Genomic DNA, 110,944 nt, shown 5'->3' with positions numbered 1-110,944 from the left:
CTAGCTGCCGCATTCTGGATTAGTTATAGTTTCCAGGTCACCTTCAAAGGTAGCCCCACATAGAGCGCATTGCAGTAGTCCAAGCGGGAGATAACCAGAGCATGCACCACTCTGGAGAGACAGTTCGTGGACAGGTAGGGTCTCAGCCTGTGTACCAGATGGAGATGGAGCTGGTAGACAGCTGCCCTGGACACAGAATTGGCCTGCGCCTCTATGGACAGCTGTGAGTCCAAAATGACTCCCAGGCTGCGCACTTGGTCCTTCAGGGGCACAGTTACCCCATTCAGGATCAGGGAGTCCTCCACACCAGCCCACCCCCTGTCCCCCAAGAACAATACTTCTGTCTTGTCAGGATTCAACCTCAATCCATTGGCTGCCATCCATCCTCCAACTGCCTCCAGGCACTCACACAGGTAAACTACAGTTCCCATGATTCTTTGGGAGGGGGAGTTGGGTGCTTTAAATGTATGGTGCTTAAAGGTAAAGGAACCCCTGACCATTAGGTCCAGTCATGGATGACTCTGGGGTTGCGGCGCTCATCTCGCTTTATTGGCCGAGGGAGCTGGCGTACAGCTTCCGGGTCACCAGGGCTTTTTTTCAGCCAGAACTCAGGTGGTCTCCACTGCCATTATAAAGAACAAGGGAGGTGTTTTGGTACCTCTTTTTCTAGAAAAATAGCACTGGCATATACAACCTCAGGGATGGGGAACCTGCAGCTCATCAGGTGTTGGATTCTTAGCTCCCGTCATCCCTGACTCATAGTTTGCATTTCTAATTTGTCTGCAAGAAGACCGCAAATAGCAATTTTGTGCAATAGTATCTGAAGTGTTGGGCTATGAGCTGGGTTTGTACCCAAAATAAGTCACAGGGGCTAGCACCTTTAAGTTTGCCATTTAATCTATAGACAGAGAGCAGAGAGGCTGTGCTTTCTGGGAGTTGGGGTCAGGCTAGTGCAGGTTGCTGTACAACATAGCAATCCAGGGAACTTCCTTAGTAAGGAGTTCCTGTTTTTGGAATTGCTCCAGGGCTCCCAACAGTCTCAAAGATCCAGATAAGGATCTTTATCTATTTGCCTAAATTGTCACATATCTGGGCTTCCCCTCTTGTCTTTTGTCCCCACTATTTAAACCCCTTCCACTTCCTTATGTATATCACTTTCCCACTTGAGGATAAAAATTCAGCCCTCTGAACTGCTTTGTAACAAACATGCCAATCTTAAACTGCGATTACTCTTTTGTTCATGCTAATGCTGAGCGAGCTTGCCATTCTTGTACCTTTAAGCAGCTGCATGCAAAGGCGGATATTCCACAGGTACGGTTTTGCCCAGGTAAGGTAAAGGTAAAGGTACCCCTGCCCGTACGGGCCAGTCGTGTCCGACTCTAGGGTTGTGCGCCCATCTCACTTAAGAGGCCGGGGGCCAGCGCTGTCCGGAGACACTTCCGGGTCACGTGGCCAGCGTGACGAAGCTGCTCTGGCGAGCCAGAGCCGCACACGGAAACGCCGTTTACCTTCCCGCTAGTAAGCGGTCCCTATTTATCTACTTGCACTTAAGTGTGCTTTCGAACTGCTGGGTGGGCAGTAGCAGGGACCGAGCAACGGGAGCTCACCCCGCCGCGGGGATTCAAACCGCTGACCATACGATCGGCAAGTCCTAGGCACTGAGGTTTTACCCACAGCGCCACCCGCGTCCCGCTTTTGCCCAGGTACATCAAACCGACCCAGCATCTGCAGGGATTTCACTTCCAGCTATTGGAATCCTGACTTTTGCGCAAACAGTTTAAAAGGTGCAAAGGCTCGTCGGCTTCTGTCTTTATAACTGAGAAGCGGAAAGGTGAAGGTGACCAGGTGAGCTTGGGCCTGTTACTATCTCTCAGCCTAACCTGCATAGACTCTTTGGACTCAGCAGAAGGTACCTTTGAAGGGGGCTGACTCTGGTTCTATATACCTGGTGCTGTTGCATGTGGTTCAGTGGCCTCCTGCCTGCAACCCACAATTATAGTGGCCCCTTAAGAACATACAAAGAACATTTTTAAGTCCATTATTATTATTATTATTTCCTCTATCAAAAAATCCCAGGGCAGTGTACAACATTGAGAACACACGATACAGAGCACAATAATAAAAACATAATAAAAAGCATAACAACACAACGACAGTGGGAGGTACACCATGGCTATTGTAGCAAGTAGCCAGTAGTGATGTATGGAAGTGAGAGCTGCACCATAAAGAAGGCTGGTCGCCAAAGAATTGATGCTTTTGAATTATGGTGCTGGAGGAGACTCTTGAGAGTCCCATGGACTGCAAGAAGATCAAACCCCTCCTCCATTCTGAAGGAAATCAGCCCTGAGTGCTCACTGGAAGGACAGATCGTGAAGCTGAGGCTCCAATACTTTGGCCACCTCATGAGAAGAGAAGACTCCCTGGAAAAGACCCTGATACTAGGAAAGATGGAGGGCACAAGGAGAAGGGGACGACAAAGGACGAGATGGTTGGACAGTGTTCTCAAAGCTACCAGCATGAGTTTGACCAAACTGCGGGAGGCAGGGGAAGACAGGAGTGCCTGGCGTGCTTTGGTCCACGGGGTCACGAAGAGTCGGACACGACTAAACAACAACAACATCAGCAACAACGCCATGACCTCCCTGCCAATTTGGATACAATAAAGGAACTGGAGGCCCCTCGACTGTCCTCAGGTCCAGTATTGGACCACTTCAACCGGATATCCCCAGCCGATGTGGACAGACTCCTCCGAGCTGGAAAGCCCACCACCTGTCCTCTCGACCCGTGCCCGTCTTGGCTGATTAGAGCGTGTCCAGACGAGGTGCGGGCCCTCCTGGGGGATATCATAAATTTGTCCCTTGGCACAGGGACATTCCCAGGGGAATTGAAGGAGGCAGTGGTGCGCCCGCTCTTAAAGAAAACATCATTAGATCCTTTAGATCTATCCAATTACCGCCCGGTTTCGAATCTTCCGTTCCTGGGTAAGGTGATTGAGAGAGCGGTCGCTGAACAGCTTGGTGGGTTTCTGGATGAAACATCGGCTCTCGATCCATTCCAGTCCGGCTTCCGCACTGGTCATGGGACCGAGACGGCTCTGGTTGCCCTAACAGATGATCTTCGTAGACAGCTGGATCGAGGTGGGTCGGGGCTGCTGATTCTTCTAGATCTGTCAGCAGCTTTTGACATGGTCGATCACGAACTTTTGGACCACCGCCTTGCCGACGTGGGGATCCAGGGCACAGTCCTTCAATGGCTGCGCTCGTTTCTCTCTGGTCGGGGACAGAGGGTGGCGCTTGGGGGGGAATTGTCATCGCGCCACTCCCTGGTGTGTGGAGTGCCTCAGGGTGCAATACTCTCCCCGATGCTTTTCAACATCTTTATGCGTCCCCTCGCCCAGCTTGTCCGGAGTTTTGGGCTGGGTTGCCATCAGTATGCTGATGACACCCAACTCTATCTGTTGATGGATGGCCATCCTGACTCGGCCCCAGACACACTGGCCAGATGTTTGGAAGCTGTGGCTGGATGGTTACGTGGGAGCCGGCTGAAGCTAAATCCTTCGAAGACAGAGGTCCTGTGGCTGGGACGGGACGATATGGGATTGGGGGGGCAACTCCCATCTCTTACGGGGGCGCAATTAGTGCCAGCACCGTCCGTTAAGAGTTTGGGTGTAATCTTCGACACCTCCCTTTCCATGGAGGCGCAGATTGCAGCTACAACAAAGGCGGCATTTTTCCATCTCCGCCAAGCTAAGCAGTTGGCTCCTTATCTCTCTCGCCCTGACCTAGCCACTGTGATCCACGCGACGGTCACCTCCAGACTGGATTATTGTAACTCGCTCTACGTGGGGCTGCCCTTGAGACTGACCCAGAAACTCCAGCGGGTGCAGAATGCTGCAGCGAGACTCCTTACGGGGTCTTCGCTGCGAGATCACATTCACCCGGTGCTATACCAGCTGCACTGGCTCCCGGTGGAGTACAGGATCAGGTTTAAGGTGCTGGTTTTAACCTTTAAAGCCCTATACGGCCTAGGACCCTCGTACCTACGGGACCGCCTCTCCTGGTATGCCCCACAGTGCTCACTGGAAGGACAGATCCTGAAGCTGAGGCTCCAATACTTTGGCCCCCTCATGAGAAGAGAAGACTCCCTGGAAAAGACCCTGATGTTGGGAAAGATGGAGGGCACAAGGAGAAGGGGACGACAGAGGACGAGATGGTTGGACAGTGTTCTCGAAGCTACTTAGCTGAGTTTGACCGATCTGTGGGAGGCAGTGGAAGACAGGAGTGCCTGGAGTGCTCTGGTCCATGGGGTCACGAAGAGTCCGACACGACTAAACAACAACAACAACAACAACAACAACAGCTACTGATAGCTTTATTCTTCCCTCGATCAGCAGCATCTGGCTCAGAGACAGAAACCAAGTCTGCAGCCTCCAACATGGTGTTCTGCCACTGTAGGTTCCAAGGTTGTTAGAATTTAGGCATCAGGCTAAAACGTTCCTGTTACCTTGCACTTTAAAAAGTGTTAGTACTGCTAAAGTGTAGGGCAGTTCCGATTTTTTTTTATTAAAGATTTTCTTGATTTACAAAAGTGTGTGCAATCTCTCTCTCATATTTCCCCCCCCTGCCATGTAACATTTTTACAAATCAGTCAGTTCTGATATTTTTATGGTTACAGTGGTACTTCGGGTTACATACGCTTCAGGTTACATACGCTTCAGGTTACAGACTCCGCTAACCCAGAAATAGTGCTTCAGGTTAAGAACTTTGCTTCAGGATGAGAACAGAAATCGTGCTCCGGCGGCGCAGCAGCAGCAGGAGGCCCCATTAGCTAAAGTGGTGCTTCAGGGTAAGAACTCATTGATGTTTTGACTTTTAATTGTTCATGCTTTATCTTTTTAATAGAAGATATTTTGTCACACTGTTAGCTGAGCCAAAGTACTTCAACCTACCTACCTACAGGATATAATCCCTTCATGGTGGTGCATTCAACCATGTGTGGCCCCACCCAAATCTGAAGTGCTGCAGTCATGTGCCCTACTTTAAGGAGAACAGTCCTCTATTTGATGGAATCTCCCATCAAGTCTGGGTTGAAGGTGAAAAAAACCTCTAATATGGCAGAGCCGGGATGGAGTGGGGATTAACACTATGCACTTGAAACGCATCTAACACACATGACGTCACCCCCTGGGAACTGTAGTCTTTCTCTACTGTGCTACAATTCACCCTTAAAGAACTACAGTTCCCAAGACTCTTTTGGGGGAATTCATTTTTTCTTTTTTGGGGGTGCGTTGAAATGTTTTGCTGTGTTTTCAGTGCTGGTTTCAACAGGGTCACTTAGGGGTCTGCATTGGGATAGAAATAAAATGTAAAATAAATGAAAATGTATGGTGTGGATCTGCGGGGAAGTTGCTACATCATCCACAGGCTGCATAGCCCACTGAGCAGTCACAACAGTTACCACGATTATATTTCTGCTTAAATTGTTGCCGTTGTTTCGAAAGGCGCATCTCCGCAAAGAAGCACGCGCGCATTTTATGCAAAAAGGTATCCTCTTTTTTGATCATGCATTTCATCTGTAAATAACTGGGTCCCCCCCCCCACTTAAAATGCTACATAGTGTTCCCTTGCTCAAGGGGTTAAACGTACAGAGCGAGACTTCCTAGAGAGAGACCCAGGAATTTCAGCTGCAGACGCTCCTTCCTGCTTCTTGTCCCCCCACCCCCCTCGGACCCCTTTCATCACTCCTGGAAAACTGGCTTTTGGGATTTGGTAGCCCTAGATCTGACTGAGCGGGGTGGCTGCATATTCTTCAGATGCGTGCATGCGCGCCATGCAGAAGCCCCAAGGAGCAGGTGGGTCAGAGAAGGGGAGATCTGTCTGCAAGGAAAGGGGTGGGTGGGTGGGTGGCGGAATAGCAAAAACCCATGGCTGGAAGAAGAGAGATGAAGGCAGCAGGGTTGATCCCTCCCTTTTCAATAGGCTGGCCACCGCCCACCCCTCTCCGCCCGCAGAAACGTAGGAAACTTCCTCGTGCCGAGTCAGATCACATTGGTCCATAGAGCTCAGTATTGTCTGCACTGGCCGGCAGCAGCTCTCTGGGGGTTAAGCCGGGGTGTGGGTGTTTATCTGCCAGCTCTGCCTGCAGAGCAAACCTGGAATCCTCTACATGCAAAGCTTTCTCACTGAACTAAAGCCCTTCCTCACAAACGTCTCTGGCGATCTCTGCAAAAAGTGCTCTTCCTTGGGATTTAGGAACATCAGAAGCCGCCTGTGAGCGATTTTGCACTATATTGTCACACGGACTTTCAGCAGCTCTCCAGAGGCTGAGCTAGGAATCCCTCTCCCACCTGGAAATGTCAAGGATTTTAATTGCTTTACCACCAAGCTTTGAGTCTTCCCCAAGAGCAGTATGACAGACAGAAAACCAACTGGAAGAACTCCTTTTTTGTCACTGGGTTCTATGTAAAAACTGCATTTTTAAAAGGTTTTTTTTTTTAAATAAAATAAAATTCTGCTGTATTGATGTTTTGCCAAAGGGTGGTGTATAAATAAATGGGAGGGCGGAATAAAAAGCAGAAAGCTTGGTGGTGGCAACCCAATTCTTGAATGCCTTTGACGTGTCTGCATTTCTGAATGCCCATGCATTTTAATTTGAATTGGGAACTTTTTCAGGATGAGTGCCACAGTTGGCTTGAGCCCCCACCCCTCAATGTGTAATGCCTTATCATCAGCTGTATATTTTATGATAGTGCCTTTATTGCCAGTGATGGCCCAAGTTGATGCCCCAGATCTGAGAGCCCGGCATCATCTCCCGATGATGGTGATGATGCTCCCAATGACCCGTCCCTTCCCACTGCTTCCGGCTGTGGAGGCCTGTCAACAATTTCTTACTCATGAGTAGGCCCCTCTGGATCTGTAGGTGCATATGGAATCATCACTGCTAATTCAGTCCGGACCTGAAACTTTTGACTTTTGGTGCTGTCAAGGACTGAGGGGATGGTCCCAGAGGTCTTTCCTTACGTATCAACACAGAAAGCCACTTAAAGGGGATCCTCAGGCCTAGATTCAGGGGGCGGGACTCGCCTGCTCTTTAAATCCCCGGCCTATGGAGTGAGAGCTGGACCATAAAGAAGGCTGATCGCCGAAGAATGAAATGCTTTTGAATTATGGTGCTGGAGGAGACACTTGAGAGTCCCATGGACTGCAAGAAGATCAAACCTCTCCATTCTGAAGGAAATCAGCCCTGAGTGCTCACTGGAAGGACAGATCCTGAAGCTGAGGCTCCAGTACTTTGGCCACCTCATGAGAAGAGAAGACTCCCTGGAAAAGACCCTGATGTTGGGAAAGATGGAGGGCACAAGGAGAAGGGGACGACAGAGGACCAGATGGTTGGATAGTGTTCTTGAAGCTACCAGCATGAGTTTGACCAAACTGCGGGAGGCAGTGGAAGACAGGAGTGCCTGGTGCGCTCTGGTCCATGGGGTCACGAAGAGGCGGACACAACTAAACAACAACAACATGGAGTGTTTGATTTGCGCTCCAAACACCCCCATGCCTAGTGCCAAGTCAGGGCATAGGCATGACATCCAAGAAGCCATGTTGGAATGTCCTCTGGTTGCTGTGGCAACAGGACAACAGCTCTTTTTCTTCAAGGCCTCCTCCTGGTAGCTCTCTGGACAGGCAACGTAGCCCCTATTCTAGCCCCCCAGCAGCCCCCCCCCCAGGCTTTGCGTTTTCACAAGGTGAGAGGGCTGGGTCTTGGAGGCCTCTTCAAAGAGCAACAAATCTTCTCACTGCTGTCAGGGTTTCCAAAGCTTAGCACAAGGGTAGAGAAATTTGTGGGCCTCTGAGAGATTGCTGGACTACAACTCCCATCCTCCATGGCCGTAGCCCATGCTGGCTGCGGCTGATGGGAAGTGGAGTCCAACAGCATCTGGCAGGTCTCAGGTGCCCCAAACCTTGTCTCAGGGGGATGCTGCACAGGCCAGTATGTGCCCCTCTTGAACCCTAGGTCAGAAAAGAAAAGAACGGAGTCAGCAGCAATTTCAAGCTTTGGGCTAGTCCCATGCCTAGGAAGCACAGGCCTAAGTGGTTTTCTGTTTGCTCCACCTCATTCCCCTGGGAAACCTGCTTTTTGCCGCTGCATCAGAGCAGACGTCGACCTGCGGAGAATGCGAAGGACATTTGCTCCAATTCAGCAGTAAAGAGTGGGAAAATAGTGGGACAAGCAGAAGTGTGGACAGGTTCCCCAATAATTTGTGGAGCAGTGCACTTTGATTGTTGCCACATTTCCACCTTACTTTTACAGGAGTATTATACCACTTTAACAGTCATGGCTACCCTCAAAGAATTCTGGGAAATGTAGCTAGCTAAAGCTGCTGAGTGTTGTTAGGAGACGCCTCATTTCTCCTCACAGAGCTACAGTCAGTCCTTCCCCCCCCCAAAAAAAACATATGTTTAGGGGTACTCTCATTTTCCTACTCATATTGAAATACTGCCCCTCAATGAACTCAAACAAATTCACAGACTTTTTAGGGGTATGCGGCGCCCCAGGAAAAAAAGCACTGGCTACAGTTATCAGAGTAGCTTAATAGTCAAGCTCTCTTTTCAGAGATCTCCGGGAGTTGCTGCTCGGGGGCGGGGGGAATAGGGCTCACCTAACAGCCCTCAGTATGGCAGCCATTATTTATTGCTTCTTACTCATTGCCGGCTCCTGAAATCAAGAATCTTGTTTTCCTACTGACTCCACAAAAGTGTGTATCGTACTGGGGCTTTGTGGGTTACCATCCACTAGGAATGTGGCATAGAAAAGAATAGGGAAAAACAGCGCCCCACATATCATATAAAGAGCCTCTATTTTAAACCTTTTCTTATGAGGCAATAATCAATAATCTTATTTATAGACATACTCATGGACATATATTTTAGCCAATTTTGTGGGGGGCCCTCCCTGGTGGGTTGTGAGGGTGTATGTACTGAGCACTTTTATGGGCACCACAGGGGGAGTACTGGTGTGCGCACCAATGCCCATGGGTACCATGTTGGCAACCTCAATGTTTTTTGACCGACACATGTTGATTAGAGGTTACATTTGCTTGGCACTGCCCTATTTTCCCACTTATGCCTGTGAATTTCCTTTTGCAGTGCAAAGGAAAATGGAAGAACATTACCCAGAAGCACCTGAGGAAGAGGAGAGGTTAGAGCCCAGAGGGGGAATTTTTCACGCTGCCCAGAGTGGGACCAAAAAGAAGCTTCTGGCTGGGATGGCTCCAAAGCCCATTAAGCAGGAACCCGAGGAGGGGCTGCAGCCGTGCTGGGAGGCCCAGTGGCAGGAGTTCCTGAAGACCATGCAGGCTCCGTATTTAGGGTGGAGAGCCCCAGAGCTGTCTCCACCCCACTCGGCGGGAGGCCTGAAGGAATTCCAGGCCTCCTCCTTCAAGGAGGCTGGCTTACAGCCTAGAGGAGAGAGTGCCACCCCGATTCACCTTAGACTTCCTAGAGAAGCCTCCAAGAAAGCTGATGAAAGCAGCCCAGATTCTCCTGCAAAAGTGAAAGAAGGGATTCTGGAAGAGGAAGAGCCCACTGGCCTGGAGAAACGGTGCCAGCACTTCCGGCGGTTCTGCTACTGGGAGGCCGAGGGGCCCCGCGAAGTGTGCAGGCGGCTCCAGGGGTTTTGCCGCCAGTGGCTGAAGCCGGAGAGACACACCAAGGAGCAGATCCTGGGGCTGGTGACCCTGGAGCAGTTCCTAGCTGTCCTGCCCCAGGAAATGCAGAGCTGGGTCAGGGAAGGCTGCCCGCAGACTTGCGCCCAGGCGGTAGCCCTGGCAGAGGATTTCCTGCTGGGACTACGGAGGGCTCAGAGAATTGAAAAGCAGGTGAGTACCTAAATCTCAGGGACGTGGGTGGCGCTGTGGGTTAAACCACAGAGCCTAGGACTTGCCGATCAGAAGGTTGGTGGTTCGGATCCCTGTGACGGGGTGAGCTCCTGTTGCTCGGTCCCTGCTCCTGCCAACCTAGCAGTTTGAAAGCACGTCAAAGAGCAAGTAAATAAATAGGTACCACTCCGGCGGGAAGGTAAACGGCGTTTCCGTGCGCTGCTCTGGTTCGCCAGAAGCGGCTTTGTCATGCTGGCCACACGACCCGGAAGCTGGACGCCGGCTCCCTCGGCCTATAAAGCGAGATGAGCGCCGCAACCCGAGTGGGTCACGACTGGACTAATGGTCAGGGGTCCCTTTACCTTTACCTCTGATAGAGATGGGAAGATGTTAGTGGACTACAGCTCCTATCATCCCTCATTCTGGCTCATGCTTGCTGGGACAACATTTGCAGGGGCACAATTTCTGAATGGTTCCACAGAGGCAAAGCTGGCTGAAGCAATGAATGCAAATTTCACCCTTATTTTACAGTAAGCTAGGTTCTACGGATATTCACACAACCCTTTGCAGGCTCCATCCAGACCAGCTAGAGACATCATCAGAGGTCAAAGAAACATTCCAGCGAGGCAAAAATCCACAATAAGGGTGTGAAGTAAGGACAGGGAAGGGGGCGGCCTGGGGAGAGCAAATGTGGCCCTGGGAGGGTTCCAAGGGCCAGATATAGATATGTGGACCTGTGATGAAGCAACAGGAAGCCTTTCGTCTGCTGGATTTCTGTGTGTTGGGTCGTGACTATGAAAAGAAAAGGACAATGCTTGATATAACCAGGCCCCAGTTCCTATTTCTCATAAGATAATTGTACACCTGCCCTTATTTCCAGCTGTCCAAGGCTTTGGAAGGGGTGGTTGTTAACGCCTCTGATGCTGAGCACAGCCTGTCAGATGCGGTGAAGATGCAGCTTGCCACGGAGGCCCAGACGGAGGGTGCTGGTGCAGCCATCTTGTTCAGTAAGTTCTGGAGGAGGAGTTGGGATTCAGCTCAGCTTATATGAAGACTGGTGTGGTTTACATGGGGAGAAAGCTTCCTTTCGTCTTTATCTGTCCCACAGCGAGCAAAAGAGCACCTTTTGCATCTCCAATTTAGTTTGCTAGAACCAGGAACTCTTTACTATGCAATACGTATTTCCCTTACAGTCATACCTCTTGTTACGTTCGGTTCAGGTTACGTCTTTTCAGGTTGCATCCTGTGGTGACCTAGAAGTACCGGAAAGGGCTACTTCCGTGTTTCACAGCTCAAGCATGCGCAGATGCTCAAAATGATGTCACGCACATGCGCAGAAGTGGTTAATCACGACCCGTACATGCGGAGACGCAGGTTGCGTTCTGCTCATGTTGCAAACGGGGCTCCGGAACGGATCTCGTTCGCAACCAGAGGTACCACTGTACTAAACGTAGCTTTCTTTATTTTCCACATCTAAAGTCTCACTGTGATTGCTTTAACTTTGAAGAGTGCCCAACAGCAAGTCTTCAGTACTCAAACAGCTTCCAAGGTGTGTGCTAACTAATAAAATCATAGAATTGTTGAGTTGGGACCCAAGGGCCATCTAGTCCAACCCCCTGCAATGCTGACTCCCTGTCAGATGGCCATCCAACCTCTGCTTAGAAACCTTCAAGGAAGGTGAGTCTACAACCTCCCAAAGCAGTTTGTTTCCACTGCCAAACAGCTCTCACCCTCAGAAAGTTCTTCCTAACGGCAAGGTTAATAAGCAGAATGAGCCCAGTTAGGTGATGAGAGGTTGCAAGAGCAAGTGTGGTGTAGTGGTTAGGGTGTCAGACTAGAACCTGAGAGACCAGGGTTCAAATCCACATTCAGCCAATAAGCTCACTGGGTGACTTGGACCAATCACTGCCTCTTTGCCTCACAGAGTTGTTTCAGGGATTAAATGAGAAGTATGAGAATCATGGCGTGCTCTGGTCCATGGGGTCATGAAGAGTCGGACACGACTAAATGACTAAACAACAAATGAGAATCATGTATGCCACATTGAGCTCCTTGGGGGAAAAGTGGAAAATACAGTCGTATCTCGGAAGTCGAACAGAATCCGTTCCGAAATGTTCAGAAACCAAAGCACGGCTTCTAAGCACCTGCAGCCAATCGGAAGCTGCAGAAGCCCTGTCGGATGTTCGGCTTCCAAAAGAACGCTCGAAAACCGGAACACTCACTTCCAGTTTTCGATCGTTCGAGATCCAGAACATCCAGTTCCCAAGGCGTCCGAGAGCCGAGATACGACTGTAAATGCAACCAATAAATTACTCAATAAAAATTTTAATTGTATCAGATTCATTCTGAGGTGCTTCTGTTCTGCCTTGTATTTATTAACTCGGGTGCTAACTGTGGGCAACGAAGGATTCCATGTGAATGAATGAGCAGGCCAGCCAGTCTCCTTGGTTTCCATTCTAGCCTCAGAGCAGGGATGGGGGAACCTGGGCTTGAACCAGGAACGCCCATTCCCTTGTGTTGTGTCCCATGAGCCTCCTGATTGGTGTAGCTTGGCTCTTCGTTTGCACCCATTGCCTCATCTCGCCCTAACAGATGCCATAAGCCGATTAGGTGTATCTTGTAGCGTTGAGTTCCACATGCTGGTTGTGCTTATGCTGAGATTCTCTCCATTTCAGGGGCCAACAAGCAGGACCGCAAAGCTGGACAAAAGAGTGTGCAGTGGGCTCCGCATGAGCAAGTGGAATTCGGTGGGGCGCCCTTGGGAATATCCGCAGGGAATGTATTCCTGCTTCCTGAATTGGAAGAGGTGCGCAGATGGCCACAGGCACCACAAAGCCACAAGGGAAGTGATCCGGGAACAAAAGTGAAGGAAGCCTCTTACCTTGGGGAAGGCAAAGAAGAATTCAGCAAAAGCACTTTCCAAGCAGGAGTCAGCCAGCAGAAGATTAAGGAGCCAGGCATCAACTGTGTGGTCAGCTTCAGCCAGACTTCTGTCGCCCTTAAGAACCAGGCACTGGAAATAGTTGACAAGCCGTACAAATGCTCAGATTGTGGGCGGGGTTTCCACCAGAAACCGTACCTTCGCGTCCATGAACGAACCCATACGGGTGAGAAACCCTACAAATGCTTGGACTGCGGGAAATCTTTCAATCGGAGGACCGGGCTTTGTAGCCATCAGAGAGTGCACACAGGAGAAAAGCCATACCGGTGCTCCTATTGTGGGAAGTGCTTCACGGGGACTGGGAGCCTTAAAGAACACGAGAGAACCCACACAGGAGAGAAACCTCATAAGTGCTTGTACTGCGGCAAATCTTTCAACCGGCGGGGTGTGCTTTGTAAACATAAGAGGCTGCACACCGGAGAGAAGCCATACGGATGCTCGTACTGCGGGAAAAACTTCAGCCAGAGGTCTCACCTTATTTCCCACGAGAGAACCCACACAGGGGAGAAGCCCTACGAATGCGCAGACTGCGGGAAATCTTTCCGTCAGAGCAACGACCGCTCTCGGCACCAGAAGATCCACAAAGGTGAAAAAACGCACAAATGTGCCGAGTGCGGTGAAGCCTTCTGTCAGAGAGAATACCTCGTCAAGCATGAGAAGACCCACTCAGGGGAGAAACTGTACGAATGTGCGGACTGCGGGAAGAGCTTCTACCAGCAAGCCCACCTTAATGCACACAAGAAAATCCACACGGAAGAGGCGGCTCACCATTGTTCCGAGAGCAGGAAATCCTTCCTCCGGAGCTCTGACCTTCGTAGACATCAGAGCATCCACAATGGCGAAAAGCCACATATATGCCTCGAGTGCGGGGAACGCTTCTATCAGAGAGCGTACCTTATCAGGCATCAGAGGATGCACACGGGAGAGAAACCCTACAAATGCTCGGACTGCGGAAAGGGCTTCTACCAGCAGGCACATCTCAATGCACACAAGAAAATCCACACGGATGAAAGACTGTACCACTGCTCCGAGTGTGGGAAATCCTTCCGCCAGAGCGCCAACCTTCGTAGACACCAGAGCACCCACAATGGCGAAAAGCAGCAACAATGCCCAGAGTGCGGAAAGAGCTTCTATCACAGAGTGTACCTATTAAGGCACATGAGGACCCATACTTGAGACGCAACTTAGCTTTTCCCCACTGCATTGGTGTAGAAAATAGCTTGCACAAATCAGAGTTCTTACCTTCATGGATCAGCGGTGACGAGGGGAGAATGCATCACCAGCCCAGTCACAGACTTTTTAAACTCCTGGGAGGAATTAATCATCATAACCTTTGCTGGGTTGTAAGAAAACCCAGATTGCGATATTTAGGTAAAGGGACCCCTGACCATTAGGTCCAGTTGTGACCGACTCTGGGGTTGCGGCGCTCATCTCGCTTTATTGGCCAAGGGAGCCGGCGTACAGCTTCCGGGTCATGTGGCCAGCATGACTAAGCCGCTTCTGGCAAACCAGAGCAGCGCACAGAAATGCTGTTTACCTTCCCGCCGGAGCGGTACCTATTTATCTACTTGCACTTTGTGCTTTCGAACTGCTAGGTTGGCGGGAGCAGGGACCGAGGAACGGGAGCTCACCCCATCACGGGGATTCGAACCGCCAACCTTCTGATCGGCAAGTCCTAGGCTCTGTGGTTTAACCCACAGCGCCACCCGCATCCCTCATTGCGATATCATCTCATTGTTCAGTTGTTGCTGCTGTTTCATTTCTCTTTAAAAAGCTTTCCTGGCCTTGTAGACTGCTAAGGCAGCTTTGAAATGGCAGAGCCACACAACCTTGGGTTGTCTCCAAAGCCAAGGGCGTTTCAGTGGCCAGCAGAAAGGGCAGGAGTGGTCAGCGGTGCTTATTTGTCCTGTTACCAGCATCCCAGTAGCTTAGTGAGTGTGGCAAGTGGTGCAGATGTATTGTTAGAACAAATCCAGTGCCCCTGATGGCGTGTTTGCACCTCGTTGACATCACTGCAGTCTCCTCTTTTAGTAAGCTGCAGCAATGCTGGCGATGGGATTCTGCTCTTGCCAGCTGCTATTGAAATAGCAGAGTTACCACCAGAAGCCATCTTGAAAGCCCAAAGAGAGCGAGCATCAGTGGTCAGCAGGGTTGGAGGACTGTATTGGATCCTAAGAGAAGCTCACTTAAAAATTCACTGAAGGAACCTTTCCTGTCCTTTAATTTAGGATCCCAAGCCATTAGTCTCTCTGAATGACTAGAGTTGGGTCACGCTGTACATTTAAAGCACTGTTGATGGTGCTGATGGGAGTTTGACAGTGTCTAGACTGAAGTCCATCTGGTGATCTTTATCCAGTTACAGACATTTGGCTGTAGGGAGGACAAATGTCTGGGGAAGTCTTGCCTTTCTTACAGGAAGGTGGCATGGGGGCCAACAGTAGGTAGAGCCAGAATCAAGAGCAGGTAGAGGTGGAGAGACACAGCCAACTCTTCTGGTTTTTGTTCCCATCCTCTTCTGTGCTGAATTCCACAAAGGCAAAATTGAGGCTAAGCAGGAAGCTGACAGATGAGGTTACCCCCTGGACTGGAGGCAAGTATGAAGGCAGGCCAGACTGGGCTGGCCGAAAGCTATTTGATGCAGCAGTGCCCTATTGGCCCTAATGGGCTAGCCTCGATACTGTGTATAGGGAAAACTAAATGTCAGTGGGGAAAGACTGTAAGACTGTATTGTTGTACCCTCGTTACCTGAGAAACTCAGCATGTAAAGAGCTGGCTGCTCCAAGCTCAGACCGTATAGCTCCAACAAGCCCCACTCGAGCTCCTATACCAATAATTTAAGAACTTCCGCCACTGTAACGAAGCCACGTTTACTGCCTGTGCAACCTTTTCTGAATGCTGTATGGAAAAGCACACGAACCTGACCTTTGGAGAATTTGTAAGTAAACCATTTTTAACTTGCCAAACGTGTGGTCTTTTTCTATACAAGGGAATGAATACTGGAAGCTTGAAACCTTTAGTACAACCCATATTATATCAAAACATTACATTTTATAAATGGAATAACATGATTTCCTGAAATGCTACAAGCTATAGCATGCTACAAGCTGTCCAGGGGTGGTAGTGGTGGAAAGTCTGTGGATCCTATCAACCTTTTTCTAACACAAGGTATGGATGGGTGTGTATACCTGCTGTTGTACAAAGCCAGTCCCAGCCAAAACAAATAATTGGCAGTTAACTAAAAAGGCTGAGAAATGCCACTGAAGGTTTTGATCTAGTCTTGGTATAGCTGGTCAGTCTACCTGCAAGGATGCTTACGGAGATGAGGGAAGTTGTAGCTCAGCAACATCAGGAGGGGCAAAGGTTTTCCTATCCCTGATGGAGTTGCTGATCATGACTGAAGCTCGGAATCCCCTCTATCTCATAACTCAAATTTTAGGAGATTTCACTGTAGTGTGAATGGTTGCAATTTGACATCCAGTTTTTGCTGATGAAAACTCAAACCTTTTTTAAAGAATTCCACCCCTCCCACATCCTCCTCTTAAGGAATTAAAAGATAGAATTTCACTTTCCCAATAACAGTCTCCCTTTTGGTTGATCTCCCAGGGTTTATTTTCTGATACTGAATAAAAGACAAATGCAACAGCTGATGTTTCTCTCAAACAGAATATTTATATAGTTCCTGCACATAGGTAAGACTTGTGCTCACTGACCAAGGTTTCATGGCATTTTCGCAATCCGAACACACTTCCAGACCCACTCCCGTCGCATACTGAAGCCTGCACAACACGTGACACACACATTCCTCGCCCATCAGCTGAGTGAGCCCAGATGTTACACAGCCCATGTACGGTGGCCTGCTGGGGCCTGCAAAACCAAGGCTGCTTGTTAAGTGCCTGGCAGGCCACCCGTACATGGCTAGTGTGTTCTGCTTGATGTGGCAGATCTTGCTTTTTGAAAACGTGTGGTGAGAGTCGCCAATGTGGTGCCTTCTACATGTTGCTGGACCAGCAGCTCCCATCTGGCCATTTTGGTTAGGGCTGATGGGGAGCTGAAGCCCAGCAACGTTTTCAGTGCATTCCTGACGTATGATGTTATCAGGGCCAGCATATTTTCACTCTGCAGTAAAAGCAATGGCAAATCGTTCCCACTCAGTAATGCATCAGGCCCAACAAACCACACCTTTTCAGTGCATCTCAGAGTTGCGCTTCTTGGTTGCTCTCGCCCTTCCTCTATAGGCCAAACTCTTTAGCTAGGACAGGTTTCTACACACTGAGCTGCCACAGGGGGTCGGCATCACAAAGGGTGTGTTTCCCGCCACTGTCGATTCCCAAATAAAGCTCCAACCACGCTCTTCGAAGGATTTCTCCGTCCTGCCCCTGCCCCCACCCCCTTGCGCACTAATCATTGGGATGGCTACTTTCCGGCACATATCCCGTCAACGTATTTAAGGGCTGAGCGGCTAGGGGGGCCTCCCCTCCCTTGGGCGCGATCACGCGGTTCCTCCCGCCCTGCGCCGACTTTTTCATGCACAGCAAAGTGCAGTTGCCCAGGACCACGTAGCCCAGCGCCGGGGCGTTTAAGTGGCTACCCTTCCGGCAGGTCTCCCGCTCGTGCTGGAGCAGCGACGCTCGGCGCCGGTAGCTTTTCCCGCAGTCTTTGCAGCTGTATGGCCGTTCCCCAGTGTGGACCCGCTTGTGCTGGCTGAGGTTGGAGCTGGTGCTGAAGCTTTTCCCGCAGTCCGCGCATTTGTGGGGCCGCTCCCCCGTGTGGATCTTCACGTGCCGGCGCAGCTGGGACTGGCAAGGCCACCTCTTCCCGCAGTAGGAGCACTCGTACGACGGCGCCTTCTCCGGACGAGGGCTCTGGGTGAAGCTTTTCCTGCACTCTGCCTTCTCATCGGGGATTCTCTCTTGGGACGGGTTTTTGTTGAAGCGTAGAGCATCTTCTTCTCTGCAGTCAAAGCCTTTCCTCAGGGTGTTTCCCAGAGGCTCTTCCTGGAGCTTCTTCACCCCCTGCCGACTTGCGGGCCCTTCAGACACCTGGAACAAAGCCCCGCTGCCCTTTTCCAAGGAGATCTCGCTAAGTTCCACTCCCTTGGGTCTTTCCACATGAAGATTCTTCTCCTTCTTCTCAGTTCCGGAAACAAACAGAGAATCCTGGGTAAATTCCCCTCGGGTTTTTTCTCTGGGCGCCCAGCTTGCTTCAGCTTGCTCACGTCTCTCCAGCTGACGATTCTCCTCCTCATTCTCGCTAAGCTGCCCATCACCTAACAAAACAAAGAGAGAACAAGAATGTGGGTCTAAAGGAATAGTGCCCAATGTTGGCAGTGCTGGGGAGGGGGGCTAAGAGGCAACTGGGTGGCAGTTCCGTCCCTGGGGGTGTCTATCAGACTTTGAAAAGCTGAGATTACTGGATCAAGTTCATCCATTTTGTTGAAGTAATTAAATAGTTTTAACTGGATTTTGAATAAATGCGCAATTGATTGCTGCTGTTTAGAACCTTATTGTGTTTCTGTCTTTTTTGTGGCTTGTGCAAACCACTATTCTGAAGAATGCTTTTTATAGGATAGGGAACGCTGGAGTCATATGAGTTTATCGAATCAAGGGGGTGATCGCCTGAAAAAGTTTTGGAAACACTGGTTTAAAGAATTTGAGGTTTTTCCATTTAGAAAAAAAAATGGAGCAGTGGCAGGGGATGGCATGAAAGAAGGCTAAAAAATTAGGCAGGGGGTAGAAAAAGTCAGTATATCTGTCTTCAATATTTTATCATTTTATTTCATAAACTGTATATAACCACGACTGCAGGGGGAGAACCCTCAAAGAGGTTTACAAAAAGAATAAAACAACGAAACTATCAGGAAGAAGAGAGTTTAAAACAACAATTTAAAACCATCAAAAATAACTGAAATCAATGAGTTAAAAAACAGGTTAAAACACATGTTTAACATTCAACATGTCTTCATAGGCTTGCCTCAACAATGTTTTTAGCTGGCACTGAAAGGAGTACAGTGAAGGCACCTGCCTGATGTCAACAGGCAGTGAGTTCCAAAGTGTGCGTTAAAATATAGATTTCTTGCAAATGCAGCATGATCTATATTCCTAATGATCAAATCGCCCACTACCACGAACCCTCCACCCACTGGAGAAGTATCCTTGGCATGAGAAGATAAATATTCATCCCCATCCCCTGAGGAATGGGCCCCTCCTAAGGGAATGCCTCTCTCTTCCCGTTCCATCAGCCCCAGGCTCTCCTCTTCCAGCAACACTTACTGAGCAAGTTCGTCTCCCCATCGCTGTCCTGCTCAACCGCCATGGGGAGCTGCAACTCTTCGGTGTCCGAGGGGTCCTGTTCTGCCTTGGGGGAATTAACAATCACCCGCTCGAAAGGCTCCAGCTCCTGAAACTGAACAGGGGATACCATTCAGAAAACAGCCCTGCTAGATCAGGACAACTCCAACTCCCATCAGCCCCAGCCAGGCCGAAGGTGATGGGAGCAGTAGTGGAGCAAGAGCTGCCATCTTGAGGACCACAGGTTTGGAAAGGCTTATCTATATAGCAGATAACTACAGTGGTACCTCAGGTTAAGCACTTAATTTGTTCTGGAGGTCCGTTCTTAACCTGAAACTGTTCTTAACCTGAAGCACTACTTTAGCTAATGGGGCCTCCTGCTGCTGCCGTGCCGCCACTGCACAATTTCTGTTCACATCCTGAAGCAAAGTTCTTAACCCGAGGTAATATTTCTGGGATAGCGGAGTCTGTAACCTGAAGTGTATGTAACCTGAAGCGTATGTAACCCGAGGTACCACTGTATCGATGAGTCGTTGTGGTGTAACGGTTAGTGTTGGACTAGGACCTGCGAGATAAGAGTTCAAATCCCCACTCAGCCAAGAAGCTCATTGGGTGAGCTTGGGCCAGTTGTTTACTCTCACCGTAACCTACCTCACAGGGTTGTTGTGAGGAGGACTGTGTAAGCCACCTTGAGCTCCTGCAAGGAGGCAAGATGGGATAATAATGTAAATAATAATAATAATAAGCACAGCAGGCAACCAAATGTCCCTTTTAAACAAAAGGGGTATTAAAAACTTCACCTGCCTCCATTGTTTATCCCAGCAACCTGGTATTACAAAGAAAGACTGCCTCTGCGCATGGAGGGCTCCTTTAACTCAGGGGTGAGGAATCTGTGGTCCTCCCGATTGGATTCCAATTCTCATCAGCCCCAGCCAGCACATGCCAAACATCAGGGATGGTGATTTATTAAATTTCTGCCCATCTGAAAATCACAGGGTGGTTTATACTATAAAAATATAAGAATACACACCATAATAACAAACAAAAACAACCCCCCCCCCAGTTTAAGAGGCTATAGATTGCTTTATTAGTCAAAGGCCTGGGAAAAGAGGACTGGTTTTTGTCTATATGTAATGGAGGCGCCAGGTGAGTCTCCCTGGGGAGAGCATCCCACAAATGGGGAGCCACCACAGAAAAGGCCTGTTCTTATGTTGTCACACTGCGGATGCCTTGCAGAGGAGACACGCAAAGAAGGGCCTCAGATGATAATTGCAGGGCCCAGGTTGCTTCATATGGGGAGACATGGTCCTTGAGGTCTGATGAAAATCATACCTCAAGGAGCTATGATTCAGCTTCCACACCCCTGATTTAACTATTCCCCGCCTGCACAATGGCACAGAGAGGAATGACGTGCAACCTGACAAAGAGATTAATTACATCCAAGAGTAGGATGCATTTCCTGCATAAGTCTTCAGGATTGAGTCCAAGCAGAATGCACTCACCGGTTCTTCTCTCCTCTCCAGCCTCAGCAGGAAATCCTCCGCCAGGGCCACCGCCTGGGTGCAAGTCTGCGGGCAGCCTTCCCTGACCCAGCTCTGCATTTCCTGGGGCAGGACAGCTAGGAACTGCTCCAGCGTCACCAGTTCTAGGATCTGCTCCTTGCTGTGCCTCTCGGGCCTCAGCCACTGGCGGCAAAGCCCCTGGAGCCGCCTGCAGACCTCACGGGGCCCCTCGGCCTCCCAGTAGCAGAACCGCCGGAAGCGCTGGCACCGAGTCTCCAGGCCAGTGGGCTCGTCCTCCTCCATCATCTCTTCTTTCACTCTTGCAGGGGGATCTGGGCTGCTTTCACAGGCCTTCTGGTGGGCTTCTCTAGGAAGGCTGGGGAGAACTGGGGTGGCACATCCTCTTCTCGGCCAAGAGGAGGCCCAGAATTCCTTTGGGCCTTCCCCTGAGTGGAGCAGAGACAGCTGTGAGGGTCTCCATCCTAAGCAAGGGGCCTGCATGGTCTTCAGGAACTCCTGCCACTGGGCTTCCCAGCACGGCTGCAGCCCCTCCTTGGGTTCCTGCTTAATTGGCTTTGGAGCCATCCCAGCCAGAAGCTCTGTGCTGGTCCCCACCTGGGTGACATGAAGGTCTGTTTCGTCCCCCTCTGGCTTGTCCCCCTTTTCAGACCCATCGGAGTCCTGCTTCTCTGTTTTTACTTCTTTCTGCCCTGCGAATTAACAATCAATGTCACAACAACAACAAAAATCTTTGACCTCATTTCACCACCTTCCTCCCAAAGGTGTTGAAAGCAATCTGTTGCGGAGGAAGGTTTATCAGCCCCTCATCAGGTAACTATTTAACTAGTCACAAGGACAGCAATCTAGCTATCATACGCCCGGTCTGGGGAGACCGTAAGAACATAAGACAAGCCTTCTGGATTGGGTCTATGGTCCATCTAGTACAGTATCGACTCCCAGCAGCTGGCAAACATTGCCTCTGACAGTGGACTGATAACATAGCCCCCAGAGCTAGCAGCCATTGATATTGCCTGTCTGTGGAGGTTGTCAAAGAGAAGCAGGTGCAGTAAATGATCCATCTCTTTCAACTGGGGCAGCCTCCACCCTGCAAGACGAGCCCTGATGGATCAGACCAAAAGTCTGTGGGGTTCAGCATCCTTTCCACTCAGGCAGTGGCGTAGCGTGGGGGGTGCAGGGGGGGCCGGCCACATCGGGCGCAACATCGGGGGGGGGGCGCTCGCACTCGCAGCTCTCTGCCCCTACCTGGCTCACTCACTCTCTCTCACTGCAGTGCTGGCTGTGCAAATCCGATCCGAGCCACCGGGTCGCCGCCCACTGTGGAGGGGAGGGTGCCAGGCGTGTGGTGCGGTGCGGAGAGAGAGCGAGGGACTATCTGGGGGAGGGACAGTGCAGCGGGGGGGGGGGGGGGGGCAAATTACTTGCCTTGCCCCGGGTGCTGACAACCCACGCTACGCCACTGCACTCAGGTGCCTGACACATACATACAGGGTGCCTGCAAGTGAAGTATGATGGCAACAGGCCTCATGAAGAAATAAGAATGTGAAGTTCTGCTGGATAAGGGCTCTTTTTATTTCCTGACTATTAATGAGTGCTTTTTTTATGGGAAAGGGGAGGGGGAGTTCACCACAAAGTTTGTTTGATTATTTATTTATTTTATTTTGGGCCTAGTCGCAGTGCCACAGACACACACAACCCAGGCGCTGGGCCAAAACATAAGATGTGATTAATAAACTCAAGCAGACAGTGATCTGGATTAGAAATGGCCAAGGTGGTATTTCTTTTGCTCAGGCATTGGGGGTATTATCCATTTCAGCTCCTCCCAGACAAAAAAAACCCCAATTATTTAATTTTGAAAAGGTAAGGGAACTCAGTTCTTGCTCAACCACCCCACGTTGTTTATTCATAAACAACGTTTTCTGGTTGGGAAAGGTCATAGCTCAGTGGAAGAACATCTCCTTTGCACACAGAAGGTTCCAGATTCTACCCCCCAAGTATCTCCGGGTAGGAATGGGAGAGATCCCTGGGAGCTGCTGCCTGTCAGTGTGCAGACACGACTGAGCTAGCTGGACCAACGGTCTGACTCAGTGCACAGCAGCTTCCAATGTTGCTGCTGCTTGCAACTGCCCTTGGAAATGGCTGGTTGCAACAAGCATCGCACCCAGAGCCTCTCTCTTCCTTTTCCTCACCACCCCTACAGCTTTGCTCCTGGTCCCACTGAAACAACAACAACAACTTATTAACTTTGTATACCTCTCTATACCCCGCTGGTGCCAGTGAAAGGGAGCGCCTTCTGATCTGGCGGGGGAAAGTGGCTTTACAGTGCCTTTATTTTGCAAAGCTTCCTTTTTGCAAGCATGGATTTTCTGCGGTCCACCCCCCACCCCGCGCAAACATTCCGCTTTCTCTGAATTCTCTCCCTCCTTCCGTTAAACTCACCTTCCCTTTGCAGCCGTTGCATTGCACTCTTCGGGCGATCTGCAATCTGCCGGTCTTGCAGCTGTTTCCAGACTAGAAATAAATATACATATATATGCAGAACTTAAAAGAGATGCAGCTGCAAGGAGAGGAAGCCGGAAGAGCGGTCCTCCGAGTTTTTGCATCGGTTGTGCCTTGCTGGGTCTCTCTAGGAAAGACATCTCGGTGCATTTAACCACCCCCACCCCCTTTGGGCGATGCGTAGGAGACGCTAAAGCAAGAGAGAGGAACCCTTTTCAGCCTAAGGGTTGCATTCGCTTGAGCTGAGTCGGGTCACATAGCAGCAGTGGGCGGGGCTAGAGGAGAAAGAGGGCGGAACAATGAATGCAAATTTCACCTTTTCTGCAGCAGGGAACCAATATAAGATGGGGAAACACCTGGCTTGCCAGTAGGGGTCTTAGTGGACCACCAGCTGCATCAACAGTGTGATGCAGCAGCAACAAGAGCTAATGCTATTCTAGGCTGCAGTACCCAGATCAAAGGAAGTTATACAGTGGTACCTCAGGTTACATGCGCTTCAGGTTACAGACTCCGCTAACCCAGAAATAGTATCTCGGGTTAAGAACTTTGCTTCAGGCTGAGAACAGAAATCGTTCTCTGGTGGCACGGCGGCCACAGCTAAATTGGTGCTTCAGGTTAAGAACAGACCTCTAGAACGAATTAAGTACTTAACCCGAGCTACCACTGTAAAGGTAAAGGGACCCCTGATCATTAGGTCCAGTCGTTGCCGACTCTGGGGTTGCAGCGCTCATCTCGCTTTCTTTGCCGAGGAAGCCGGCATACAGCTTCCGGGTCATGTGGCCAGCATGTGGCGACCCAGAGCAGCGCACGGAAATGTTGTTTACCTTCCCACCGGAGCGGTACCTATTTATCTACTTGCACTTTGACATGCTTTCGAACTGCTAGGTTGGCAGGAGCAGGGACCGAGCTCATCCCGTTGCGGGGCTTCGAACCGCCAACCTTCTGATCAACAAATCCTAGGCTCTGTGGTTTAACCCACAGCGCCACCCACATCCCTTTTAAAGGAAGTTATAGTACCACTCTACTCTTCCTTGATCAGACCACACCTGGAATACTGTGTCCAGTTCTGGGCACCACAATTTAAGGAGGATATTGATAAGCTGGAAAGTGTGCAGAGGGGGGCAACCAAGATGATCAAGGATCTGGAAACCAAGCCTGACGAGGAAGGGTTGAAGGAGCTGGGTATGTTCAGCCTGGAAAAGAGGAGACTGAGAGGAGATAGGCTAGCCATCTTTAAATATCTCAAATGTCACATGGAAGATGGAGCAAGCTTGTTCTCTCCTGCTCCAAAGGGTAGAACTGAAACCAATGGTTTCATTAGATTCCAACTAAACCTCTGACAGTAAGAGCTGTTAGACAGTGGAACAGACTCTCCTTCATTGGAGGTTTTTAATTTGTTTTAATTTGGGTGCATTTCCCACCTTGGCGGCCTCCTGATTAAGGGCTTATATAATGTTCTAATTAATTAATTAAAATTGGAGGTGAGTGAAGCAAAATGCTCGCAGTACTAAGCTGTCTGGAGGAAAGGCAGCATAATAAACAGCTGTCAAGAGACAGAAATGCTTTGTGTACTGTTCTTCTCCAGCTACAGTGGTACCTCGGGTTAAGAACTTAATTCGTTCTGGAGATCTGGTCTTAACCTGAAGCTGTTCTTAACCTGAGGTACCACTTTAGCTAATGGGGCCTCCCGCTGCTGCCACACAATTTCTGTTCTCATCCTGAAGCAAAGTTCTTAACCCGAGGTACTATTTCTGGGTTAGCAGAGTTTGTAACCAGAAGCGTCTGTAACCTGAAGCGTCTGTAACCCGAGGTACTACTGTACTATAAAAGGAACAGGAGTAAGTTTTGGGAAAAAGCTACAAGCTGGAATAGCACCGTCTCCCCCCACCCCCAGCTCAAAACAAGCCTCGGAATAAATTCACATCTTCTTTTCTCTTTAAATGTTGATATCTACACCCAGAGGCCGGCTTGGTTGGAATCCTGAAGAAAAGCTGTTTTCTAGGCTTGCCTGTGGGCAGCAACCTTATTCACCTGTTGAATTTCTGCCTCCGATACAGAAGTGCTGGTGGGGTGCGTGGGGTTGAGAGCTGGCAGCCCCAACATCAACCTGAGTAACGCTGTTTCCTCAACATGACTGGTTGCTTAATGGGAAATGATCACCACGGATCAAGCAGCATAGGCTGCTTCCCAGCTGCTAGTCCAGCCGCCACCATCCTGAGTTTTCACCCTCCTCTACCACCAAGGCCAAAGGGAAGGCAAGCTGGTGAGGGGTCTGGCTTCTGGAATGCCTGTAGGCCCCGTTGCTACGGGCGACGCTTACAACAAATGGAACCCAAAGAGCAGCTTGGGAGAGCTGGATTATGAAGACATACAATAAGACAGAGACAGGAGGCTGGAGATACTTTTACTTAAAGCATTTTTTGAAATCCCCTCTTCACCCTCCCACAAACAAAAGGGACTGCACCCCTCAGGCCACAGCCCTGTATTAATACTGGACAGGTCATTTTGGCACCTTCATTATATGTTTTTAATTTACTCAGTTCTTCTTGGACTGTTTTTACTCCCAGTCCTACTGAAGCAGGACCTGGAAAAAATCAGTTAGAAACTTCTAAATGCTCCTCCCAGCAGAAATCATTAGTAAAAGGCGATTTATACAATCTGAGGTGAAGCCAGAGTATTCTTCCTGGGCTGTTAATATCAGCAACAGATGCTACTGCTTGCAGTCTGTTCTGTTTTTACACTTCATCTGTTCTACTGCTGCTGGATATTTTTTTATTTTTTATTAATAGAAGTTTAGCTCAGTCAGTAGAGCATTAGACTTTTAATCTCAGGGCTGTGGGTTCCAGTCCTGCACGGCTGGGGGTTGTCCAAGATGATCCACGTTGTCCCTTCTACAATTCTATATATAAAAAATTCAAGTTACAGCAGCGATATAATTCAATAATGTACCAGGGATTGAACCAGGGACCTTCTACATGCAAAACATGTTATACCACTGAGCTACAGCCCTTCTCTAAACAGCTGCAGGGACCCTCTCATTCACACCAAGGCAAGATTGCAGGGAAAGCAGTTTCAAAGGAAAGTAATCAAGCCTAAAGGAAGGAATTTGCAGTGGCTGCATCAACTGCCTTGTTCTTTTCTGTTGTTAAGACAAGGCAGGTGATGTCTTAGAGAACCCTCCCGTCCGTCTTCTGCTGGACAAAACACATTCAAAGTGCAGCACCAAAAAGCAGGAAAAGGGAGACAAAATGCAACAGGTGCAAAAGACAAGTTTATTCAAATTCTATACACCAATAGGGAGCTCACTCTCTAAGTGCAAAACCTTATGTAGCCAAAACAATGCTATCTTTGCACAAGAGGGACGTGTTGGCAAGTTCAGGGGAAGAAGCAGACAAAAACATTGGGGCGGGGGAACCCCAAACGCAGCACGGAAAGGTTGCAAGATATTCCACTGCAGGTGAAAAATGGAAAACTGGGAGTGGGAAGAGATGTAATAGAGTATCCTGGAAAAGGGTATGGGATACCAGACAGGCACACACCCCATGGCGACATTTTGGGTGCCTGGATATGCATCCCAATGCACTTCAAACACTGGGGTCTTTACCAGGGATGGGGAAAAAATAATTGAGAAACAGTTGTGTAAAAGAATTACCCCCACAAGCAACTTTGGCTTCCACCGTCCTAATAGGCACTCTAGTGAGAGCAAAAGCTTTTTCTGGAGCTGGCCTTTTAGACCTCATACATGCCTGCTTTTTAATCATTCTGTTTCACATAGTATCGTTATAGTGTAAATCACATCCATGCTTGAAGGCAAAATCAGCCCAACAATGCTTACGGCAACTGATGAAAAAGAGATAGAGAATGGAAGAACAGGGGTGTCTGAACGCTGCCATTTTGCACAAGTTCAGACAACTCACATGATGATGGTTATCAGTAAAAAATTATTCCGACAATCACAGCTTTGCTCTTTTTTCGTCTGCTTGTGTCAAGGAGCAAGTTCCTAGGCCTTAGGAAAGAGTATTGGAGAAGGCTTCTGAAATCTCTAAGTGAAATGGTACACTAATGGATCCTAAAATATACAAAAATGTAATAGAATATATGAATTTGCAAAGCCCAGTTCTTAATAGAATCTGCCACAGTTGCTGTATCTGGGATATGAAGGAATATTTTCCTCATAGCAATAACATCCCAGTTCTGGAAAAAACAATGTGATTAAGTGGGGTGGCTTTGCCTTTGTTAATAGTGTGGATGGGGAATCTGTGGCTTTCCAGAACTTTCTGGACTAAAACTGCCTCACCATTGGCCATCCTGGCTGGGGTTGATGGGAACTGTTGTCCAATCACATTTAAAGGGCCATAAGTTTCCCACCAATTTGCATCCTTGTGATTGCCAATAAAAACAAAACTAATTCTTTAAGGTCATCCCTTGGAGGAAACTGTTTCCATAGTCTGCAGAGCATATATGCTATCTACAAACCTGGTTTCTCTCCTAATGGAGTATTATTTATTTAAAGCCACCAGCTTCTGTGGCCCCCAATAAGGTATATTTAGTTTTTAAAGGTACAGAAAGAAAGAAAAAGGTAAGGGAGGTGAAAAGAAGCAGATTCAATATCAATTTTTTCCAAGTTCTCGTGAGAACTGATCCCTAGTTGAAACCTTCCTTGCAGCTGGAACATTTATAGGGTTTCTGCCCTGCCTGGTCACTTATGGGCGCTAGGAGATTGGGCCGCCTGACGATGTTTCGCCCACAGTCTGAACACTGATACGGTTGAACTCCTGTGTGGACGCTCTGATGAGTAAGGAGGTGTGAGCTGTTCCTAAAAGTTTTTCCACAGACCGAACATTTGAATGGCTTTTCATCCACACAAGTCCGTGTGCGTTTGACAAGATCCGAGCTGAAGTAATTACTTCTGACGCACTCGGAACATTTTGATGCCTTCTCTGCCTGGTCTGACCGCTGCCTGAATGTTTTCCCACATTCAGAGCACCTACAAACATCCTCTCCCACGTGAATTTTCTGATGTCGAAGGAGAACAGAGCTTGAGGTGAAACTTTTCCCACAGTCTGAACAGATGTATGGCCTCTGCCCTGTGTGGATTCTCACATGGACAAGAAGGTTCGACCTCCTATCAAAGGTTCTCCCGCAATCTGCGCATCTGTAGGGCTTCTCTCCCGTGTGAATTCTCTCGTGCAATACAAGGTGGGAACTCCACCGGAAGCATTTGTCGCAGTGGGAGCATTTGTATGGTTTTTCTCCTGTGTGGGTCCTCTCATGCGATTTAAGATTCGGGACATTTCGGAAATTTTTCCCACAGACTAAGCACTTGTGCGGCTTCTCTCCTGTATGGATTCTCTCATGAATAATAAGGCTCTGTCTCTGGCTAAAGCTTTTCCCACAGTGGGAACATTTATGCTGCTTCTCTCCTGTGTGGACCTTTTGATGCGCGATGCGCTGCAAACTGTTTCTGAAGGTTTTCCCACAGACCGAGCATTCAAACGGCTTCTCTTTGTGGGTTCGCACGTGTGCCACCAGTTCCAAACTGACTTCAAAAGTTTTCCCACAGGCATAACACGCAAACAACTCATCTGCTGTGTGGGTCTTCTCATGTTCAATGAGTTCGGATTTCTGGCCAAAGCTTTTCCCGCAGTAGGAGCACACCCCTGTGTGGATCCTCTCGTGAGATATGAAGTGTGAGCTCCAACTGAAGCACTTCCCACAGTGCGAGCATTTATATGGCTTCTCACCTGTGTGGATTCTCTGATGTACTTTGAGGCCTGAGCTGTTTCTAAAGTTTTTCCCACACGCTGAGCATTTGTAAGGTTTCTCGCCAGTGTGGGTTCTCTGGTGTTTAAGGAGGTCTGATCTCTGACTGCAGCTTTTCCCACACTCAGAACATGTGTAAGGCTTCTCTCCTGCGAGGAGCCCCTCTTGAGAGTTCCAGCCAAAGGTATTTCCACAGTGTGAGCACTTGTGTGGCTTCTGTCCTGTGTGGGTTCTCTCACTTTCGCCGCAGTGGGAACATTTGTACAGTTTCTCACCCACATGGGTCCTCTCGTGCGTCACAAGATCCGAGCTGCTACTAAAGCTTTCCCCACAGTGCCAACACTGGTATGGCTTCTCCTCTGCATCAACACTCTCATGCGTAGTAAGGAGTGACCTTCCCACAAAGTTTCCCCCAAATTTGTCATATTTTGCCTCCTCCTTATCCTGCTGGATGACGGGTTCATTGCAAACACTTTGTTGGAGAACAAATGGATCCATTCCATTTTCTTTGTTGTTTCCATTCTGCCTTTCCGCTACATGTTGGTTCCCATTAGCTTCACGCTGATGCAGGAAATCCTTCTCTGTGGCTGTTTTCAGCGATGTCTTCAGTCGCTCCAGTTGCTCAGGTCTCTCCAGCAAAGGATTCTGATCCTCGCTTTTCCTGAGCCACCCACCACCTTCTGGAAGAAAGGGGAGAAGCCAGACAGGAATCAGGCATTGTGCTAAAATTAAGGAAGCACAAAGCACCTTCAATGCCCTCCCATCAGATTTCAAGGAGATGAGTAATTATATAACGTTTAGAAGACATCTGAAGGTAGACCAGTAGGGGGAAGCTTTTTAATGTTTATGTATTATTATCTTTTAATATTTGTTGGAAGTCATCCAGAGTGGCTGGGGCAAATAAACGAATAAAATTATTATTATTATTATTATCATTATTATTATAGCTTATCTCTTTCCATCTGCTCTGTGGTATCCTTGGGAAATTGGTAACTCCTCCTGCCCCCTTCAATGTTCTACTCTAGAAATTTACCCCTTCTTTGTGGAAGAAGGCTTCAGAAACCCAGGTTGCATGAACTATCAGGAATGTCACAACCTCCAGGCTAGCTGCCAGTGAAATCAGAGACACAGAGAACTTCTGATAGTTCTTTAATTTAATTCAACAGAATACACAGAGAGACTATGGGTTATGCTGTCTTCAGTCTTGAGATGTTACTGAGAGTGCCCACTCCACCCCCTTACAGCTTCTAAACCCCTCCTTGCTGCCTATGGTGACAGAATATTTCTGTCTCTGTTTAGCCTTCAGCTCTAAGATATGAAGGAATCGCCTGGTCCTCGGAGAAGGAGGGGGTTCTACCAGGCTTTCGAATGACATACTATCCACTGTCTGCTGTACTGTTTCTCCCACATCTGAGTCCTGTCTCTCTGTTCAGGACTAGAGCATCTGCTAGCTTGCTCCAGTTCCTCACCCTCCAACTCTTTGCTTCTTCTTCTTCTGAGGTGTGTCCTGTTCACCACCACCATGAATTTGGGTCCATGGTATCTCCATCCTGCTCCTGCCCAGACACCTCTTCAGGTGGAGGTCCCCACCATTCCTCCTCATCTGCCCAGATCATCAGAATGCCTGCTTTTGTGGGTTGGCATCATGGTTAAGATCCTAGGCCAGGACTGGGAAGATCCAGATGAAATCCCCACTCACCCATGAAGCTAACTAGGTGTTACAATGCTGTTCAAAACTGACTCGCTCTTAGTCCAAGTGCATCATTCTCAGTTAGGGTGACAAGCCACCTTCTCCACACTTTTATCCAGGACACTGACAAACTGGAACGTGTCCAGAGGAGGGCAACCAAAATGGTCAAAGGCCTGGAAACGATGCCTTATGAGGAACGGCTAAGGGAGCTGGGCATGTTTAGCCTGGAGAAGAGGAGGTTAAGGGGTGATATGATAGCCATGTTCAAATATATAAAAGGATGTCACATAGAGGAGGGAGAAAGGTTGTTTTCTGCTGCTCCAGAGAAGTGGACACGGAGCAATGGATCCAAAGTACAAGAAAGAAGATTCCACCTAAACATCAGGAATAACTTCTTGACAGTAAGAGCTGTTTGACAGTGGAATTTGCTGCCAAGGAGTGTGGTGGAGTCTCCTTCTTTGGAGGTCTTTAAGCAGAGGCTTGACAACCATATGTCAGGAGTGCTCTGATGGTGTTTCCTGCTTGGCAGGGGGTTGGACTCGATGGCCCTTGTGGTCTCTTCCAACTCTATGATTCTATGATTCTATCTCCTGTTCCCTACAGAAGAAACACAGGCCAGATTGGGCAACAACCAATGCTCAGTCCATCTGTGGGCAGTTTTAGCAATTTAATACATTTCTACAATGGTCCTCAGGTCTGTGGGGTGTGACTTAGATATGGGAAGACAAGCCCATCATTTTAGATGAGGCAAAGTGAGAAAGCCAGAGACTAACTTGCTTAAGGAACCCCACAGTGCTCAGGGAGACCTTCCCCAGAGAGACTTACTCAATATGTTCACACTCCCATCAGCCTCCTGTTCAGCCTGTGTGAAAAGCAGCATCTCTGTCGTGTTCTGGGGAGACTGGTTTGCCTTGGGGAGATTGACAAACTCTTCTTCTGTGATCTGGAGAGGTGAGGTTAAGAGAATCAGTTTAAAGTGACGTTAAGAGGCAGGCAAAATGTTTTAGGAAGGCATATTTAAGTCTTACAAGGACTTCTTTTATCCCACCTCTTGTGTAGAAAAGAGACAAGAGAGGGAGAGCATTTAAGAGCAACTTACAATGATTAAAAACCGCTGCCAGACCGCCTGCAGTTCTTGGATAACTTACAGAATTGTAGAGTTGGAAGGATCCCTGAGGGTCATCCAGTTCAACCCCTAACAATTCAGGGATCTCAACTAAAGCATCAGGCAGAGAACATGTCCTCCGAACGCAAAAGCATGTTGGAAATATTAGCAAGGGGTTGGATTAGGTGCCCCATATAGTCCCTTCCAACTCTGCAATTCTAGGATTCTATTAAACTGTATTTCATCAGAGATGATGGGAGCTGTCCTTACTCTCCTCCAGCTACTGAGCAGCAGCACCAGGCTACTTCTCACCCCCCAGTTCCAAGGCACTCTCACATGCCAAACTAAAATAGCTCCATCTTGCTGGCAACCAAGCCACTGGCTTGTCAGGGTGCACAATTAGGGTTTTGTGGTTGTGAACACAAGAAGACCCAAGAGTGACTCAAGGACAGCAGTTTAGAAATGTTGTCTCACCTGCTTTCCCCAGCTGTTGGCCCCTTTCTGCCTCAGAAGGAACTCCTCCGCCAGGGTCACTGCTTGGGCACAGCTCCCTGGGTTACGTTCCCTCACCCAGCTCTGCATCTCCAGTGGCAGGACAGCCAGGAACTGCTCCAGGGTCACCAGCTCCAGGATCTGCTCCTTGGTGTGTCTCTCCGGCTTCAGCCACTGATGGCAAAGCACCTGGAGCTGCCTGCAAAGCTTGTGAGGCCCATCAGCCTCTTGATAGCAGAGCCCACGAAAACACCGGCGCTGCCTCTCCATCTCGGCACCATCCCCAGACAGAGTTCTTGCCTTCTGCTTCCCACTGTAAGCTGCATCCAGATTGGTCTCGTGGTCCTCTTGCGCTTCACCAATGAGTCGTGGCTGGATTTGGGAAGCACACAAAGATCTGGGCCACTTTGGGGGATCCAGTTTTCTTTGGGAGAGTAATTGAGACGTTTTAGGACCACACCATTGCCTCAGCTCAGGTACTTGTGGGTTTTCCCCTTCTGAATATGTGGCCTGTAGCGTACTGAGGAACTCCTGCAACTGGGCATCCCAATTCCTTGATGGCCCTTCATCTGGTTCCTGTTTCACATTTTGCTCAGTTTTCTCAGAGAGAGCTTCCTTGATCATTTCTGGAAGAGCCTGCCCTCCCCTTCCCTCTTCTGGGTCAGGACCTGCCACGTTCTGCTCCTCCATTTTGATTTCAGGTTCCATGCTTTTAGCAGAGATCCACCAGTCACTGTCTCTTGCGTCACAGTTGTCTCCTCCCCGGGGGACTGTCCTTGTTGTGCTGTTTGCTGTTCTCTCTTTCAGCACCAACCCTTGAGAAATGCCTCAGCACTCTTGCTAAATCCTTGAAGATCCATCAGCTCAAAGTGACACAGCAAAGCATCTGAGCCTTTCAGCAACTTGAGGGAGTCAAGTGTTCTTTATAATAGCCTTCTGCCCCTATGGAAGAAATGTACATAGAAGGAAAATAAAACAACCTACTGTAATGCAGGTGAGAATGCATGAGAATCTCTTAATGAATGCAGTTAGTTTCTTCCTCAACCCCCCAAATTCTGATCCGATTTTCAAGCAAACAACCTACCCACTCCTACAAAAATACTCAATATACATTATGTGTTACCTTCCCCTCCCAGCCACTTCCATTAACCTGCTGTGCTCACAATCAAAGTGATGGAAACCTTCATGGTACATTTCTGATAATGGCAGTTATAAGTACAGGGAGCACTGCAGGTGCTGTAGACCAGGACAGTTCCCTGCAGCCTCTATCTATCATGGGGAGCAGCTACAGCGCAGTGCTAGAGCGCATTCCTTGCATGAAGAAGATCTTGGGTTCAATCCCCAGCATCTCATAATTCAGATAGTAGCACCAGGAAAGACAAACACGCAGCTGCTGGATGAGGCCAATGGCCCTCCTAGCCTAACATTCTCTCAAAACACCCATGTCATCCAGCCTTCTCAGTGATACGTCCCTCCTTTCGGAATGCTCTCCCTGGTGAGGTGCATCTCTCCCCCACCACAAATCAGTAACTTTCAGAAGGAATTTTAAAACATTCCTGATCCCCCAGGCATCTGATGGGTAAAGCTTGCCAGGAACTGCATTAGCTGAGAGGACATGCTATTGTTTTAAAATCTCTTTAGATGCTGTTTAGATACTCTTCATGCTCTACAATGTTTCAAAAGTATTTTATTTATGTTTTAAGTTGTATTGCTCCTTTGCAGCAGCGCATATACAAAAAAAATCTCCCTCGTATGAATTTTTGTCCTATAGCAGAGCTTCCAGGTAACCAAGATTGCAAAAGAAGAAAGGGCATTTTTAAAAAACAGAAATAAAAGCCACCTGGCAAAACCCTGCACTCTCTCCCCAGTGCCTCTCTCGCTCACCTGTCTTTCTAGTCCTCTGCATTTCACTCGCTGGGGATTTGCAACCCCCTCAGTCCTTCCCAAGCTGCAGAGACCGAATGAAAGAAGCTTCTCCTATCCCAGGGAGAGGACCGGAAAGAAAGAGCCTTCACTTTGGCATCTCCTCTGCTCACGTGACCGTGACCGCTCTAGGATTCAGAGCTCCGTGGCCTTAACCCCTTCGAGTGCGCGCGGCTGGGCGGCTGAGAGCTGCGTCCCGCTAACAGTCAAGGAGCGGAGCGATGGATGCCTTAAAGAGCCTACAATTACTTTTAAGTTTGCAAAAGGTGTATTCCTTTCGTAGTGATTGCATTTGGGGTGACTATGCTTTAAGGCTTGCTCTCTCTCTCACACACACACACATTCACACACACTTCTTAAGATGCCCATCCAAGATGAACTTGGGTTGGTTGACACACTTTTAATCACTTTTTTAAAATGAGAATTTGCTTTGTTCAACAAATGCAGGAAGATACTCCCTCTTCTATCTTCTTCTTGTTTTTCTTTGGTGATCACTCGTAGCCAAGTAAGATTGTCTTCCATGAACACATTCTTAATGGTGTGTCCGTAAGTGACTGTGGAGGCCAGTTCTGGATCCACACGTCCTTCCATAGTGGGGACATAGGATTCTGGGCATAAGTTGATCACGGTGAGGATTTGCCTTCCTCTTAGCGTGTTTCTCCCTTTCGTCCTGAGTTCGAGCGTCTTCAAAGTCCATGACACCTTTGGCAAAGGCTGTTCTCCAACTGGAGCACTTGCAAGCCAGTGTGCATTAAAAATGTAGTATAGAACTGCTGGCTTTATACTACATTTTTAAAGACTTGCCTTGAGAGAATCTTTAAACCTCTTTTGTTGACCACCAGCATTACACTTTCCATTTTTATGTTCGGAATAGAGTAGTTGCTTTGGAAGATGATAGTAAGGCATCTGAACAACATGACCAGTCCTACAAAATTGATGTTGAAGAATCATTGCTTCAACACTGGGGATCTTTGCTTCTTCCAGTACACTGGTATTAGTTTGCCTGTCTTCCCAAGTGATGTGTAAAATTTTACGGAGACACCGTTGATGGAATCTTTTGAGAAGTTGGAGATGGAGTTTATACGTGGTCCATGTTTCACAAGCGTACAGTAAAGTTGGTAGTATAATAGCTTTGTAACAAGCATTTTGGTTTCTCTGTGAATGTCCCAGTCCTCAAACACTCTGTTTCAGTTAGGAGAAAGCTTCACTCGCAGGGCTCAGGCGATGCTGGATTTCAGCATCAATGTCGACTCTCCCTTGTGGAAAGGTAACTGCCCAGGTAGGAGAAGTGATTAACACTTTCAAACATTACAGCATTGAGTGGGATTTTTTGTGCTTGTTGGTGCAGTATTTGGTTTTTTGGATTTTGAGTGATAGGCCAAGTTTTCCACAAGCTTCTGTGAAGATATTTAGGATGGTTTGAAGGTTGTCCTTGCCAGTGGCGGGTGGGACCACAGGTACAAATGAGTGGAACAATTCACATGAATTTTACTTTCGGTCAGCAGGCTTGTTTCTGCACTAAATAATAATTGCTCATTCAATTGTATTATACTTTCTTTGCCTTCTTGTTGTTGGATGCTGTGAGCACCATCTAGAGGAGCAACTGAAAACAAGTTCAACAAATAAAGAATAAAACTGTTTCTGCCTGGTTTCGAACCAGGGACCTTTCGCGTGTGAGGCGAACGTGATAACCACTACACTACAGAAACTGTGCTGTGCCTTGGTTCCCACCCTCCAGCTGAAGACCAGCCTTTCCTGTGTCAATCCACTCAACCTTGAGAAGAAAAGCCCACTTTCACAAGGTCTTCAGCTCCCAGGAGCCAAGGAGGGAGCCAAACAAAAGTGTTGCCTGCTGCACCTGCACCACTGATAGTACAGGATGCTGAGCAATCAAGGAGAAAGAGCAACATGAGGGAAGGGAGGAGATTAAAAAACAAAAATGCTGGGAAAGAAAGAGAAACTGAAAAACAACAACAGAGTAGATTCCCAACCCCTAGACTCAAACTGGTCCCCTGAGACATCACCATTTCCCAGGGTGGATAAAAATGAATTTTTATATATGTGTGTGTGTGTATAATATATATATATATATATATATATATATATATATATATATATATACACAGTATATATAGTGGTGCCTCGCAAGACGAAAAGAATCCGTTCCGTGAGTCTCTTCGCCTAGCGGTTTTTTCGTCTTGCGAAGCAAGCCCATTAGCGGATTAGCGCTATTAGCGGCTATTAGCGGCTATTAAAGGCTTAAGGGATTAGCAGATTAGTTGCTAAAAGGCTATTAGCAGCTTAGTGCCTTAGAAAAAGGGGGTGGGGAGCGGGGGAAAAAACCCAGGAATCGCAAGACATTTTCGTCTTGCGAAGCAAGCCCATAGAGAAATTCGTCCTGCGAAGCACCTCCAAAACAGAAAACCCTTTCGTCTAGCGGGTTTTCCATCTTGCGAGGCATTCGTCTTGCGGGGCACCACTGTATATATATTTAAAATCACCTTGGGTTACAGATGCTTCAGGTTACATACGCTTCAGGTTACAGACTCTGCTAACCCAGAAATAGTGCTTCAGGTTAAGAACTTTGCTTCAGGATGAAAACAGAAATCGGGCTCCGGCGGCACAGCCGCAGCAGGAGGCCCCATTAGCTAAAGTGGTGCTTCAGGTTAAGAACAGTTTCAGGTTAAGAACGGACCTCCGGAACGAATTAAGTACTTAACCCAAGGTACCACTGTATATAAAAAAGTATATAGATAGATAGATAGATAGATAATATTGATTGATTGAATTTCTTTGATTTAAATCAGATTTCCTTGATTTAAATTGGATTTTTAAAATAAAATGCTTTTGGAGGAAAAATCATTCTAAAGATAGTTTTCCATTTCAACAGGAAATAAGGATTTCTTTTAAGTTTTTCATATGAGCTAAAACTCAATCTAAGTTTTTTTTAAAAAAAAGTTTAATCACATCAGTTAACAAACATTGATGCATATGCTGTATTGTTATTGTTTTAGTTAAATAAATGGTTTAAATTTTTATTAAGGAAATGATTATTTTTCTCCTTTCAATAGAGTACAGCAGAAAAGTTGTTCAAATATAAACAGTTAACTTATTAAACCTCACAATAATTTCATAATTATCTGTCTATGTATTTCTAATAGTACAACCAAATCAGTAATTTTTTATATAACTGTAAAAACTACTCCAAAAATTTATTATTCCAAAAACGAAACCTTCATCTGGTTGTAAATACAGTGGTGCCTCGGGTTAAGTACTTAATTCGTTCCGGAGGTCCGTTCTTAACCTGAAACTGTTCTTAACCTGAAGCACCACTTTAGCTAACGAGGCCTCCTGCTGCTGCCGCGCCGCCAGAGAACGATTTCTGTTCTCATCCTGAAGCAAAGTTCTTAACCTGAAGCACTATTTCTGGGTTAGCGGAGTCTGTAACCTGAAGCGTATGTAACCTGAAGCATATGTCACCTGAGGTACCAATGTACTAGTGTTTTAAATTGTGATTTAAATCAATTTGATTTAAATCTATTTTTAAAATTATTTTATTGGGTTATTATGCAAATGCAAATGTGAATACAAACAAAACAAATTATACAGACGAATAAAAAGAGGGGAAAAACAAAAAAGGAAGTTATACAAAAACAAAGCAGACGGAAAAAGTAGTTACATAAATATAATGCAGAATGATCATAATTTGACTTCTGTCATCCTCACAGCAGCTCATTTCCTATAACTACAACAAATTCTCCATTTTTCAATCTATTCCTCATCTTGGTATAAGGAGACATTTTCCCACTTACGGATTTATTCTAGACACAGCCAAATTTTGGTTGCTGAACCTTGATTCGATAGGTAAGTATTTAAGCATTCCCATTCCTTCTGGACTATTTTATTAGACACTTTCCTTAGGGTTTCAGTCAACTTAGCGAGTTCCAAGTCAACTCAACTTTTGTAGCCATTCTTCTCTAGTTGGTATATGGTCATCCTTGGCTATTACTACCCTAGCCGTTGTCACTGCGTAGAAAACTTATTCTTTCTCTTGGGATATTATCAGTTAAGATCCCAAGAAGGAATGTTTCTGTTTTTTTGTGAAATGTAATTTTCGGTAATTTATTCATTTCCTCATAGATCGTGTCCCAGAATTTTTTCATCTCTGGACACGACCACCACATAAATCTAATTAAATCTAATCCACCCTGCCATTTCCCCTCTGGCACAGCACAGTGGCACAGAAGGAGGGTGCTGAGCCCATAGCCCAGAGATCGATGGATCAGAACCATTATTCTCAGCAGCAGCTGCCTTTTGCTCTTGCCTCAGATATACCGTATTTTTTCGCTCTATAGGGTGCACTTTCCCCCCTACAAAAACAAAGGGAAAATGTGTGTGCGTCCTGTGGAGTGAATGCAGGCTCCTTGGCTTCAGCGATAGCAAGGGGAAGCCTCCGAAGCGCAGAGGGAGCGCTCCCTCCGCGCTCCGGAGGCTTCGCATTGCTTTCGCTTAAGCCTGAAGAGCGAGAGGGGTCGGTGCGCACTGACCCCTCTCGCTCTCCAGGATTCAGGCATATATCCGCAAGCCTTAGGAGCGCAGCAGGAGTTCCCACCGCGCTCCTAAGGCTTGCGGATAGCAGCCTGCAGCCTGAAGCCCGGGGAGCGCAGCGCCAACTCCCGCTGCGCTCCCCAGGCTTCAGGCAGCTATCCGCAAGCCTTAGGAGCGCCCCCCCCAGCCCGGCAAGCTCTGGGAGCGGCGGCAAGGCTGCGCACAACCTTGCCGCCGCTCCCAGACCTGATCTTCCCCCGCCCCAGCCCCGCGGCTAAAAACGAAGCCGCGCGCAGCTTCTCCCGGCTGGAGAGGTTGCACGGGGCTAAAGAGGAAGCCAAGACAGCGAGCGGGATGGATCCCGCTCGCTGTCTTGGCTTCTTTGCTCTTTGGGGCTGGGGGGGGGGAAATTCCCCCCCTTTATTTCCCCCCCTAAAAACTAGGTGCGCCCTATGGTCCGGTGCGCTGTATGGAGCGAAAAATACGGCAACCTGCAAGAGGAAAGAGAACACCGGTGCCGCCCCCCCCCCCAGCATCCCCAAGAATTCACTCCAGTGAGTCCAGCCCCACCCAATGGGCCTTGCGGTCCTCACTGCAGCAGATGGCCCTTCGGCTTCTCAGGAGCCTCTAAATAAGTAGATGGGAGTGAGGGCCTGGGCCTTGCCCCCTAGGCCGGTCGCTGAAGGCCTTGGAAGGGAGCAGGCCCTGCAGTCCTCACCACAGCCGATGGTCCAATCCTCATTGCCACAGGTGTCCCTTTATAGCTGGGAGTGTGAGGGCCTGGGCTTTGCCCCCTAGGCCGGCCCGGTGAAGGCCTTGTAAGGGAGCAAACCTTCAGTCCTCACTACAGCCGACGGTTATGGGGGCCACTCTCTGGTACAGTTCAGAGATTATGTTTGAACAAATTCAGGGAAGTTTGTTCACCCAATTAAGGTTACCAGATTTTTTCCCCAATGAACCCGGGGATGCTATGTACCGAAGTTCTCACCCTGGGCCAGCAGGGGGGGATACTGTAGATAGTTTTCACTCAGGTCCAAATAAGGGATTGAAAGTGACGCTCAGTGATTGGATAGTTACAGAAAGTGGTTGCTGTTGCGTTGTAGTGGAGCTCTATATAAGCCGTTGCCTAACTGAGAGATCCCTGCCCCACCCTGCTTGCACGCAAGCTCCGATAGGCAGCATCACAGCTGAGAGATCTCCGCCCTGCTCCTGCTTGCACGCAAGTAGGAGTTGGGAGGCTGCTCCGATAGGCAGCATGAAGCCTCCCTGTACAGCTTAGTTGCTGGGGTCAGGGAAAGTGGAGGCAGCCCGGAAGCTGTATCACCATCATATGGGCTCCTGAAGCCAGCCAGAGCCAACTGCTCCAGGCTGCTGAGACTGCCGCTGCTGCATTTCCTGGGGACATTAGATGAAATCCAGGGATGGAATTTGTCCAGGGACTTATTTGCAAATCTGGGGACTGTCCCTGGGAAACGGGGACATCTGGTAACCCTACCCAAACTAGTTTATTCCAAGCACTAGAGCATGGGTAGGCAAACTAAGGCCTGAGGGCCAGATCCAGCCCAATCGCCTTTTCAATCCAGCCTGTGGACGGTCCGGGAATCAGCGTGTTTTTACATGAGTAGAATGTGTCCTCTGATTTAAAATTCATTTCTGGGTTATGTGTGGGGCCTGCCTGGTGTTTTTACATGAGTAGAATGTGTGCTTTTATTTAAAATGCATCTCTGGGTTATTTGTGGGGCATAGGAATTTGTTCCTTTCTTTCATTCAAAATATAGTCCGGCCCCTGACAATGTCTGAGGGACAGTGGATCGGCCCCCTGCTAAAAAAGTTTGCTGATCCCTACACTAGAGAAAGTGCAGCCCAGACTGGAATACCACTCTGCCCCACCCCCAGCCCTGGAGACATTTAAATAAAAAATAAAAAATAAGGAGCACGTGATCACTGAGTCATTTCCAGGAAGGGAAACTCCCAGTAGCTGAAAACTGAGAAAGTGAAACTTAACTCGGGACTTTTGCCTGAGGGAGCCATGGCTGCTGCAGGGGGTCACATCCAGCGTCTCCGTGATGAAGCCACTTGCTCCATCTGCCTGGATTACTTCAAGGATCCAGTGACCATCCCAGAGTGTGGGCACAACTTCTGCCGATCCTGCTTGATCCAGTGCTGGGGGGAATCGGAGGCAGAGGCTTCCTGCCCTCAGTGCAGAGAAAGAGTCCAGAGAAGGAGCCTCATCCCCAACCGGCAACTGATAAACTTCGTAGAATTAATCAAGAATCTCAGAGATGAAGGAGGGAAAGAAGAAGAAAGAAAAGGAGGAGTCTGCGAGGAGCACCAGGAGCCCCTGAAACTCTTTTGCAAGAAAGATGAAGCCCCCATTTGCGTGGTGTGTGACAAATCAAAGGAGCACAAAAACCACGAGGTGATTCCTCTGAAGGAGGCTTTTGAGGAATACAAGGTAGGAGATCCCCGGATCTTGAGGGGGAGAAATAACTGTGGAATGTTCTTGGGAGGTTTTCTGCAACTCTTAGGGCTAAACTAGGCATGGCAATAATTGCCTGAACATGATCTAAATGCTTGTTTATTATGTAAATAGCAACCAAGGAGAAGCTTGGGTTGGGAGGATAGAAGGAGTTCAATTATTCCTCTCCCTGCCAGGTGCCAAAGGGAGCTCCCTTTGAAATGAAAAGTGCAGATTTGTGTTGGGACAATGGCAGGTTGAGAAAGGATCAACAAACACACACACATACAAGGCCCCAAGCCTCCTGTGTACATAATAAAAACATTACACATCTTAATTCCATGTAGGTCCATGTCTTCTGCAGCTGGCAGGAAGCCACTTTAGTGCCCTGACAGGGGTTAAACCACAGAGCCTAGGGCTTGCCAATCAGAAGGTCGGTGGTTCGAATCCCCGTGACAGGGTGAGCTCCCATTGTCCGGTCCCTGCTCCTGCCAACCTAGCAGTTTGAAAGCACGTCAAAGTGCAAGTAGATAAATAGGTACTGCTCCAGCGGGAAGGTAAATGGCGTTTCCGTGCGCTGCTCTGGTTCGCCAGAAGTGGCTTAGTCATGCTGGCCACATGACAAACACCGGCTCCCTCGGCCAGTAAAGCGAGATGAGTGCCGCAACCCCAGAGTCATCTGCGACTGGACCTAATGTTCAGGGGTCCCTTTACCTTTAAGCAGCTGACAACATGGGCTCAGCTGGTGGGACGGACCGCCAGGATCTGACTCCCTAGGTGCCTGTTGACAGTGTATTCTTCAGCAGTGGGGCAGCAGCTACTTTTTCTGGAGGTGTTGTGGGAGCTTGTGCAGTAGGTCCCAGGAAGGGTGGAGGCCCTGTGGATCTCCCCACATTCAGGGCTGAAGACCTTTAGATGCCCTCAGCACTTTTTTAAAAAAAGGGTCCCATATATATCTAATTCAAAATATAAACAATAATACCCCCCCCCAAATCTGTAAGTGCTGTACTAAGCGCTGCTGCACTCACTCTCAGTGGATGACTGAACAGCTGACATGACCAAATAAGAAAAATGATATGAGCCTCAGTGGGCTGAGTGGCAGTTTACCAGTTACCAGACTCTAATACTGTTGTATTCCCAAGATTAATGTATAACATTACTCTCTGTTATTACTACTACTCCTGCTACTGTTATCTTTGTCCATGGAGTTTTCTTGGCAGGGATACTGGAGTGGCTTGCCGGTTCCTCCTCCAGGTGGATCACGTTTGGTCCAAACTCTCCACTATGACCTGTCTATCTTGGATGCCCTGCTCGGCATAGTTCATAGCTTCTCTGTGTTATTCAAGCCCCTTCGCCACGGCAAGGCAGTGATCCATGAAGGAGACTCTTAAGAGTCCCATGGACTGCAAGAAGATCAAACCTATCCATTCTGAAGGAAATCAGCCCTGAGTACTCACTGGAAGGACAGATCCGGAAGCTGAGGCTCCAATACTTTGGCCACCTCATGAGAAGAGAAGACTCCCTGGAAAAGACCCTGATGATGGGAAAGATGGAGGACACAAGGAGAAGGGGACGACAGAGGACGAGATGGTTAGACAGTGTTCTTGAAGCTACCAGCATGAGTTTGACCAAACTGCGGGAGGCAGTGGAAGACAGGAGGGCCTGGAGTGCTCTGGTCCATGGGGTCATGAAGAGTCGGACACGACTAAACGACTAAACAACAACAACAACTACTACTACTACTTAATATTATTTGTATACTGCCCTATACCCGCAAGTCTTGGGGTGCTTCACAACATAAAATGGCAATATAGAAACACAAAATGCATAATAAAGAAAAAACCAATATCAACCCAATAATACCCCCCTCCCCAATACATTTTAAAAGGCACTGGATATCATTCAGCCAAAGGCCTGTTTAAGAGGGACATTTTTGTCTGGCGCCTTAAGGTGTATAATGATTATAGGGTGTATAATTATATGTGTGTGTAATGTAAGTGAAGCTGGCAAATATGGTCCCTGGTAAATCCGGCAATGGAAAATTTCAGTGCCCCCCTTCCCTTGATGCTCTAAGGACATGCTTATTTTGCTTAAGTTTTGCATTTGGTCCAGTGTGTTGGACCAAAGCTGAGCTGTTTTAGAAGCTCTGCAAACGCTATCTTGGCAGTCAAGCTAGCCCCACAAGTAATTGGTAGTTGTTGTATCAATGTGTTCACATATGCTTATATTCATAAACTAGGAATTTCTGAGGGCAAGGAAGACCCCGAACATTTCTGTGTTGTTTGGTATGATTTCAGTTCTTACATGTCAAATTCAGATATACAAAACACTCTTTCCCCAACAGTTTCAATTAACCTTCGCAAATAAAATGAACAAATGAAATAAGAAAACTAGAAAATCCCAGGCACACACACATATGCTCTCTGTCTCTGTCAAACATGAGATTTTGTTTTCTCTTTAGGGAGAGATCTGTAGCTGCCTGGAGATTCTGAGGAAAGAGAGAGAGAAAATTCTGGCCTATCAAGCAGACCTGGAAAAGGAATGCAAAGACCTCCTTGTAAGTGCCACTCTTATTACTAGGGAGTCAGGACTGAGAATGGATGGAGAAATCTGTCAATTCCAGCCTCTCCCTGTCTCTCATTTTTCCACAGTGGCATGTGATTAAGAGGGGGGAAAGTCCTCATGAAAATTCATCAGCTTTTAGTGTGAATTTTCCCATATATCTCTATCTGTATATCTATCTATCTATCTATCTATCTATCTATCTATCTATCTATCATCTCTATCTATCAAATGCATTTCCTCCAATATATTATATATTAAACAATATATCAAAACAACCTTCTGTCATTTCCCCTTTTATACTTCTATGTTAATTTCATTCATAAATGCATTTTATGCATACTTTATATTAGAATGTTCGTTTTTTGTACACATCACCTGACTAGGGCAACACTGTGAAATTAAGAGGAATGTTTATTTCAGGGGATTGTTGTACAGTGGTACCTTGGTTTACGAACTTAATCAGTTCCAGAAGTCCGTTCTTACAACGAAACCATTCTTAAACCGAGGTGCGCTTTCCCTAATGTGGCCTCCTGCCGCCAGGGCCCTTTCACCATTCGGATTCCGTTCTTAGGCCGAGGTAAAGTTTGCAAACCGGGACACTACTTCCGGTTTTGTGGAGTTGACAAACTGAATCGTTTGTAAACAGGACTGTTCTTAACCGAGGTACCACTGTATTTTAGTCTGCATTCCTCTCTGCCCGAAAGTGGTTATGAGGTAAGTTCACCTTTGAATGCAAGCAGAATTGAATTTCTTCCCTCTGAGGCAGCCCAGCTCTACTGAGCATAAATTAGTTGTGTCATCCTGATTTACCATAAAAATGTTAACGAAAGGTACTCTTGTTCAACATTAGGAAACCCAGGCCATCCTAAGAATTGGTGATGAGCAGGCCAGCTTTGCCCTCCTCCTCTGTTTCTGTTGCCTTCCTACTTGTCAAAGTGAGTAGGTCTAAAAGTAAGGAGTGTTTCATGTCCATGGAGGCTCCCTGAATATTTTAGAACTGTGATTATGCCAGGTCCAAAAATGTGCAAGGAACCTCCATGGCTAGAAAAAAGCTACTTGTTTTAAGCAAACTGGATGGCAGCAGAAAGGGCATTGCAGAGGGCATCCCTTTTACTTTAATGTCTGAAGAGGAGAGCTTCTTTTGCCACTGGCAGCCAATTTTATGTCTAAGGAAAGTTAGAAGCGCCTCCTTGTGGAGTTCTCATGTCGCTCCTTGTGACGTTCTAAAGACTGACAGTATTCCAGACTCCTCATTTCCTCTTTCTACCTGCTTCTTGCAGAAATTAACAGAAACTGAAAGGCAGAAGACAGCAGAGAAGTTCAGACAACTGCGCCAGTTTCTGGAAGGAAAAGAAAAACAACTGCTGAATGAGATAGAAGAGACAGAGAAGGAGATTGCAAGAAGAAGGGATGAGCACCTGGCCACACTCTCCGGAAATCTCTCCTCTCTTGAAAGTATCGTCCGGGAAATGGAGGAGAAGCGCCAGAAGCCAGCGAGTGAACTCCTGCAGGTGAGACTGTGGCAGGAGTAGCCCAAAGCTCCACGCCAGGGCAAGGCTGTCTGCAAACCATTATGGGGCTCAGCTTATGGGGCTTCTAGGCAGGTTTCTCATGTACAGTACAAGAGCAACTAAGAGAACTGGTATGGCTTATTCCCCTAATGGAGACTGGAGATGCTTATTCAGTGTTAATGGAGCAGAATGTGGTGTTCTGTTCATTGCTAAAGATTTCTCTCTCCAGAATGACACCCCAGATTTTCTGCATTCTCCTTAGTCCTTTTCCCTTTGCCCCACCTTCTCTCACTCAGAGTCAGTTTTGAAATGGTAAATGGTGGGTCATGGGACAACCACCCACAGAAACAGTTTTCCATTGCTTTAGCGGCTGATGTGAAACCAAGTGTACAGAGATACTCACAAATGTCACCCAGCGCTAATAGCCACTTGGAGTAACAGATTTTGCAGCTCCTTCACGCTAGTATATCATATTGACTCAACTAAAGTCTTGTCAGCATGTCTATTGATCTCAAACAGATTAAAAAATTCTGTCCTCCAGACAGGCATTGAGGTCTACTTCAGTCATGACCCCTTCTCTTTACCAAACTTCTCTTTTATTCCACTCCTCAGCTTCTGGGCTGATCATCTTCACCAGGCGTGCAATTTCTCCCAATAGATATATTTTTTCAAAGCAATCTTCTGTAATTCCCCCCCTTCATTCTTCTATGCTATTTGCATTCAGAAATTCATTTTATGCATACTTTACCATAGAATGTACATTTTTTGGACACATCACCTGCCAAGGGTACATGTGCCATCAAATGGGGCACAGTCTTGGGACTTGAATGTCTGAGTTGTGTTTGTGGCTCAGCATATCTCAGTGAGTAAAGCAGAGGCCTATTTTTAGTTCTCCTGCACAGAAGGTTTAATGGCCATATGCACATTTTCAAAACGGGAGAGATTTTGTTTGTGTGCTTTTCTGTTTTCCCTACTGCATAATAATATTAATATACCTTTATTGTCAATGTACAACCTGTGTACAATGAAATTAACCGAGCCTCCCCCCCCCCAAACAGTCTCATTGCACTCTGTGTGCTTGTCGCACAACACACCAACCCTGAAAGTTGCACTATATTATTTTCTGTTCAGCTTAGCAGGTCACTTTGCACTCTTTAAATGGCTCCTCTTTGGCTATTGAGTCAAGGCCAGCCTAGATGGGATAGAAACATAATGAATGAATAAAATTAGCTTGTGAAGATATCCTCCATGGGAAACTAAGAAAACAGGTGGCCCTCACTTTAACCATAATGCACTATCAGAGGGGAAATTCTACACTCAAATATGATTTTCAAGTACATGGCAAGGGAGAAGAGAGTGTCAAATGAAGTGCACTTGACAGAACACAAACACCTGGAAACAAAAAAACACTTATTCACAGGAAGTAGAATTTTTCTGTGCAGTAAACTTTTGCTTTGGCTAAAATTTGGGGGTTTTACTATTTGGGACAGTGTCCTAGAAGGCCTACTGATGTCTGAATGGCATAATGAAATATGTGTTAGGAGGGAGTTTTTTAGCACACAAAACTGGATGCACATTAAGAAGTTAAAACTGAAAACTAGGTATGGGGGGATTCCACTGAGCCCAAACTTAAAAATGAATCTTCCTCATTTGCCCTTTGTGCTCAAGAAGCAGACTGAATCACAGCCACCCATCAGCATTTGCAGTTCTCTGGATTTTCCAGTGGAGTTCTCCAGCCAAGTAATATGTGCAGCAATTAATCAAATTATATAAAATTACTTTATAAAATGTGTATATTGGATGGGAAATGCACATAAAAGGAGAAAGTTCACACTATATTGCTGATGAATGTGGAAATGTGAATAACTGAACTTAAGATTGAAAAATTAAAAACTGAGAAAACCAAAACTGACTGATTCAGCCATTCCTACCCAAAACTTTGGTGTGTGCCAGGCAGACTGACATCAGAGAGCCAGGCGTATCCATTCCAGGGTTTGAAGGGTCTTTCTAGTGTGGTCTGTGGTGTGCAATGATTTGTGTCCTCTTTTTCCCTCTAGGATGTGAGAAGCACCTTGCAGAGGTAAGTGGCTCCTGCTCATTTCCATTAGCATCACTCTGTGAGGTCAGAAAAGGTCCAGGACCCCAGTACATAAAACCTGGCCCTCAGGGGTCTGCTTTAGGAGAGGCTACACACAGAGGTGTGGAGCCTTACAGCATTTGATAGGTAAGCATCAGGTCTCTCTTTTGCTTTGTAGGACCCTTAAGGGCTGTCGCATGGAAGGTGGAGCAAGCTTGTTTTCTCCTGCTCCACAGAGTAGGATTTGAACCAATGGATACACATTGTAAGGAATAAGATTCCAACTCAACGTCAGAAAGAGCTTTCTGACAGTGGAAGGACTCCCTCTGGAAGTCATGGGCTGTCCTTCATTGAAGGTTTTAAAGCAGGGGTTGGATGGCCACTTGTCATGGATATTTTAGTTGAGATTCCTGAATTGCAGGTGGCTAGACTAAATGACCCTCAAGGTCAGATTCCGCTCTGCGATTCTACGATTCTATGAATGGACTAACATTGTTTTTCTTTTCACCAGGTATGAGAAAAGAGAGAGAGTGGAGAAGACATTGGATTTCCCTCCAGAGCTGAAGAAAAGGATCTCGGAATTCTGTGATATAAGCCCTCTCTTGGAACGTGTTAGGAAGCAATTCAAAGGTAATGAAAAATGGCTGTAGGGATTTTATGCGGGGCGTTATAATGAGTCCAGAACTGAGCATTGCATTGTGTTTTGTTTTGTTCCTGCTGCAGACAGGGGTATCCCTGTGATGCTTGCCTTCCTGTTGCTGCAGCCATCATTTAATTTTCCCCAGGATGCCCCCAAAACATTGTCACTCTGGTGCATGGGGGGTCGGAGGAGAGAAATGGTGGCTACCGCAAAGAGAGGATGAACCAAAGTGCATAGCAAGACCACGATTTTCTGCCTAATGTGTGTCTGTTTACAGTTATGCAGAACTTCCTTTTTCATTTTGTCACCCATCTCCCCAATCTGGGGTGGCCCTTTTGGAGGATCTCAAACTGTGATGGATAGTAAAATAGGGCATTTTGAAACACCCTGTTCCGCTCTTTGCCTCCTCCTCAGGCTTGGATCCCAGCATTAGAACAAAGGCCTGATCCATCTCCTGGTGGGTCTGCCCTGACGCTCTCCCCAATTCTAACCCTCAATTTTTTTTTTTTTTGCTTTTCAACATTTATCACAAAAATAACATAACAAAATACACAACAAAGAGAGGGGCGCAAACACACCACACTACAATAGACAATAAACACACAAGAGAAGAAAGGGGGGAAAAGATTATCTCTTCAAATATCCAACTTTCATCACATTGATGACAGACTTCCTTGGATCCCCTGTAACTGAATTTCATTATATCTCCTTTATAACAGTTCTCCAAGTTCATCAACTTGAGGGCACAAAGGGTCCATAGCTGCTCTCTTAATTCTCATTCCCCAAACCTCTGAAGCCTTGCATGCCCAATTTTACACAGAGAGTGTCAGAGGAGGGGAATTTCTCTCCTCTCCTCTCCTGCTCTCTCTCACTCCCCTTCATTCTGATGAAGGAGAGGAATGTCCAAATCCTGGATGCGATATCTGAGAGGGAATCTGGTTCTTGGGGTGTTTCTTGGATCACGATGTCAGTCTCTGTCTCTGCCTATGCTTCTCTTTCCCTCATCTTCTCCCCAACAGCAAATGTCACTCTGGATCCAGACACAGCCCATCCCTGCCTCATCCTGTCCGAGGATCGGAAAAGCCTGAGATGGGGAGACAAACCTCAAGCCCTGCCTGATAATCCTGAGAGATTCAGACTCTACTATTGTGTGTTGGGACGTGAGGGATTCACAGCAGGCAGACATTTCTGGGAAGTCACTGTGGAAAGTGGGGAATATTGGGCTTTGGGGGTCGCCAGGCAGTCTGTGGAGAGAAAGGGCAGCTTCTCCTTAAGCTTTTTCAACTTCTGTCCTGAGAGAGGGATCTGGGCTGTGGGGACGTGGGGAGGGGAGTACTTTGCCTTCACCTCCCCTGTTTCCCCTCTTCTGTCCCTGAGGGAGAAGCCCAGGAGGATCCGGGTGACTCTGGACTATGAAGGGGGACGTGTGTCTTTTTCTGACGCTGACTCAGGAGCCGAACTCTACACGTTCTCAGGAGCCTCGTTCTCTGGAGAGACCCTCCTCCCTATTTTTTATCTGTGGGGAAATTATAAAACCCACCTCAGGATCTCCTGAGGAGACTAAATCTGCCTCTCAGGCCCAGTTGAGAGTTTCTTTCCAGACTGGAATGACAGGTATAAAGACCAACAGTTACCTCACAATAGCAGTTTTTGGGTTGCCCTTTGAGAGGATTCATTCCAGTAATGATCTGCAGAAGCAGCAAAAGAGACAAAAATTGTAGACTCCCCGCCCCCGCCATTCCCTTGGCAGCAGACAGTAACACTATAAGAGTTCCAATAAATAATACCTCAATAGGAATTCACTGAATTTATCTTCAAACAGGCCTTTGGCTGATTGGCATCCAATGCCCTTTTAAACGTGTTGTGGGAGTGCGGATTATTGGTTTATTTTTGTTGGTTAAATGTTTTGTAATGCGGGTGGCATTTCACTGAGCCTCTTGGGCTTGCCAGTCAGAAGGTCGGCAGTTCAAATCTTCTTCATCTTCTTCTTTAAAAAAATAGTTTTTATTTGGTTTTACAAGTATAAAGTTATAACATTATCAAATACACTCAAATTTAGATTTCTCTGAATCTCAAGACTTCCCACCATCCTCTCCATGGGTCCTATTGTCATCATTTTCAGCTGCATATTATTTAATTGTCTATATTTTAAGTCTATCCAAGTTATCCAATGTATTTGTTACATTACAAGTGTTGTTAAAATCCTTAAATAAATTATAAATCGTTCTCATTCTTTCTTAAAACTCTTTGTCTTCTTGGTTCAGTTTTGCCTTTTCAGAAAAACTGCTAGGCAGTGTTTCCCCAATCTTCAGCCTCAGATATCTCTAATTCGTTCATTTCCTTTCCACGCAAAAAGTCCAAAAGGGGGCTCTTTAATTGTTAATATCATTAAATAACAATAATATTAATCTTGCAGTCCAGCACAACAACATTATCTCCATCCGCTCTCATGTGAATTTTCTGGTGTCAAAGGAGAATGGAGTTTGAGGTAAAACTTTTCCCACAGTATGAACAGTTTCAGCCTTGTGTGTATTTTCATATATATTTTAAAATTTTTATTGGAAATTTTATTTACAACATAACATAAACCCCCGCTCCCCCAGTACTGAAATACAATAAACATAACATGCAACAATACAAACAACCAAATAAAAGACTTCCTTTATCCTGTATCTGGCCTCCTTATTTACTTCTTATAAGCTGTTTCCTTTATGAATAATTATTAAGATTTTTTCTAATTATAACTTAAATATCCACAAAGTCTCCTGCAGACATTAATCGAAACAAGTCCAGGTAGGTATTTTAGGGCACTGTTTTGTGAAGTATTCTCTGCGTTTTCCCCATGTTTTTTGAAACTCTTGTCTAGTGTGATCTCTAATTGCCTCTGTTAATCTAGCCAGTTCAATATACTCTTAACAGTTTGTCTTGCCATTCCTTTTTTGTTGGCACAATCTCTTTTTTCCAGTTTTTAGCAATTAGGATCCTTGCTGCTCCTGTGGCATAGAGGAATATTTTCTGATCTTCTCTTGCTATACCTGTCTCTGTTATCCCTAGCAGAAAAGCTTCTGTATTTTTCATAAAGTTATACCGAAACATTTTTTTAAGCTCATCATATACTATATTCCAGAAGCTTTTGATTTTTTCACAGGTCCACCAAACATGTATAAGTGTCCCCTCTGTTTTACCACACCTCCAGCACAGATTTGTTTTTGTCTTATACATTTTAGCTATTTTGGTAGGTGTTAAGTACCATCTGGACGCGGGTGGCGCTGTGGGTAAAAGCCTCAGTGCCTAGGACTTGCCGATCGTCAGGTCGGCGGTTCGAATCCCCGCGGCGGGGTGCGCTCCCGTTGCTCGGTCCCAGCGCCTGCCAACCTAGCAGTTCGAAAGCACATCAAAGTGCAAGTAGATAAATAGGGACCGCTTACTGGCGGGAAGGTAAAACGGCGTTTCCGTGTGCTGCGCTGGCTCGCCAGATGCAGCTTTGTCATGCTGGCCATGTGACCCGGAAGTGTCTGCGGACAGCGCTGGCCCCCGGCCTCTTAAGTGAGATGGGCGCACAACCCTAGAGTCGGACACGACTGGCCCGTACGGGCAGGGGTAACTTTACTTTAAGTACCATCTATAAAACATCTTGATTAGATTTCCCCTCAATACTTCACAGGCTGTAAATTTCCAGTTCTTTCTCCATAGTTCTTCTATGGAGAACTATGGAACTAGGCAGCCTTGTGTGTATTCTCATATGGATGAGAAGGTTGGAATTCCTATCAAACGTTCTCCCGCAGTCTGGGAACCTGTGTGAAATCTCTCATGCAATGCAAGGTAGGAACTCCTCCAGAAGCATTTGTTGCAGTGGGAGCATTTGTATGGCTTCTCTCCTGCATGGGTCCTTTCATACAATTTAAGATAAGGGACATTTCAGAAAACTTTCCCAAAAGACTAAACACTTGTGTGGCTGTGTAGGATTAGATTTTTATGCTGCTGCATCACATTGTTGACTCATGTTAAGCTTGTTGTTTGCTAGGACTCCTAGATCCTTTTCACATGTGCTACTGGCAAGTCAGGTGTCCTCCATCTTAAATTTGCACTACTCCTGCCTAAGTGTAGAACCAGACATTTGTCCATATGGAAATTCATTCTGTTACAGTGGTACCTCGGGTTACAGATGCTTCAGGTTACAGACTCCGCTAACCCAGAAATAGTACCTCAGGTTAAGAAGTTTGCTTCAGGATGAGAACAGAAATCGCACGGCGGTGGCATGGTGGCAGTGGGAGGCCCCATTAGCTAAAGTGGTACCTCAGGTTAAGAACGGACCTCCAGAACGAATTAAGTTCTTAACCTGAGGTACCACTGTACTGGGGCCCAGTTCTCCAATCTGTTAATGTCATCCTGAAACCCGATATAGTATTCTGTGGCATTAACTATTTCTCCCAGTTTGGTGTTACCTGCAAATTTAATCGGCATCCCCTCAAATACCTTCACCCAAGTTGTTTATAAAGACGTTGGAAAACAATGGGCCCAGGACCCTGCAGCACCCCACTTGTCACTTTTTCCCAGGATGATGAGGAACCATTAATGAGTACTTTTTGACCTCAAAGAGTACTCATTAATGGTTCCTCATCATCCTGGAAAAAAGTTGTAGTCAACCAGCTACAAATCCACCTCTAAGAGTAACATATGGGGCTGGGCAGATTATGGACAACATTGCTGGTTCCTTTTTTCCACATTTTATTTTTATTGATACTCATCCAAAGATATTCAAAAGTTTATACACAGTGCAAAGTATATTCTTATACCTGAATAAAAGAAATATTTTAAAAAATCTAATCTAAAAAGAAATAGGAGAAGGGAAAAAATAAACAGAAGAAAAAGGGAGAAATAGAAAAAGACGGAAAGACTTCTGATTCTCTGTCAACTAAATATAACAACTTGTAGAAAGCATTCAATCAAACTGACATCCAATCATTCTATTTTCTATAAGCCAATATTATTTTCAATCTTCAGGTCCAGATATTGCATGTTGACGGTCTCTTTCACGCAAAAACCCCACAGTAATTTTCCAATCCTTAATAAATATCAAAAGAGCCCAGGGTGGCAAACCAATGAGTAGTCAAGGAACACAAAACAAAACAAAACATATTTAAGCCATTTAAAAGCAGTCTAAATATCTGAAAACATTTTACAACACCAGAAGGTCATTGTTAACATCTCTCAGTCGGGTTACCCACATGCCAACGTTTTTTATTTATTGTTACACTTATACCTCACATTTTCTCTAGGGAGATAAAGTAGGTCCGTGGTTTTTCCTGTCCTCATTTCCCCTTGTGAGGTAGGCTAGGGTCCTCAGAAGCACTCAATGGACTTTGTGGCTGTTGGGTGGGATTTGAATCCGCATCTCCCAAGTCCTTGTGCTACACAGCGGACCACACTGCCTCTCTCTATGGCGGTGGTGGTGTTAATGGACTGCAAAGATGTTTTTTAAATGGTTGAAAAGAAACATGCTGTATAAGAGCATGAAAGCTGAAGGGCATTGAAAGGGAAGCAGGTGGGGGCATGTCCAGTAATTATATAATAGGAGAGGTGTCACCAGTAATGGGGTCAGAAGATAAATGTACTTTTTTAAAAAATGGGGTGTGTGTGTGTCAAGGGAATCACAAGTTGTGCCTCCTCTGCCACAATGGCCTTCCGGCTATTCTCTTCCTTTCCTTTGAGAGGCTCTCCCTACTCAGCCTCGTCCCCACCACCCTGCAGCTGTCCCTTTGGCGCTTGTGTTTCTGCCGCTGCCCCCCAGGAGTTGTCCTTCCAACTCAACGGACCCTCCTCCTCGCCCCCTCATTTTTTGGTCCCCACTAAGCACTTCCTGCCAGAACAAGGGCAGGTGCCACCATCATGACACCAACTGGACCCAGCACATGTGCACCCCAGAGTCCACCACCTCCCAAGGGAGACCATTCCGCTGTCAAACAGCTCTTACCATCAGAAAGCTCTTCCTGATGTTTAGTCGGAATCTCCTTCCTTGGTTTGAGCCATTGGGTTGAGTCCTAATCATCCAGAGCTGGAGAAAACCAGCTTGCTCCACATTCCACATGACAGCCCTTGAGATATTTGAAGACGGCTATCCTATCTCCTCTCAGTCTCCTCCAGGTTAACATACCCAGCTCCTTCAACCAGTCCTCATAAGGCCTGGTTTCCTTAAGTTTTCTGGGGAACTCCAGCACATGAAGTGGCTGATGGCTGGCACGTAGGTGGCACAACAAGGAGCCTTCTGGATCAGTCCCTGATCTATCTAACCCGGCATTTTTATTGCCTTATATGACAAAATGTATCGCTTGGTTGTAAAAACAGAACCTCTAAGAAATATTAAACAGATCGGTTAAAAGCAGTTAAAAACAAGTAATTAGAAACCTTTTAAAAAATTGAAATCAGCAGTAAACTGAGGAGAAGTTAAAACTCTCCAACGTCTACACGTCTGGACAAAATGCTTTTCAGCAGGTGTCAAAAGGTACCTGCCTGATGTCCAGAGGGCTAAGTCCCACAAGCACCCTGTTCTCCCAGGAGTTAACAGGACGCTTATGAGAAACCCGCATGTGGGAACTGGGCACAAAAGTCCTTTCCTCTCCTCTGCTTTCCATCAACCAGTATTCAGATGCATACACAGGCAGTCCTCGTTTTGTGTGGGGGTTACGTTCTAGACACTCTCGTGCATAAACCTACCCTGCCCTGTCCGTCCCCCCTTTTGTGACAACTTTATGACCTTTGGGGGCTACTTCTGGGTTTGGTGCCATGCACGCCTGCAAAATCAGACGCCGCTAAATCGGTCGTCGCCTGTAATGCCTCTGAAATCTGACCAAGCGCAGGTTCACGCACGCCCTTCATATTCACGAGGAATTTCAAAACATTACAATTTTAATATTTTTAAATCAGGCCTTTGATGGCTAAAATATACAACACCAAGAGAAGTACGTTGTGCAAGGGGGAGGCAGTGATTGGCTGTCACCCATAACTTCTAGTTCACGGGCTTACAAACTGTTCTTGAAGACCTCCACAAACCGAGCATTGAAGCTGGTTCTCTCTGTGCTTCCGCACATGGGCAAGCAGTTCAGCACTGACTCCAAAGTTTTCCCCGCAGATAAAACAGGCCAACGGCTCCTCTGCCGTGTGGGTCTTCTCATGTTCAACGAGCTCCGAGTTTTTTATGAAGCCTTTCCCGCAGCAGCAGCAGAAGGCTGTGTGGCTACTCTCGCGGGACAGAAACTGTGAGTTCCAAAGGAAGAACTTCCCGCAGTGCGAACACTTATACGGCTTATGCGGTGTGTCGCCTCGGTGAGTTTGCCGATGAGCTTTGAGCTCCCACCAGTTTATGTAGGATTCCGGGCAAAAGCAGCATTTATAAGGTTTCTCGCCTCTGTGGAGTTGCTGGTGTTTGAGGAGGACCGACTTGGAGGAGTAGCTTTTATCGCATTCTGTGCAGGAATAGCGTTCTTCTCTCCCACGGGTTTTTACTTGAGGGATCCAGTGAAAGTTTTTCCCGCAGTGGGAACATTTATGCGCAGTCTGGCCAGTCTGGATTGTCTCTTTCTTCCCACAGTGGGAGCATTTATACAGTTTCTCACCTACGTGGCTTCTCTCATGTATCAAAAGGTCTGAGCTGCTGCTGAAGCTCCGACCGCATTGCCAACACTTGTATGGCGTCTCCTCTGTGGGAATGGCCCCGTCCGTACTCCCGTGGGCCTTTTGACCACAGATTTCCCCACCCGTGTCAGATTCCGTGTCATTCTCTTTATGCTGCTTGGCGGCCTCTTTGCAAACGCCCTTTTGGATGATAAATGGATCTGCTTCCTTCTCTGTGACTTTTCTCTTCTGTGTCTCTGCCCTACGCTGGTTCTTATCAGCTTCTTCCTGGCACAGGAAATCCTTCTCTTGGCCTGCTTTCAAGGTTGTCTTCCGCTGCTCTGTTTGTTCAGGACTTTCTCGCAAGCGCTTCTGCCCCTTGCTTTCACTCAGTCGCCCGTCCCCTGCTGGAAGAAAGAGAGAATCAGGGTAGGAATCAGACACAGCTCCAACCAGGGACTTTTTTCAGCCGGAACACACTGGAGTTTGGTTCTGGCTCCTCTCAGGTGGGTGTTATTGCCATTATAAGAGAACAAGGGAAGTGTTCACGGTGAGTTCCAGCACCTTTTTTTTCTAGAAAAATAGCACTGGCTCCAGCTTTGCTCTTTGTGAAGAAGAAGTGCTTCCCATTTTGTCTATCATGAATCTTCTACCACTTGTGATACAAACTGTTATGAGAAAGTGGACTTCTTTTTTGTCCCTATTCCCTTTCTCCATTCCATGCCTAAATGTAGACAGCTCTACTATGTTTTCCCCCACCAAATTAAATAGTCCCCAAAATTTATAAGCCGTTTGATTTTAGAGAACCTCAAAACAGTTTAAAAAAAATAATAAAACAGTAAGATTGCACTAAAAACAATTAAAATGCTCAGAAAATTAAAACCAGCAATAAACCAAAAACACAACAGCATTCTAATATCTTACTAGGGTTGCCTATAAACAAAAAATGTTTTAACAGGAGTCAAAAAGGGTATGCCTGCTTAATGTCAACAGGCAGGCAGTTCCTCTGCGTAGGTATCACCACAATAAGAGATCAATTTCTAACAAATGCGGAACCTTTTATTCTAGAGGAGGTGATCATTTTTGAAGTTCCTTTCTGCACATTTTCCAGTTCTAAATCTATCTGTGTGTTTCTGAATTGCATATATAAGTACTGAATTTTTTTGAATTACAGATGCAATTTAAAAAATGGACCTGTCGGCCAAACAGGGAAGCTCAGCACCCACCCCTGGTCTAGACTGACAAGCTTCCCTCTCTGTGCTTCTGCCCCCTTTGCAAAAATGATTGATCTGCCCCATGATTGAGCAGGACCACTACTTAGCAGGCAATGGCCAGTTGTGTGGCCAGTTTTAGGCCCCAAAACCCACAGAGCTTGAAGGTGACCTGGGAAGACGAGCCTTCCATTTTAGGTGGGGGAAAGCAACAAAACTGGAAATTCAGGAGTCCCTGAGGTATTCAAAGAGACAGACCCCAGAGCGACTCACCCAATAAGCTCACACTCTGCTTGTCCCCCTGCTTGGGCCTTGTGGAAAGCTGCATCTTCACCATGCCCGGCAGAGCCTGTTCTGCCTTGCGGGGATTTACAAGCTCCTTTTCTGACATCCCTGTGATCTGCCAGTGGGGAAGATGGAGGGGAGAAGAGTCAGTTCAAAACCAAGTCGCAGTGCAGGCAAAATGTATGTTTAGAGGTTGGCAATAAATGTTACTTATTACAAGGACTTGATATTATCACAATCTGTCCAAAAATGTGAGGACATAATATGAGCCCCCTAGTCTCCCAGAACACAAAGGGGAATGAAGAGGGTGGAGCAAAGGGAGACAAGAGGAAGGAGTCTCAGGTTCCTCACAACTGCCTCATTGGGTCAAGATCTACCGGGAAGAATTGCTGTGATCACTAGGCCTGAGCTGCTTTGTTTCTTTGAATAAAGAGTGAATTTCACTGACACTTTGTGAGTTACTGCTGACTTGCTCCCCACTCCTGCCTTGAGACTGGCTTTGTCAAGGTGGCTGGGTGCCCAACTGGGGCTTTGGGCTTACGAACATTGTTGTATGTCGCTTTAGGTTGCATTGGCAAAAAATAAACTGATAATAAGTTATAATAATAATAGTAGTAGTAGTACAGTGGTACCTTGGGTTAAGCACTTAATTCGTTCTGGAGGTTCGTTCTTAACCTGAAACTGTTCTTAACCTGAAACTGTTCTTAACCTGAAGCACTTTAGCTAATGGGGCCTCCGGCTGCCGCCACGCCACTAGAGCACAATTTCTGTTCTCATCCTGAAGCAAAGTTCTTAACCCGAGGTACTATTTCTGGGTTAGTGGAGTCTGTAACCTGAAGCGTATGTAACCTGAAGCGTATGTAACCCGAGGTACCACTGTAGTAGTAGCAGTCATAGCAACTCAAGACCCAGGAGTGGTTCAAGGGCACCATTTTCGAAACCCATTTCAGGCATGCTTGCAATGCCTGCAGTACACATTTAAAGCACATGGCTTTTCCCTATTGAGTTCTGGGAACTGTAGTTTACCCCTCACAGAGCTACAACACACAGCACCCTTAATAAACTACACTTCCCAGGACACTTTGGAGGAAGCCATATGATCCACACGTGCAACAAATGTATGCTGTGGAGTTGACCAAGGACACAACTTTGGAAACATCATCTTACCTGCACTTCCCAGCTGTTGACCTCCTTCTGACTCAGAAGGAATTCCTCCGCCAGGGTCACTGCCCAGGCACAGCTCCCTGGGTTACGTTCTCTCACCCAGCTCTGCATCTCTGAGGGCAGGACAGCCAGGAACTGCTCCAGGGTCACCAGCTCCAGGATCTGCTCCTTGGTGTGTCTCTCTGGCTTCAGCCACTGATGGCAACACTCCTGGAGCTGCCTGCAAAGCTTGTAAGGCCCATCGGCCTCTTCGTAGCAGAGCTCACGAAAACACCGGCGCTGCCTCTCCATCTCGGCACCATCCCCAGACGGAGTTCTTGCCTTCTCCTTCCCACTGGGAGTGGCACCCAGATTGGTCTCATGGTCCTCTTGGGCTTCCCCAGCAAGACGTGGCTGGATTTGGGAAGCCCACAATGCTCTGGGCCAGCTGTGGTCATCTGTCACTCCCTCAGAAGTAACCTCCAATACTTTGGGATTGTCCCAATCCCTTGTCTCAGGCACTTGTGGGTTTCCCTCTCCAGAATGGGAATCCTGTAGCATCTTCAAAAACTCCTGCAACTGGGCGTCCCAGTTCCTTGACGGCTCATCGTTTGGCTCCTGCTTCACATTTTGTTGGGCTTCCACAAGGATAACTTCCTTGAGCCTCCCAGTTTTCGGACAAATTGATCTTTGCTCTCCAAATTCAGGGCTCCAGCTCTGCTCCATTTTGATTTCGGGTTCCATAGCCAGCTTTAGCACCAGCCACAATCTCTTGCGTCACAGCTTTTTTCTTCCCACAGGGATTGGCCTTGTTAGCTCTTGCTAATATCCTTGTCCTTCAGCTAAAGCTATTCATCCAGCTGGACTCTTCAAATGAGACTGCAAACCATCTGGATCTTTCAACAACCAGCAGAATCTGACTGTCCTTGAAGCTAATACGACCAAACTTCACCTACTGAGGGGGGAGTGTAGGGAAAAATAAGAGAGAAAATCTATAGGACTGTTAACGGAAAAATCCGAGGGCTCCCTTGGACAAAAACAAACACACCAACCAGGATAACTTGGAGCAAAACAGCAGCCTGTAGGCTTGGCCTTTATTGGTCTGTTGCAACAGGGTGCTCCCCTCACCCGCAGGAGAGAGGAGGGACCCAGAAAAATGGTGTGCAAGGCCTTATAAAGACTTTTGAAATTGCCACCCTGTAGATCAAGACCACCCCCAGAAACATCATACATACATCACAGAAGGCGTGTAACCTAAGACCACCCCTCAGATACATCACACCTACATCACAGAAAGGAGGGGTTGAGGGAGGAGTTGTGGTGGTAACCTGAGTGTCCTGTCACCTGGCTGGTTCCCCCTCCCCCCTCCCCATGAGTATTTTCCAGGTGACAGAGGGAAGTTTGCAGTTTCCTGCCCCCAGAGGGAAGAGCTGATTATTGTCCTTTGTTCCAGTCTGTGCTGAATCCACTCCCATATGCAAGTTCTTTGTGATATTGATGGTCTTCTGTCTAGGACCATCAGGGTTGGCATAGCAACTGGGCAGGGCTCCTGTGTATGCGCTGGTATGCTCAAGGGATTATGGCTGCCCTGTATCAAACCTTCCCCATTTTGTAGTCCTTCCTTCATGGAGTAAAATAAAAGTGGAACAGTGCAAATCCAATGTATGGTTGATTTTCTATGACTTTATAACAGAAGCGTAGTGTATGTAGTGTGTGTGAAGTTTGTACAAACTGAATGATTGGGGGGGGGGTTTCCTGTGACAGGACTGAAGCCTAAAACCTCTCGGAATCTCTGAATACCCCATATTAATTGGGTCTGCTATTTCCGCACCTCCAAAAATCTATTTTAATTCCCAAGGAGCCTACAGACAAAAATACTAAAGGCACAGGATACTTAATTCCCCTCCTGTGCTCACAAGCCAAGGTGATGTAAACAGCCAGGATAGCTTGCTACAGCCTCTAAAACACTTTAAAACAATCCCAGAGTCCCTTAGAAAACGGCTGAATTGAGAAGACACTCTTGGAATTGGAGGGGAATGTGGGCGTGTGTCTCTTAACAATTCTCAGTTCCCTTAACAAATTGCGCTCCCCAGGATTTTATGGAGGAAGCAGCGACTGCTGAAAGTGGTATGAGACTGCTTTAAATGTATAGTGCAAATAAGGCCATACATAAGATTGGGAATGGGTGGGGGATCTCAGCAGCCCAGAAGCAGGGCTGGCCTAAGACATTATGCTGCCTGCGGCAGGGCGGAAAATAGCACCCTGCACTTGGAAAGTCTAACCGTGCGGTGGGAGGGGACCCGTGAGGGTCATCCAGTCCAACCCCCTGCAAGGCAGGATGATGCAGGTGCCGCATATGGGGACTTGAACCCAGACCTCGATGTTATCAGCACCATGCTCTCACCAACGGAGCTATCAGCAACAGGAGGCACAGCACCCAAACCTGGCCATTCAAAACCAGTTCCCCAATTCATTCTGCTTAATGGGAGGGCCAGCTTGCAACTTTTACCAGCAGCTGACCCAAGTGATGGGGATGCCTCCGTCGCCCTGGTCCTCTTGTCTTATGAGACCTCCCCAAGCTCAGAATAAGGAGCAATAAAAAAATTAAATTAAATTAAAACAGAAGCGGACCTGGGCAGACTCTCTGCATCTTCCCACCTTTCACTCACCTGCTCTCTCATTTCCCTCGCAGAGAACCTGCAGCCGACTACGTCATTTTCAGGCGCCAGTCAAGAGAGGGAGGGAGGGAACCGGAAAGCAGCGTCTCCCTTCCGCCCGCCCCTTCCTTTGACATATGCTTGAGCCGCTCTAGGATTCGGACGGCCGTTGCTTTAACCCTTTCATAGCTTGTAGCGCTTAGCTGCGGTCACAGAACTTGCCTGAGCAAGAGATGGGCTGGAAGTCTCATAACTGACTGTCAGTGGTGCAAAGCGATGCCCGCATTTCCCCCCAAAAATTAGCATGGAAGTTTATTTTAGAAATCAAAGTAGACATAAAACCATACAATAAAAAAATATACAAAAGGTTGAAATCAGATAACTAGTGTGGAAACATGTGTTCTTAGTTGCCCAACACGCTCCCTCTGCACTACACTGCTTTAGTAATAATAGTAATAATTTTATTATTTATAACCCACCCATCAGCCACTCTGGGTGGCTTACAACATACGTAAATCATAGTAAAATATCAAACATTAAAAACTTCCTGATACAGGGCTGCCTTCAGATGTCTTCTAAAAGTTATATACAGTGGTTCCTCGGGTTACATATGCTTCAGGTTACAGATGCTTCAGGTTACAGACTCGGCTAACCCAGAAATAGTACCTCGGGTTAAGAACTTTGCTTCGGGATGAGAACAGAAATCGTTCTCCATCGGCGTGGCGGCAGCAGGAGGCCCCATTACCTAAAGTGGTGCTTCAGGTTAAGAACAGTTTCAGGTTAAGAACAGACCTCCAGAACGAATTAAGTACTTAACCCGAGGTTCCATTTATTATTAACATTTATTATTACCACTGTAATTCTTTATCTCCTTGACATCTGAGGGGAGGGCGTTCCACAGAGAGGGTGCCACTACTGATAAGGCTCCCTGCCTCGTTCCCTGTAACTTCACTTCTCACAGTGAGGGAACCAGCAGAAGACCCTTGGAAAAGGACCTGTGTCTGGGCTGAATGATGAGGGTGTAGACGCTCCTTCAGGCAGGGCCAAGGCCATTTAGGCTTTAAAGGTCAGCACCAGCACTTTGAATTGTGCTCAGAAACGCACTAGAAGCCACTGAAGATATTTTAGGACAGGTGTTATTTCACCCCAGCGGCTGCTCCCAGTCACCGCATTCTGGATTAGTTGTAGTTTCCGGGTCACCTTCAAAGGTAGCCCCACGTAGAGCGCATTGCAGTAGTCCAAGTGGGAGATAACCAGAGCATGCACCACTCTGGCTTGTCATCTCTCCAGTTCTGGCAACAAAACCTCAGGCAAAGGCAGACTAAGGGGGAATTTGAAATATACTCGGAGTTGAGAGTGGATTTCATGCTCTTTATTCAGCTCAAAGTGGTGAGGAGGAATGGAAGTTCCCCCAGAATGTCTGCTTTATATATACATTATTTACACAATGGGCCCCACGTGATTGGCTAATTCCGGGATTCATCTGTAGGCCAATCACTTCCACCTGGATTGACTTCCACCTGGAACAGGATTGGGTGGCTCCTGTGGACCAATCAGACTGCTGCCTTTTGGATCCTATTCAACTCAGTACATAACAGAATTGTAGAGCTGGAAGATGGATTTTCTTTAAACAGAGCCTGTCTTTCCACGATGCTTAAGTTTATTTGTTTTTAACATTATTTACACGTTGCCTTCTTGGGGCAGTGCATATCTCTTTCCCACCCCCCTCTCTGCAAAGCAACGAAGAGGCAACATTAAGCAGAGGCCTGGCGGCACTGAAAATTAAAAAAAAAGAAGCCACGTGGGCATTGAGTTCCGGAGTCCTTTGCAGGAAGGGGAAAACCCCGCGGCTGAAAACAGAAGAGGTGAAATTTGACTCTTTCTTTGGCGCGAGGGAGCCATGGCCGCTGCAGGGAGTCCCGTGCAAGATCTCTGCGACGAAGCCACTTGCTCCATCTGCCTGGAGTATTTCAAGGATCCAGTGACCACCGCAGAGTGCGGGCACAATTTCTGCCGGTCCTGCCTGGTCCAGTGTTGTGGGGCGAGAGGCAGGCAAGCCTCCTGCCCTCAGTGCAGAAAAACCGTCCAGAAAGGGAATCTCATCCCAAACCGGCAACTGGCTCACCTTGTGGAATTGATCAAGAAGCTCAGTCTGGAAAAGGAGGAGGAGGAGGAGGAAGGACGGAAGGGGAGAGTCTGCGAGAAGCACCAGGAGCCCCTGAACCTCTTCTGCGAGGACCATGAAAGTCCTATCTGTGTGGTGTGTGATAAATCCAAGATGCATGAAAATCACAAGGTGATTCCTCTGGAAGAGGCTTTCGAGAAATACAAGGTAGGATCTTAAAGGGTGCGGAGCAGAGGGATAGCTGTGGATTCTTTTTCAGCAATTTTCTTTAACTCCTTTTTAAAAAATATTTTTTATTAGGGATTTCAACATAACAATTTGTCAAAAATACATCATCCACAATCCCCCCCCGTCCCCCCCCCCCCTAAAAAAGAAACCGCCCCCCAGACTTCCCTCCGCTCCTCTCTCTGGTTTCTTAGCACATGTTATTGTCGGCATGTTATAAAATTGTAAAGATCCTCAGTTTATCTATCTGTATGTTACCAATAATTCTTAGTGTTTATTCAAAACCTGCCAAGGAGGCCAGTTCCTTTTGTTGTTTCTTTAAATACTTCGTAAAAGGTTCCAATTCTTCTTTAAAGTCACAGTATTTATCCTTGTCACGTAGTTTATGTGTAAATTTCGCCAATTCCGTGTAGTCCATCAATTTCTCTTGCCACAGTTCTTTGGTTGGGATTTCCTCATTCTTCCATCCTTGTGCTATTAAGACTCTTGCCCCCGTTGTCACATACATGATGTTTTTTAATTTCCTTGGCAGGTCTTTTCCTACAATCCCTAACAAGAAAGCTTCAGGCTTTTTTTACAAATGTTAATTGGAACATTTTCTTCAACTCATTATATATCATTTCCCAATTTTTTAAAATTTTACTACAATCCCACCACATATGATAATTTTCTTTAACTCTTATGCCTGAATTATGCATGGTATTAATTGCCTGAATGCAGTTTCCATACTTATTGTTTAATAATAATAATAATAAATAATTAATTAATTAGTAGTAGTAGTAGAAGTAGTACTACCCCGTCCATCTTCCTAGGTTGCCCCAGCCACTCTGGGCTGCTTCCAACATATATAAAAACAAAATCAAAGAATACATCTTTAAAAGCTTCCCTGTACAGGGCTGCCTTCAGATGTCTTCTAAGGTTACATTATGTAAAAAGCAGCTGAGGAGAAGCCTAAGGGCTGGCTGGGAGGAGGGAGTTTGGATTCTCTCTTTGCCAGGGTACCAAAAGGAGCTTCCCTTGAAATGCAAACAGCAGCTGAGGAGATTTATGTTGCCACAATGCCAGGAAGAGAAAGTGCTTAAACTAGTGTTAGAAACTCAGGTATATAAGCTAGGCGCCAAACGGCTCCTTCAACCGGGGTCGGAGTCACCAAAACGGAATGCCTACTTGCCATTTTGGGGCCAGGCAGCTCAAAAGTCGTAATTGTCAATAATACTATTTGGTTTCTGAATTTCATTCTGATTTTGCAGATAAAATATAATGGATAGAATTCTACATGATGTGTTGCTAGTGTGTGAAAACAGTCAAGATCCAAGGATCCCCAGGCATGTACCTCCAGACATCAGGCGCCATCCTGGCACCCAGGCATCTTGGTCGCAAGTGGCCAATAGCCAGGTGCAAAATATGCCTGACACCTGGCAAATTTCGAACACTGCTCTAAACTCCACATGTGTTTTGCTGGTTGGTGGCACAAACCACAGAGGTGGGGAAATGAGATTGGACAAATCTCACAGAGCAGGAGAGATTGGACAAATCAGTTGTTTTACTTTGTGTCTTTTTTGCTGATTGGCTGCAGCCATTTCAGGAAAAAATATGGAGAGAGGGGGAAAGAAAGCAGACAGATCCCACATTAGAAGTAATTTCATAGGAAATAATGGAAAGCATACCCTCATTATGCGAATGCTCACCTAATGAACGATTTCCAGGGATCTAATTGCGTTTGGGAAGTGGGACCTATTGTGTACAACCTCTACACTGTTTTGTAACTTTTATTATTTTTGTTTATTCTTTTGTCTGTATTTTTTTATTTTATGTTAATAAAAATAATAACAATAAAAGCTTCTGGATGGCAGCAGGTTGGCAAAGACTGCTAAAAATGCCCCCCCATACTCATTTTTTTAATCAAGACTTCTTAATTTATAATTATTTTTAAAATGCAAACATTAACTGTTGCATTTTATATCTTCTCAGAAACTAGAAATCAGCAAAATAGTCAGTTCCTCTCTCCTCCTCTCTCTATCTCTCTATCTAACCTGAGTTTTTTTCTTTTCTCTTTAGGGACTGATTTGCAGCCGCCTGGAGATTCTGATGAAAGAGAGAGAGAAAATTATGGCCTGTCAAGCAGACCTGGACAAGGAAAGCCAAGACCTTCTTGTAAGTATCACTATTATTATTAGGCAGGGAGCGAGTGCTTTATCAATCAAGTCAGGCCTGAAGAGGGGTGGGCAAATCTGTCCATTTCGGTGTCTTTCCATTTCTCATTTTCCCACATTAGTTTGTTTGTTAGCTTGTTGTTGTTTTTATATTAAAAAAATGCTGAAAATTAATCAGATTTAAGGGTGGATTTCTCCGTATATAAATATATATCTGCAATTTCCCTATATATCTGCAATTTCCCTATATTTTAAAAAAATAAAATTTTGCAAGACAATCTTCCCTAATATCAGTGCTTTTTTTCTAAAAAAAATATGCTTAGGGGTACTCTCATTTTCCTATTCATATAAAAATACTGCCCCTCAATGAGGCCAAACTTAGATTCACAAAATGTTTAGGGGTATGCATACCCCCAGAAAAAAAGCACTGCCTAATATTATTCAATTCTCTCTGTTATTTATATTAATAAATACATCTTTATTCATACTTCACCCCTCCCCCCAGTATATGCATTTCTGTAGACACTACCTGGCTGGGGTAACATTGCAAAACTTGGAGAAGTGTGAATTTCAGGGGATTGCGGTGTTTTGAGTGCAAACTGAATTGAATTTCATTCCCATTTGGTAGCCCAGCTCTACAGAACATAGATTGCTTGAGGCAATTACTATAAAAATTGTTAATGAAATATGTTTCTGAATGTGCCCGCTTGTTCATCTGTCCGAGACGCAGGCCATAGTGAATCTTTAAAGTAAATTGGGGAGGTGAATGCAGGTGATATTTTGGTCTAAACCACTGAGCCTCTTGGGCTTGCCGATCGCAAGGTCAGCAGTTTGAATCCACCCAACGGGGAGAGCTCCCATTCCTCTGTCCTAGCTCCTGCCAACCTAGCAGTTCGAAAGCATGCCAGTGTCAGTAGATAAATAGGTACTGCTCTGGCGGGAAGGTAAACGGCATTTCCATGCGCTCTGGTTTCCGTCATGGTGTTCCATTGTGCCAGAAGCGGTTTAGTCATGCTGGCCACATGACCCAGAAAGCTGTTTGTGGACAAATGCCAGCTCCCTCAACCTGAAGCGGAAATGAGCCCTGCACCCCATATTCAAATTTAACTGGACGTAACCATCCAGGGGTCCTTTACATTTACCTTTACCTTAAATAGGGGAGTGCTGGGCATGAGCATGCTAGCTCTGCCACCCCCTCCTCCTCCATTTTTGTTGTTGTTGTTGTCTTTGTACTTGTGAATGGCACAGGTCGGAAGTGAGGAGTATTTTGTGCCCATGGAAGCTCTCTGAACATCTTAGAACCTTGATTATGCCGAATATGAAATGATGCAGGGAACCTCCATGTCCAGAAAAATGTTCCGTGCTTTAGGGCTGTTGCTTCCCACAAAATGGAAGGCAACAAAAATGGAGATGGCAAATAGAATGTGTTCATCTCTGCCTCCCCTGCTTCTTTAGCCACTGGAAGTTTATTTCATGTCTATGAAAAGTCATCGAAAGTGCACTTCCTGTGGAGATCTCATAACTCCCCTCCTGATGTCATGAAGACTGGCCGTATTTCAGATTCCGGTCTCTTCTTTTCCGCCTGCTTCTTGCAGAAATTAACAGAAACCGGGAGGCAGAAGGCAGTGGAGAAGTTCAGACAACTGCAGCAGTTTCTCAAAGAACAAGAAAAACACCATCTGGATCATATAGAAAAGGTGGAGAAGGAGGTTGCAAGGAAAAGGAATGAGCAGCTGGCCAGATTCTCCAGGGAACTCACCCATCTTGAAAAGGTGGTCCAGGAAATGGAGGAGAAGCGTCTGCAGCCCGCAAACGAACTCCTGCAGGTAAGATGGTGGCAGGAACAGCCCAAGGACAAGTCTGCAAAAAATTATGTGCCTCCTTAATTTATGCAAGTAGTAAGAAGGGACGCGGGTGGTGCTGTGGGTTATACCACAGAGCCTAGGACTTGCCGATCAGAAGGTCGGCGGTTTGAATCCCCGTGTGACAGTTCGAAAGAACGTCAAAGTGCAAGTAGATAAATAGGTACCGCTCCGGCGGGAAGGTAAACGGCGTTTCCATGCGCTGCTCTGGTTCGCCAGAAGCGGCTTAGTCATGCTGGCCACATGACCCGGAAGCTGTATGCCGGCTCCCTCGGCCAATAAAGCGAGATGAGCGCTGCAACCCCAGAGTTGGACATGACTGGACCTAATGGTGAGGGGTCCCTTTACCTTTACCTAAAAGAGCTTAGTGGATGGAGTCTCTAGTCCAGTCTCTTATGCACAGGTGCACCAAGAGACCTGGGATGTTTTCCTTACCTTAATGCAAACTAGAGATTCTTCTGCGGTGTTGATGGAACCAGGGGTTGTTTTTTCCTCCTGGCTAATAGTTTGCCTCCTAATGCCATCCAGTTTGGCAGTGCTGTCTTCATGCCCTGTAGTGGGCTTCCCAGAAGCTGCTTTGGCCACCTCAGAGCAGGGGTCAGCAAACTTTTTCAGCAGGGGGCTGGTCCGCTGTCCTTCAGACCTTGTGGGGGGCTGGACTATATTTGGGGGGGACAGACGAATTCCTATGCCTCACAAATAACCCAGAGATGCATTTTAAATAAAAGGACACATTCTACTCATGTAAAAACACCAGGCAGGCCCCACAAATAGCCCAGAGATGCATTTTAAATAAAAGGACACATTCTGCTCATGTAAAAACACCAGGCAGGCCCCACAAATAGCCCAGAGATGCATTTTAAATAAAAGGACACATTCTGCTCATGTAAAAACACCAGGCAGGCCCCACAAATAGCCCAGAGATGCATTTTAAATAAAAGGACACATTCTGCTCATGTAAAAACACCAGGCAGGCCCCACAAATAGCCCAGAGATGCATTTTAAATAAAAGGACACATTCTGCTCATGTAAAAACACCAGGCAGGCCCCACAAATAGCCCAGAGATGCATTTTAAATAAAAGGACACATTCTGCTCATGTAAAAACATGCTGATTCCCGGGCCGTCCGCGGGCCAGATTTAGAAGGCACTTGGGCTGCATACAGCCCCCGGGCCTTAGTTTGGCTACCCATGCCTCAGAGCTTACCAAAAGTAAAATGAATCAAAACAGGTGTGAGCTCCAGCATTGAGCACACTTTTTTGACATCCCAAGAGGGATGGGGAATTCCACTGAGCCCACACTTAAAGGTGAACCTGCCTCAGTTGCTCTTTATACATCGATACACCAACTGAGTCACAACCTTCCACCAACGTTTGCACTTCTATGGACTTTCCAAGGCAGCTCTCCAGCCAAGTAATGTGTACAATTCATCCATTTGCAGAAAATTGTCTGATTTAGCTGTTCCTACCCCAAACTGACATCAGAGGGCCAGAGTGTTCCTCCATTGCAGAGTCTGAGGTGTCTTCATAGTGTGGCCTGTGGTGTGCAGTGATTTCCATTCTCTTTTCCCTCTAGGATGTGAGGAGCACCTTGCAGAGGTGAGTGGATCCGGCTCATTTCCATTAGCAACACTCCATAAGACTGGGAAAAGTCACATAAGACCTCTGAAATACACCAGGATCTGCGGGGGGTTAGGGGTCCTGGAGTTTGTTTTCTGTTGTCCCTTGCATGGAGTCCCTTGGAATTGTTCCTCAAGCTTCTCCTGGATATGATCACAGGCTATCCTGCTGAGCAGGTCATGAATGACCTCTTGGGAAAATATCTTTCTACCATAAGGGTTTTTCATTTTATTGAAGTTGCATGGAAAATTTCAGAGACTGCCATGATGGGGCCTTTCAGGCAGAGGTGGTTTCCAAATGAAGTACAGTGATACCTCGGGTTACATACGCTTCAGGTTACAGACTCTGCTAACCCAGAAATAGTACCTCAGGTTAAGAACTTTGCTTCAGGATAAGAACAGAAATCGTGCTCCGGCGGCGCGGCAGCAGCAAGAGGCCCCATTAGCTAAAGTGGTGCTTCAGGTTAAGAACAGTTTCAGGTTAAGAACGAATTAAGTACTTAACCCGAGGTACCACTGTACTGCCATTTCCCCTGCTAGTTTTTGTTTTACTTATTTAAATTGTATAATGTTTTGTATTGGCCTGGATGGACTTTTGACCAATAACTTTGTTTGCTTGTACATCTGTGGAAGGTCTGCCTCATCCTCTGAGATCATTTGGTTCTAGAGCAGAGGTTATCTACATATCAAAGCAAGGTATCACCAAGCTCAAGAAACAAATGCTTTGAATTTACTCTAAGGGAAAGCTTTTCTCCTCGCACACGAAACAAGGGAAATTTACTGCAGTTTCTTCTGCAGCGCTGTCTTGGCCACTTCACCAAGTGTGATATATCCCCAAGCGGGGGGAATCTCACAAGGAAGAGAGTTGGCGGTGTACCTTTGTTCCCGATCCTGTAATTTGTAACTTCAATGTGTCACTCAGGTTCAGGAGAGAGGTTATAAGGAACATTTCCCGTATATGAACAGCAGCAGCCATCTTTTTTCCTCTACACCTTCCCTGGGGACATCTAGAGAAAAATGCTGTGCTGTCATCAGGCACTCAGAGAATTCATGCCCCCTGATATCACGTGATGGTGCTTCTTCTTTGAGTAAACATAATCAGGGAGACTCAGAGACCTGCGGTTGCTGTTCTGGTCCTGAAATGTCTGGCTTTGGAGCCCGTAGAGCAGAAGCACAGAATCTTTCCCTTCTGTTCCTCCCTGTCTGCAGCTCTCTTCCTCTCTCTCAATTCCTTTTTGTGGATTTGTGGAATTGTGGATTTGAACAGACTCACATTGTGTTTCTTTTCACCAGGTATGAGAAAAGAGAGACGTTGGTGAATCCACTGGCTTTCCCTCCAGAGCTGAAGGGGAGAATCTCAGATTTCTGTGATATAAACCCCCTCCTGGAGGATGTCATGAAGCAATTCAAAGGTAATGAAAAATGGCTGCAAGGGTTTTATATTGGGCATATGTTACAGGCAACAACTAATTTATGTGGGACCGCGACCACGTGCATCACTGCAACCCGGAAGTGACCGGAAAAGGGGCAGGGGTCAAGAACGTAACCCCTGTGCAAAACGGTCATTGCGTATAGTCCAAAGCTGGGCACGCCAGGCTCTTACTGTTTTGTATTTTGTTCTCACCACAGACATGGGTACCACCAGGATACCTTCCTTCTTGGTGGTGCAGCCATTATCCCCCCCTCCCGAATTCCCCATATACGTTGTCATTCTGGTGCAGGGGGGTTTGGAGAAGAGAAATGGTGTCTGTCACAATTAAAAAGAAGAAGAAGAAAAGGCATATCAAAGTGCATATCAAAATCAGGGTTCTTTCATTCAGTATGTATCTGTTTACAATTATACACAACCTCCTTTTCCTTTTCGTTCCCTGTCTGCACAATGTGAGTTTGTCCTTTTGGAGGTTCTCCTGCTCTGAATGGAGTCAAAGGGCATTAAGAAGCCCCCAGTTCCCCCTCTGCCTCCTGCTCAGGCTTCTTTCTCAGCCGTGGGGCCAAGGCCTGAGCCGTCTCCTCCTCAGACGTCCCCCTGCAGCTGCCATATCTAGGGCTTCAGCCTTCAAGATCTCCTGAGAGTTCCCCCATTGAGAGTGGAAGCAAGAGCACATGAGCCCCAAAGGGCACAATTATGCTCGTTAACAACCTGAAAGATTTGTGAGGAAGGACTTCCTTTTGCCAATCCTTCCTCATCAAACTCCGCTTCTCCTTATGTTTCACAATTTTGGCTTTAATGATTCCCCCCACCACTTTACTTGGGTAAAATGTTAAGGCTGTCTCCATCTCCCCTCTGCCTCCTTTTACGGGGTTCCTATTGCTCTGTCCCCCACCTTCCAGTCCTCCAATGTAGAGCCCAATTTCAGGGACAAAGTTCAGAGACTAGCAGGATTCATGCTGAATATTTTTGTTCTGCTATTTGTAAGCTTGTGTTATGTTTGCTAAGTTTTAAAGCTTTAGTTATTTCCATAGATTCTTTCTATGGTTTTCTTGTTTACAATTATTTTTTTCTACTAGTTAATCTTTACCTTTAATTATGATAATGCTACATTATGAAGCATTATTTTTGTATGGAGATTTATTTCAGGTGGAAGAGAGTCGCCCTTACACTTTATATCTTTTTGCTTCCTCAGATGCTCTGTTATTCAGAGAACAGCTTCAAGAAGGTAAATTTCCAGGGAAGGAACAGGAGGGATGGGGGGCTGGTGTTTCATGGGTGTTGAACAGTCTGTTCTTAGACTTTGGAACCATCAGCAATAGTGTCAGCATGTCTAAAATTTCTGGCTTTAAATAGCTTTTTCCCACCTGTTTACTTCAGGCAGATGTTCACCTTTTAAAAGATGGAAATTGCACTGCCATCCAGTATAGATACCCATTTCATTCATGGATTCTGAATAATTTTATTCTGCCTTTTCCCAGTAAGGTTTATTATTTTTGATTTTCACATAGAATCAGAATAGTTTTAAGAGTTTTAAAGGTTTCCAAGGGTCATCTAGTCCAACCTCCTGCAATGCAGGGAATAGCAGCTAGACAAGTTGGCTGTTTGAATTTCTTAGTCATACAGTTTTCTCATTAGTAATTTGTTCTATGATTTAATCTTTTGCTTGAAATAAGGAAACCACGGATGATAAGTTATGAAGCATTGTTTTGTAAAGATTATTTCTATTTTAGATATAGCTTTGTAGCCCTTAAACATTATATCTTTTTGCTTCCTCAGAGGTTCTGTCATTCGGAAAACCTCAGAAAGGTAAATTTCACATGGAGTCCCAAATTCATGGGGTGGTGGTGGTGTTTCGAGGGGGTGAAAGTTTCTGTGCTGCAGAATTTCAAGCGACCCAGCACCTGAGTCTAGCCCTGCTGTTTGAGTTCTTCCTATGTACAACAAAGGCAGGGAAGGTGGGCTCGAAGGTGCAGACAGGGTGAGAAGGTGTAGACTAAGGAGGGAAGAGTTATTTCCTTCCTAGAGAGAGTTTGGTTACTTTTCCATGTGATCAAAGCACTTTGCAAGAGCAAAGTTGGGTCAGAAAAAGAGTCCATCTTGCCCAGAATCCTCTTTACAGCAGGAGCTAAGCTGGTGCCACCAGGAAGCCTCCAGTCAGGGCAGAAAGGCAGTGGCTCTCGCCAGTTTCTGACTCCCATCCCCTGTCAGGGACTGGACTGATGAGGGCAAGAGGGAAGAGGAGGAGGAATGATGGAGATCACACACACCCTTATCCTGTGTTCCTTTCTGACAGACAGAGAGGAATCCGAAGAGGAGGGGCGAGAGCCGGAGAGGAGTAAATACTCCTTCACACAACGAAAGTGAGATAAGCCCCTCTCGCTCTGGAACGCTGCCTGTCAGTTCTGAAAGCAACACAGAGCTGAAAGAGCAGGATGCAGGAGAAAGGGGGGAGGGGTTGGACTTGACTCCAGATGAGGAGGGGCTCAGAATCTCCGAAAAGCAGGAGAAAGAGTAGATTAGAAGAACAGCGTAAAACCGGAAGCAGGTGGGGAGGAAAGGTGGAGAGTATCTTGCCTTGGCTGGAAAAGGAATCTAGTGGAGTCAACTGACTCTGACAGTGATGGATGACCCAAGGAAGCTTGGACTGCTGAAACCCTGTAATTGCTGAATAAATCTGAAAGTAATAAAACTGTCAGCATGCTGTGTCGTGTGTGGGAGAGACATACTGTACCAAACCCGGCAGCTTGACTCGACTACAATCTCTCTCACACAGAAGGACAGCAGAGAGCGGCAATGGAAGGTCAAGACCCAGCGAGGGCTGGGGCAGAGGAGCCAAGAGACCCCCTGAATGAACTCCAGCAATACAGCTGGAGAACCTGATGAATATCTAGCTTTTAAAACGGTAGCGCTTTATATTCTAGACTTATACTCGGGAGAATTTGAGACTGATAAGGAGAGAGTCGCTTATCTAAACAGTTTGCTGGAAGGGAACGCTAAATTATGGACTATTCCTCTTATGGCAAGCCAGCACAGCGCACTCTCAAACCTGGAGGAGTTTTTTGGAAATGATGGATAGTATGTTCCAAAATCCCCTGCAGAATGCTATGGATGAGCAGCAGCTGCTGAACCTACGTCAGGGCAGTGACTCAGTCTCTACTTATTGGACTTCGTTCAGCTTGTTGGTGCAGAAGCTTGGGTGGGAGGCAGACAGTCCGCCTTTGGCCGCTTTGTACCGAGCGGGGTTGAATGGATCTATCTTGGATGAATTGTCGATAATGGCGCCCTTTGAATCTTTGGGTGATTTAGTACGAGCTTCTCTGCAAATTGGCCTGAGACAGCAGCAGAGGGTGTTGGAGAAGAGGGGGCAAGGACGGCCAGTGTTTGTGAGAAGCCACATTCCTAGCATGCCAGAAAAGAGAGTTGGCAGCACACCCAGGCAGGAAGATGCTCCTGAACCAATGCAGCTGGGCTCAGCAGGCAGGGTGACTCCTGAAGCTGCATGGATGGATGGAGGCAGGCGCCGCAGAGAGACTCGCCGTTGCTTTGCATGTGGCAAACCAGGACATTTGGCAAGACAGTGCCCAAGCAAAAAGGCAGGGGGTTCTCTGTCTGGGCCTGTGTAGAGGGAGGACCTAAGCCTAAGGAAGCAATGGTGGGAAACGAGAAGCCCAAGTCCATGAAAGAGGCCGGCGGCTGGGATGCAAGGGCCTCAGGTTGAAACAGCCGTCCCTGGAATTGCAGTGCCAGTGACGCTACAATTCCCAAATGGCCGCACAGCGCAGGTGCAGGCCCTCATAGACTCAGGGGCCTCCCTGGACTTTCTGGACTCAGAGTTTGTGGAGCAGCAGACAGCGGCTGGAAGCCCCTCTAGAGGTGCAAACCATTGATGATGGCAGGCTGTTGGTGTTGGGACAAGTTACTTATGCTACACAGCCCATGGGGGTAGAATTATTGGGCCACAAGGAAACAATGATGTTACACGTCACAAAGCTGGCCACATACCCTCCAGTTTTGGGAATGAAGTGGCTCACAAAGCACGATCCTGTGATAGCGTGGGGGCAGCGTTTCATAACGTTTGCTTCAGCATACTGCCAAGCACACTGCCTAGGGTTCAAAGCGCCAAAGGAGGTAGGAGCCGAAGGGGCAGAGGTAAGGGGGAAACTCGCAGGAGAGTAGAGTTCCATACCCCCGCAGTATAAGGCCTATAGAGACGTGTCCTGTGAAAAGGAGGCAGATAGGCTACCTCTTCGCAGGCCTTACAACTGCAAGATAGACCGGCTGCCTGGTGCCCAGATGCCCACCAGTTGTCTCATGTCGGAGGCAGAATTGGCCGATTTGAGGGAGTTCTTGAAGAACTTGGAACACAGGTTTATTAGGCCGTCCCAAGCGCCTGGAGGGTCCCCAGTCTTCTTTGTGAATAAGAGGGACACCCCAGAATGCAGGCTAGTTGTGGACTTTAGAAAGGTCAACAGGGTTGTGATTTCTAGCCAATACCCTTTGCCCCGTATTGGTGTAGCTTCCAGAGAGGAGAGAGACAGTCTCAAATTACAGCAGGGCGCTGAGGAAGGTAGCAGCTCTGAGACAGGAGAACAGCAAAGTTATACAGTGTTGGGAGAAGGGGAAGCAGAGCAGCAAGGTGACACGTCATTGGACAGCATAACCAGCCCCCCTTCTCCCAAAATGTGGCGTTCAATAAGGATCCGAGAACAAAGAATTCAAAGGCAATTGTCCACTGACAGACGCCATAGAAGCAAATGCTGTTGCTAGAGGGGGAAGGGGGAGGAGTGAAGTGGAAGCAACTCCGTTATGGAGGAACAACCAGAATACCTTGTCTTTACCATGTTTGTTTGTTTTTTGAATGTATTTTTATTAAAGATTTTCTTGGTTTACAAAAGTATGTGCAATCTCTCTCTTTTTTTCAAGTAACATTTTTTACAGATCAGTTTCATTTGTTGAGACATTAGGAAGAAAAGGGGGAAAGAGGTGGAGGGGGGAAAGGTGTGGGGGTGGGGTCGGGTAGCAATGTTTCTATTTTACTTAATATATGTGGGGTTTTGTGTCAGCATCACTTGTGCGGGCTCTCTGTGATTCACTTGTCTTCCTTTGGTGGTGAGAGAGGTTGGGGTTGGCCTAGGGTGTGGTTGTTTGTTTGTGATTGGCTGTGATCTTTGTTTTCATGTGTGAGTGGGGTGGGTGGGTGTTTTGGATCAGGTTAGCCATATTGATTTGTATGCTGTTGGTGGATTTTTGTCATTGTCTTGTTGGGCTGTGTGATAAAGGGGAGCCATACTTCTTCTATTTGTTCCCATGTCAGTTTCAGTCTGTTGGTTAATTTTTCTAGTAAGGCTGTTTCCCATACTATTTGGTACTACTGGTCCATGCTTACTCCTGACAGGTCTCTCCAGTGTCTAGTTATGATGCTTCTGGCTGCTGAAAGTATGTGGGTTATGAGTTCTTTGTGGTGTAAGTGGACATTATTGTCTTGGAAGATGTTTAGTAGGGCCAATTCTGGGATGATTTCTAATACTTGCTTAGTTATTTTACACATTTATTGTATGGCTGTTGTCCAGAATAGTTGGATTTGGGGGCACTCCCACCACATGTGGAGGTATGTGCCTGTGGAGGTGCACCCTCTCCAGCATTTTGGTGTGGTTCCTGGGCGTATTAGCACTAGTTTTCTTGGTGTTAGGTCCCACCTGTAGGTGAGTTTCATTCAGAGTGAGTTCTTTTCGTTGGTCTTTACTGTGTCAACTGAATAAATCATACATAATAACTTTCTTGTTTCTTTCCTGCCTCTTAGTGCCAACAGGGTGAGGGGGAGATAATTCCTCAAGCCTGACACCCCCAAGATTCAGAGGCAGCCTTGTAAATAGCCACATTCCCTGTTAGAGCCTCTTATAGCCGAATCTTCCCCCGATGTCAGGACTCAGGAATTGTAGATATCTTGGTTCAATCTTATTTTGCGGAACAAACCATTAAATATGTTATTATTATAATTTATTAAATTTGTATGCCACCTTTCATCTGTAGATCTCAGGACTGTTCACAACGTTAAAAATAGAAAGGTAGAAAATACAGGATAAAAACAAGAACAAAAATCAATAACACCCCACCCCAACCCAACCCAACCACATTTAAAAGGGTATCTGATGTTGAGAATTGGATTGGTGGCAAAGTGACACCCTGTGGTAAGAATAGAAAAGCCAGGGAAATTACAGTTGGTCATTTGCTCCTCTTCTCAGAAACAAAGGAATACAATTGCGGTGGGAATTTCCAGAAGGAATGCCGTTTATCTGCTAGGTTGCCTAATTTTGTCTCCCTCATTGAGAGGGAACCCTTGAAGCAGCATTAGTTCTGCCTCCAGCTGAGGCAGAATTGGGTCCGCATTGACACTCTCCCCGATTCTAACCATGGTGAGGGCATTAAAGGGTCCATGGCTGTTGTCTGCCTATCTAAACTGGTTGTCCTCATTCGCCATCCCCTGGGAGCCCTAAATAGCCAATTCACACAGAGTGTGTCAGAGGAGAGCAGTTTCCCTTCTCTTCTGCCCTCTCCCTCTCCTTAGCTGACACAGCAGAGCTGAATAAAAAATTATTGGGGGTTTTTACTCTGAAGATTTGTGAATTGACAGGAAGGGCACAATATAGGAAGTATATTGAATATAAAAAGAACAAGTATGGTTTTTATTCAAAGTTTATTCTGATGAGAGTCTGGAAGAAGGAGAGGAGGGTCCTAACCCTAAATGCAATGCAAATAAGTCCTGTTTTTATGACAGGGAGTCTGGTTCCTGGGCTGTTTCTTGGATCAGGATGTCCGTCTCTTGACTTTCGGCTGATTCTGCCTCTCTCTTCTTTTCCTCATCTTGCCCCCCAACAGCAAATGTCACTCTGGATCCAGACACAGCCTATCTCAGGCTCATCCTGTCCGAGGATCGGAAAAGTGTGAGACTGGGAGATAACAGGCAAGCCCTGCCCGACAATCCTGAGAGATTCAACAATTGTACTTCTGTGTTGGGACGTGAGGGATTCACGGCAGGCAGACATTTCTGGGAGGTCGCTGTGGGAAGCGAGGGATGGTGGACTGTGGGGGTTGCCAGGAAGTCTGTGAAGAGAAGGAGCTTTCTTCCTTTCAGTCCTGAGGGAGGAATCTGGGCTGTGGAGAAGTCTGAAAGCGAGTACTGGGCCTGCACCTCCCCTGATGACCCTCCTCTGTCCCTGAGTGGGGACCTCAAGAGGATCCGAGTGACTCTGGACTATGAAGGGGGACGTGTGTCATTTTTTGATGCTGACTCAGGAGCCGAACTCTACACATTCTCAGGAGCCTCGTTCTCTGGAGAGACTCTCCTCCCATTCTTTTGTCTGGGTGGAGGTAAAACTCAGCTCAGTATCTCCTGAAGACACTATATTTGCCTCACAGGCCCAGCAGAAGTTTCTCTCCTGACCAGAATGACTGATATAAAACCAGCATTTCCCTCTCAAGAGCATTTTTTTGGCAGCTTTTCTGGGACCCTTTGAGAGGATTCGTTCTAGTCACAATCGGCACAAGCAACAAAACAAACAAAAATTGCTTCTTTTCCCTTCCCTTTCCCGGAATTTACTCTGCAGCGGAGTTTTTAAAAAGAAACACCTGAACATTCCCAATAAATAATCTCTCCCCCCCCCCCAAACCCTCCATCACTCGATTGCTGTTATCTATCTTCATTAAGCATTAGCAATAAATAAAGAAGTAAATGAAAGGAAACAAATATTCATTGGCTAGGAATTGACTGCCACCTGTGTCAGTGAGAGCACCAAATTTTGGAGAGCTGCGGGTGGGATGTGGATTTTGATTGGCCTTATTTCTCTGTGGTAAACAACTAAGAAGAAGATTAAAATTTAAAAAGAAAGAATCCACTATTCAGAAATTATCTGGGCTTCTGGGTGAAAATGAGGTGGCCAAATTCACTGAGGACTTTCAATGGTCCAAGGTGGTGGGAACTAAAAAGGATTGATTGTATTTTCAAACTGACTAAATGGACATAAAAATATCTAAATGGTAAGTAATGAAATTTGGGGCAGAAGCGCCTAACTTCACTTACAAGGTAATGATGACTGAAGGTGGGGGCTGAGTGTGGAGGAAGCTTTTGAGGCCATTCTTTGTGTGCCGCCTCCTCAAGAGGCCCAGAGGGTGGCAACACAAGAACGGGCCTTTTCTGCAGTGTCTCCCCTCCTCTTGGAGGAGGAGTCCGGGAGGGCAAGAGTTAACACCCCCCTGCCCTTAAGGAGAGTCCATGTGTACATGTTTAATAGTTTAATAAATTGTTCTGTGCACACGTAGGTTCAGCAAGATGGGAACATGAGGAAAATTGTTTAATGTGGCAAGCGAGGGAGCCATATGCATTATGACTCAGGAGCCGAACTCTACACATTCTCAGGAGCCTCGTTCTCTGGAGAGACCCTCCTCCCTTTTGTCTGAGGGAAATAAAACCCACCTCAGGATCTCCTGAGGAAACTAAATCTGCCTCTCAGGCCCAGCAGGAGTTTCTCTCCAGACCAGAGTGACTGACATAAAAACCATTTACCATTTACCCGCCAAGAGCCTGTTGGGCAGTTTTCCAAGGGCCCTTTGAGAGGATTCATTCCAGTCAAAATCAGCAGAAATAACCAAACAAAAATGGGTTGCTCTTGCTCTGCATTTTCTTTCCTTTTCCCAGAATTCCCTCTTGAGCTTACTTCTTCCAGAGACATTCACCCTTTTAACAGTCCCAATAAATAATCTTTTCCTCACCCTCAATCTTCTTTTCTATTTGAGGTGTCTGATTTGGCAGAGGACGAGACTCTTAATCTCAGGGTTGTGGGTCTTGAGCCCCACGTTGGGCAAATGTTTCCTGCACTGCAGGGGGTGGGACTAGATGACCCTCAGTACCCCTTGCAACTCTGCAATTCTAGAAAACCTTCCTTTCCCCACAATACCTTATGCAGCTGTGAAAATGCATGCATCATTGGGTTAATAGATGACTTAACAAATGAACAAGGAGAAGGGGACGACAGAAGACGAGATGGCTGGACATTGTTCTTGAAGCTACCAGCATGAGCTTGACCAAACTGGGGGAGGCAGTGGGAGACAGGAGGGCCTGGCGTGCTCTGGTCCAGGGGGTCACGAAGAGTCAGACACGACTAAATGACTAAACAACAACAACAAAAATGAACCCCTTCACCCACGTCAGGCAGGATAGCTCCTTGCTCTGGAGACCTCAGATGGGAAGAAAATGAAAAAGAAATTGAGCAGGGCGTCATCTTCAAATGGCCTCTGGAAATATAGCCTCACCATCTCCACACGTTGTCAGAAGTAAACCTTATTGCATTGAGTGGGGCTTCTGCTCAGTTAAATGTGTTTTGAGTGGATGCATTAACGTTCCTTATTTACAGGCTGGATTCTGTCTATCGGGGGCAGCAAATGGGGTGTCCTCTGGATAATGCTGGACTCCAATTCCCCTCCGACCCATCCAGCATGGCCAGGGGTCAGAGAGGATAGGAGTTGCAGACCGGCAGCTTCTGGAAGGGGCTCCATGGGCTGTGCTGCCCCATACATTTCGCAGGAAACCTTCCCTTTGCTCCTCAGCCCCACCTCAAATATACAGTGCTACCCCCACAGTGGCGGAGCAACAAGCTGCAGCCCCCGGAGCGGAGAACAGGCTGGGGCGTGGCCCGCGTCCCGGGGTTGCGCAGCGTGCGGCGCAGGTCCCGCGCATCCCAGGGGAGCATCCGCGATGGTACCCTTTCCCTAAAGGGTACCTGGAATGGCACGCCCCCGCACCCCCTTCGTACCCCAGTGCTCCCCCAAGGAGGGTCATTTCGGCAGCAGGTGCATCTGATTTTTCTCCTGCGATACTAAGAGCTAGAACAACACATGCTTGTGGAATTGACCTCTCTGAGAGATCCGGTAGGACTCAAAGATCTGGCAGCCTGCTCTCCTTTCCCTGTGTTTCCCACGGGGTGGTGGCACATGATGGAATAAAGACACCTCCCCCCCCCCTGCCTGAGGGCTGACTCCCCTTCCTCCATACCCTACATGATGTTGGCCTCGTTTGTGTGTCATCATACAAAGTTACATTCAGTAGGGAGACAACATAAAAGTAAAATGAAAGAAAGTAACATTAGCACAGAGATGGTGAACACAATTATAATATCTCACTGTGGCTGGAAAAGGAAGCAATACAGCAGACTATAGCGTGGTTTTGAGCATCACAGGGAGCAATGCAGGGGGGCAGACAAGTGGGGAGACTTTTCTGATAGCAAATATTTATTCCCTTATTGATACAGAGGAAAAGAAACCTTTATTCAACTCAAAATTCTTATAACACAATCAAAAAGAATTTGCTGCTCCTTGAAAAAACATTCAGCAACTGCAAAGCCCTGGAGACATTTAAAAAAAAAAAAAATAAGGAGCACGTGATCACTGAGTCATTTCCAAGAAGGGAAACTCCCAGTAGCTGAAAAGGGAGAAAACGAAACTTAACTCGGGACTTTTGCCTGAGGGAGCCATGGCTGCTGCGGGGGGTCACATCCAGCGTCTCCGTGATGAAGCCACTTGCTCCATCTGCCTGGATTACTTCAAGGATCCAGTGACCATCCCAGAGTGTGGGCACAACTTCTGCCGATCCTGCCTGATCCAGTGCTGGGGGGAATCGGAGGCAGAGGCTTCCTGCCCTCAGTGCAGAGAAAGAGTCCCGAGAAGGAGCCTCATCCCCAACCGGCAACTGGCTAATATGGTGGAAATAGCCCAGAATCTCAGCCTTCAAGAGGGAAAGGAGGAAGGAGGAAAAGGAGGAGTCTGCGAGGAGCACCAGGAGCCCCTGAAACTCTTTTGCAAGGAGGATGAAGCCCCCATCTGCCTGGTGTGTGACAGATCCAAGGAGCACAAAAACCACGAGGTGATTCCTCTGAAGGAGGCTTTTGAGGAATACAAGGTAGGAGATCCCTGGATCTTGAGGGGGATTTTTCTTGGGAGGCTTTCTTTTTACTTCTCAGGTCCAAAGTAGGCATGGCATGAATTCATCGTTGTTTATTATGTAAAAAGCAGCCAAGGTGAAGCCTGAGGGCTCCTGGGATGACTGAGAAGAGGGAGTTGAAGTCTTTCTCTCTTCCAGGGGGACAAAGGGATCTCCCTTGATATCCCTGAGTACCATCTGCAAAGACTAGATAGAAGTCTGTAAGCAAGGGGTGACCTAACTGGGTCCCAGAGCCCCACAGGGATGCCACAGAAAAAAGGTAGCTGGTCCAGGGAGCTATGGACCCAAAAAGGTTGAAAACCTCTGGACTTTTATTTCCTCCAGTAAACTACTTTGCTATTATAGCAAGGCCACTGGGCGCAAGAAGCCAGCATACTATTCACCTCCTCTCTCTGTGTGTCTCAATCAAACCTGAGTTGTTCCTTTTCTCTTTAGGAAGAGATCTGTCGCCGCCTGGAGATTCTGAGGAAAGAGAGAGAGGAAATTCTGGCCTACCAAGCAGCACTGGACAAGGAAAGCAAAGACCTCCTGGTAAGTGTCTCTGTTGTTACTAGTGAGGGAACAAGCACTTCAGTGGCGTAGCGTGGGGGGTGCAGGGGGGGCCGGCCGCACCGGGCGCAACATCTGGGGGTTAGGGTTAGGGGGCGCAAATCTACGGGTTAGGGGGCGCAAATCCACGGGTTAGGGGGCGCAAATTACTTGTCTTGCCCCGGGTGCTGACAACCCACGCTACGCCACTGAAGCACTTGAAGAATCGAGTCAGGACTGAGGAGGGATGGGGAAATCTGCCCATTTCAGCTTCTCCCCATTTCTCCTTTTTCCATATCAGTTTGTTTATTAATTTATTATTCTGAAAATGAATCAGATGTTAGGGTGGCTACCTCCTTGTATAAATATTTTGAAATGTGCTTTACCCTCATAAATACAGTTTTTGTGAACATTACCTGGCTTGTTCAACCTTGAAAAATTCAGAGGTGTGAATTTCAAAAGATTGCTCTGTTTCGTTCTCCATATTTTTTCAGCAGTTGTGAATTATGTAAGTTCACCTTTGAATGCAGCCAAATAGAGTTTGTTTCCCATTGTCGTTTATTATATTATATTATATGAATAATATAAGGAGAAGCCTGAGGAATTGTGAGTTGAGAGGGTGGAAGCAGGTCAATTCAAATCCTGATTTACCATAAATATTACTAAAGAGTTGTCTTTCTAAATGTGTGCTCTCCTTCATCTTTAGGAAACTCAGGCCATTTTGATCCTTTACAGAAAACAAGGGAGCTATGGGGATGAACTCTGCACTTTGTTCTCTGTTTCTATTGCCTTCCTACACCTAAATGGCACGAGCCTAAACTGAGGGGTGTTTTATGTCCCTGGGTGTTCTCTGGACAATTTAGAACTCTGGCTATGCCATGCCCCAAAACATGCAGGGAACATCCATGGCTAAAAAAAATGCTCCTTCCTTTAGTCTATAGCTCTCTGCAAAATAGAAGTAAATAGAAAGAACAATGGAGAGGGCCTCCCCTCAAAATAAAGGTTTACATCTTTAGCCACTGGAGGTTTCATGTCTCTGAAAAATCAGAAGTGTCCTCCCTGTGGAATTCTCATAATTCTCTTCCTGGTGATTTGAAGGCTGAGCACCTTCCACACTCAGACCTCCTCTTTTCCTGCAGAAATTAACAGAAATGGAGAGGCTGAAGATTGTGGAGAAGTTCAGACAACTGCGCCAGTTCCTGGAAGAACAAGAAAAACGTCTGCTGACTCATGTGGAAGAGGTGGAGAAGGAGATTGCAGGGAGAAGGGATGAGCAGCTGGCCAGACTCTCCAGGAAACTCTCCTCTCTTGAGAGGATCATCCAGGAGATGGAGGAGAAGCGTCAGCAGCCAGCGAGTGAACTCCTGCAGGTAAGACGGTGGCAGGAACAGCCCAAGGCTCCAGGAAAAGGCTGCCCTTTCATGTATGCAAGGAGTGCAGGGGCTGAGTTGAAGAAGCCTCTGGTCAGGTTTGTAATGGACAGGAAGACCCAAGAGACCTGGGATGCTTAACTCACCTGAATGCAGACTAGAGATTCGTCTGTGTTCTTCATGGAACGGGAGCTGATCTTCTGCTCTTTGCTGATGCTTTGTCTCCGAATGCCTTTCAGTTGTGTGGGGCTTCGTCTAGGATGCGTTCAGGCCTCCTTCCGACATGAGCCAGTCTCTTGACCAAGCTTCTCTTCCCGTTTCCTACACAACTTCTGGGTTGATCCCCTTCCCCATGGATACAGATCGGCCCAAAATGGTGCTCACTCACAGTGACCAAAGAGCAAGACAGAGGGACTCATCCAGACTGCTGCTTGTCCCACCCCTTTCCTCCAGGAAAATCCACTGTTTACTGCTGAATTAGAGCAAACCTCAGCCAGGTTTTCTCTGGATTGACGTTTGCTTTGTGTTTTTTTTTATAATTAATTTTTATTCAATTTCCAATATACATTCCATCCATGTTTAACACCCACTTCTAACATATACATCTTTTAGACTTCCCTCAGCCTGTCTGACAATTTTCCATATTATCACAATTACTCACATTTCTTAAATTTATATTGCGCTTTAACAATCTTAATCTTATCATATCTTTTAAGCAATGTTTCTATCAATCGTTTTCACAGAGCTTATTGAAAGCCAACAAGGGTTAATTGCTCCTCACATACATTTTTGATATACTCTGTAAATTTATTCCAGTCCTCGAAAAATCTCTGGTCACGTTGGTTCCGAATTTTCTCCGTTGATTTGTCCATTTCTGCATATTCCATCAGTTTCATTCTCAATTCTTCCCTCATCGGCATTTCTTCCTGTTTCCATTTCTGGGCCATCAGAATTCTAGCTGCTGTCACTGCATACCTAAATAATTTCACATCATTCTTTTTAATTTCATTCCCTAATATTCCTAACAAAAATGCTTCTGGTTTCTTAACAAAAGTATATTTCAACATTTTCTTCATCTCATTATAAATCATTTCCCAGAAACCTTTCACTTTCTTACACTCCCACCACATGTGATAAAATGTTCCTTCTTTTTCCTGACATTTCCAACATTTATTACTGACTTTATATATCTTATCAAGTTTCACTGGTGTTACATACCATCTATACATCATTTTCATAACATTTTCTTTTATTGTAGTGCATGCAGTGAATTTCATTCCTTCTTTCCACAATTTTATCCACTCATCAAATTGTATATTATAACCAAAATCTTTGGCCCACTGAATCATAACTGATTTTACTTCTTCTTCCTTTGTATGCCACTCAAGTAATAATTTATACATTTTTGATAAAATTTTAACATCACTATTCAAGATTTCTTGATGAAACCTAGATTTCTTTTCCTGAAAACCTCTTTCTGACATCTCTTTTTTAAACATTGCATTTAACTGAAAATAGTGCAACGAGTCATTCACATTTTCTTTAACTTCTTCATATGGTTTCAGTTTCCATTTATTACCTTCTTTGAATATCAAATTCTCATATGTAATCCATCTCCCTGTCATATTGATCTTTTTCACACTCATTATCTCCAATGGTGATAGCCAATATGGAGTTTTAAACTCTAATAAATTTTTATACCTATTCCAGACTTCAATCAACGATCCTCTAAAGATGTGGTTTTCAAAACCTTTATGCACTCTATTCTTTTCACACCATAAATACGCGTGCCAACCGAATCTATTATCATAACCTTCTAAATCCAACAATTCTGTGTTTTCTAACTTTATCCATTCTTTCACCCAGCAAAGACACGAAGCTTCATAATATAACTTTAAATCTGGCAGGGCAAAGCCTCATCTATCTTTTGCATCTGTTAATATCTTAAATTTTATTCTTGGCTTCTTGCCCTGCCAGATATATATTGACGTTATTCTTTGCCATTCTTTGAATATTGTCACACCTTTAATTATTGGAATTGTTTGAAACAGAAACAACATTTTCGGTAGCACGCTCATCTTTATCTTTGCAATTCTTCCCCATAATGATAGTTTCATTCTTCCCCACACCTCTAGATCACGTTTAATTTTATTCCATATTGGTACATAGTTGTTTTGAAACAGGTCAGTACTCATGGGAGTTAACGTAATCCCTAGATACTTAACTTTCTTAACCACATTCATCTCTGTTTGTTGCTGTATTCTTTCTATTGTCTCTTGATCCATATTCTTAGCAATTATTTTAGTTTTTTTCCTATTTAACTTAAAGCCGGACACCTGACCAAAATGTTCTATCTCTTCTAACACCTCTTTGACACTCTGCTTAGGATCTTCTATAGTTATAACCAAGTCATCGGCAAAGGCTTTAACCTTATATTCGTTACAACCAACTGTCACACCTTTTATTTTTTCATTATTTCTAAGTGTTCTTAGGAAGACTTCTAGGACCAAAATGAATAATAATGGAGATAAAGGACACCCTTGTCTTGTACCCTTAGTTATGACAATGTTTTCTTTTATAACATTGTTAACAATTAATTTTGCTCTCTGCTCCGAATATATTGCCTTTATACCACTCAGGAAAGATTGACCCATATCCATATATTCCAAATTCTTTAACATAAATTCCCAAGAAATATTATCAAAGGCCTTCTCGGCGTCCACAAATATCAACATCGCTTGTTTATCCTTCCTGTTTGACAGATACTCTATTATGTTGATTACATTTCTTATGTTATCTTTCATCTGCCTACCAGGAAGGAAACCTGTTTGATCCTTATGAATCATTACCTTTAATATCTTTTTCATCCTATTTGCTAAAATATTTGCAAACATTTTATAGTCATTATTCAATAATGAAATTGGCCTATAATTTTTAACCTGTGTTAAATCAGAGTCTTGTTTGGGAATAAATGCTATATATGCTTCTTTCCAGGTCTCAGGTATTTCTCCTTCTTTCAATATGTTATTCATTACTTCTTTCAATGGTACAAGTAGAGTGTGTTTCATTTCTTTATAATATCTTGCACTGAATCCATCCGGTCCCGGCGACTTCCCGCTCTTCAAATCCTTTATTGCCATTTGAATTTCTTCTAATTCTGTTGGTTCATTCAGTTTAATTTTGTTACTCTTTGATATTTTTTGCACCTTTTTCTTCATTAAATACTCCTCCATTGTCTTTATGTTGAGTTTCTCTTTTCTTTTATATAGACGTTTGCTTTGATGTTGCACCGAGGAGCAGGTGTTTCCTGAGGGAAAGCGGCAGGGCAAAGACAAAACCACTTGGACTCGTGTTTTCTGGGCACAGGAAAAGCAGAAGTGTGGATGAGCCCAAAGAAACACTGAGCTGTTTTTTTACCCCTTTGGAGGCAGTTTATGCTGCAGGTGCTTTTTTTTACTTCCAGATGGAAAATAGAATTTGGGGACTTCTATGGAAGACAGTGCCCTGGTAGGATTTTCCTGTAGGCTTACTTACATCTGAATTGCACAATGCAAACTGGATTAAAGTTATTAAATTATAATCTAAGACCACAGATGGTGTGAATCGTCTCTTGAACCCACAAACGTGAAATTTCCCTAAAATGCTGGTGGGTTTTCATAAGGATTTTAAACAATAATGGCAAACTGATGTGGAAATTTGGAGAACCTGATATCGGAACAATCAATAATTTCAGATTGGAAAAATAAAAGCTGTGAGAAACCCAAACTGGCTGATTCCGCCATTCCTACCCAAACCCTTGGCGTGTTCCAGGCAGACTGACATCCGAGGGGCAGGGTCTGAGGGGGTCTTCCTAGTGTGGCCTGTGGTGTGCAGTGAATTCCCTTCTCTTTTTCCCTCTAGGATGTGAGAAGGACCTTGCAGAGGTAAGTGGATCTGGCTCATTTCCATTAGCATCACTCTTTGAAGCTGAGATGCAAGAACCTCAGACATGGCCCTCCAGGGGCTGCAGGGGGGAGACTGTAGGACTCACTCCCTGCAGCACCTCACAGGTAAAAGTAGAGCCCCTCTTCTGAACTTGTAGCCCCCCAACTCTCCCTCCAAGGTTCATGGTCAACTGCCTCCTCCCTCCCTCCCCACATCCCTTCACAAAGGGATGGGGGCTCTTTTCTTTCTCTTGCACTTTCTGTTCATGGACTTTGTGGTAATTCCAAAAATCTAGAAGAGAAAGTGCCAAAGATGCTTGGGAAGAGCTTAGGATGTACCAACAGATTTCAGTGTCCAAGTAGCATCTTGTCCAAGTAGCAGCCACCCAACTCTTTGCAGCTTTGGACATCACTCACATCCTCTGGAGAAGCTCAGGGAGGGAGGGATTGCAGGCATTCTACATCAGGGGTTTGGTTCTTAAGTCCTGGCACCTTCCCAGAAAGTTGTTAGGGGGCAGCATTGTTTGAAGCCATGGGAGCCCTCCGGTGGTGTCGCTTGGGGTTACATCTTGTCCCTTGTGCTGTTTAGCATCCTTACGAAGCCACCGACCAGGGATTGGAGGTGGGTGTCAAGAGATCATACTGAATCCTGAAAATTACCTGGTGGGAAATGAACTTCAACTTTGTTCATGTTATTGAGATATCCTGCAATAATTAGGGAGATGGGGCCACAATGGGGCCATTCATTGTTTTCCTTTTCACCAGGTATGAGGAAAGAGAGAGTCCAGAGAAGCCACTGGCTTTCCCTCCAGAGCTAAGGAACAGGATCTTGGAATCCTGTGATCTAAATCACCTTGTGGAGGATACAATGAAACAATGGGAAGGTAATGAAAAATGGCTGCCAGGATTTCACACTGGGAATTGTGTTTCTTCAGAACTGAACATGCCAGGCTCTTACTGCATGGAATTGAGTAACCCCAGGATACCTTCCTTCTTGGTGCTCCAGCCTTCATTTCCTGTCCCCCAGAATGGCCCATGTATATTGTGATGCTGGATCCTGTAAAGAAAGCCTGAACCAGAGTGTAGAGCAAAGTCAGGATTTTTTCCTCCCATGTGCATCTGTTTACAATTCTACGGAACCTCATTTTCCTTTTAGTTCCCTGTCTGCACAATCTGAGTTTGTCCTTTTGGAGGTTCTCCTGCTCTGAATTGAGTCAAAGGGCATTAAGAAGCCCCCAGTCCAAAAATGTAGAGCCCAATTTCAGGGACAAAGTAAGCTTGCTTTATGATTGTTGAGTTTTAAAGCTTTAGTTATTTTCATAGATTCTTCCTATGATTTTATTTTTGAAATTATGAATTTATGGAAGGTTAGTTTTGTATGGAGATTTATCTCAGGTGGAAGAGTGTTGCCCTTACACTTTATATCTTTTTGCTTCCTCAGATGCTCTGTTATACAGAATACTGATTCAGAAAGGTAAATTTCCAGAGGAGGAACAATTTCACTGGAGGGATGGGGACTGGTATTTCATGGGTGTTGAACCATCTGTGCTGCAGACTTTGGGACCCCCATCAATGGCGTAACTCTGGGTAACAGTCCTCTAGTGGTGTTTGGGTTCTTTGTCTGCCCCATTAATGAACTGGGAGGGAGGTTGAAGGCTTGGATTGGGGGCAGAGCTTGTCCCTGAGAAGAACCTGCACACCAGTCGTGAGTTCCTTTCCTGCCTGTAGACTATTATTCTGGTTTCCCCCTTTATTTTAAGTTGGGATCCCCGTTTCATTTGTGGATTTTGAATTATTTTATTCCGACATTTTCTAGCATGGTTTACCATTTCTGATTTTCCCATGAAATCATGGAATAGCAGAGTCTGAAAGGATCCCAAAGATCATCTAGTCCAGCCCCCTGCTATGCAGGAATTACAGCTAAACACGTTAGTTATTTTAATTCCTTAGGCCTACTGATACTACATTCCCAAGAATAATCTTTTGAAGAATATTTAACATCACTACTTAGGCCTACAGTTGTCGTCTTTGCATGATTTAATCTTTTGCTTGAAAGAAGGAAACAACAGACGCTATGATATGGTGATGTTTTGTAAAAAAGATTTATTTTTTGTTTTGTTTTTAGCTATTGCATTGTAGCCTGTTAAGCCTGTCTTTTTGCTTCCTCAGATGTTCAGTCATTCAGATATCTTCAGAGAGATAAATTTCACACATGGAGACCCCAATTCACAGGAGTGGAGGGGACTAGAGTTTCATGGGGGTCAAGAGTCTCTTCTGTACAGCTTGACTCTGGCCCTGCTGTTTGTACCACAAAGGCAGAGAGGGTGGACTTGAAGGTGCAGAAGGGGGGGGGGGATAGAAACTGCCCAGAAGGATTAGTGCACTAGACTCAGATCTAAGGCACCCAGCTAAGCTAGCCTAGAGCAGAGAGTCGCAACAGAGCAGCATCTTCAGCTAGCCACATCCTGTATAAAACCCTTCTCTTGTGGCTGAACTAAAAGGACGCTGGCTCAGCTACAAGATCTTGAGGAAGGAGTCTGGGAGGGCAAGAGTTAACACCCCCCTGCCCTAAAGGAGAGTCCATATGTACATATTTAACAGGTTGTTGAAAGTTAAGAACATTGCTACTAGCAGTATATCACAGCTTTGAAAGCCTACATAGAGTAGGGGTATTTTGAAAGCCTACATAGAGTAGGGGTCAAAGGTCAGAGGGGGCAGGGTTTCTGTTGAGGCAGGTGATTAGCTGTGGGAGGAGCTTATCAGTGTTTGCAGGGCAGCGGCTGAAGAAGGAGCCAAAAGGGGTTTCTTGTGTGTGTGATTCTTGTGGCTGATTAGCTGCTTTCCCTGGTCAAAGGTCAGAGGGGGCAGGGTTTCTGTTGAGGCAGGTGATTAGCTGTGGGAGGAGCTTATCAGTGTTTGCAGGGCAGCGGCTGAAGAAGGAGCCAAAAGGGGTTTCTTGTGTGTGTGATTCTTGTGGCTGATTAGCTGCTTTCCCTGGTCAAAGGTCAGAGGGGGCAGGGTTTCTGTTGAGGCAGGTGATTAGCTGTGGGAGGAGCTTATCAGTGTTTGCAGGGCAGCGGCTGAAGAAGGAGCCAAAAGGGGTTTCTTGTGTGTGTGATTCTTGTGGCTGATTAGCTGCTTTCCCTGGTCAAAGGTCAGAGGGGGCAGGGTTTCTGTTGAGGCAGGTGATTAGCTGTGGGAGGAGCTTATCAGTGTTTGCAGGGCAGCGGCTGAAGAAGGAGCCAAAAGGGGTTTCTTGTGTGTGTGATTCTTGTGGCTGATTAGCTGCTTTCCCTGGTCAAAGGTCAGAGGGGGCAGGGTTTCTGTTGAGGCAGGTGATTAGCTGTGGGAGGAGCTTATCAGTGTTTGCAGGGCAGCGGCTGAAGAAGGAACCAAAAGGGGTTTCTTGTGTGTGTGATTCTTGTGGATGATTAGCTGCTTTCCCTGGTCAAAGGTCAGAGGGGGCAGGGTTTCTGTTGAGGCAGGTGATTAGCTGTGGGAGGAGCTTATCAGTGTTTGCAGGGCAGTGGCGCGCGCCGATAGGCGTGCGCAGTTTGAACCATCTTTTAGATTTAGGGGAGCTAGTCTCAAGCCCAACGACACATTCTCAAGATGGAGGGGGAGGGAACAGCTGCAGTCGCCTGCGGTTCCTGCGCAATGTTTGCCATCTTGCCAAAGGTTGCAGGCAGCTTTACGTGCAGCAATTGCATGTTGATTGCCCTCCTAAAAGACAAAGTCCAGCAACTGGAGGAACGTGTAGCTACGCTCCAAAGAATTAGAGAGCTGGAGCTCTTCTTGGAAGCAACAGAGCACACCATCTCCACCAAGGAGGAGACAGGGGACTCCCCTGAGAAGGAGGCTAGTTCACCAACACAGGAGCCCGATATGTGGAGAAACGTGACTCAAAGAAGTAGGAGGCCCAGGGTTCGCTCTGATTGTCTAGAAATACACAATCGCTTTGAGGTCCTCTCCCCTAGCATGGAAGACGAAGAGCAGACTCCATTTGAGGATCTCTCCCTCATTACAGTCGATCACGTATATGAAGATGAGCAGCAAAGTCAGTCCTCAGGGAATGTGCAGGCGACCTTGGAACGGACCGCTCACGGAAGAACCCTGACCAAACCTAAGAGAAGGCGTGTAGTGGTGATAGGGGATTCCCTACTGAGGGGAACAGAAGCAGTGATCTGTGGGCCTGACAAGATGTCTCGGGAAGTGTGCTGTCTCCCCGGGGCTAAGATCCAAGATGTAACTGAACGACTGCAAGGAATCATAAAACCCACTGACAAATACCCCTTCCTCTTGGTTCATGTGGGAACCAATGACACTGCAAGCAATAGCCTCCAGAAGATCAAAAGAGACTACGAGGCTCTGGGCAGGAAATTGAAGCAATTAAATGCACAAATCGTCATCTCATCTGTCCTCCCAGTTGAACGACGTGGCCCAGGGAGAGAGAGGAAAATAGTGGAAGTAAACAGCTGGCTTCGCAAATGGTGTAAACAGGAACGGTTTGGATTCTTAGATCATGGACTGCAGTTTCTTGAGGATGGACTTCTGGCAAGCGATGGGCTGCACCTCACAACGGTTGGGAGGAATGTTTTTGCCAAAAAACTAAGAAACCTCATCAGGAGGGCTTTAAACTGACTAATGTGGGGGAGGGAGACAGTGCTCCTGAAGGTAGGAGTCTATTAATTGATGAAGATGATCATCCAAATGTCATAGACCAAATGGAGCAAACAGCAAGCAGACCTAGTGGTGGGAGGAAAAAATCCTTAAATAAGAGACACGGGGGAATGACTAATGGACTTCAATGTCTGTACACTAATGCACAAAGCATGGGAAATAAACAAGATGAGCTTGAGCTCTTGGTACAGCAAACTAAATATGACATAATAGGCATCACTGAAACCTGGTGGGATAAGTCCCACGATTGGAATGTAAAAATGGAGGGATACAATCTATTTCAGAGAAACAGACCAGACAAGAAAGGAGGAGGAGTGGCGTTATATGTCAGGGATGTATATACCTGTGAAGAGATCCAAGATTTAGAACCTCAAAGCCAAAGTGAGAGCATTTGGGTCAAAATTAAGGGAGAGAAGAATAATAGTGACCTCATTGTGGGAGTTTACTATAGATCCCCAAGCCAAACGGAGGACATAGATGATGCCTTCCTGGAACAGATGGCCAAGCATGCAAAAGGAAGGGAGATAGTAGTAATGGGGGACTTCAATTACCCAGATATTTGTTGGATGTCAAACTCAGCCAAGAGCATAAGGTCAAACAGATTCCTCACTGGCCTTGAAGACAACTTCATTGTCCAGAAAGTGGGAGAAGCAACAAGAGGAACAGCCATTTTAGATCTGGTCCTAACCAATGTCGATGACCTGGTTAATGGGGTAGAAGTGGAAGGATCATTAGGCGCAAGTGATCATGCTCTTCTGAAGTTTACTATACAACGGAAAGGAGCAGCCAAGCATACTAGGACTCAATTTCTTGACTTTAAGAAAGCCGACTTCATAAAACTTAGGGAAGTGCTGGGTGAGATCCCATGGACAGTAATACTAAAAGGAAAGGGAGTTCATGATGGCTGGGAGTTTGTTAAGAGGGAGATAGTAAAAGCACAACTTCAGGCAATACCAATGAGACGGAAACATGGAAGGTGCCTAAAGAAGCCAGGGTGGCTATCTAAAGAACTTTTAACTGAGTTAAGATTAAAAAAGGATGTGTACAAAAAATGGAAAAGGGGGGAAACCACCAAAGAGGAATTCAAACAAATAGCCAGCACATGTAGACACAAAGTTAGAAAAGCTAAAGCACAGAATGAACTCAGGCTTGCTAGAGAGGTTAAAAGCAACAAAAAAGGCTTCTATGGGTATGTTCGTAGCAAAAGGAAGAACAAAGAAACAGTGGGGTCACTCAGAGGAGAAGATGGTGAAATGCAAACAGGGGACACAGATAGGGCTGAACTCCTCAATGCCTTCTTTGCCTCAGTCTTCTCCGATAAAGAAAACAATGCCCGACCTGAAGAATTTGGAGGAAATGATTCAGCAGAGGAAACACAGCCCAGAATAACTAAGGAGATAGTACAAGAATACTTGGCTAGTTTAGATGTATTCAAGTCTGAAGAATTTGGAGGAAATGATTCAGCAGAGGAAACACAGCCCAGAATAACTAAGGAGATAGTACAAGAATACTTGGCTAGTTTAGATGTATTCAAGTCTCCAGGGCCAGATGAACTGCATCCAAGAGTATTAAAAGAACTGGCAGATGTGATCTCAGAACCACTGGCAGTCATCTTTGAGAATTCCTGGAGAACAGGCGAAGTCCCGGCAGACTGGAGGAGGGCAAATGTTGTCCCTATTTTCAAAAAGGGGGAAAGAGAGGACCCAAATAATTACCGCCCAGTCAGTCTAACATCAATACCAGGGAAGATTCTGGAGCAGATCATTAAGCAAACAATCTGTGAGCACCTAGAAAGGAATGCTGTGATCACCAATAGTCAGCATGGATTTCTGAAAAATAAGTCATGTCAGACGAACCTGATCTCATTTTTTGACAGAATTACAAGCCTGGTAGATGAAGGGAACGCAGTGGATGTAGTCTACCTTGATTTCAGCAAGGCATTTGACAAGGTGCCCCATGATATTCTTGTAAAGAAGCTGGTAAAATGCGGTCTTGACTATGCTACCACTCAGTGGATTTGTAACTGGCTGACTGACCGGACCCAAAGGGTGCTCATCAATGGTTCCTCTTCATCCTGGAGAAGAGTGTCTAGTGGGGTGCCACAGGGTTCTGTCTTGGGCCCGGTCTTATTCAACATCTTTATCAACGACTTGGATGATGGACTCAAGGGCATCCTGATCAAATTTGCAGATGACACCAAACTGGGAGGGGTGGCTAACACCCCAGAAGACAGGATCACACTTCAAAACGACCTTGACAGATTAGAGAACTGGGCCAAAACAAACAAGATGAATTTTAACAGGGAGAAATGTAAAGTATTGCACTTGGGCAAAAAAAATGAGAGGCACAAATACAAGATGGGTGACACCTGGCTTGAGAGCAGTACATGTGAAAAGGATCTAGGAGTCTTGGTTGACCACAAACTTAACATGAGCCAACAGTGTGACGCGGCAGCTGAAAAAGCCAATGCAATTCTGGGCTGCATCAATAGGAGTATAGCATCTAGATCAAGGGAAGTTATAGTGCCACTGTATTCTGCTCTGGTCAGACCTCACCTGGAGTACTGTGTCCAGTTCTGGGCACCACAGTTCAAGAAGGACACTGACAAACTAGAACGTGTACAGAGGAGGGCAACCAAAATGGTCAAAGGCCTGGAAACAATGCCTTATGAGGATCGGCTAAGGGAGCTGGGCATGTTTAGCCTGGAGAAGAGGAGGTTAAGGGGTGATATGATAGCCATGTTCAAATATATAAAAGGATGTCACATAGAGGAGGGAGAAAGGTTGTTTTCTGCTGCTCCAGAGAAGCGGACACGGAGCAATGGATCCAAACTACAAGAAAGAAGATTCCACCTAAACATTAGGAAGAACTTCCTGACAGTAAGAGCTGTTCGACAGTGGAATTTGCTGCCAAGGAGTGTGGTGGAGTCTCCTTTGGAGGTCTTTAAGCAGAGGCTTGACAACCATATGTCAGGAGTGCTCTGATGGTGTTTCCTGCTTGGCAGGGGGTTGGACTCGATGACCCTTGTGGTCTCTTCCAACTCTATGATTCTATGATTCTATGATTTAAAATGAGTGTCGTCATAGCGATCCATGGTTAAGGGTAGAAGTTGGCAAATGTGTCCTCTTTTTGCTCTTCAAAATAACCCTACACTTGCCATGAATGTCTAAGCCCCTGACTGGTAACTTTTTGAGTTATTCCTCCTTCTCCCAGGGAACTAGTCTTATGGTATATATTAAATCCAAAAGAGAAGCATGGAATAAGCAGTCCTTTGTAAAATTGCCCTGCCACCTGCCTCCTCTTCCCTGGTGGCAAGGCCTAAACTTCCAAGATGGAGGAAGGCAAGGAGAGACCAAGTGGGTGAGAGAGATGGAGAGCAGGAATAAACAGGCTCCCCACTTAATGCAATTTTCACTTGTGGGCACGAGGGCCCAGAACGTCACCCACGTGAAAGTGAGGGGAGGCCTATATGTGGTTTTATGTTGTATTTTTATGCTGTGAACCACCCTGAGACCTATGGATAAAGGGCAGTATGCTATCATCATCATCATCATCATCATCATCATCATCCTTATTATTAGAACAGGGGGGTCCTCATCTCCCAGCCCAACCCAGAGGTCCCCAAAGGCCAATTCCCACAGAGATTGTCAGAGGAAAGCAGCTTCTCTTCTCTCCTGCCTCCAATTCTGTTCTCTTTCCCCTTAGATAACACAGAAGAGCTGAGTAAAAGGGTTCCTGGGTGGTTTTTCCTCCTAGAAAATGCCTGGGTTGAGAGGAGGGCAGGCACCATACACATCAGATATAAGAAAGTGAAGAAAACTGATTTAAAAACCAGCAAGGAAGATATTTATTCTGATGAGAGTCTGCAAGGAGGAGTTTCAGCCTAGAATGCGATGCAAAGAAATCCCTTTGATCTGAAAGGGAATCTGTGGTTTTGGGGTGTTTTTTATTTATTCATCAAGGTGTCCATTTCTGTCTCTCATCTGACTCTGCCTAATCTTCTTTTTCCCTCATCTTCTCCACAACAGCAAATGTCACTCTGGATCCAGACACAGCCCATCCCAAACTCATCCTGTCCAAGGATCGGAAAAGCGTGAGAAGGGGAGAGAAACGTCAAGCCCTGTCTGATAATCCTGAGAGATTCAACAAGCGGCCTTGTGTGTTGGGATGTGAGGGATTCACAACTGGCAGACATTTCTGGGAAGTCAATGTGGGGAGTGGGGAATATTGGACTCTGGGGGTCACCAGGGAGTCTGTGGAGAGAAAGGGCCGCTTCTCCTTTACACCTGAGGAAGGGATCTGGGCTGTGGGGAAGTGGGGAAGGAAGTACTTTGCCTGGACATCCCCTGATCTCTCTCTTCTGTCCCTGAGGGAGAAGCCCAGGAGGATCCGGGTGACTCTGGACTATGAAGGGGGACGTGTGTCTTTTTCTGACTCTGACTCAGGAGCCGAACTCTACACGTTCTCAGGAGCCTCGTTCTCTGGAGAGACCCTCCTGCCTTATTTTCTTCTGTGGAGAAATAATAAAACCCACCTCATTATCTCCTGAGGAGACTAAATCTGCCTCTCAGGCCCAGCAGGAGTTTCTCTCCAGACCAGAGTGACTGACATAAAAACCATTTACCCGCCAAGAGCAGGTTGGGCAGTTTTCCAAGGGCCCTTTGAGAGGATTCAGTCCAGTCAAAATCAGCAGAAATAACAAAACAAAAATGGGTTGCTCTTGCTTTGCATTTTCCTTCCTTTCGCCAGAATTCCCTCTGCAGCTTACTTCTTAAAGAGACAGTCACAATTTTAGGAGTCCTAATAAATTTTCTCACCTTCAATCTTGTTTTCCATTTGAGATGTCTGATTTGGCAGAGGACGAGACTCTTAATCTCAGGGTTGTGGGTCTGAGCCCCACGTTGGGCAAATGTTTCCTGCACTGCAGAGGGTGAGACTAGATGACCCTCAGGACCCCTCGCAATTCCGTAATTCTAGGAAACCTTCCTCTCCCCACAAGACCTTATGCAGCTGTGAAAATGCATGCATCATTGGATTAACAGATGACTAAAAAACCAACCCCTTCACCCACGTCAGGCAGGATAGCTCCTTGCTCTGGAGACCTCAGATGGGAAGAAAAAGAAAAAGAAATTGAACAGGGCATCGTCTTCAAATGCCCTCTGCAAATACAGCCTCGCCATCTCCATACGTTGTCAGAAGTAAACCTTATTGCATTGAGTGGGGCTTCTGCTCAGTTAAATGTGTTTTGAGTGGATGCATTAAAGTTCCTTCTTCACAGGCTGGATTCTGTCTATCAGGGGCATCAAATGGGGTGTCCTCTGGATAATGCTGGACTCCAACTCCCCTCCGATTTATCCAGCATGGCCAGGGGTCAGAGAGGATAGGAGCTGCAGTCCGGGAGCTTCTGGAAGGGGCCCCATGGGCTGTGCTGCCCTATATATTATGCAGGGCACCTTCCCTGTGTTCCTCAGCCCCACCCCTAATACACAGTGCTCCCCCAAGGAGCGTCATTTCGGCACCAGGTGCATCTGATTTCTCTCCTTAGATACTAACAGCTGGAACAACACATGCCTGTGGAATTGACCCCTCTCAAAGATCGGGCAGGACTCACTCTGGCTCCACTATCGGCACCACTGACTACTGACCGGTGCAGCCTGCTCTCCTTTCCCTGCATTTCCCACAGGGTGGTGGCAGATGTTGGAAAAAAGACATCTCTCCCCCCCCCACCTGCCTGAGAGCCGCCTCCCCTTGTTCCACCTCCTATATCAGGGGTGGCCAACTCCCAAGAGACTGCGATCTACTCACAGTAGGGTTCAGGGAGAAGTTGTTGAGCTTTTTTTAGGGAGGAGGATGGAAAGGGGAACAGCCACTGACAGATCGCTATGGAAACAAACAGCCTCACTGAGTCAATCTCCGTTGCAGATTGTGCAACAATGGAGGGTGGGACGAGGGGGCAGGGCAGGATTTTACCAGCGTTAAGGAAAGGGACCCAGCAATCGACCACGATCTACCAAAACATCCCGGGGATCTAGATCACGATCGACCTGTTGGACATCCCTGACCTATATTATGTTGGCAACGTTTGTGTGTCATCATAATTTCCCCTGCAAGTCTCTGCTCACCCTGTTGAAGGACACCAAAGCAGCCCATTTGGTACAGCACCAAGCATGACCAGAGAGCAAAACCAGCTTTCCCAGCCGCGGCTTCCAGGAACTGAGATTTAAAAGAAGAGAAGAAGAGTTTGGATTTGATACCCCTCTTTATCACTACATTAAGGAGTCTCAAAGCAGCTAACAATCTCCTTTCCCTTCCTCCCCCACAAAGAAACACTCTGTGAGGTGAGTGGGGCTGAGAGACTTCAGAGAAGTGTGACTGGCCCAAGGTCACCCAGCAGCTGCATGTGGAGTGGCGGGGAAGCGAACCCGGTTCACCAGATTACGAGACTACCGCTCTTAACCACCACACCACACTGGCTCTGCCTTCTGCCTCTGAACTGTGGAGGCGGAGCATAGCCATTTTGCTGAAGAGCTAATAACAGCCTAGTGCTCCATGAATTTGTCCCCAGCTCAGTGGGTGGAACATGATACAGTGGTACCTCAGGTTAAAGACATTTCAGGTTACAGATTCTTCTAACCCTGAAATAGGACCTCGGGTTAAGAACTTTGCTTCAGGATGAGAACAGAAATCGCAGCGCGGCAGCAGCGGGAGGCCCCTTATCCTGAGGTGTGCTTTCACTAATGCCAGAGGCCGCATTAGTGAAAGCACACCTCAGGATAAAAACGGTTTCAGCTTAAGAACGGACCTCCAGAACGAATTAAGTTCGTAACCAGAGGTACCACTGTAACTGGTTTCTTGAGGCAGCCGGAAAACAAATCAGGAAGGAGCAGGCCTCTCAAACACAACACAACATCTCTCAGCTCCAGCCTCCCTGAACTGTGGGAACAGAAAGTCAATCTTGGAGCTGCCATGCACTGGGTTCTGTGTGTGTGTGTGTGTGTGTGTGTGTCATCGTGCTGGCTTGGTGCTTTAGATGCAGGGACATCTTGCTCTGCAGTGTCTACACTGAGTGGCTGTGGCTCTCCTGGATTTCAGACTGACACCTTTCCCAGTCCGAAATGGGAGATGCAAGTGACTGAACCTGGTAGCTTTTCCATGCCAAGCAGACGCTGTTCCCCTGAGCTGCAGCTCTTCTGCATTTTTGAAGTAATGCTCATGACCTGCTTGATACTATTCGTTTAACTTTCTGAAAACCCAACTAATCCCTATGTTAAGTGAAAAGCAATTAATAAGGAGTCCGACAAGTTCATATCCAAAAGTCACACTCAGAACAAGACCCCATTTAGAGCCCCAGAGAGGAACATGAATGATACAGACCAGTCACGTTGTTACAACCACAAAACCAAGATGGCGTCATAAGAGTTGAACAGAAGACGGTCTCCTCTTATATGAAATGGTCTTCACGACAAGGCAGTGCAAATCCAGAGGCCCATCTAGTGCAGATTCCTCTTCTCTCAGTGGCCGATCAGATGCCTCGTGGGAAGCCCCCAAGAGGACCTGAGGGCAACACCCCCACTCTCCCCCACCCCGGGGATTCCCCACAACTGGAACTCAAAGGCACATGTTTCCTTTGACAGTGGAGGCCCCACGTAGCCATTCCTGAATGTGTCTAGTCTTACTTTAAAGCCAGCCAAGTTGTTGGCCTTCCCCGCCTCTTATGTGAGGGAATTCCACTTTCTTTTGCCAGTCCATAATGTACCACTATCCGGGACTAAATAGACCTTTGACCTGATCCAGCAAGGATCTCCTTATTTTCCCTGCCAAGTATGCAAAAAGAGAGTGGAGTCCTATTTCTCCCATTTGTGGAGTTCACACTTCCACATCTGTACACTGTCACTGGGAGCTGTTGTTCTCATTGTGGGTCTGTAGCTGCCCTTGTGATGTGTCCCTGGCCTTGGTTGGGAACCATCAAGTTGAGATACTTCACAATGGAGTCTAGAACATTTTGGGACTCAATGAATTAACTTGGGCTGGGGTCTTGCTTCTTTTTAAAAAAAGAATAGCTATTCATCAACAAAACACAATCCATTTTGTTATCAATTGCAGTTGGTGCAAACAGACTCTTCAAAGTAAACTTTCCTCCCACTCCATCCTTGAGCCCCATTATTTTTCTACTCAGATCATATATATCTTCTAGAATAATACCTATGACATCAACTGTATCTCCTCCTTTAAAAAAAATCTTTTTCTGATAGCTGAAAACTATTTCTATTATTAATCAATTATTACTTTAACCTTCCTGCTGAATCAATTTACTTATTTCAGCCTGTTTTCCCTAGGTTTCTCTGTTGTCATCCGCCTATGTCTCGTGACATAGATAAGGTGAGGCATCTCCACTGCAAATCAGGATGTAACCAACACTTCTCCCTCTTCTTTCTGTGGAATGTGGCATTTTCAAGAATATTAGCTGGACGTATTCCCTAAATGAATTATCTGGTGCCTGATGAATGCCTTCTTCTGAATGAAGCTTTTCCCACACTCGGGGCATTCATAAGGCTTCTCCTCCGCGTGGGTCCTTTGGTGTTTGATCAGCGTATCTCGCCGTGAAAAGTTCTTCCCGCACTCAGGGCATTCGTGAGGCTTCTCTCCTGTGTGGATCTTCTGGTGGTCAATCAACCTGCAAGGATGATGGAAACTTTTCCCGCACTCGGGGCATTCATAAGGCTTCTCCCCTGTGTGGGTTCTCTGGTGCTTGATCAGCGTATCCCGCCGGGAGAAGTTTTTCCCACACTCGGGACATTCGTGCGGTTTCTCCCCTGTGTGCGTCTTCTGGTGTTCAATTAAGTTGCACGGGTGGTTGAAGTTTCTCCCGCAATCGGGGCACTCGTACGGCTTCTCCCCTGTGTGGGTCCTCCGGTGATTGAGTAACGTATCTCTCCGGGAAAAGCTTTTCCCGCAGTCTGGGCATTCGTGAGGTTTCTCTCCCGTGTGGATCTTCTGGTGCCTCTTCAAGTGGAGTTGCCACCGGAAGCCTTTCCCGCACTGGGAGCATTGATACGGCCTCTCTCCGGTGTGGATTCGCAGGTGACTCACCAAGTTGGTCCTCTGGCTGAAGCTTTTCCCACAGTGGGAGCACTTGTGCGGTTTCTCCTGGGTGTGGATCCGTCGATGCCGCATCAGAGTCGCTCTGTAACTGAACCCCTTCCTGCACTCGGGACACTCGTATGGTTTCTCTTCCGTGAGGCCGCTCTGATGGCGCACCCAGATCTCTCGCTGGGGAAAGGGCTTCTCGGCCTCAGACCATTCACACAGTTCCTCTCCCATGTGCCTCCTCTGGTGTTCAGCCAGGGCGGATCCTCGCTGGAAGCTCTCCCCACGCACGGGGCATTCGTAAGGACCTTCTTCTGCATTTAGCGTACCCAGACCCAAACTGTGCCGGTTGTTCCTCCCGTGATACAAGGAGAAGGGCTTTTGCACTCCAAACTGTGTTGTGTTTTCGCTAACGGGAACTTCTGGGAGATGGCTGTATTCCTTTGTTTCCTGGTGTCCTTTGGACTCACGCTTTTGCTCTGCAATCTCAGCTAAACAAGGAACGTTCCCCTGGGACATTCCCTCTGGCACAGCTTCCCCTGGGTGGGAACTCTCCATCTTGATCTCTCTCCTTTTACCTGCAAGTGGTGGTGAAACGAAAAATATTTTTTTAAAAAAAATATTGAAACTAGATGCCCAATGGAAAGCAGGATCTGAGCAGAAGAGCCCTCTCCCCTTCTAGAGTCTCCAGCAACCAGTATTCAGAAACGGTATTCTGTTAAAGCCCTCCAGGTTTAATATTAATAATGGTCAAGATAGTACCAAGCAATCATATCTTGGGAAGGAGCCCCATAACTCGGGTGCCACCATGTAAAAGGCTCTGTCTCCAGTGGCAAAGCACGTGCATTACAGGCAGAAGGTCTCATCCCATAGGACCACTGGTCCATCGAGGTCAGCATTTCCTCCACTGACTGGCAGTGGCTCTGCAGGGCCTTCAGGCAAGGGCATTGCTAGCCATACCTGGAGATGTACTGGCCAGGGATGATGGGAGTTGTAGTCTTAAATGGACAGAGGGCCCCAGGTGGGCAAGACTGGGAGGGGCTGTTTCAATCTCAAGTTCTTTGCCACTGGGCTAAAAATGGATTAAGTTAAAATTAGCAAGCAGACTTTTAGGAGTTTTCTTCACGGAATCAAGTCGAGGAGACTAAATCAGGACTCCTGTGGATTTAGAGCAGCAGATATATATTTTTTTCCAATTCAAAAATATCAAGGAAGCCTATGAATGAAAATGGTACCACAACGTACTAGGTGTTTGTGTGTGTAAAAAGCTACTTTACAACTTCTGCCAACTATGATCAGAACATAGCTGTCAATGTTTCCCTTTTTTAAAAGGGAAATTCCCTTATTCCGAATAGGATTCTTCGCAAGAAAAGGGAAAAGTTGACAGCTATGGATCAGAACCAAGCAAACATCCCAGATGTTGGATCCATAGTCCCTGCCACCCTTTAACAAAAAATTAAGGGAGACCTGTTTTATTATCTGAATTACACCTTAGAATTCACCCCTTTAACAAAACAGGACTTCAAATCCTTCATGGCTTCTTCACTGGTAAGCGACATGTGACTGATCGCCAGAGCTCTCCTTATCCAGACTCCACAGCGACAGTCGCTGCTCTTTTAATTGGACATGGATTTAACATGCCCCAAACTTTTCTTCTTTTTTTGCAGAGAGAGGCAATACTAAGGATGACTGTCCTGTCAGCCCTAAACACCTCCTAGCCTAAGGTCTCCCAATGAATCTCACCTCTTCACAACCCCCTGATGACTCGGCCAAGTGAGCAAACATGGCTGTTTGTTCCACAAATAATTTTGGGGATAAACTTCTGCATTATCAGGAAACTAAAGTGATCCACACTGAACAATGACAGTTATCAGGGGATCCTGATTATCACTGTCTGCTCCCGCCACAGATTCCTGAAGGGAGTCTCTCTAACTTTGGGTTATAAGTATGGAAAAAGAGCTCTGCTGGAACAGGCCAAAGGCCCACGGAGTCCAACGTCCTCTTCTTCCGGGGGCCGACAACACCCTCCCCACTTGTGATTCTCAGCAATGGGCATTCAGAGGCATCTCCCCCCCCCCACCTCAAGAGCACAGGTGAGAAACAGGGTCATCCTCCATGAACTTGTCCTAAGGCCAGCCAAATTTGTGGCTACAGTTATCTTTTGTGGCAGCAAATCCCACTGTTTAACGATGCAGCATGTGAAGAAGTCCTTTCTCATGTCAGTCCTGAATCTTTAACGGTATTTTTTAGCCTGGGGGGGGGGAGCAGTCAGGGGGGGGTATCGGCTGTGGCCCTTGCCATAGCACAGTGGCCCCCGGCAGCTGCCGAAGAATGTCAGGGGCCAGCAGCACCCAGAGCTCTTCTCAAACTGTAAGCATCACCCAGCAGATTTCACCAGCCTCCTTTACCTGGCTCTGGTTCCTGCAAGAACATCTTCCCCCCCTTTTCCGTTTGGAAGGAAAGGTCCAGTTTGGGAATCAGAAGCCCCTCTGGGGTTGGGAAGAGAGAGAGAGAGAGAGAGAGAGAGAGAGAGAGAGAGAGAGAGATTATTATTTGCAGAATCTGGATCCAAATAATATTCCTGGAATTTAGTCTTTCTAGACAATGGACACATTTCTTTTCAACATTTTCATCCCCCTTCTTAAAAAAAAACAAAACAAGAGATAAATATGAAAAAACCACAGAAAATTAAACAGTTATATACTGCTGTGCTATAACTTGTATTTATTTCTTAGTTGGTTGACATGCAGAACGGGGCTTATGAAGTAGTGATACTTATTTTGGATTGTGGTTTTCAATGGGTATAGACTTATGGACTAAGTTGTTGCATTTTTATCTCCTTATATAAGAATTAAAAAGAAAAATAAACAGATTGTTTTACGTAAACAGTATTCCAGGAGAGTGCATTTAAATCATTCAGTACACACAGATGTACATGCGTGGATACATACATTCACCTAAAGGACACATTTTTATTGTTTATGGGACACAACCTAGCCAAAATTAAGCACCTTTTAAATCCCACTCTGCACTCCCAAACTATGTTTATTGGGCAGTAAGACTCACTGAACACACAAGACTTGCCTCTGAGTAAACATGCTTGAATCGTATGGTAGAGTTGAGTATGAAAAGAAAGTGCTGCCGTCTCCCCAGTGGGGCTGACCCCTTGGAAACACGCTTAGCATTGCAGCCTGAACTTACCTGGGAGCAAGCCCCCCCCCCCCCGGGACTTACTTCTGAGTAGACCTAGTTAGGGCTGAAGCCCTAGGCCAGCTGTGGGGAACCTTTGACCCTCAGATGTTGCTGAACTACAAATCCCATCATCCTTGGCCACGCTTGCTGGGGCTGAGGGGAGATGTGGCTCAGCCCCACCTGGAGGACCATAGATTATCTCCTCTGAAATGCTATTCCTTACCCAGAGAGCCCACAATGCCGCAGTTCTCCTCTTTGACTTGCCAGAACATCGTCCTCTGGCCTGGCTGTGTCAGGGATGCCTCCTCCTTGCCAAAAGGCCCCTCCTTCTCCTTGGCGCTCGCTGGGCCCTGAAACAGCCAAACATCCCCCACTCAGGTTCTGCAGTCCCGGAAAACACCATTTAAAGATGGACGCCCAAGACCTCACACACGCTCCCACTCCCGATTTCGCAATACCAAGCCATGTAAAATCACAGTCGCCAGCCCCATCCCTAAGCAGCTGCTGAGAGACAGTGTGGTGTAGTGGTTAGAGTGTGGGACCAGGACCTGGGAGGCCAGGGTTCAAGTCCCCACTCGGGCATGAAGCTCAATGGTGACCTTGAGCCAGTCACGGGTTCTGCCTAGCCCACCTCACAGGGTGGTTGTTCTGGGGTTATAAGAGGAAGGGGAGAACCTGGAGCTCCTTGGCGTAAAGGTGGGATATAAAGGACTCCATTGTGGGCCCAATTTTATGGAACTCCCTTCCAGGTTGCAGTCAGACAGGCCCTTCTCCCTGTTGAACTTACTGAAGACATATTATTATTATTATTGTTGTTGTTGTTGTTGTTGTTGTTGTTGTTGTTGTTATTATTATTGTTATTGTTCTAGCAGGCTTATTTTATAATTTCCACTCTTTTTCATTGTACTGTATGGAATACTTTGCACACTGCTTAGAAGCAATGGCAATCAAGCGGAATAGAAATGGTTGAGACAAATTAAACTGGGCTGGAAAGTTCCCCAGTGATGTGGCAAATGCGCTCTAAACGTGGATTTGGATTTGATATCCCGCTTTATCACTACCCGAAGGAGTCTCAAAGTGGCTAACATTCTCCTTTCCCTTCCTCCCCCACAACAAACACTCTGTGAGGTGAGTGCGGCTGAGAGACTTTAGAGAAGTGTGACTGGCCCAAGGTCACCCAGCAGTTGCATGTGGAGGAGCGGGGAAGCGAACCCGGTTCACCAGATTACGAGTCTACTGCTCTTAACCACTACACCACACTGGCTCTCACACATGCTCAGGTGTGCTCTGATCCTTAGCTCATCGTTTACATTCGCCCTGCTCAAGGGAACACCCCAGGCCTGCCGCTAAGCGAGATGTCCACTTACCTCAGTCAGCCCAGCTTCGGCCACTTCCAGTCCCTCAGGAGGAAGCAAGGAACAGGGGTGAATTGGGAGCGTATCTCCGTTGGCTGTGAGGGACAGAAGAGAGGAAGACGACTGGCTCAGGGACAGGGCGCAAGCATTGCAAGACGATCCCGCTCTCCATCCCTGGCACCTCCAGTTAGAAAGCAGCCAGGTAGGCAGCAGATGATGGCAAAGGTCCTCTGCTGCAAGACCCCCTGAGAGATGCCACCAGTCAAGACTGGGAGCTGGCCAGGTCCTTTGCGGACTTATTTTCTGGCTTCTGGGGTGCTCCAAGCAGGAGCAGATACACATCTTGGGTGGCATTCAATGAAGCGTACGCCAACTCGAGGTTTAGGATTAGCACAAGGAGACTTTGCCCCCTTCCTCCCCTTCCTGCCCACCCAGATCTGCCAGGGAAGGTCAGGGGGAAACCCCAGAACAGATTTGGGGAGAGGGGGAGAACGTTCCACCGCACAAGGAAGGCTCTCCAGAGTCTCAGGAAAACAGGATGTCCATCCCATTCAAGTGCCAAGTTGACAGAAACAACACACAGAGGGAGGTGTTCTGGGTGTCTGATCTCCAGTTAGGACATTCCCTCACCCTGGAGAATCCGCCAAAATCTTGAACCTGCTTACAGGTCCTCTGGAAGGCCTCCTCCCAATGCTTGCTGGAGTAGTAAACATTTAAAAATAAAGCCTTACCCGGCAAAATCATGTCCTCATCACATTTCAGTGCTGTGGTGTCCATGTAGCTTTGTCTCTGGGAGTTGTCTGGCGAAGCCCCACCTGTCTCAAGGGGCCTGGTGGCTGTCCCCTGAGACGGCATCTGAAACACAGAGAGGAAGTCAACGCTGCCCTAAGCCAAAGACCTTCAGCTGCAGTCTAGTTCCCCTACCTAGTGGAATGGCTTGTGCAAAAGACGGTGCAGAATGTTGAAATGCTTGTGGGGGCAAACGACCGCCAGTGCTGATCACCCTGCTAGCGAGATTCCCACAGGCTACCAGTCAGCTCCTGGGCCAAGTTCAAGGTCCCATATACCAAAAACCAGAGAGGGGCTTATGCCTTATACACCACTAGATCCCTGCAGTCTGTGGGAGTGTCACCTCTGCACATCCCCAAGATCTCAGAAGCCCTTTTGCACAGCGACTCTGAGCAGGGCCTTGAGAGTGGCTGCCCCTCTTCTCTGGAATATCGTTCCTGTCAAGATGTGAAAGGCGCCCACTCTCCGTACTTTCTGGAGACATTTTTGCTCCAACAGGCTGGAGAAATAGCTTTTTACCACAAGGGTCCACTTGGGATGGTTTTTAGTGTGTTTGCTGTTCTTGTGATTTAAAACTGTTTTCAATTGCGTGTCAATTGCCTTGAAATGGTGGTTTAGTGAGGCAATTAACAAACCGATGGTAATAATAATGATGGTTCCCTTGGCAGATTCCTGCAGCCCACATACTTCCAGTGGCTCCCAAACTTTTTGGGGGCCATCGCCCCTTTTGGTTCTATAAATGCAACCCCTGCGCCCCCTACCCTACCCATAAAAAGCATTATTCAGAACAGTGGTTTGCACAGCCCACTACGGAAGGTAACAGCATAATACAGTGGCATCTCGGGTTACAGACAATTCAGGTTGCAGACGCTTCAGGTTACAGACTCCGCTAACCCAGAAATATTACCTCAGATTAAGAACTTTGCTTCAGAATAAGAACAGAAATCGTGCTATAGCGGCACGGCGACAGCAGGAGGCCCCATTAGCTAAAGTGGTACCTCAGGTTAAGAACCGTTTCAGGTTAAGAATGGACCTCCAGAACGAATTAAGCTCTTAACCTGAGGTACCACTGCAAAATCCAAAAAGTTCATGAATAATTGCACATTTATTCAGCATCCAGTTGAAACTATCCTAGTTTAGTGAGTGCAACAAAACTGATGAACTTGTTCCAGTGATGCCAGCTTTTCCAAGTCTGGTAGTCATTTCCACCGCCATCTCCCCGCTGCCTCTTAGCGCCCCCCCCCCATGTAATGCCCCCTTCCCTTTCCCAGGGGGCAGTACTGCCCACTTTGAGAAGCACTGCTTTAAACACTAGCATGGGCACCTTAAATTGAGCGCAGAAACAACCCGGCAGCCAAGGCCGCTGTTTTAGGGGTTCTGTGAGTACCAGCGGCAACCCTACCCAGGGATCTGTCCGCTAGTGGTCTCCGAGGGCAGCCCCCCCACAGCACACGGCAACAACCCAACCTGGAAGTCCCTGGAGAAATTGGATCAAGCGCTCTGACCTGCCACTTCCACGTCTCAGCTTTCAGGAAATCCTCCGCCAGGGCCACGGCTTGGGCGCAGCTCCCTGGCCCCTCTTCCCTGACCCAGCCCTGCAGCTCGTGAGGAAGGATGGCCAGGAACTGCTCCAGGATCAGCAGGTCCACGATCTGCTCCTTGCTGCGTCTCTTCGGCTTCAGCCACCGGTGGCACAGCTCCCGCAGCTGCCGATAAACCCTCTGGGGGTCTCCGGCCTTCTGGTAGCAGAACTGCCTGAAGTCCCGGCGCTGCGCCTCCATCCTCACAGCATCCTCCCGCAAGACAGCGGCCTTCACTTTCCCATAATCTTCCCTGTCAGCGGCTTCCAGTCTACCCAAAGCCTGCTCAGCAGAGCTGCTCAGCGCAGGCCGGAGCCGGCCCACCCATTCTCCTCTGGGCCATTGGCAGGCTTCGGCGATTTGCTCGAAAGAGGAGAGGAAGGCTCGGACGTTGTCCCGCTGTGTGTCTTCCAGAGGAACTGGGTTGCCCCACGCCCTCAAGATTTCCTCAGGACGGTGCAACCCCTTCCGCTCTTCTTTGCCTGACCACTCCAGATTCCCCTTCACGCCTTCGGGTAGGTCCCCTCCTGCTTCCGGTCTCCCTTCTAGTTCTGGACTTGCCGGGTTTGGTTGCTCCATTTTCAGCTCCAGAGCAAGCAGAGGTGACCATCCAAGTTTGGGGTGATCCCTGATCTAAGCCGACCCTCTGGTTTTGTAGACAGGATGGGCTCGGCTTGGGGATCACAGGCAGCTGTGTCCTCAGGGGCCGATCACAGCTCTGGGTGCCCTGGTTTGCACGATGGGGAAGCTCTTCCTACAAGAAAAATGAAAAGCGACTCATACACAACTGCACCTTGCTACGTGGCAATCTTATTTATTTATATTATATGGCGAGGATTGCTTGGATTCGAGATGAGTGAAGGAATTTCAAAGAACAACGTTTGCGTCTCCCTCATGCCTCCAGCATTAGTGTTATCAAAGCTAACAATGACAACCCGCATCTTATACCCCTTTTAAATGTTTTCGTGTGAGGGGTGGGGAGAGGGGAGGTATTGGTTTGGAGCGGGGTTCTAGTTTTTATCGTTTATTCTGTGCTACTATATCGTATTTTTATGTCGTGAACCGCTCCGAGATCGGCAGATGAAGGGGGCCATACAATTTTTTAATAATAATAATAATAATAATAGCAATAGAAGTCAAAAATAAAGATAATAGCGGCAACAGCTTGGATTCCCAGACAGAGGCAGATGTTGGCCTTTCAAATTTCAGCAGCACTCTTTGCGAGGCCAAAATTCAGCACACCCCCTGCGCCTCTGCGATCCTATGACTCTATATGAGGCAGATTTCCACGTTCCCATAAAACGTGCGGCTTGCTCAAATCTGCCTGGAAGCGACACTTCTCCGATCTGTGGGGATATTGTTCCTTTAAGGTCCCAGATTATCTGCCCTCCTTCCAAGGAAGGGGACCCCCATGCTGTCAAAGACCTGGACACCCCCCTCGCTGGTTTTTTTTTTGGGGGGGGTGTCGTGGTGGGATGCAGCCTTCTACCACTCACCCTCCTCTGATGTCTCCATTTCCTGGATCTCCATCTTTCTTTTGCACAAAGACCTTTTTTGGGGAGGAAATATATATATTAAAGACAGACTTACCTCTCCCGCAGCCATTCAGAAGCAAAAATCCCCGCAAGAAGAGGAAGCGGTCTTTCTTTGGGGGGGGGGGGGAATCCCCCCTGACATCCCCACCCGCTTCTCGCGTTTCTGCATTGCTCCCTGGAAGCCCAGATTTTAACCCTTTCGAGTGTTTCAGGAAAAACAAACCCCCCGGAAACAGCGGCCGCGCGAGGGGAGCAACGAAGGGTCCCGCCAGACTCGGCATTTCTCCCTCCACTCTGCCACCCTCTTCCCACAATTTTTCCGGACACGAAGGGGAAAAGAAGTGATGGAGGAAATGTCCTCCTCCCCATCGCGCGGCTTCATTTATTTGTGTCAGTCTGCTGCAAAAGGGCACAGGAGCAGAGGCAGGGGTGGAAGTTGGCAGACCCCGAGCACCATGTTTGCCAGGGTGAAGTCTTTTTCTAGTGGTTTTATCTGTCTTTTTTTTAAATCGTTTTTCTTGCTGTTGTTTTTAAGGTGCCGTTTGAGTCAAGCGCTGCAAAGGGCACAGGAGCAGAGGGGAAAGTTGGCAGCTCCTAACCTCCTCTTTGCTACAGAGAAAGCAGATTAGAGACTGCCCATGGCAGGGACAGAACTGCTCCTGGTTTGGTTTGGTTTTTAATTGACTTGGGAGGTTTTAAAATGAAGATCGGGATGTTAATTAGTTAAAACTATTACCCCCCTCCCCAAAAAATACCACCACTTAACACCAGCAAAAAACAAAAAAAACAATAATCCAAGGTCAGCTGATGTACTTTGTTTTTAAAATAAAAATTGTTGAAAGCAACTGTAAAACAGACAAATTCATTTTTATTGATTTAGCTTGTGAATTCATTACCAACAAATATTCTCTAGCTGACAAACACAGTGAAACAGACAAAATCAAGACCAACAAAGGTCCGTATAGTTAAAGCTATGGTTTTCCCAGTGGTGATGTATGGAAGTGAGAGCTGGACCATAAAGAAGACTGATCGCCGAAGAATGGATGCTTTTGAATTATGGTGCTGGAGGAGACGCTTGAGAGTCCCATGGACTGCAAGAAGATCAAACCTATCCATTCTTCAGGAAATCAGCCCTGAGCGCTCACTGGAAGGACAGATCCTGATGCTGAGGCTCCAAGACTTTGGCCACCTTATGAGAAGAGAAGACTCCCTGGAAAAGACCCTGATGTTGGGAAAGATGGAGGGCACAAGGAGAAGGGGACGACAGAGGATGAGATGGTTATCGAAGCTACCAGCATGAGTTTGACCAAACTGCGGGAGGCAGTGGAAGACAAAGTCTTGCAATAATAAAATCTAGTGATGAGTCAGTGTGGTGTAGTGGTTAAGAGCGGTGGACTCGTAATCTGGTGAACCAGGTTCGTGTCTCCGCTCCTCCACATGCAGCTGCTGGGTGACCTTGGGCCAGTCACACTTCTCTGAAGTCTCTCAGCCCCACTCACCTCACAGAGTGTCTGTTGTGGGGGAGAAAGGTAAGGGAGAATGTTAGCCACTTTGAGACTCCTTCGGGTAGTGATAAAGTGGGATATCAAATCCAAAATCCAACATAGACTGGTACAGATAAAAGCCCCAGCTAACAACACTCATCTGCAATTTAAAAAAAAATAAAAGTGGCTGAATTTCCTCTTGGATTTTCTGCTAGT

The 110,944-nt window shown here is 46.7% G+C and overlaps 7 protein-coding genes and 1 long non-coding RNA gene across 15 annotated transcripts; 3 read left to right on the top strand and 5 right to left on the bottom strand.

The window, feature by feature from the left end:
- Window positions 1–8,953: 8,953 nt before the first annotated feature.
- On the top strand, window positions 8,954–15,772 carry LOC310670187 (uncharacterized protein). Its single transcript, XM_083425024.1, has 3 exons — window positions 8,954–9,874; window positions 10,755–10,881; window positions 12,550–15,772. Exons 1-3 carry the CDS (start codon window positions 8,987–8,989, stop codon window positions 13,989–13,991), a joined length of 2,457 nt encoding a protein of 818 aa, XP_083281150.1. The 5' UTR covers window positions 8,954–8,986; the 3' UTR covers window positions 13,992–15,772.
- Window positions 15,773–16,464: 692 nt separating this feature from the next.
- Window positions 16,465–25,422, bottom strand: LOC310670347 (uncharacterized protein). Of its 2 annotated transcripts, none has more exons than XM_083425557.1 (5): window positions 25,153–25,422; window positions 23,062–23,133; window positions 20,605–21,314; window positions 19,085–19,217; window positions 16,465–18,081 (listed from the first exon to the last, which is right to left on the bottom strand). In XM_083425557.1, exons 2-5 carry the CDS (start codon window positions 23,081–23,083, stop codon window positions 17,213–17,215), a joined length of 1,734 nt encoding a protein of 577 aa, XP_083281683.1. In that variant the 5' UTR covers window positions 23,084–23,133; window positions 25,153–25,422; the 3' UTR covers window positions 16,465–17,212. The 2 variants fall into 2 exon arrangements, with proteins under 2 accessions (XP_083281683.1, XP_083281682.1); XM_083425556.1 differs by having other exon boundaries at window positions 20,605–21,309.
- Window positions 25,423–26,370: 948 nt separating this feature from the next.
- On the bottom strand, window positions 26,371–34,272 carry LOC310670159 (uncharacterized protein). 2 transcript variants are annotated; one of them, XM_083424944.1, is made up of 4 exons: window positions 34,056–34,272; window positions 32,154–33,113; window positions 31,400–31,517; window positions 26,371–29,564 (listed from the first exon to the last, which is right to left on the bottom strand). In XM_083424944.1, the coding sequence occupies exons 2-4, from the start codon at window positions 32,877–32,879 to the stop codon at window positions 27,766–27,768; spliced, it is 2,643 nt and encodes an 880-aa protein (XP_083281070.1). In that variant the 5' UTR covers window positions 32,880–33,113; window positions 34,056–34,272; the 3' UTR covers window positions 26,371–27,765. The 2 variants fall into 2 exon arrangements, with proteins under 2 accessions (XP_083281070.1, XP_083281071.1); XM_083424945.1 differs by lacking the exon at window positions 34,056–34,272 and adding an exon at window positions 34,012–34,031.
- Window positions 34,273–40,599: 6,327 nt separating this feature from the next.
- LOC310670550 (zinc finger protein RFP-like) lies at window positions 40,600–77,871 on the top strand. 3 transcript variants are annotated; one of them, XM_083426064.1, is made up of 8 exons: window positions 40,606–41,097; window positions 43,562–43,657; window positions 44,946–45,176; window positions 47,234–47,256; window positions 70,077–70,195; window positions 71,408–71,440; window positions 71,992–72,021; window positions 77,092–77,871. In XM_083426064.1, exons 1-8 carry the CDS (start codon window positions 40,672–40,674, stop codon window positions 77,607–77,609), a joined length of 1,476 nt encoding a protein of 491 aa, XP_083282190.1. In that variant the 5' UTR covers window positions 40,606–40,671; the 3' UTR covers window positions 77,610–77,871. The 3 variants fall into 3 exon arrangements, with proteins under 3 accessions (XP_083282191.1, XP_083282190.1, XP_083282189.1); XM_083426063.1 differs by lacking the exons at window positions 40,606–41,097; window positions 43,562–43,657; window positions 44,946–45,176; window positions 47,234–47,256 and adding exons at window positions 62,349–63,132; window positions 65,209–65,304; window positions 66,899–67,129; window positions 68,741–68,763; XM_083426065.1 differs by lacking the exons at window positions 70,077–70,195; window positions 71,408–71,440; window positions 71,992–72,021; window positions 77,092–77,871 and adding exons at window positions 47,765–47,883; window positions 48,913–50,076 and having other exon boundaries at window positions 40,600–41,097.
- On the bottom strand, window positions 49,332–80,607 carry LOC310671100. Its single transcript, XR_014507781.1, has 3 exons — window positions 79,391–80,607; window positions 78,686–79,211; window positions 49,332–49,433 (listed from the first exon to the last, which is right to left on the bottom strand). It is a non-coding gene; the product is annotated as an uncharacterized lncRNA (long non-coding RNA).
- LOC310670354 (uncharacterized protein) lies at window positions 52,609–60,924 on the bottom strand. Of its 2 annotated transcripts, none has more exons than XM_083425574.1 (4): window positions 60,813–60,924; window positions 58,168–59,098; window positions 56,989–57,115; window positions 52,609–55,908 (listed from the first exon to the last, which is right to left on the bottom strand). In XM_083425574.1, the coding sequence occupies exons 2-4, from the start codon at window positions 58,885–58,887 to the stop codon at window positions 54,905–54,907; spliced, it is 1,851 nt and encodes a 616-aa protein (XP_083281700.1). In that variant the 5' UTR covers window positions 58,888–59,098; window positions 60,813–60,924; the 3' UTR covers window positions 52,609–54,904. The 2 variants fall into 2 exon arrangements, with proteins under 2 accessions (XP_083281700.1, XP_083281699.1); XM_083425573.1 differs by having other exon boundaries at window positions 52,609–55,911; window positions 60,813–60,912.
- Window positions 80,608–80,697: 90 nt separating the features above from the next.
- Window positions 80,698–96,918, top strand: LOC310670583 (zinc finger protein RFP-like). 2 transcript variants are annotated; one of them, XM_083426147.1, is made up of 7 exons: window positions 80,702–81,163; window positions 81,641–81,736; window positions 82,873–83,103; window positions 87,004–87,026; window positions 87,792–87,910; window positions 88,468–88,500; window positions 95,735–96,918. In XM_083426147.1, exons 1-7 carry the CDS (start codon window positions 80,738–80,740, stop codon window positions 96,253–96,255), a joined length of 1,449 nt encoding a protein of 482 aa, XP_083282273.1. In that variant the 5' UTR covers window positions 80,702–80,737; the 3' UTR covers window positions 96,256–96,918. The 2 variants fall into 2 exon arrangements, with proteins under 2 accessions (XP_083282274.1, XP_083282273.1); XM_083426148.1 differs by lacking the exon at window positions 88,468–88,500 and having other exon boundaries at window positions 80,698–81,163.
- A 2,851-nt stretch (window positions 96,919–99,769) lies between these two features.
- LOC310670221 (uncharacterized protein) lies at window positions 99,770–109,760 on the bottom strand. 2 transcript variants are annotated; one of them, XM_083425131.1, is made up of 7 exons: window positions 109,300–109,759; window positions 107,635–108,463; window positions 106,072–106,195; window positions 105,353–105,435; window positions 104,209–104,335; window positions 103,202–103,282; window positions 99,770–101,371 (listed from the first exon to the last, which is right to left on the bottom strand). In XM_083425131.1, the coding sequence occupies exons 2-7, from the start codon at window positions 108,286–108,288 to the stop codon at window positions 100,167–100,169; spliced, it is 2,274 nt and encodes a 757-aa protein (XP_083281257.1). In that variant the 5' UTR covers window positions 108,289–108,463; window positions 109,300–109,759; the 3' UTR covers window positions 99,770–100,166. The 2 variants fall into 2 exon arrangements, with proteins under 2 accessions (XP_083281257.1, XP_083281258.1); XM_083425132.1 differs by lacking the exon at window positions 103,202–103,282 and having other exon boundaries at window positions 109,300–109,760.
- Window positions 109,761–110,944: the final 1,184 nt, after the last annotated feature.

The sequence above is a fragment of the Podarcis tiliguerta genome, assembly GCF_965153285.1.
Source record: "Podarcis tiliguerta genome assembly, chromosome: 2".
NCBI lineage: Eukaryota > Metazoa > Chordata > Lepidosauria > Squamata > Lacertidae > Podarcis > Podarcis tiliguerta.
This window is presented reverse-complemented; position numbering and strand designations above follow the sequence as displayed.

What these genes read in the sequence shown, in the direction of transcription:
- LOC310670221 (XM_083425131.1), bottom strand. Translation starts at nt 108,288, where the DNA reads ATGGAGCAACCAAACCCGGCAAGTCCAGAACTAGAAGGGAGACCGGAA. An exon ending in CTGAGACGTGGAAGTGGCAG is followed by an intron (nt 106,196 to 107,634) that starts GTCAGAGCGCTT and finishes TCTGTGTTTCAG; the next exon opens with ATGCCGTCTCAGGGGACAGC. An exon ending in TGAGGACATGATTTTGCCGG is followed by an intron (nt 105,436 to 106,071) that starts GTAAGGCTTTAT and finishes TGTCCCTCACAG; the next exon opens with CCAACGGAGATACGCTCCCA.
- LOC310670583 (XM_083426147.1), top strand. Translation starts at nt 80,738, where the DNA reads ATGGCTGCTGCGGGGGGTCACATCCAGCGTCTCCGTGATGAAGCCACT. An exon ending in GTGAGAAGGACCTTGCAGAG is followed by an intron (nt 87,027 to 87,791) that starts GTAAGTGGATCT and finishes CCTTTTCACCAG; the next exon opens with GTATGAGGAAAGAGAGAGTC. An exon ending in TACAATGAAACAATGGGAAG is followed by an intron (nt 87,911 to 88,467) that starts GTAATGAAAAAT and finishes TTGCTTCCTCAG; the next exon opens with ATGCTCTGTTATACAGAATA.
- LOC310670159 (XM_083424944.1), bottom strand. Translation starts at nt 32,879, where the DNA reads ATGGAACCTGAAATCAAAATGGAGGAGCAGAACGTGGCAGGTCCTGAC. An exon ending in CCAACAGCTGGGGAAAGCAG is followed by an intron (nt 31,518 to 32,153) that starts GTGAGACAACAT and finishes TCACCTCTCCAG; the next exon opens with ATCACAGAAGAAGAGTTTGT. An exon ending in TGGGAGTGTGAACATATTGA is followed by an intron (nt 29,565 to 31,399) that starts GTAAGTCTCTCT and finishes CCTTTCTTCCAG; the next exon opens with AAGGTGGTGGGTGGCTCAGG.
- LOC310670354 (XM_083425573.1), bottom strand. Translation starts at nt 58,887, where the DNA reads ATGGAACCCGAAATCAAAATGGAGCAGAGCTGGAGCCCTGAATTTGGA. An exon ending in TCAACAGCTGGGAAGTGCAG is followed by an intron (nt 57,116 to 58,167) that starts GTAAGATGATGT and finishes CCCCACTGGCAG; the next exon opens with ATCACAGGGATGTCAGAAAA. An exon ending in GCAGAGTGTGAGCTTATTGG is followed by an intron (nt 55,912 to 56,988) that starts GTGAGTCGCTCT and finishes TCTTTCTTCCAG; the next exon opens with CAGGGGACGGGCGACTGAGT.
- LOC310670187 (XM_083425024.1), top strand. Translation starts at nt 8,987, where the DNA reads ATGGGCACCACAGGGGGAGTACTGGTGTGCGCACCAATGCCCATGGGT. An exon ending in CTCAGAGAATTGAAAAGCAG is followed by an intron (nt 9,875 to 10,754) that starts GTGAGTACCTAA and finishes CCTTATTTCCAG; the next exon opens with CTGTCCAAGGCTTTGGAAGG. An exon ending in TGGTGCAGCCATCTTGTTCA is followed by an intron (nt 10,882 to 12,549) that starts GTAAGTTCTGGA and finishes TCTCCATTTCAG; the next exon opens with GGGCCAACAAGCAGGACCGC.
- LOC310670550 (XM_083426063.1), top strand. Translation starts at nt 62,701, where the DNA reads ATGGCCGCTGCAGGGAGTCCCGTGCAAGATCTCTGCGACGAAGCCACT. An exon ending in CCGCAAACGAACTCCTGCAG is followed by an intron (nt 67,130 to 68,740) that starts GTAAGATGGTGG and finishes TTTTCCCTCTAG; the next exon opens with GATGTGAGGAGCACCTTGCA. An exon ending in TGTCATGAAGCAATTCAAAG is followed by an intron (nt 70,196 to 71,407) that starts GTAATGAAAAAT and finishes TTGCTTCCTCAG; the next exon opens with ATGCTCTGTTATTCAGAGAA.
- LOC310670347 (XM_083425556.1), bottom strand. Translation starts at nt 25,224, where the DNA reads ATGTTGGGGCTGCCAGCTCTCAACCCCACGCACCCCACCAGCACTTCT. An exon ending in GCAACGGCTGCAAAGGGAAG is followed by an intron (nt 21,310 to 23,061) that starts GTGAGTTTAACG and finishes TTCGCAGGGCAG; the next exon opens with AAAGAAGTAAAAACAGAGAA. An exon ending in TGGAGAGGAGAGAAGAACCG is followed by an intron (nt 19,218 to 20,604) that starts GTGAGTGCATTC and finishes TCCCCTGTTCAG; the next exon opens with TTTCAGGAGCTGGAGCCTTT.